Raw genomic sequence first — 138,596 nt, 5'->3', positions numbered from 1 at the left:
GGTACACTAATATTAGACAGTATTATTCCCTCTAATGTTATCTTAAACTCTGTTTGTATGAAAGTGTGTGCAATACACTTTAAATCAGCTGTCACCATTCTGACAACAGCAGAAGCATCCCTTGCAATAGTATAAAGATACCACAGGTATTTTAATGTTGAAAGCTTTATTTTAGTAATAAACCTTTTGAAGGGTAGATAAGGGTTTGTTTTTTGTTTTTTTTTTTTTTTTTCTGGACTTACTGGATTGTCCTTTCTTTGTGTCAGCAATTTGTGTAAATGTTTGTTTCTTATCTCAAAAACCAGATTATAGCCAGAGGAACTTTTGCATGTGGGATGTTGCCAAGATACTTGATCTGATTAGCTGACTGCTTCTTTTTCTACATGAAGTGAATACCCTATAAACCAAAAATTGAGTTAGAAATCTGAGCAAGATCTTCATTTAGGCAACCTATTTTTACCTGTATCTTCCAATTTGCATTCAAAGTTACAGAAGAAAGTAGAAGTGTCTTGCTAATGACACTTCATTTTAAAAATTGTGTCTGACAATTGGAGACAAGCGGAGATCCTCTAGCAGGCAGAAAGAGGGAAGGGTTACCTACCCCTCAAGGTGTGCCCATTCAGTGTCAGGGCACCAAACTTGTCACATTAGAAAGAGTCCCTGCTGTAGCCTTGGGATTCTCAGCTCCCCAGTTCCCCCTCCTGATATCTGAATCAGCAGCTTGCTGATGGCCATTGGTATTTGCTGATGGGCAGGGGCTGCACGGCAATGAGTTTGAATTTACTGTCTGATCATGACCTTCTCTGTTCAGGGAGCCTCATGGCACTACTGACTCCACTTCCTTTCCCCTTGTTCTCTTCTGTGTTTGCTGTTTCCTTGTTGCTGCATCTGTGATCTCTCCCCACAGCAGCTCCCAGTTTCAAGGAGCTGTACTTGTCCAAACCTATTTCCTGTTCACTGAAGTCACAAATCTGAGGATTGGACTCAACACTCATCAGACTAACATGGGACAGAGGAGCTCACTCCTCAGAGTCATTGTCCCAAGGGTGGCTGCAGATATTGCTATATCTGCTAGTCATTTCACCTTTGGGAGGTTATTGCTGTGACTATAGCAGCTAGAAACACACTTTTAGAAGTGAAAGGTTTAATTTTATAAAGTTCAGCCAAGATGAGTGGAGTGTCTTCTGACCTAAAGCTTACTTAGAGCTGAGTCTGAAAAAGATTAAGTCCCTCTCTGCATTTTTTTTCCCCTCGGGGACATGTTCAGACCTAGATAATACCAGTTTTGCATTCTTACATAAAATCTTTGGACAGGAATTGGTTACGGCCAGAAAAGGTCTATTTCAATATTTACTGATGCAGTAGTAGTTAATGGTAGCTCTAGTGAATCATTAAGTCTAGGAACTTACTGCCTCTTCTGTTGTTCTGAATTTCTGAGGATGAGGGTTTTCTTTTTAGTAATGCTTCATGATGAATCTTCTAAATAACCAACTGTATCTGTGTTACTTCCAGTGAGTATTGGATATCTAGCTGCCATTTTATTATTGAGAACCATTCATATCTGGATCAGTAAGTGCACAGTGATCATGTTTTTTTTACAATATTATATGGGTCAGCAAACTACAGTCAGCAATCTTCTAAAACAGAGATCAGTATCAGCTCAGCCTAGTTATGGTAGCCATATAATTTAATGGCAAAGTAAGTAGAGAAGAGAATGCCTTCTGGCTAATTAATCACTCTTAGTGGTCAGCTATTCATCATCTACTCTGACAGTAAAGAAGCTCAAGCTTACTTAGTAAAGGATAAATGGAAACTGAGCATTTCCTAGCTTTGATGTTTGTGATGATGCAAGCCAGCACTTATAATAGTTGCACAGATGTAGGACAGAGAACAATGAAAAACCCTATCCTTGTGGGCTATTTGTGTGGGCAGATCACACTAATTAGGACAGTACGGAGGAAAAGAAGGCTGCCCTCTGGTAATGAGTCATTTATCAAGCTAAACCATCCACCTCTGCTTGTGTTGTAACCTCTGACAAAATAAAAAAAATCTGTAATGTAGGACAAAGATCAGAGACAAATCCTGCCTTTTAAGAATAATAGCCCTGGGTTCTTCAATTAATTGCAAGGAGAGAGGGTCTTGCATGAATTTCAAAAGGAAAGTAGGATCATCTGATCTGGTGCACATTACTTAAGATGTGCACACCTTCCTCATCAAAATAAGCCCATTATGTAGCAGCAGCAGCTGGGAGCCATTATTAATATTTAATGCTCTTAGCAGGGGTTACTGTGGGTTTCTGTATTAAGGTACAAGACAACATTGCAATATCATATGCAATGGGTTTGCGTTCTTTGAGCTTTTTTGGCTTTGTATAAAGTTCTAGTGAAGTTTTATTAATTCCCCTTCCTTACCATTTGCAGAGCCTGAATATTTTTCTGAGCTGGACTGTGGTGCATGATTATTCATTCTTCATTGCCTCCAGCTTTACTAGTCCATCACCTGCTGCTTAGCAATGTGAGCATTGCAAGTCCCATTCTGGTAGGAGCAATCTTGCACAGGAAAGGATGAAACCAGTTTGGGTCCCATGGCTTCTGCTATCACAGATATATTCTGTTTCTTCTAGTGTCATTGGAGGGCATCCTCAAACTGGTAATAATTAGCATTGGCTCCATGATTCTCAGAAGACTGATCAATAATCTTCATTCTATTCTATGATTAAGAAACCCATTGCTTTTTATAGACAGTTACGATATGCCTGGACCTAATTGGTCCTCCAATCCAAACACCATCACCATTGGCTAATTAAGAAACCACCCTTTGGTAAACAAATCTCCATAACATGTTCCACATGTTCACAGCAACAGGTGCAGCAAGTGAAGATAAGAATTGTTTCTCATTCTTTTCTCTGATCTTCTCACAGACTTTTCCCCAGGACAATGCCAGGGAAAGTTGTTTTTCTCTGTGGCCAGAGACCTGCTGCCACACTCTAGCTGTGTGGTTTTTGTGTGACCTCCTGAAAAATGATGATACCACTCAGCCTCTCCATCTTAACTACATCTTTTGACTGATATTTGCTTTTTACCTGTGCATGTTGAAAGGACAGGCAGTTCTTGGAAATTTCATAGTTGTTTTCACTGAAAATAGGTTGGCTGAATATGTAGGATGGATTGCCCATGTTCTGCACATCTCAGTCTAAGAGGACACCATCCATGGCTGTACTAGCACTTGGGACATGGGGCCAGCAGGCAGTACAGCATGAGGGACTTGGCAGGCAGGGAGCTTCTGCTGACAGTGCTTTGGAGGAGTGTGGGACAAGCTCTCCACTGGCTCTTCAGGGACAGTCTCTGCCCTTCAGGCTTTCTTTCTGCTCATATTTTGTTTATACCCTTTTTATGGTTTATCAACTTTTTCCTTGAAGTCATAAAATCCTTGAAATCAAATTGTTTACAGCTTTTTCTGGTTAATAAGTTATCAGGCAGTGAAGCCAACAGTACGGAAGGGGAAACATTTGGAGCATCATCATCCTCATCATATATCCTTTAACATCATAAACTACATAAATCACTGTTCTACATTCAGAAGCAATTGTTAGGAAGGTGCCTAGGACAGTATCTGCTGTCCTTCAATGACTACTGGATTAAATGTACTCAATTTAGAACTAAAATGTCGGGCTAGAGCCTTCTTTACATTCGTGCCTCGCTGATGACATGCAACCTGAGATTATGTGCAGCAGATGGCTCGATGTTGACTAACTTCACAATGCCTCAGTAGCACATTTCCTTTTGCACTGGGTAGCACATTAGTGACAGGAGACATTGGCAATGCACCTTTTACCTCCTGAGCTGCCTCAGAGTTTTGCTGGGGGAATTGCCTTATGTTACTAATCTGTTGCTGTCCGTGTAAACCCTGCTGCAGGATGGCAGCAGCACATCATGCTCGTTTTAGAAGGGGAGAAGGGTAAAAATAGTGCTGAAAACATGGAGGTAAGTGTGTGTGAAGAACAGTGAACCTTCTGAGTCATTCCATTATTGTTGGACCTCACGATGGGATATTTGATTTCAGTTTCTGGAGTGAAATGAATGTCAAATTGCCAATTAGCCATTGCAGAATACTTCTGAGTTTCAACATGTTTTTAATTTAGCTTCTGTATGTTTCTATTCACATTGCCTGAGCTGTCCCCGCTAACAGCTGCTGCCCATAAGCCTCCTCTGTTCACATGCACCTACAACACAGGTACAGCTGGATACACAGCATGCGCACCATGGTCCCACTCTGCCATCGCTGCTGGGCCTGCTGGTGCCAAGTGAACAGTAGTCTTCCTTTTCCTGCTGAATTCAAATTCAGTGCAATTAACCCCTACTTTAGCCTCTTTTGGTTAAAAAAAAACAACACAGTAAATCTGGATGTAATATGGATATTAATGGCAGCTTCATTGATGTGCTGTGAGTCACTTCTGAAAGCACCTGTATTTATTGATTGCAGAGGATGCCTCAGACTACAGCACCCCCGGCCTGAAGGTGGTGGCCCTTGTGACACTCCTCTGAGAGCAGCCTGTCCTTGTATGAAGGAATACTTCTCTGGAATAAGAAGGCAAAACAATTACATGTGCATATGAAGCTGTGTAGCAAGTTTCTCTTCCAAGATCTCTCTTTGCCTTCCAGACAAAGTTTACCAGTGTTTATTTTCTTTCTGTTGGTATATTTTAATTTGCCTAATTGGCCTCGTAGCCCATGTTGTCATTCAGTGTCCAAAATTGGAGTATGTTTTTGGCCTGTGACTATTTTTAGCTGGTGCAAGTAGAGCACTAAACCAGCAGCATTCATGCCTTTTTTACAGGCTTCTCGCTTTGGCAGCGGGCCCTAGAAGTGCCATGGCATTATTGGAAGTGAAAAGGTGATGATGGTCCAAGTGGGTCATTGTTTTGTATCCTGACTGTTACTGGGTGCTGCTCCTTAGCTTTCAAAGTCACTATTGTACGAGAACTTTCTCAGATCTGGTCAAAGAGAGTTGGCTGCTCTGAGTGAAAACTTTTTCCCTTTCTTGGGTAAAATGTTTCTGTTGGAGGAGGGTGGGAGACTCGAGTGTCGGTGCATCCGTTTTTCCTTTAGGTAGCTAAGCCATATGTAAACTAACGTGCCTGTACAGTCTCTGCTCAGATTTATCTGGTATTGACCTCATATTCCTTCACTGCTTGCACTTCAGTTCTCTGCTCATATTGCCTCCCTGTTTAAATAGCTACAGAAAGCTTGGAGATCAGCCTGCAAACAAAATCCTTATGGTGAGCTAACGCAGCCCGGCAGTTTGGTGTCCTTCATTTTTGTTCCTATGTCTTTTTTATTTTACTGAAATGCTGCCCTCGAGTGGCGACCAGCTGATTGATCCCAACGGGAGATCGAGCTGTTCCTCCTGCCTGGCCGGTGCCCTGATGCCCCTTTGGGAGGTAAATGTTCCTGGTGGCCGGGTGGCCCCGAGCACAACGGGGCTCCAGAGCCAGCATCCAGCAGAAGCAGCTGCTCAGCCTGTTCTGTGCAGGAACCGGTTGGGAGTTTCCAAGCAATGCTATGGCACAGCAGCTGGAGCTCCCTGACACCAACAGTGTCCTCAGCTTTTACAAGATGGAGAACTGTAATTCTGAAGGAAATGTAATGTTTTGATATGTTTGTCTGATCACTAGCCCTCTAAATTTAATTTATATGATTATATCTTGCAACCTGTTGTACTGTTTCTTTACATGAGTTCAAGGTTTTAACTCAGAAACTGTTTGTAGAAGAGTATTTTTCTGTGACAGGGTAAAGATCTCTGAGCTTGTCTAAGCAGTACCTCCACTCTACTCTCTGGGTCTTAGGAGGGAATATCATGTAGCAAAGGGCCTGTGTGAAGGCCCTGAATGAGCTCCAGAGCACCCCAACAGTATATTATGTTGGAATACAGCATCGGGAGGTAATAAAAGGATAAAGGTGGTTTGTGGTAAAGCAACTTGAGGCATTACTGCTTTGAGCTTTATTCTGTGTCTCTGTGTCAGAGGCTGCAGCCTTTGCAGCAGTGTTGCTGAAGCATAAGGACGCTGGCTCCTCAGCCAGTAAGTCATGGCTTAGTGTACTGATTTTACCCACATGGTTGTTTTTCTGGGCCGCTGGAAACTGTGTCAGCATGTGACTTGTTTTACCTGCAAGGTAAAAAGCAAAAACAAAAACGAGGAAGGGTTTTTATGTGAAGGGAGAGGTGTCTTTTGGGAGGACTTTGTTCTTAGCATTCCCAGGGTATTTGAAGAGCACTCCATGTTTCTGTGCTTCACTGAAGACCAATTGTCCAAAGGGATATATAATCCTACCTGCATGTAATTAACTCTTCTGGCAAGTACCTGAGTGTGTCCTCTTGGGAATATTCTCATGTTCTCATCTTTTCATAAAGACAGAAGATAGTGCTTTTCCTATGTACTGTAAACTTCTGTCATCCTGCACAATATGGAAGTACCATCCTTTCTTCCTGCATTAACACACTTAATTAGGGATAGGCTTGTTTGTTCAAGTATCGCTATGGTTTGTGAACTCAGATAAAGTGAAGACAGAAAGTGAAATAATTTCAGATGCAGAGTCCCTTTTAGGGAGTCCTTCAGGACTGATTAATTAGGTGCTTGCTGCAATGACCAGGTAATTCTTGCTCACCACCCTTTGGGTGATTGTTCTTGGCAATAGTTCTACCAATGTGTGTATGAATATACAGCATGTATGAGTACATGAAGGCCTCTGAAAGGCTCTGTGTGAAGTATCTCTGTCACATACTGTCAGTTGAATAATTTCCTTGATGATTTGGCTCTTCTAAAGGCTTCTTGTACTTAAAAGCTCTCTCAGAAATTATTTACATGTCTATTTCTAGTTGCTGAGAGCTCCTTAATTAAGATGCTGATGCTAGCCATAAAATCTGGGTTTTTTTTGTTTTTTTTATTTTTAAAATGATCATATTAACACCTCATCTTTTTTATCCAGCACTTCTGAAATCCCATGACAACACAGTGAAGTATGGGAAGACTGACTGGGGCATTATTACCACAGGGAAGACTATAGAAAGGAAATGCCCAGACTATTCCAGTAGAAACCAGGTATACATATTAGTTCATGCCCTGAATTTTCAGACACGAGTTCCAGACTTGCGAGGCGATGTTACAGGCAGCTAATGCTAGAGTGGAAGTTAGTCACTTGGAGTGCCTGAGGCAGTGGTTATGTCTAATATCAAACCAGAGATAGGTGAGATGCTAATGTCAGTGCCTAGGCTGTATGTAGAGGTCGGGACAATGGTAGTTCCTGGTAACTTCTCACTGGACTTGTAAATGAAACTAGTTAACTAGAGCCTCAGCTGAAGGAGGCAGACCCTCTTTCAGCTAGGCTGTACTGGTTACATTATATCTCACATTTGTTTCTAATAAACATGAACACATTTTAATACATTTAGTCCCTTCAGGTGAAACCCGACTTGAATAGGGAGCCTTTGATTTGCTTGCTGCTTATATCAAATCCTCTTTACTTTCCTTGAATATCAAATTTTGTCTTGTGTCCTTAAAAACATAATGAAATAAACTTAAGCAAGGAAAATGGAGAATATCAGTAAAATAGAAATGTTTGCTCCCTGCAATTTAGTGCAGAAAAGTGTTTTTTTTCATTCCTTTTTCTGGCTGAAATACTCCATATACTTTTGGCTTTTGTTTCCAAGCTCAGCCCAACATCCATTTGTTACTGTGCGGTGAATCTCTGTATGATACTAACTAGACGTGGCAGCTCTTTTTTAAAATAGACCATTCCAATCTGTCACTTTATTCTTTGGCACCAGGATTTTCACTTTCCTGAGATGAACTCCGCTGCTGGCCAGCAATCTGATGGAGTGGAAGAATTGCAGAACAAACTGCTGCCATCAGCTAATTCACCTGAACAGAGCTGTGTGTGAGACCTACCTTGTCCTGTGAGAGTTCTGCCAGTTGTAGTAGCTGAACAAATATTTTCAAGGTGGCAAGTGAGCCAATTACCTGAAAGAGCCCAAACAGTTTATGCAAATACCTGTGCTGTTCTTAGTCACACAAATTTGCTGGAACTTGCCTCACATCTTCTTTCCTGTTAAGCAGTTCTTTCAAGGTGCTCTGAATCATTTCCTAGCTCCATGCATGTGAAGAGCCTGAAAAGGTACCCTCAGTTTCTCAGAATCAGTCTTCTGCAGTTTCCTGGTGAGAATCCCAAGTAGGTTTTTCATTAGGAAGCAATCAGGGAATTAATTAGCATTTAGTTTCCAGATTGACTTTGTTGTAAAATCATATAAAACCCTGCAGCATATTTGTTTGTTACACTGGGTACAGCCAAGATGCATTTTTCCATCACAAAGTGCAGTGTGATCACTAACATGGCACCACTAAGTGATGCCTTTGTTTATGACATATTGCTCAGTACCTTGCTTCTAGAGAAGCATGCCACATTAAAAAAGGGAAAAAATGGTGAAGGAGACAAAAAAAGGGGGTAAAGGAATCAGAAGAGAAATATATCAAGAGCTTTGTCTTGACCTTGTATGTACAAAACTGGAAGCTCACTCACCTGCACAGTTCCATAGCTGAGAACAGAAGCTCAAGGACTTCAAGCACATGTCAGGAGCAGAGGCAGAGCAGCTCTCTGGAGCCAGGGTCGCTCTAAAGCTGTGTCTGTGCCTCTCCAATGACTTTGTAAAGAAAAAAATTATTTGTGCCTCATTATGCATGGATCCCCAGGAATTAGGATGACACTGTGGGATGGGTATTCAGACCCTTTTGTTGCCTCTGTCCCCTTCAGCATAATGTGAGGTAATATGAAGCTGCAAAAAGAGCTGGCTAGATTTCTCTCCTCCTCACCCCACTTCCATGTATTTAGTGTACAGATTAAACTTGGCAAGCTGACCAGCAGGATTTAATGCATGAATTGAGGAACAAGAAGTACTGAATATATTACTCTCTTAAGCAATGTGACATAGTTGCCATCTGCTTTCATTACTTACTGGTTTAATTGTCTGTCAGGGTAAGAGGTTAATTTTCCTTCATTAAAAGTAGCATTTCATACTATCAGTATATTTCTGCTCACTCAGGCAATGCTTTAGTTTGAAATGTAGAATACAAAACACAAGAAAAGAAGGAACTTCTTTGGAATAGAATATTACAGATTGATTGCTCTTTTGCTTGATGGAGATGTCTGTTCATGTCCAAGTTAGTGCTGAGAAATAAATGAAAGCTAAGAAAAAACAAGGGAAGTCTGCTAAAACAGTGTTTCTTACAGAAAGATATAACTGTGGGTATCAAGTGGCTCTAAGGGCATAATTTCTGGGAAGTTTCAGGCTTTTCACATCTCAAGTGCAGTCACTCATCACGGTGAATATTTGTACAAATGGCTGGACCAGCAGGGGAACTCTCATAGTAAACAATTATCTGCCTCCTAGGGCAATAATGAATGCTTGAAATTAGGAGGATAATATTCAGCAGTAGTTTTGAGATGCTGGCTCTGAAGTAGATACTAAAATTGGAATCTTATTTCACAGTTTTGAGTTTGAAAAAGAACTAGTTTTTTTTTTGTTTTGTTTTAATTGGCACCTTGAATGATAAGGTTGTGTGAACTACACTTCAGCTAGCTTGTATATACAAAGATTCCTCAGCCTATTTTACAGCAATAAATTAATGTGTGTAATCATCCTGTGAATTGAGATCATTATTTTAGTGTAGCCATAACTAAAAAGGAAAATGTTAATCACTGAGATTGGATTGTGCAGTGACCTTTTAAATCTATGGTTGTTTGCAGCTAGGAGTCAGAGTAGCTAGTAGTCAAAGTAGGAGTCAGAGAGCACTTTTAGTTGTGGACATTTTGGAAATAGTTACAATGTTTCTCTCCAAAAAAAATAACTAATTTTTCCCAAAAAAGTTACTGATTTTTTAAATTTTCTGTATAATCCAAGCCATGAACATATATGATGTTCTCCAGTGCCTTGGTGTCATGAAAAAACAGCAGCTTTCAGCTTTTGTTTAAAAACTCATAAACTTCCTTTTCTTTCTTCTTGATGAAAAGGATTTGGTGCTTTTCTTTATTATTTACATTAAATCTGAAATTGGAAACAAGAAACTCAAGTTCTTTTGGGCAGATCTTTCTCCCCTGTAGGACTGCAGCTGCTTATGAGTTGTAGTTCAGTGGCTGTGCTGGTACTGGTCACCCAGAAGGAGTTTCTGTGAGGGAAACACTTGCAAACAAAGAGGAGTTTCTGTGGAGAGCAGAGGGTGGAGGTGAGGAGTCCTTGCTCTGCTGCAGAGACTGACTGGGGTCTCTGGGCACTCAGTGCCATGCCTGGGCTGGTCCAGTCTGGCTTTCAGAGGCACCTTGGCTTGAGGTCACTGGAGAGACCAGAATACATGAAGTGAAATGCAGCTGGGCTTCTAGGTGCAGTGGAGCCAGATGTGTGTTTGTAATTTTGAACTCTAAAATAGAAATAATAATCCTGCTGGTTTAGTTTCTAATCTTTTTGCAATAGTAACTACGCATTTGCTAGATATGTGATCCCTGCATGGCACACTGGGGCCTCCCACTCAGCTGAGGCTGCTAAGCTCTGTAAACTACAACTAGCTGTTACAAATGCACACGCATCTTTAGTGCTGGTTTTGTAGCTTTTAATTGACTCCAGTGATTATCTAAGCTACAGAGTGAGAGCACCACATCAGCTGTTCCAGTGCAGGGCTTAGACTCATCTTCTTAAAAGCCTTTTTATGAATCATAACTCTCTCTGTCCTTGAATAACTTAAAATCTAACAACACTGAAAATCTTAACAATCCAAACCTCTTATGACAGTTGGTTTTGACGCACATCTGAACAAGCAGGTACCATTACTCATCCTCACTTGGATTGTATCCCAAGGTCCCTTTTGTAACATCCTGTGGTCCTGTGACCAGCTCCTGACCTGGTTCTGTAAACAGGCAGGCTTCTGTTGTTGGATGTTAAATCTAGCACACAAGTAACTCAAGTAGAATATGTACTCAGAGATGACATTTCAAAGATGAAACCTATGAGGATTAGCTCAGAAGTGAATTTATTTTTCCAAAACTGATTACACCAAAACCTATTTCCAGTGGACAACATCCTGGTAATTTAGTCCCATCCTGGTAATTTAGTCCCTTTCCTAGATGCAATGACTAATTGGGAATTCTCTTAGCAAATGTTTTTGCTTGCAAGGATTTCTCCTCATCATCCCTATTGCCAGCATATCATCTGTGTACAAAATCTACCTTAGCTTCACTGATAGTCTGTAAAGTTCCCTTTTAGGGTATCAACTATTACATCAGTATATCCATGTTGGTCTTTTGTGTTGTCCGTATTCTCAGGCTCTCTAGTCCTCATAAACCCAGATCTTGGCAGAGTAGCAGCATTTTCGTACAGAGATTTCAGTCTTCCCTGCATGTGGGCTTGTTTTGGGGGATTGCATCTGGTTTGGGGATGAGGCTGCTGTTATTTCAGCTGTGCCATTACACAGAGCAGTGTAGATGCTCCTCAATGGCAATTTCTGTTCCACACTGAGTTTCAGGAGATTCAAGCCAGTCTGTGGCCACAAACAGTATCAGTTTATACCTATTTTACCATTTCATCCCCTAATAAGAGCATGAACCCTGATTAGTCTGTGTTATGACACTTAAATCTTTCAAGTCAGTCTGAAGTGTGTTCAAATTAAAACCATTATTCTCCTCCCAGTTTGCATGTGTAAATGGGATTAGGTCAAAACAACAAAAGCTCCATGTTCTTTATTACAACTGGACTGGTCATCTTGAAATGCAGGTTTGCTCTTCCCTGTGTCCTCCTGTGAGCAATCCCTGTAAATAGGTTAGTTGTTAGCATCAAACCCCTCTGTGTCTCAGGTAGGAAGTACAGGGAAAGAAATTGTCTTCTAATTGGAGAGAGCATTTTGTAAGTCATGTTTCTTCTCTGTACTTAAACAGGTTTTTGTCTAGAGCTTATTAAAGATAAAATTATGTTCTAGAGAAAAAAATGTGTCCTGCTTCTCCCTGAGCCAAAATAAGTCCTCAGCTCTTTAAACCTCTTATCCTCAGGAATTTCTTCTGGTTAGTGCAGTAATTTTTCCCTTATAAGGCAAGTTCATCAGGAACCCTGAACCCTGGGTGTCTTCTGAGAGAGACTTAATGGTATCTGAGGAGTGTGGTGAGGGGGGAAGCACTTCAAAAGTGTCAATGCTAAAATTTGCCAGCATGCATGTTAGCCTTCCTATTGTCTTTTACTTTGAACCTTTTTTCCTGAATGATTGCTGTTATAGACTTTCACCTAATACTGAAACAGTAGAAAAAGCTCAACATTTCCAACTGTGTCTTCAGGTTTGAGCTGATTTCCAGCTTATAGACTTCGGATTCCTAAAGGTCACTGGCTTACTGTCCATCTACCAGAAGACATAAACCTATTTGTTGTAGGTCTCAGTCATCCCATTGTGAGGAGAGGGGACAAACCTTGGCCTCTTCCTCCCATGGCCAGCATGAGGCATGCTTGGGAGCTTCTAATTCCAAGTGTATGTTTTGCTACCTTGCTCTGATGCTGAAGGGGCTTTCTTAGTGTTAAGGCTGACAGGTGCTGGCAGTGAATCTCAGTTCTAGTGATGAGCATACAGGCTCCAGGCACATCCAGCTGGTGTCCCTTACCTTGGAACTGCCCTTCCTTGAGGCAGCCAGCAGCTGTAGCCAGCCCTGATTCATCAAGGAGATCAGGGCTCTCTCCCATATGCAGTTTGGAGCAGCTGTAGTCTCTGCTCTTTTCTGTTTGGAGTGTTCCAGTGGCTTGCCTAGGGAGTGCAGTAAATATTACATGTGGGAGAGAGGAGGGAGCGAGAATCAAGCCATTAATTAAAGGCTGCCTAGCCTGAGCAAGCCAGTGGTTAAAGCACAGTTGCCATGGCATCACTGCCCCTGGATGCTCCAGCCTGAGTCATGCTCCTCATGCTCCCCTCTGCTGTGCTGGGGTGCCTGGCTGTCCCTGTGCAGAGAGGGTGACACCAATGGCTTTGGTGACTCACAGATCAGAGGGCAGGAAGCATTACTGCAGCCCCAGTGAGCTCCACTGGAAAACAAATGCATGGCCAGCAGATAAATCTCCACTGACAGACCAGTGCATCAGTAGGAACTCCAACAACCAATATCAAGGGCACATCTATTGTTAGCATTTTGTTGGGTGAATGAGAAAAAAAAGCATTGAATGTGTTTGTACCTCAGTTTCCTCCTCTGTAGTGTGTGAAGGATATGTGCAGTAGTCTTTGTTTGAGTACTTTTTAAAGTTTACAACAAAAGTGCTTGGCAAAATGCAGCAAATTATGATTTAATAATGATTTGAAGATGGTCCAGAAACTGAAATGTCACCTGAACCAGTTACAGGGCAAGTGCCATTGATAGCCACCCCTTCTATGTACCCTTGTGGTATCTAAAACCTTTTGGGGGAAAATTTTTCTTTAATTCAGGGCAGCTTTATCCAGGGGAAGGAGATTCAAAGGGTCATCCAGAGGGCTGATCAGCTTGGCATGGGTTTAAACATTTTCAAGGAAATTAGCCTGCTGAGATTTCTTTGTCAGGTTCCAAGCAGAGCAAATGATTGGGCTCAGTCTGAACATCCGGAAAAGGATGCAGAATGTTGGTGCCAATGCTTTTTTAGTATCTCTGGCAGATCTTGTGTGCCAAACTGCTCATGGGTCCAGAGGTAAACTTAATCAAAAACTCTGAGCTGATTCTCTCCACCCATCTGAGCTGATGGAGACATCAAGTTTTCACTTCCTCTGTAGCAGGTGGCTTTTACCCTCAGCACATGAAAATATCTTCATATGTCACATCTAATTCATTCCTGCCATTGCATCACTTACTCTCTGGAGCACAGTTCTTGTGTCAACATTTTTCTTTTATTCTATATGATGCAAGTATTTGGCCTGATTAAATTATAGGCTGGGTACTGGCACGCAATTAAAGGATATCAGATACACAAGAGGCCAGACTAAGTGGCCCCAGTAGTCCCTCTCATGGAAAAATGAGACCAAATGGAATCATTACAAAGCACCAAGCAATTTCAAAGCAGCAGGCACTGACAGCAACTCACGGGCAAAGTTGTGACCTGTGCCACTAGGTGATTTAATACCCACCTGGCCTTTGACTTATCTGACACTGCTGTGAGTGGCACAGCTGGGTGCTGCAATGACTGTGTGCACCAGTGGACAAACAATAAGCAAAAACCTTGTGCAAGTCTCCTCCTGAACACCCAGATCTCCTTGGATATTCCTGCAGTGATTCATTCTGACTCCAAGCTATCCAGACAGCCCAGTGAGTCCTTCACAGGATCAGCCTGAGGTGCCTCAGCCAGTGTGTCTGGGGACTGCTGCCCTTCCAGCACTGGCTGTGTGCAGGCTGGAGTCTCTGCTGACTTCTCAGCATGCAGGATCATGCTGCTTCTCCTTGAAAACTGTGCTTTCCAATGTGCAAATATTAAAAGTAACTTGTTATGACTTGTTCATTTAATTATGGAGTCAATTTGAAAGCTTCAGAAGAGTGAAGGGAAATAATATTTTAATTGGATTTTCTCACTGGTAGAGAAATAGAACAGGAAAAATCTAGAAAATATTTAGTACAGCTGTCTCATTGTAATGAAAAATGTATATGAAATTAAAGCAAATGCATTTTTATGTAAATGTCATCACATATCTTTGTTTAAATCTTCAGTCATTCTCATCATGGAAATGGTCTTTCAAACCCCCTGAATCTCTAGTGCTGGAAGGGACCCCAGCTCTTGGCAGGTGGAATAACCACTCATGTCCTGCTGGCTGGGTTTGTCACAGCTGCTGAGCGCTTCTGTCCGCTCATGACAATCAAACTTCCACTTCCCTGCTGTCAGGCACTCTAGACTTTTCCACAAATGAGATCAGTACTCTGCAAAAATCGAGGGCAACTTAAACGTGAGGTAACCAGGCCCAGGTTCAGTAAAAGTGCTCTTGACTTTATTCCAGGCTCAGAAGAGATGCCATAAACTTCCCTGTGGTGCATTTAAGATGTCACAGTAGTTCACCTGGATCAACCAGCACATTTGGAGTGTGAAGGCAGAGAGAGCTTAACTGGAGCTTTCATCAGCAGCCACAGAGCAATTCGCTCTGCAGAACAAAATTTTAAGGAGACTCTTTTGAGGGCTTATTCTTATTTTCAAGTGAGTTAACACATTAATGGCACCTTTTTTTTTTTTTTTTGCTTTTCTTCTTCTTCTTTTTTTTTTTTTTTTTTTTTTTTCCCTCAAGCAGCCTAAAAGCATGCAGGAAAAATACAGGGATGCAATAGAGTAACTGTGCTGCCTGGCATTGCCCACCAGCTAAAGGGTGGGGGGAGCCTCCACAGCAGCTCCTGCCAATGTCTCTGTTTTTTCTGCTCCTGGATGCAGCGTCCTGTGAACTGTTATAACACAAAACCACATTAGATCTCTAAGCAATCTGCTTCATGGGGGTGATGAACACCAGTGTGTGCAGAGTGCCAGCACTGCTGAGTACAAACTGACCGTGAATGCCAATGCCCTGGTTCACCAGACACTGGGCACAGTGACCTCCTTCTCCAGCACCATCATCTGACAGCTTTTAAGCCGATTTGGATGAATGATGAGTATACAACATTTTCATGGACAAGTGGAAGAATTAATGCAAGATTCTCAGGCCTGGGGAATTCTTTAGTGTTCACTAACAGATTGAGATCTAAGCAGATTTTAGGTGACCTGCATCTGCGGTGACAGCTGAGAAATAAACAATTCTGCAACCAAGAAATGTTGCTTCCAGATTCTCTTCAATTTATTATCAATGCAGTCATTATCAGAAAAGATTGACTGTGAAACACTACATGCAATAGCTTTATCTGACTGCCTTGTTTTCTCCTCCCTTTCTCACTGAGTAAGTCTGCCTAATGTCAGACTCTATAAAGTCAGACAGCTGGCTATAAGAAACAAACAGACCCTCATTAAGGGACGTCCCTTGTGCTGCTTTTGTTTGTGCTCATCTGCTTTATGGGAATAGACAGGAACAACATGAATATTTAAAGCACTTTGCTGTGGCTGGGAACCAGCTGAACACAATTTTGCCGGTGTTTTGCCCCTGTGCCACCTCCTCCAGAAGGAAGCCTCAAAGCCCTTTGGCCACTCTGCTCCGTTCAGACAGAAGTACATTTGCTCTGGCTGAAACAGATTGTTAGGTTTAATGTTCAAATGCTCTGTTAAAATATCCAAAATGTTAATTTGAGAACTGCTTGGTTTCGTGGTTCCTGTCCACCAGCCCCATCCCCAGCAGAGCACTTGCCCTGTGGTGCCTGTCTGTGCTCTCCTTGCACTGCATTTGGGTGCCAGCCTGCTGCAGGTTTGGCAGCAGCTTGTGCTGGGCAGAGAGCACAGAGCTCCTGGCTCTGGCTGGGGAAACACACCAGCCAACAGAGCAGAGCTCCTGCAGGAGGGCACAAGATTTAGTCAGCTTGCACCCCGTTCTTTGATATTGTATTAAAACTCCCTGGAGTCTCTGCTTCCTTCAAAACTGAGATTTTACTTTTGGGTAGATTAAAAGAACACAAGTAAGGGACCTTCTGCATGGCAACAGCGGGGGATGGATGGGCAGTGGGAAATGCAGCTTCCTGCAGTTCAGGCTGTCACTCCATATCATGGGAAAATGACCTGGCATTCCTTGCAGAATATGAAGCACTGGGGTTTGCGCTGTTGTTGCTCAAGCTTGGGAGAGGATTGAACTGATTGGAATAGGAAAGATATAAAGATGCATGCTCAGAGATTAAGAATAATATCAATCCTCTCTTTGTAAAGTCATTATTTTTCAACAGTATATGAAACTTCCATTCTGAAAAAGGTGAGTGCAAGGGAAGAAGCTGATTCCTAAAATAAAGGTGCAGAGTGATAAGGTGGGATACAGTATCTGTGTTCTTTGGTATATACTGCATTTATATTCAAAATCCCAAGGGAATTGAACACAACCCCTGTAATGAAAGGGATGCAGGACCAAAACTGGTCTTTTGGTAAAAGCTATGAATTATGTAGAAATAAAATTCTGAGAGATAGGAAATGGAGTGCATGACCTCATGAGCTTCTCTGCAGCTGTATTCTCTGATTCCCTTACGACTGAGGATCTGGGAATTGTGCTGCATAGTTCCCATGAGCACTCTTCTGATTTAGGCAAATCCCAGCAGAACCACACACTGGGACACAGATACCTCCTCTTCCTTCAGTATGAGATTTCCTCATTTTCTTGAAGTGTCATCCACTTATTTACACTGAGATGAAAAGAAGAAACATATTGTGAGATTTCACAGTTAAAGTACTGACATAAGTAAAGGCGGTCTTAAAATAGGTAGAGAAGATGTTTTGTTTCTCTGTGGGTTAACTGTGAAGTTCTCTGGGATTGTGGAGAGCAAATTGTCTGTGGGGAAATGACATTTCCTTTTCAATTGTCCTTATGCACTGCGCAGTTAGGTGTATTTGGCAGTTCTTTTGTCATGCAGCACAGGTTCTAAGGGCCATGTTAACCATGTCATTAACTCAGTCCAGGCCTTTAGGCACTCTGCAGTGCACTTGAGCCCCTTAAATCTTAGAACTGGGGATAATGTGAAAGAAATTGGTGTGTCTTAGTGTCAAATTCTAATGAGGCGCCATATGGAAATTGCTGAGACACTGTGGAGAACAGAGGGCAGGAAATACCACCAGTCTCTCCACCTGAGAAGGTGAAATCCAGCAGAGTGAAAGCTGCAAGAGCCGCAGAGGAGAAAGCAGTTTAATCTGATGTCAGAGCACCAACGGGGGCTCAATTCAAGTCACAAACACATGAAAAATTGCAAAATCCAAATCCTTTGTGAAGGTTTATTTAGAAAAACCACAATGCTGGGGAGTCACTGTTACATAGCGTGGTAATTCTCTTCCTCTTGAGTAATATGCACCACACTGTGCGCATGCAATTACGTTTGTTCCAGAGCTAACATCGTCATTTATACATGTACACATACGGTCCTCAGTGCACACTACACTTCACATGGATGTTAGGACACACACAAAGTTGAGCTTTTCCATGAAAAACCTGTATAAAAAATACAAACCAAACTGAAGCAGTCAACACGAGAAGCAATGTGCAAAAATAGACAGTTACTCCTGAATGCTTAAGAAAAAGGGACTCTTCTGTCCTTGTTCCCCATTCAGCATTGACAATGCCAGATGTTGTCTGAAAGTAGGACATTAAATAACTTGTCCCATCCTGCCCCCTTTTTGTTAGTTGCAGACATTTTTAACCAGCTAAATAATCCTGTATTAGTGTGAAAATCTGCCTCCAAGCATCACCACTGTGTGCTGTTGCATCCAACAGATCTTTATATTGTTGCAATGTCTGACCTGTGACACTCAAGGCTGGTGACAACCAAGGCCTTGTGTGGAGCACACAGAAGAGGCAGAACAAAGACATCTCTGGTCACTGAGCCCCCTGGCAGGGGCTGGCAGCAGCTGCCTGCAGAAAACAGCCAGGGATCGGGAGCTCTCCTCACACATGCTGGAAGGAGCCAGGCTCCCAGGTCCTGGCCATGGCTGCACAGCTCTGGCCCTGTCTGCTCGCTCAGGGTGGGGCTGGTGTTGGAGATGATCCCTCCAGGGTGAGGCTCCTCCCTGCAGAGGAACCGTGGCTGTGCAAAGGGCATGGCACATGAAGGGATGCCCACAGAGCCTTCCCCAGCCAGGCACCTCGGTCCACGGAGCAAACTGGGGCTGCAAAACACACCTGGCTGTGTAAGCACGTGTGTGGCTCTGAGCAAAGCTATCCAGGACCTGCTGCAGGCACCATGAAGCAGTCAGACCAACCCATCCTTGTGAAACTGCTGCATGCAAATACCAACACTGTCAATGGCAACTAAGACTAGAAATGGATTGCACTTGTTTCCCTTGAACACAGATACGTACCACTAATAAAGAAAAAATAAACATTAAAAAATCTTCAAACAATTGATTGATAATTGGGATTCCCTTGGTTGGATCAAAGGAAAAGAACATGAAATTAGGGGCAGAGTGATTCCTGTCAGTGAAGGTTATCAGTAACATAATCTTTAGGTGCTGTGGATGAGGATTCTTCCTACCCATGAAACTTCATGGTGCAAAGCCCAGTATTCCCCTTGTAATCCAAATGTTTTTAAGGATTCAGTTTAAGCCCATGCAGAGTTATGACTATATTACAGAATTGTAATTTTTTTAAAATGGGAGATCAAAGTTTTTCACAGCAAATCCTGCATGGATCCAGGGGAAACCTTAGCAAGACTCACCTGTGTGTTTTGTTTTTTACTTGCAAAGCAAAGGTTTCAGTTTATTCTGAGAAAGGGAAGGAGTGAAAATTGTAGAGACTGGGAGCTCCTAGGGAAGTAAACTGTGGCTACTGCACTTTTATCCCAGCTCAGCAGACCACTTCAGCCAAGTATTTTAGGTGGGATTTCAGTGAGTGTTATTCACTTTGGACCCCACAACAAAGACCAGTATCCAACAGGAAGAGCATTGCCTTGCACCTTCTCATTTCCCTTACAAAAGGCACAGAGGGAGGGTTCATCCTGTTAGCTCACACCTCAGCAGGGTGAAAACATCACTCAGGGAACTGTGCCAAGCACAGCCTGCACTGGGGCTCCCAGGTCTCTGATCCCAGTGCCCCACAGCTGTCCCTGCTGGCTCAGGAGCATCCTGCAGTGACTGTGGTGTCCAGCACTGCCCCAGCAAGCAGTGCTTCATCCCAGGTGACAGCACTGGCTGCAGGAGCATTTCTGCATTTCTGCAAGCTTGGGGTGTGTGACACATCTGACCTGAGCGTCCCTTGGCCCTCACAGCAGGTGCACGTGGGGCCAAAATGAACCCCTGGCTGTCAGTCAGCTGTTGGCAGTGATACAACTGTGGTAGAGAGTACTTTTAGGTGGTGAAATACACAAAATGAAACATCAGACTGAATTCTTACTGAAATTTCAATGCTGTTGAGCATTGGGGTTAGCTGCTGCTTCGTGAGTGTTTTCCACTGGGTTAAGATAATGTCCAGCATGTAAGTTGAGGCCATGATTTAGCAAAGCATTTCTGCATGTGCTTAAATCTGCCCTTATTCAAATAAACACTGGCACGAATACTCATGTGCCTTGTGATACAAACCTCAACTGCAGCATATAAATGTCAGTCATGTAGCTGTCAAAGCTACCCCTTTAATGTCTTTCCCTGGTAGCACAGTGGCTCGCTTGGATTAAGTATTTAATTAATCTTCATCTAAAAGGTCCTGAGAACAGTCCTATAATGCTAACAAACGTACATAAATACAGAACTAAAAAAAGTCAAACTCATGGCTCAAAGCAAAACAAATATTGCTCAGAATACTTGTTTAGGTTAAGATCACTAGCTGTAAACTGTGCATTCTAGTAGCAAACAAAAACTTGTTGGCCTAGGAAAAAAACCCAAAACATTCAATGTCTACAGGATTGGCAGCACTAATATTACTTTACAATGTGGAGTAAGAATAAAAAACATCAGTGTAACATTGCAAAATGATCCACCTAACCTAAGCTTATGTAAACAAGTACGCTTTGACAATGTTTATACGTCTAGGCGTGATCCTGCACTGGGAGCTGGACGGGTGGAGACCCAGCAAGGGTGACAGGAGCTGTTCCAAGGTGGTTCCAGCTGCCCAGATCCCACTGCAGGAGAGAGGCTCAGGGGTGTGAACCTGCAAACCTGTACTGGCATCACTAGTTCTACTCCTGGGAGCAGCCCATTGCAGGATTCAGTTCAGCAGGACTATACACATAAGTAAGGATTATTCACAGACATAAGGCATTGCAGAACTTGGCCCTAAAATTTCTATTTTCAGCAGAGATTCCCTTATCCATATACAAGGTCATATTTTTATATATCAAAAAGTGTCTAAAATAAGGGTCAGAGTCACTATATGTTATGCTCAGTAACACAGTTAAGATGCTGCATATTGGCTTCAGATACCGCAAACCATTTTCTTCATTAAAATCAAACCAACTATGAACCTTTCTCATAAGAATTAAATTAACCATGAAAATTAAAAATGGGCAGGCTCTGTTTTCAAGGTTAAAAGGAGACATTAACAGAAATCAGCAACTCCCATTGTAATAGTTTTCCAGTGCCTTTCCTTGTGAGCAGTGAGCACTCTGAGGCTGCAGTGGGTGGTGGCCTCCAGTCCTGGCTGGTGTCCTCGGTGCTGTGGCTACTGCCGCTCGCCTTCCACGCGCTTCTTCCGAACTGCGGCAGAACCAGGACAGAGTCAGTACTGCCTTCCTGAGAGCACCAGGGCTCCTCTACAGACAGCCCTCCCAGGAACATGGAACCAGCACAGAAGGGAGGAGCTTCTGAGAAATGCTCAGAAGAATTATGCCCACAAATACCATAATCAATACATACCATGTACCGTAACGCTCAACACAAGAATTGTACCTAAACTGCTTTTTTTGTATTGCAGGCTGTAGAATTTCACCAAGTGTTCACATCAATACATTTTCCACAAAAATCACATTCTGAGCTAAAGGTTTTAGATGATAAAAAAAATCACCACTTCCTGCACTTCCTTCCAGTGATTCCATTTAGATTTTATTACAGTTTTATTGTTCTTTTAAAAGACACTGTGTTCCAGCTAAATTAATACTGGTCTGCTCTAGTCTGCAATGCTCTGGATTATTTAAGCTTTAGGCATCAAAAATTAATAACTTCTGTAATTGCACAGTGTATACTATAGGTAAGCAGTAATCATATTTTTTTAGAAAATAATTTGAAGTACTCTTAAGTACCAATATCTGTTAATATTGGCAAAAAATATCATATTGGACCTTCAATTACCTTTTTAAGTTTAAAGAGAAAGTTTAAACTTAACATGCTCTGACTGCATCAGCCATCAGATAGTCAGTTAATTAACTCTGGTTTTTCACTGGAAACCACATAGGCTGAAGTTGCCATTTAGCAAAGCAGTGGTAAACCTTGTGTTATGGGCAGGATTATTTTGAAAAGCAGTGTGAATTTTTACAGCACTTAAGATACCTTATACCTGGTATAGAGCAGGTTTAGTTGGGCAGCATTTGCTACTCCACAGTCTAATAAAATGCACTGAGCCTTTTCTGACCTGACCCGATAAGATTTGTGAGGTTCTCCTGTTTGTGTGATACAAAATTTAATGTTATGTCAATGTCATGTCCTGTTCCTGATATTGAACAGTTGAAGCACAGAACAAAGCAGTAGAACTTGATGGATGAATGCTTTTCACCACAGAAAGTCAATAACAACAATATATTGCTAAACATCTCATTACTTTACTAAGAGGAGGTTTTTTTTTATCATGCCTTTTGGCAAACAGACTGCATTATTCCAAAGCCTGCAGTGCAGCATCAGTCACGTGGGTCTGCTTTCAGTGTTTTGTTCATTTATTTTATTGAATTCCTTTAGGAATTCTGTCCTACAAAATCTTGAACAAAACCAAACAACACAAACACAGGAAAATGAAGATTAGGACATAATTCTAATGACAAGTGGTGAAATAATGGGAAAAAAGGGTTTTTCTCTCTTTGTAGATGGGATTTTTCAAATACCCTTCTGGGACACTGATAGTTTTAGGAAAAATAGTATATAGTTGCAATGCTTAGGTATTGCTAAAAATTAAAATTTCAAACCCCTAAAAGTATGTATGAAAGAAAACGGTTTCAGCTCAACTTTTATCTTAATTCCCACAGAGAGAAACCCAAGCTGAAAGCCACAAAGACATCAGGGTTTGATACCCCAGTCTGAAGCAAAACTGATTAAAAATATGAAGTTTAATTTCTTTTTTTCCCCTTCTCACTCTGAATTTCTTATGCCCAGTCATCTCCTTTGTATTCTGTGTACTGAGCACAAAGGGCAGAGCATGTCACACTCAGGTGACACTTGCAGGGTTTTATTGTCTTTGCCTGTACTTGGTCACAAAAGCAGGAGGGTCTGGTTTGCTCCCTTGGCTGGGCAGGCCTGGTCCATCATGGGCTGGACAACAAAGTCAGGACTTCTGTGCCCTCTCAGAAAACAGGGTGGGTTTGACTCCTCATTCACTGGCCAGAACAGCAGATAGAGCAGTGAGAAATTCAGGATACTCCATAGAAAAGGCTGAAATAACTCCCCTTCCCAGAAGGAGCAGGGGAAAAATAGTGGCTCGTAATCCCAGTAAGATCTTTGCTGTTTTCTGCTCTAGAGCCCGAGGAGCTTTGCAGCTCCCCTTACACAGAATGCTGTAGTCAAAATTCCATCTGAATGTACAGACAGGGAGAGCTGTGCCTGGGAAGGTCAGGGCTTGGCTCACACAAAGAAATGATGAGTAAATGAAGTGGCAACTTACCCAGGTCGTTGTTTTTAGTGATAGCTGCTGCTACCCTGGTTCTTGGACCTTGTTTTGTGAACTGGTATCCAAACTTGAGAATCCTGGAGTTCTCCTCCAGCATCTTGGCAATCTCCATCTCTACAGCTGTCCCAAGCTGCTGCCTCTGTTGGCGATGTAGTGAAGAGTCCCCAAAAGAAAAGGAAACATTTGCTTTCATATGAGAGATAAGTAAGTGGTTGTATTTAAGTACTGGCTGCAAACTGCAGAGAATCTCACCCCTGGAGATTTTGCCCTGGGTTTTGTATTTGGCTTTGAGTAGTTTTACTGAGAACTTTCCCACTCCTTGGTTGCACTGACTGGGGACATGAGCTGCAGAATGACTGAGCCACAGAGGCTGCCTTGGCTCTGCCAGAGTCCCCTGGTAGAACCCTCTGGGAATCCATATAAAAGAGAAACAAAAGTGAACTTCCCCAGTGGTCTCTCTTTACCTGGTTGTCAATTTTAATCTCTGTTAGGGATTCATTCTTTTTCAGTGCCTCAATCAGTGCCAAAATCCCTGTCCCAGTGATGAAGTTGGATTCTACATTCAGACTCTTCAGTGCTTTGTTCACTTTCAACATATCTGCAAATGCCTGAAGGGCGAAAAAGAGGGAACATGAGATAACATCTTGAAAGTTTCAGGGAATAACAGGGAATCTGCAAAACATAGCTTTGTACCAACAAGAAATAAAACATAAATATGCTTAGAAGAATGGAGAGGTAGATCAGAAGAGATTATATTACTACTTTGCATAGCCATAGGGAATTCCTGCAAGGGAAAATAAAGAATGTATCCTAAAGCAGACATGGACCTACTTAAAATTTGTTGTGGTTCTTTTTTCCCAGTAATGTTAAAACTTACAATAGCTACGGGGTCATTGCTTCGAGTAGCTGCAAGGCTGAATGTCTTCACGTGTGTGTTGGTTTCCAGAGCTTTTGCAAATTCTTTCAATGTTGGAATAGGAATATTCTAGGGTAAAAAAACAAATCCAGTAATTAGGAAAGCCAATCACACTGCTGATTTTAATTATTATGAAACTGATTGATGAACAACCACAGTCTATGCAAGGGAAACATCCCTGGTGCTCTTAGGAGTGTGTCAGAACGGGCACAGTGGCCCCCAGAGGCTGGCGCTGCCTCTCCAGGCTGTGCTGCCCAGAACTGGGTCAGGCCAAGGCCAGCACGTGACCCTCGCTGAGCCACTTTCCATTCCTCTGCCAGTTGTTCCCTCTCCACCTGCCAGCTCCTCCTCCAGTTGCCTGTGTGGGCTAATTGAATTTGGCCAGTGATGATTACATAGTACCCATGAGGTATCTTCCTTTACAATCTGCTGGGAAAGGCAGCCAAAGGGAGTCACCCCTTGGGCATTTAATCAGCATTTAATTCAGCATCAGGAATTGATGACCTTGGAGCCACTACAACAGTCCTTTCCCCACCCCTTCCCTGAGTGTCCTGCTTTTTCTGAACAGTAAAGAAAGACAAAATTTGAGGACAAAAGGCACAGGCTTTGAAAGTATTTGAATAAATCCTCCTATGATGGCATGGACAAAACCACAGCATCTACCTTTATGTTGTTGAGATTAACTTCTGTGAGACTAGGATCATTTGCTTTTATCCTTTGTAAACTTGCTTCCACATTGGTTGGATTAGGTGGCTCCTCAAAGATGGGCTTGACCTTCTCACCTTTCACCACATCTGCAACACAAAATCTCATTAAATGTCACCCCAGGAACAAGCACCATCACTCTGGCTGTTCCATTCCCATTTAGGTTTGTACTGCAGCAATCCAGGAAGGGTTTATGGGAACCACAAAACCTGCAAGTAGGAGTATTATCCCCCTTATCCCTGCCATGCCCTTTGCACCCCCTGTGCACCCAGAGCTGTCACTGGAGGCTGTGGTCAGGCAGGCTGGGCAGCATTGTCATGGGCAAACTCCTCCTTTATATAAAAATCCATGTATAATTAATTGGAGCCAAAGCAGCTTTGAAGACTATTGCTTGGGATGTGATATACTGCAAGGGCTGCTTTGTACTTTGTCTAATATCTGTAAAGAAAGGTGTGCTCAGAACTTGCCCATTATATTAGTTAGAAAATGTCCCTGCACCTATGAATAGACTGTGCTACATAAAGCAACATGAGCAGGAGGCCCCTCAGTTTCCTCCTCTCAGCTGATACTATCAGCCTTACTATAAATTCAATTAGCTCTTGTAAAATTGCAACATCTGCACTTTTTAAATAATAAAACTATCAAAGCATGAAAAGTAAGTCTGTCTGCCAGCACCAAGATTTATGAAATCTTTGAGTAGTCTTGTTCCAAAGAACTATGGTATTTAGTGCTGGAAGCTATGAGCTATAAATATGCTCAGAGATGCATAAAAATTATAGCTTAGAACACAATTAGCTTAGAATACAATCTAATTCCCACACATATAGTTGTGGAGAATAATTTATTAACCCTGACTGCCCAAGCCATTAGAAGCAAGAAAGGAATATGTTGCTGACCACAAGTATGTTTGAATCCTTTTATTTTATGCTGCAGACAGGGAGAGGTCTTGAAGACTTGTGCTCAAGTCTCAGTGTACTACACATTGCTGTTCATTGCAATGGGTTAAACTTTATGCCACATCATGGGCCAAAAGAAAACCACATCTTAATTAGAGCTCATACTCATAGTAGAGATGGTCATAGACAAATCTTGAGCTGGTTTTCACTCTTCTCCCTTTGATGCCAAACCTTTTTTTTCACTAATTCCCTGAGAGACCTCACATATCCCTGATAACACTTCAGGCTTTCTAGGGAGCTGGGAATTGAAAACTACATTTAGAGAATTCACCTTGGATGCAAAGATAGAAAGTAAACAAGAAAAGCAAAGCATTTTTTGCACTTGTGGCAACACCCTGCCAGACTGGGAGCAGGGGAGACACAGGCACCCTGTCCTCAGGTTAGACACCACAGTGTACTCAGTCTAGAGTAAGGAGGAATTTTCATTTTCTAGTTCTTGTTGCTTTCCACGAGTTTTTCTTCTTTCTTTAATCATGGTGTTCTTTTGCCACATTGATGAGCAAATTTTTACTGAAGCATTTCACTTGGCTAAGGCAAGGTATTGCTTTTGGACCAAAGAATACAGCGATGCAATGGTGACTTTCTGGTTCATAGGTCTGTGATTGGAGCATAGTTTAGCTGACTCACATAGCTGACTTTTTGACTTAGTACAACAAAAATATTCTGAAATCTATGAGGATTAGTAATGCATGCAGTTGCCTGTTATGAGACAGATGGCAGCTCACACAGGGCCCCACTGGGAAGGCTTGCAGAGCAGCTTTATCCTGAGAAAAACGAAGTGACATGGTGTCCTGTCTACTTTCCCTCCTCCCCTTTAGCAATGGAAGATGGAAAGGAAAGCCCTTGGTAAAGATAGCTGCTGTTCTCATGGCCTGAGAAGAAGAAAACATTTTTTTAGTACTGTTTCCCTAGGAAAGGGCATTCCACAGTTTTGTCTTAAGAAGTAAAATTTAGCCCACTAGATACCCCAGGGCCTGGAGGCGACAAGCTCTGGATCAAGGCTTGGCAGCTCTCAAGAAAAGCTTGGAATTCAGATGTACCCATTTCTCCATCCATCCTGTGGGTTGCTGAGCTAAGATCACATTCACCAAAGGCCTGTTTATTTAGTGCAAACATTTTTGGGTTTGTTTTTAGTAACTACAGCTGTTTCTCTTGGGGGATTTCCAGAATGATTCTGTTTCCTGTGTCCCTAGGGAGCCACAGAACAGGCACTCTGCACCACTGCCACAGGAGCCAGGTGGAGGTGGGAGATCAGAGGGAGTGGCTGGGGCAGGAGCACATCCAGGCAGTCTTTGCCCCGCTGTGAATGCAGCTCGAGGTGACTCTGGTCACCGATGTGACTCTGACAGGGATTCTGCCACATTTGAGCCCAGTGGTTACAAGTAATTTTTCAGGTGTGTAAATGTAACTACCTGGGGCAAGATGGCCTGGCCTGAACAGTGGCCAATTCTTAGCTACAGCTCACTCTGTTTTCTGCCTGCTGCCTAAACTAAAATGGAATGGAAATTTATATGTCTTGGCCTCTCAAATACTCCTACTCTTTCAAACACCTCTGCAGAGCCAGATACTGCTCTCTAGGAAAACAAATTTCCTTAGGAATGGTTTGTTTGTATATTACTGTTGTTTTTATAATGAATTTTAAGATTGTATTTACTTTTAAAAAGTCATCTTTCATGATTAATTAGATCAATCAAAGTTAGGTCCAGTTACATTACACTAAATTAGACCAACAGACCCCACCTCCAGGTGTAGAAGTCCCTAAAGATGACATGCAGCCCACAAGAGAAATCTGCTTGCTTACTTCTCACGATTCCTTTTCCATCTTTACCGCGGGCTCCTGCCTCATCAAATTTTGGGTTGTTGACCATGTTGTGCACTCCAAGAACAGCTGAAATGTGTAAACACCAGCAAGAGGATACAATGTTAATGACAGGAACACAGACTGCAGGAAAGTATCTGCTGCAAATTGTAGTTTCGTTCCCCAAACAAAACCCCCTTTATAAAATGAGAACTTTGTGCGTCATGCCTGCTGGTAGGGAGAGTCTTTTGGGCTCCAAATTCTGGAGATACAGACACTTTCAATATAGATTTTTGAACAATCGAGTCAATGTAGAATGCATATCCCAGAAGTGCCAGCTGGAAGGAACCACTGTGGGTCATCTTGTCCAGCCTCTCCCTCAGGCAGGAATGTTGCCAGCATTAATGAGGTCAGCCACGGCTTTGTCTGCTGGAGTCTGAAAACACCCAGGGATGGAAATCCCACAACTTCTTTGGGTAAATTGTTTCAATGGTACACTACTTCTCCCCTAATATACAACCTGAACTTCTTATTACTCGTATGTTCTATTGTTTGGTGTATCTGAGAATGTCACTGTACATGTGATGAGCTTAATGCATTGGCATTCCCACCAGGGTTTCTTATGGAAGCACATCGATATTAACGTGCTCGGAAAATAATCAGAAGTGGTGAAGACACCCAGGTTTAACCCTGGCAACCAATTTTCTCATTCAAGGGGTTAGATTCCAAATTTCCTCATGGACTCAGGATCTTTATCCACTGCATGCTGTAACAAGTTTATCTGGCTATTTGGGATGTCAGAGTTGAGAGGAGGTAGCTGTAGGATGCTACAAACAATGCAGATACAGTAGGATCAGTCACTTCCATCATAGTGCCAGCACTCCAGCCTGCAGTCCACTGTCCACCCTTCCCTTCCCCAAATCACATGAGCTGCTTCATCTTCCCCCCTGGCCTGACACACCAATTTTAAGCAGAGAAGTCTGAAATGCAGCAGCTGTCAAGTCACGCTTCAATCATCCTGGGCAACGTGTGGCCCACGGCTTGGCCAGCCAACAGACAAGCACCAGGTGCTGGAGGGGGCATCATGAGACACTCCTGGTGGCAGGTGTGGCCAGAGAAGAGCTGGACATGTGGGAGGATCATATCTGTATATTTTCTAACCTGCCAGGTCATAGAGCTCGGTATCGGAAGCACTGGCCAGGGCCTCTTCTAGCTCTGGATCCAGGGTCACCTTCTCTTCTGTGCGGGTTTCTACGGGCTTTTCTTTAGGGATAAAGATTTTTCCTAAGATAAGAAAAAAAGACAGAGTGAGTAATGAATTATTGGAACAACTTCTTTGCTTCCTGGCAGCAGAGGAATAGGTCTGTGACAGTGGAACTGCTTGGAAATATTATCACATGCATGTTTTTCTCTTTCTTACTTGACATTATCCTCCACACCAGCATCTTAATAAGTCTAAAAATAAAAGGTGCAGATTACTGCTCTGTGTTGGTGATTGTTATTTTAGGAATTTGCTCTCAGGAAGAGCCCCAGCTGGGATTTTTCTGAAGGTCCTGTGTCCTTAAATAGGCAGAATCAGGTTTACACAAAAAGCTTGCAGAAATTTCCTCCTTATATTTAAATGAGGCAGTAGGAGCAGTTAAAACCATCCTACTACAAGAATCTTTCAGTTCATGAACTTCCACACATGATCCTGAAAGCTCAGCAAACCTGTTCTCTTCCAGTAACTCACTTTAATTCCCAGCTCCTCCAGAGCATTTTCCCTCTGTGTCTCCTGATGATCATCCACATAAATAACCTTATCCTGATCATTTGTGCAGGTCTGAAAAATCTGAATTGAACCACATGCTGCCCAAGAAAGAATCCTGGCATATTTGTTTCTCTCTGTATCCTGCTGATACCTTTGGGCTAGTACATATGTGTTTCCATGCAATATTCCCCCAAGACTGAGGTCATTGGCCTGCCTGCTGAAATGAGGAAAATGCAGGATAAATCCAGGAACAACACAACAATTCCACTACTCCTTCAGGCTGTTATGTTGGTTCACCTCAGCTCTGTGATGATGTAACTGCAAATGCTTGGAGTGAGGCCCTTTAACTCAGAGCAGAGCTCGAGCTGCACTCCAGCCCCCAGCACTGCAGGGCTTTTCTCCCACCCAGCTTTCCTGACCAACCCCTACAGTCAGTGCACAACTGGATGATCCCCCAGGCAACAGGCAGTGCCATTGCTCCAATAATTGAGTGAATTCCCATGATCTACTGCCCACTGTGCCATAGTTCCCCTCACCTTGTCCCTAACAACTACTTCTCAAGCAAACTTTAATTAATCCTGTTGTAATGATTGGTGCAGGCAGCTTTGGCCCACTGTCAGCTTTAAATTTTTGTTTTGTGCAGCTTTTTACACTCTAGGTGTAATGCTTGAAGCATTACATCTAGTCCTGTGGCTTTCTGAAATGTCTCTAAAAGAGTTTAATTTTAACTCTATTAGTCATATTGTTACCATTCATAAATGTAATTCTGATATTTAGTATTGAATTACAAATGCTTTGCCTCTGGTTTTTCAACACTGTCATCCTTTTTCCCCCATTATGTTCCAAAGTATCATTTTCATGCAGTAATTTCCAATTCATTTATATCTTTTATACAAGTTTGTCTACAGCCACTTTTATGCTGTCACCTTTCATGACTCAAGTCACTGAGTAAGCTCAGAAAAAAACTTTAATTTAAATTTCTGAAACTCTGGCAAAGTTTATTGATACATGATTCAAATTATTTACCTTAGAGATATTTCTACCAAGGCTAAACTACTTCTGAGTACAAAACTGGACAGAAAGTTATGGAAAGTCAAAGAAGTATCATGGTATGATTTAGTTTTCATGTGATACTTTAAGTAAGTAATCTTTTTAGAAAAGGCTTCAAGAAGATAAAAGCCTTGGGTAAGAACCATTTTAACTGCGACTGCATTAGGTCACAGCAATTAAGGACAGCCATCCCAGCAACATCAAACAAAAATCAAGTGGAAATCTGGGGTAAGAAACACTCTGCAAAGATAGGTCAGTCATGCTCTCCAGATTTAACAGCAGCACAGACTTCAGACTCTCTCTGTGTTACCACCTAACCTGAAGTGTTGGATGGCAGCTTCCAGACACCACTGACCAAGACTTTAACTTGATGCCAGCTTGACATAAGGAAAAAAAATCATTACTGTGCTGGAGGCTAGATAACCAAAATCAATCAGAATATCTGAGTAAACAATCAGTAGTGAGGAATACTGTCCAGAAAGTGTTTTCCTTTCAGGTCACTGGTGATTCCACGTGAGTTTCAAGTATTCAGTAGGTTGTTTGAGATATTGAGGGAATCTTTATCCTGACTGATAGCACTGTTCTCTAGCAGTAATTCCACAGGGCCATAGCCTGTGGAGACAAAGCATCTCCATCAGGCAGTAAGTGATTCTTCACAGGCCCAAACCCAGGTCACACTTTTAACAAACACTGATCCAAGTCTCTACTTTCACACAAAACATTGTAAAGGGACACAGGACTTTGAGTTTGGACTAAACTGGACACAATATGTGGTGTAGTTGGTCTTTAAGGACTTTGGATATGTGAAGGTCAAGTATCTTGCATAGCAAGAAATCAAGGGGTAATGGAAACCTCTAGAGGCTCATACCTTTTCTGTAAGGTTCACTTATATAGGAATACAATTTTAAACATTTGTTTCAGGCATATGTAATTCTTGGATAACAGCCTGAATCTCGTTAAATGTGTACATGATTCCCTACGATAGTTTCATTTAACACATTCTTGGCAAATGTTTTAGAAAAAAAAAATTCTATTCTTGGTTATATGAAATATTTAAAGGGGCAAGGTCATGTCAAAGACAGTAATATATATCTTTAATGTATGTGGGCCTTGCTGGCATCCAGTGGCGTTTAAAAATATTCTTTTTACTGCTATCTAGATAAGAACATTCCACTGTGAAGAGATGCTGTAGCACAGCAGATGGAGGTTAGAAAAACTTCTGTATTTAGCATGTTATTAGGAATTTATTACCTGTCCGCCAGCTGCAAAACCCTGTGTCTGTTTATAGACAGCTGTCAACCAGTTTTCCTTCATTATTTAAGGACAGAGTTTAAAGATTCAGGAGGTGTCTCCTAGTCCCACATCTGTACATTGTAAATTCATTAGCCAGTGCATCATGGAATTCACTGACAAAATAAAATATGGATTGTGGCTTCCTTGATTCAACGGTCCAACTTAAAATTTATTACTTGGAAGAAGCCTTGGAGGAATAGTGACATTTTATTATTATAAAGTGAGATTTATGAAGAAAGGCTGCTGCTCTTGGTGTTCTTTATAGTCACACTGTGTTTTAGAAGGTACTTTATTATTACTTTATTCTATGTGGTATAATTAATGTTGGCTATGTTATATTTTGCCTCCTGAATATGCTAATGTTCTGTGCTAAGTCTTAATAGTAATAGCTTAACTTTCTACCAATGAAAATCACAGTGACAAAAGTTCTGTTTATACGTAACTTCAGCTACTTTGTTGGTAACAAGAATAAAATAACCACACTTCTGCATAAGAATAATATATTTTTAACTGCAACCAAAGTTCAATTGAAGTAAAATATAATTTTATTTTTACACAAGCATAGAAACCCAAAGTGTGTGGAATCCCGAGTGCTTTCTCTCAGTGTGAAATTTTAAGTGTGCATCACTGCAATTCTCTCTTTCTTTTGGCCAAACTGGGCCAAAAGTGTCTGGGGGGGCCTGGGTGATGACTGAGGCAGCTGATTACAAACCAGGGACTTTCTGAGTGTGAGTGCAGTGAGCAGAGTTTTGTCTGGGCTCAGTTTAACAGCAGACCTACTCCTTTTCACCCACTGCAAAAACAAGACTTCTATTGAAGCTTGAAATAGGATATGGTTTTCCTCAAAAGAGGCTATGGGAAACAAAATCCATTGACAACCAGAGGGAAGAAGGATTCAGAGGAAAGCACTACAGAGAGACACAGAAATGTGGACCAAGGTAAAAGAAAAGCAAATTCTCTATAAAAAAAAAGAAATTCACTGGGAACAGTCATGAAACCATAGATCTCATTTTGCCACTTGGTTCAGCCAGGTCTCTCTTCCTGCTTTGTGCAAATGCCCCCATTAAAGCAATGTCAGAGTAAAGCAAGGAAATGAGATCTCCACCTTCTTATACAGTAATCATTAACTACCATATGCACATCTATGGGAGGATTTATTAAATGAACAGGGAACTGCTTCAAGTGTATTTTCCTGAAGCAAGTTTTTTATTTATTGCTATATAAGGAGGGGGAGAAAAAGGAATTTGGATAGTGCAGTTGGTAGGATTTTAGCAGCAAGTCCAATCTAAAAACATTTTGAGGATTTCACCTTTGTAGTTTGCAGCATTTGGAGCAGCATTTCTGGCATGCCTCCTCTATTCCTTCCTTCTTATGTCATTTGACTTTTATGAATAAATAAAAATTGTCACCATTTTTATTTTAGTATTTATTTATATTTAGTATATACTTGGTATTTATTCCCATCTTGTACATGTCAAAACTCTATAAGCCAAAACTCAATAAAACACAGAGCAATGGCAAATAAGCCCATTCATATTTCCTGTAAAAATCTCCTTTTTTTTAACATCATATTTTTAAGGATATTTACTTAATTTTATAATACAAATGCATTTTCTGCTATAATTGTAAAACAATAATGTACTTTCTTTTCCTGTATAGTATAGCTCAGATTATTGTATTTTCAAGAAAATACCTGGTTACACTTACTACTTCTGACTTCTCAATGAATCACTGAGTACAGTGAGTGCCTGTTTGTTCTCAATTACAGAATGCTACACTGACCTTGGGAGTGAAATTCAGTAATCCTGGAAATCTGCCTTGCATAAATCACAGGCACCTGGTTCACTTTTTTCACTTTACACTATTCTTTTCTGTTTATGCTTTTTTAAACACCTCCCTACAAATATTCTATAAAAATGGAGCTAAATGAGTTCTTACCAAGAATAAATTTGTATTATGAAGAAGAAAACATGCCAAGTTCAAGTAAGTGTGAAGCTGAACGCCAGTAGTAATAAAAATGCAGCATCATAACTGTTGTTGTTCTGTTGCTTTTGGATTAGTGTCAGCATGTTCTAGGCCTTAAAAATTATTACAATGGAATAGGAAGGCTGCAAAGATAAGCATTCCAAAGTTAAATCTCTTGTGCATAAACACAAAAAGTGAACTCAAGTTGCACCAGTATGCTTGCCTTTGATCAGCATGCTGTAATTCTGCCACTGCAGCAATACCCTTCAAAAAACTCTCCTGGAAAGGATGCTTGCTCAAACAAAAATAAACAAAAGCCAACCTGTACTTTTTTAAAACATAAGGAAGCCCAGAATTTCTCCAGACCCTCACATGGATTATCACAAATTAGGATGCAGCCCTAGGGCAGTCCTCTGGATTACCTCCTGGATTACTCACTCCACCAAGTGTGCAGAAAGCTCTTATGTCTGATGTGGAATGGTGGTAGAGGAGGAAGAAACTCAAACTGTGCCACTGCACTTCAGGTCCTCCTGGACATCAAAGACCTTTGAAATGTGGGCAGAGCTGAACACCACACTAGTTATCTTCCTTTCTGGCCTCTTTTCTCCCATCCAACACATTTTTCTCCTCTTTTCCTTCCCTCATTGCCCCCTGTGCCTTCCCCATCCCCTATGTCTCCTGGTTTTGAAAATCATTGAGTCCTGACCCTTCCCACCACCTCCCTTTCTTCAGCCCTCCCTTCCTTACCACTGCTTTTCTCTACAGCTCCTTTTCCCAGAGCTGCCACATCTAATCCTTCATCCTGGAATATTCATACAGCTCCTCAAACCCCCCACTCCCCCTCTCTGCCCCAGCCTCTCTGCTGGCTCTTTACTCTTTTTTCTCATTTACAGTGCCCTTACAAAGGGAGGGGAGCTCTGTCAGAGCAGGAGGGAGTCTCCCTGCCCTTGGTCCTGGTGTGACAGGGACCTCTCAGATGAGGAATTTCAAGAGCATCCTGAGAGCCCAGCCGTGCCAGGTCCCTCTGGGCACTGCTGTGCTGCCACACGTGCTGCCTGCACAGGCAGGCAGGAGCTCTGACCAGCACTCACTGCGGGGAGAATACTTGGAGAATGCTGCAACAAACTGGATGCACAAGAAAGCACAACATTTTGAGGATGCCAGACTTGAGTATATTTCCCTGGGGATTCCATTTCAAGTCTTCTCTTCAAAGCATGGAGGCACTGCAGGTCATAAAAAAAAACAGCTGGAAAAATTTACTCTAGATGGATAAAACAATGTGTTTTCTCCTAATCTTGTTCTTGGAACCAGCTAAGTCCTTTTTGCTGACACTTTCCAAAAATTCAACTCGAGGCAGCCTCTCAGCATGGGAAATTTCACTGTGAACTGTGCAAGTTTGGCAAAGTCATGAGCGACTAAAAGAGAGTCTTAGAAAAGCAAGCAGTGAAAGGCACTGGCCAGGGGCATTACTGTCAGCAACTGCAACGCTTTCAACGCCTTAAGAGACAAACATCAGTTCTAAATTTAAGCCCTAAAGAATGGGAAAAAGGTGGCAAAAATTTAAACAAACCATTTAGGCACTGTGGGTGAAACAACTGCCATGTCACTCCAAGAAAGATACCGTGTCTCTATATTAAACCCTGACTTTTGAAAGCAGCCTGTTAGACACAGTGGAATTGGAACTCATTAGCATCTACTCTAATACTCTGACCTTCTGAAAATGACTGTCCTTATTACTGGTGCTGTGTATTGATACTGTGCTTGGCACAGCACCACATGCAACATAGATGGTCCCTGCCAGAGCAACTGAAAACACAGGTTTGGCCAGAAGTTCTCTGGTACTTTCTTCCCTTTCCCTTTTATCAATCAGCTGAAAATGTTAGTATTTAATCACATACAAGCATGTTCCCCTTCCCTTTCCAGTCACAAATAATAATAGCCCAATCTACTGGAGTTTTTTTCATGACTTTGATGAGAACTGGACCAGATCCAAAATGAAATGGTTTGGCAAGGAGTAGAAGACCTTGTAGAAAACAGGGACAGTGGTGAAGGGTTGAAATAGCAATCCTTAAAGCAGCCTTTCATAGCTAATGACATTTCACAACAGAAGAACATTTTTTAGTTGTGTTTCATTAGTACCACACAGTTTAAAGAAGCCCTGCAACAAAGCAGAAGCAGAAATGCTGTTACCAGTTGATGTCCGTACCACAGCAGGACTCAGCTCTTAACTGAGGTCAGACATAGACTGCAGAGAAAATGGAGCACTGACACAGCTCTGGAATACTTTGTGTGTGTCTGCACTGCCCCTCATGTTCCTCACCTTCTCTTTTTATTCCTGGGTCATTCATGAACTTGAAAATGGTACTTCACATGGAAGTGATGGAAGACTGATAACCACCTGTCCCAGCTATATGTGCTAAGTACAGTGGGTCAACTGTACTTAAGTACAACCCTGAGTAACTCCACAGACCATCAGTCTATGTAAGGATTTCTAGAACATCTATCCTAAGTAGGAACAAATCCAAAATACACAAAATAAACACTTATAAACTGCCCATCACCATGGCCCCAGTTATCAGCCCTTATTCTTCACCTACGCTGCTCATTACTAACAGACATCTGTGTTGCACAAGAGCTCCTGAAAGCCACCAGATCATTTCAAACCACACAATGGGGCATTCAAATGAAGCACCCAGCCCTGACTTGCATTAGGGAGGATGTGAGTAAAGCAGTCTGAAAACATTTCTCAGTGGCCAGCTTTGGGTGTGAGCCTGTGATCATTTCAGCCCTGGTTCGGGCAAACCTTGGGTCTCCACTGAAATCTGAGATCTATCCCATCCAGGCTTAAACCCTTTCTGTACAGCAATTAATGAAGTACGTTACCAAGCTGCAATATGGCACAGGTCCAAAACCCTAATGCACTCCATAAGTTTGATTGTTTTTGCCAAACATCTCCAACCTCTTGAAACCACAATTACAATCAAAAACAAGGCAATTCCCTGTGTAATCAGCCCCCCCTGTCTTGGGCTCGTATTTAACACTTCCTGTGTTGTAACCATTCTGCATACCCCTGCCAGCTCTGGAATTTGTTTTAGCTTGTTTTCTAGGACAATCAAAACCTTATGATTGCTCAGCATATAGAGACCAACACAGGCAACTGAGTTTTTGTCCTTCAGCAGCTGTTTGGTATTGCTTCTTGGTCATGAACTCTCTAATAAAATATTAACAACAAAAAAAAAAGAGAGGCAGTCATAGTAGATAAAAAAATCATCATGTATCACAGACTGGTCTGAAAGGAGGATATTTAAAATGTCACCTTCTTTTCAGCTCATCAGTGAATTTTTAGCTGATGAGTTTTAGCTTTGTACGATGACTGTAAGAATTGGTAGAAATGTCTCTCTACATTTAGTAGAAGCATCCCACTTCCCAAACTTGAAAAAATAAATGCTTTCCCAGTGGCAGACAAATATCATAGCACAAAACACTGACAAAAGTTCAAACAACACTTGACATACTCTAATCCCAGTGACACACAAATATTCTTAGGTAATAAATACCAAATGGCAAATTGGCATCAATTCCTCCCAAATATACACAACTGGATGCATTTTAGAGCTGCTTGAGAATTGAATTTTTAACTAGCAGAAATAGCATCAAATTAATTTGGAATTATTTACAGAATGGCTACATTACAGTGCATTTAGAGTGTAAAGAAATAATTTAACAGAAATCTATATAACATAATCATATAAATATTTCCCAATCTGTAAATACATCTTAGAGACCATCAACATGCAGAAGATGAGAAATAAGATTTTACTCAAGATATATCCTTCTTTAGAATTCTTCTGAGGACACATTTTAGAAATTTAAATTATTTTTCCTGAACTAATTACTGAGCTTTGAAAGAATACTAATTATTCTCTAATTAAAGCATCTAGCATGTAGTATCAGATTTGAAAATTTATTTCAGGATTGTTTTGTTTCCTTGCATGGGAAATATCTTCTTATAAGTGTAAATCAAGTAATTTATATTTTAATACAGCCATCCTGTTGTTGGTTTTTTGTTTGTTTTTTTTTTTTTTTTCAATTGAGAGTGTCAAAATGAGTAACACTGCAGTTACAAGCACAGATTCTAAGATCCAGCCATAGCCACATATGAGCTTTGTACAACATTCATCACGTTTTACCAATTAGCAACCAATTAGCAGGTTTATCATACAACCCATTTGAGGGGAGGATTTCAGTGCATTTGGCAGATGGAGATTTCCTTATATGTTTTATAAAGCTCAGCTTCTGCATTGCTGGAAGTCTGGTGGTGTTTCTGTAGGACACCTCCTGCCAAGCCACAGAGGGGCAGCAGGACTCACACTCCAGTACCAATTCAGGATATGCCAAGTTCAAAATAAACAACTTTGTTCTCAAAGTCAGTTCCCTTAAAGCAGCACTAAAATGACACTGTGCAGCCCATCAGTTCTCAATTGTCAAGGTACTGGACCTCATCAGATCTCAGATTAATTCAGTTATTTCTAATCAACAAAGAAACAAAGGGTATTTTCATAGCATTTGGCCTCTGTCTTCAAAGAAAATGTAGTTTAATTCTGTGTGTTTAGATTGTAATTGTAAAATGACTGCAGAAATCACAGAACACATGGTTGTTTTCATTTGACTTAATCTGCTAAAGCTGATACTGAGGATTTTGTCATGAATTTGTATTGTACAAAGAGGAAGTTAAGGGAATAATTCCTGTAGCCTAAAATGCTGTCATTACCTCATAATTGTAATAATTCTTGAAATTGTAATTGTAATTTACAGAAGTAAATGAACACAGTGAATCAAAAGCCAAATTAAGAACAGGTTTAAATGCTAGGAGGGCTGCATTCACTCTGTGCTCAGGGGGAAGTGAAATGTGTGGTTGGTTGTGTTTGCAAAGCAGTGGTATTTCCACACCAGAGACACAAGGAACTAATAAGCAGGACTAATAAGCACTTTAAGGGCATCTGGAAGCAAATGTAGGAATAATATTGCTTCAGCTTCATCAAAAGAAAACTGAAATGGGCTAAACAGCCCAGTCCATACAGTACCACTGTCAGGGACAATACAGGGACTCCTTTTGTACAGATCAAGGGCCAGTCCTATGGGTACATACAATTCCACACACTGCTGGGGTTTGTGCACTGATGCTTCAGGCTTATTTGGAGGTCTCAGATATAACTACAGTGAAAACTGAAAAATCTTAATCTAAGTCTGTAAATATCAGTAAGGTGAGACATGCCTGAAGGTGTTGGTACAAATATCTAGGGGCCTGCAAGCAGTGACTTGTACAGCTCTGACCCAGCAGTGTGTAGGAGACTGAAAACAATTGGTAATAAATCCATACTAGAGTGAAGTGCTTTCCTTCCTGCACAGTGTGTTCTTGACCTCTCCTGCTACTGGCAGGACCTCTGCCCTGTCACTGCATGTCAGTGGGCTCTCAACCAGCCCTGTGAAGAGCAGTATGTGGGCATGCTGATGGGGGAAAATGTAGGTTAAAGAATATGCTGCATGGTAAAATGACACATTGATCAGATCTGGCTGAAAAATGTCTCATTTCTCTGAAATCATTGTTTCAAAGACTGAGAACATAATGTAATGATAGCAACAACTCCTGGCCTATGAAATGTTATATAAATAACATCTTTGGAAATGGTACATAATGGTAAAAATGCTGCCCTTGACTTTCTTGAAGTATCTGCTTTCCCTTAAGCAGATCCCATTGAAATAATGGCAAATCCATTACATAGCCAGAAATGGACTCAGACACAGGAAGTTCCTTCTTGAATGAAGGGGTTGCCTGAGGCCAGCATTTTTTGTCCACTTTTTATAAACAAGGAAAAGGAGCTAGTGGTGCTAAAGGAATATTGTTTGTTTAAATTATGACTGTTCCTGCCCTGAGGTTATCCTACCAGTGTTTAAATTATTAGAATTAGGTTTTCCTGTTTTTCCCCTTTTTTTTCCTATAGCTGTAGGACAAGGATAGCAGGCAAAGTGTCTGCATGAATAGCATTGCCAGATGTGATAGTAAACAAGTGGAAAAATACTTATTTTTTTGTAACTGTATTCCCTGAGCTGTTACCTACAGCAGTTGTAGGCAAGATTCACTCAGAAAGGCATTTATGTGTTTCCTCCTGAACGCCTGCCCCAGTGCCATGGCCTAATGCTTAACAGGGAACAGTCCCTGTGGGGCTGGTGAGGGCACCTTTGTGCTTGAGTGCACCCAGAGGCCCTGGCTGAACCAGGGAGCTGCTGCCTGAGCCCTTTGCTGGGCTCGTGTTCCTGTACCCCCCAACAGGCCATTAACCCACCACAGAGCACGGAGCTGCCACAGGGACAGGCCACGGAGCTGCCACAGGGACAGGCCACGGAGCTGCCACTGGGACAGATCACGGAGCTGCCACTGGGACAGGCCACGGAGCTGCCACTGGGACAGGCCACGGAGCTGCCACTGGGACAGGCCACGGAGCTGCCACAGGGACAGGCCACGGAGCTGCCACTGGGACAGGCCACGGAGCTGCCACAGGGACAGGCCACGGAGCTGCCACAGGGACAGGCCACGGAGCTGCCACAGGGACTCCAGGGCAGTGAGCCAGGCACTAGCAGCAGCCAAACCACCCGATCACCTGCTGCTGCAGCAGCCCTAGGTCTGACTCCAGCCTCGCCCCGCACTGTAAGAGCCCTCGGCTCCCGTGCCCCAGCACAGTGCACAGAGCAGCAGGCAGCAGGGCACCCAGGTACTCTGTGAGTCTGCCACCCTGTCCAACACGAGCATAGCCATACCTTTCTTTTCCCCTGTAAAGGGCACGAAGTCTTCTCTGTCCTTGTGCTCCAGAGCTTGTTTCTCCAGGTAGGAGAGCAGGCGCTCTCTGTCGAAGGGGCCCGTGGCAGGTTTAGTGGTCTGGTCCTTCTGCCGAAACCCCGCTGGAAGCAGGGCATTCTGTGAGAGAGAGGGGCATGCAAAGGAGAGCAGGCAGCTGCACACAGTGCTCCAAATCTCAGCTCAGTGTCGCTGGTTTTTAAGTGAAATCATTCTTTGCATAATGCTCTTGGGTGACAGCAGTAACACACATTACCTGAATGTAATCACGAAGCCCAGTATCATTCAGTCTTGACTTACTACCCACTAATATTTGTATTAACCATACTCACAGTCAGAGCACAGAAGAACTAAGTAATGTCAGACTCTTTTGTTACACATATTATAACCACAGTTTGCAGTCCAGGTAGATAAACCAGGATATGTTTTCTGTACATTTCCTTTACTCTTTTTCCTCACCATTTTTCTCTCACTGAAAAAAAATTCCTTTCATTCTAAAGCAGATGTCTCTCAGACTTCAGAAATGAATGGCATGCACTAAAGAGACTGGTGAATGAGGTAGACTTCAGCTATTCAGAGTATGAGGAAGCAAGCAGGTAATTCCCACTTTCAACATGTAGCTGTGGGATCCTGTGGTTTCATCTGCAATCTGTAACACAGGAATAAGCACAAGGCCCCCACATTTCAGCCCAGGAAATCCCAAGAAGAAATACAGGTAAGTGGACCTTGCAGTGCACGTGCAGTAATGCCAACGTGTTGAAGGTGTCCCAGAGTACTTCAGAGACATTTCCTCAGTGGCCAGAACTTGCACAGTAAATCTGATCCATGGCAAATACACAGGGAATTCTGAGCACATCCAGTGAACTCAAGTCACCAGTTATTTTACCTGTGCATGCACAAATGTGCCCAGAGTGCTCCAAATTCACTGCACATACGTAGCATAAATACAAATGCACCATGGCCTGATTTATTGGGTTGGTTGGTGTTGCTTTTTTAATGGTTTTCTGTGTCTCCATTTGAGATGCCAGATACTTGAAAATACCAGAAAATGTAGAAATGGTAGTAGTGTGGGAAGTGGCAACATGGTGGGAGAGAATACTAAAGTCCTCCTTAATTTCCAGACAAACTGGTGCTATAGAATTAGAAGCTATAAATCTATTGTGTTTCTCCAAATTCATTTTGCCTCCAGACAGAACGTTTTACCTGCCACTTTACCTGCCAGTTTTCAAACTCCTACATCAGTTTGAATATTTTTGAGTAGGTACAGTCACAATTCCCTGCACACTTGTGACTGTAACGTCATTATTGTAGGTTCAAGTTGTTCTCAGACCAGAGATCTTTAAATTCTTTGTGAGAATTTCTCAATTATTATATATAATAATTACATATATATATATAAAATCCCAATTATTCTTACTCTCTGGAAAATTACAGTTGTGTAGCTGAATCCTGTTTTTCTTGATCATGCCCAAATATGTTCTCTTCAGCTAAAAACATGTGCTGAATGACATGGTCAACAGATTTGAGAAGTTCAAAAGACCTGATCTCCATAAATACAGGTTATGTTTGTTTATTGCTGTGCTCAGAAATAGCAGCCATAAAAGCTTCTCATTGTGTTGCAGTGTGCCAACACGATTAAAGATTTAGATTTGCAGACAAGCTCATGTCTAAATAGACATGGGATAGACCAAGAGCACAGTGACTTTTGGAAAAGTAGCACATCACAGCAGGAATACAACCAAAATGTCTGTAGCTGAGCTGCTCATACTTTAGGGTACACTGTCCCTACTGCAGCAGAATACAAATAAAAAATACTGCAGTGCGTGGCATTTCTAACAGGCAGTGCTGCAATTATCATCACTCACCTCAGGATCAAGGTCATCAAGAACATGTTCTAGCTGCTTCAGTTCATCCTCTGAGAGCTTGCTGAGTATTTCATCTTCGTTGATGTTCTTGTACTTCTCCAGCTCCTTTCGGAAGGGCAGAGACATGGCTCCTGCTGCTCTGCTCTGCTCTGCTGCTCAGGATTTCAACCATCCAGGGGTACCCAGCTCCTCCAGCCACGCTCACTGCTAACAATAAAGCATTGTGAGCATCTCCATTTCGCTGAGAGTCCTGGAAAGCCCACGTGCTGAGGGTCACAGTGACACTTATTAATGAAAACAAAGCAGCAAGATGTCCTGGCACAGCACAGGGGGTGTGGGACGGGCAGCAGCAGCCAAGGAATAGCAAGGACAGGTTCAGTATACTGGGGACACAGCAAACAGCAGCTTCCAGACATAGATAAGGAAAATATTAGCAACTTTTCCTTTTTCATAGAAATATAGCTGGTTTATTTCATTTGCTTGGAAACAGTATCTGTTTGCTCTTTTGGCCAGAAGCAAAGGAAAGACAACAGTACAACACTGACAAACAAAACCAAAATGTTATGCCTTGAGGTATTCTATCTTATCCCTGCTTTGCTGGTGGCTGAAAGCTAACCCACATATTTTGGCTGACTTTTTGGCACATTCTGGTTACCTAAGCATCTTTCAGGTACACTGGTAGTTAGTCTTACTTCAGCATGTTTGGAAACAAATGATAGCACATATAATCAAAATTCTTGGAGTGAGGAGATGCTAGTTATAGCTCAAAACACTATCTGTAATTCAGTCTGTTACATGGGAGACCTGCAGAAGTTCAAAACTTGAAAAAAAACATGAAAAAATATGAACTTAGTATTTCACAAACTCTTTTAGTTTTACAATTTGAATATGATTCCTTGTTAGATGACCCCAACCGACTGGGAACAAGAAGATCTCATTTGCATGACCACAACAGTCATTGTCATATTATCTGTCATATGACAATATGAACAAAGGACTCTCTGTCTTTACTTGCTCTTTTTTTTTCTTGTCCAGAACAAATTCTAGAACCAGAATCAGCCTGTAAAGGGATAGAGTGAAGGAGAATTAACTTATGATCAGAAACAGCATTAACTGGGGACTCCCAGTGTGCTCCAGGCCCTCCCAAGTGTGCCCAGCTCCCCCAGCAGCACCAGCACTCTCCAAATGACACAGTCAGCTGTGCAGCTTTACAGCTGAGTTTTTGTGTTCACAAATTTCAGAGTTATGGTTGATATGGAAACCAGTCAACTGGCAGCTACCACTGATTTATGTATCAACCCCAACCCCAATTTCCTTTGGCCAGGTTTTTAGTTGTCATAAGCTGATAAAATCCATGTGGGTTCTGTTGCCTGTCATATGAACTGGAAGCCTGATTTTTATTTTTCTTTTATTCCAAATCCAAATGAAAATATTTCATTTACTTAGGAGTTTCATTATTTAAGTACTAAATATTAAAACATATTTCATTTTTATATTTATCAAAAAGACTAGAAATCAGCAACCTATTGAAAGGGAAGGGAATAATCAGTGGATTTACAAATTTGAAATATCTGGAATTCTGTGACTACTGCAAGGTACCTTAAGCCTTGACTGGAAACTTAAATATCCTATTCCAAGAATCATTATTTTGCCTCCACACTTTCTTTTTTTCCTTATTCCTGCTCTGTTTGTGGCTGCTGTTTTCCTAGCACGACATTATCATCAAGCCGTTCCAAATGTCAGGATAGAATTCAACCATTCTTTAAACTGAGAGTCGGTTTTTGGGAGGTAATCAGCATCTGATGTTTAACAAAGTTACAGCTGCTGTGAAATTTTCTTATAATACCAAAATTTCATCATATGCAATGAGTGTGGGGGATATTTTGACCAAAAACAGAACAAAAGAGCTAATTTTTTTTTCTACTTTGTGATTAATAAGAACACTAGTTTGATATGTATTTAATCCAAACAATTTTTATCAAAATTACTTGTTAAATAATGAAAGCATTTTATTTCAAAATTATATTTGTTTAAACTGTAAAACCAAATTGAGTTGCAGTATACCATTCTGCCCTAGGGCATCAGGTGCCTTCTCTAAGTTCCTTTGGATAAACTCATTACAAACATTTCAGCTAGCAGTCATTAACTGAGCTAAAAAATTTCTTTGAGGGGATTACAGCTTTTTAAAACTACTTCAGTTAAATGGTTATTTTATTAGAGTTTAATCACATCCCTGGAAAAGACAGAAATGTAATCCCCAGGTTAGGGTAATTAAATATTGTAGGAAAAGCAGCTTATAAGAGTCCAAGAAAGTTTCCCTGGCTGAGGATCAGTGGTTCAGTTGCACAGGACACCTGGTACCAGGGCCTCTCCCTTGGATGTACAGCACTGCAGGGTTACTGCCAGGAATTGTGGCACTGGCAGCAGCAAGGAAATGGATCTGAGATCTTCTGTGAGGTCTGCAAAGCTGAACCCAGGTGAATCAGAGTATGATTGTGTGCACCAGACACTCTGAAATTCTTTGTGAATTGCCCAAGCGCTCAGCCATAAAGGGAAGATGTACCAGGAGACACTTTGAACAGGTGACAACTCTCACTAGTTGAACTTTTAAGAAGAGAAGGTGTTTGACCATGTCCAGCAGGGATGCCCCAAAGAGGAATTTAAACTCAGATATTACAGATGCACCAGCCTAACTTCTCTCATGGCATGAAGTACTGTGTTGAAAAACACTTATTAGATTGAGAGTGCATGGAAGAGCCTGAAATTGTGCTTTTCTTGCCTGCACATATTTGCAACAGAAATTCCCTTAATATTTTCCTTTTCACAAGAGAATCCTACTCTTTTGTGACTGAACAAAAGCAGAAGACACTGCTTAGGGAATTTCTTTGTCCACAATGCCTGAAAGCAGCAAAGCCTTTCTGGAGCTTTCACTCTGCTGCACAGGCTGCTGCAGGCTGGGCTGAAACACCCATTGCTCACGTCCTGGGTTTGTGCTCTCTATTGACCTTTCACCAGAGTCACAGTATCACAAATCAAGGGAAAGAGATAAATCCAGCAATTCAGCATCAGTCAGACTGGGAAGGAAATGCTGAACTCTTGATTCACACACGCTGGAAACTGCTGTCTAATGGGATGATAACGATCTCCACCTCCCTAATTGGATTTGATACTGTTAATATTGTGTATGTAAACAGAGCCATATGCTGTCTGTGCAGCTCCTTACTGTGGCCTGAGTGTGCACAACTATTTACTCCTTGCACGCTTCATCCATTGGATTTGCTTTGTTATGATTACTGTATGAGAACTTCCATTAGTTACAAAAGCAGTTCTAACCCAGAGCTCCCTGCTGCTGTTATTTTGAGCATATAAAGGCAGATCAGGTGTCACACAGCACAAGGGAGATGTCCAGTCTAGCCACAGAGACAACACACTCTTGAATGTAACTCTGCATTGGGGACACTGAGGGAAGCAGGATGAGGGACCATGGATAACACCGTGCAGTTTCCCTTCAAACTTACTGGGAAGAGTCAAAGTGATTAAGGAATGGGGGAGCACATATCCCATTTGTTTTTCTCCACTGAGTTTCAGTATGGAGCATCTCAGTTTCCCACAGGCCTAAGTTCCACTATTAAACAGCAAAGCCCAGCAGGTGAGATCTGTGCTCATTCTGGATGGGGCAGAACTGTAAGAGGCATTTCTGCTACCCACGTGCGACTTTTAAACCTTTGTGGAGCACAGAGGTTTCACAGTGAGCTTCAAAGAACCTCTTGCTAGAGCTGTGTTTCTGATTCCTTCTAAAGAAAGAAATACATACGGTGTTATTTGGGGCAGCTTTTCACCTATTCCTGTCAACATCAGCATTCAAAACATGTTTTCAAAGAAAAAAAGGGTGTCATTAGTCAGCCTACATAAAATCATTATTGCTCAGTGCAGTTAATACCTGCTGTGATCTAGCCCCTCTGCACTTTGCCATGTTCATAAGTACTTTTTGTTATGCTTATACACTTCTGAAGGGGCTTTCTAGAGGAGCCAAGCTGTGGTTTCTGCTGATACCACAACACTGTTGTAATCTTCTACTGCTGATACAGATGTTTCTGTCAGAGTGAATGACTCCTCTGCTGAATTCATGCTGAATGTCACGGGGTCCCACTTGCATTTGCTTGGATTCCTTAGGAAGTGTTGGAACAACCTGAACTGTAGAATCGCCTATGGACCAGCAGCTACAAATGCACTTCAGGTCACTCCTGCTATCTAAAACACACACTACACACTTAGAGAAACATCTGTCTCTGGGGTCCTGCAGAGAGGAGAAGACTGATATAGAGGATGTGAATTTCCAGGTTTGATAGTGTGTATAAGCTAAGAATGAAGCTGCATGACAATGTGCATTATGAAGTATAGAGAGAGGTGATGAATGGGAAATCATCTATTAATAGAGTTCTTTGCATTTTTATTGGGAAAAAAGTATTTTTTTTATAATCAGGTTTGAGAAATTGTTCTCATTTTTGCAAATCAGAGCATCTGATCTTTAGAAAGGAAATCCTGATGCATGACCTATTTTAAACTACCTCTGTTTCCAGTGGTGGATATTTGTGTTTTGAAAAACAGTTGTGAAACTGATCTGTAAATGTGGGGAAAAAAAATCCTCCCTTTCTTTAAATAGACTCATGTAGCTAAACATGAAAATAAAAACCAGGTGGAATTAATCCCAAGTTAAATTGATACTGGCCCAAATAAATAGGATTGGGGCCATTATGATTAAGAGCCGTATTTGTGCAACACAAGCAGATGCTCAGTAGGAGGAGGACGATTGTCCCATGCTGTCCAGGCAAGGGAGTGCCCCCACCAACACACTGAATCCAGTGCCAGACAGGGAACATTAGAAATACTCCATTGTCTGACATATAAATAACGTTCCTTTTTCATTTTTGTACTTAAAAGGCAAGACAAATGTACCAATGTACTTTCTAACCATGAACATATGGGGGATGTATAGTGGGAGATCATGTTTTGCAGTAGGAGCTCCATGAATCTCAGAAAAGTTAGAAGGAATGCATTAGGGCCAGCACAGAACACAAGTGTGGCAGGAACACAGCATTACAAAAGTGGGGTTTGTGTGTGCATGATGAGAATAGTATTAGCTACAGGTCCTGATGCAGATATAGTAGACATGTCAAAGAAATTCACATAGGTAGAAAATGGAAGAGAGATCTGTAGAAAACTATTTCCTCTTCTAGAATTCCCCAACTTTTCTGTCTGTTTCCCAAAAAAAAAACTTCAGAACATAAGGAGTATGAATTGCTCCAGTCTAGTCATCTTTCTTAAGCTTTTTATATTCATGACATAGCATGATCAGTCTGGGGATCAGAGTAAATCACCTGTTTGAGGACTTGTAGAATTGGGTTCTTCAGACGGTGTCTCTGGGGCTGGCAGGGGGGAGAGCTCAGCTGCACTTGGCACTGCCTCAGGGCTGGCTCTGGGAGAGTCACTGTGGCCAAACCTCCTCTATGCCCAGCTGCCATCCTTTGTCATACTGCAGCAAAGAATCCCTCAGAATCCCTGTATATTTAAAATGCTGTTTTTCTCCAGAGCTAATGTAGGGTTACTTCATGCTCTATTCCCAGCAACTGGTTTTGTCCTATATAGAGAGTAGTGAATAATTAACAATTATATTGTCCTAATATTAGACTAGGCCTGAAATTTTAGGATAATCATTCAGTGATGAAAAACTCCACTTGATAATTGGATGTGGCATTCTGAGCCTTGGTAATGTTTATGCTACTCTATAGTTTACGTAACAGTTGGCTGCTTAAATGGGATTGATAACTTCCATGCAAATAAAATGTGAGACATTAATTCATTGTAATGGGACCTCAGTCATGCCCTTTACAAAAAAATAACCATCATATATATTGCAAAATTACCCATATGAAAGCACTGTTATTTATAGAAGACATAAAGGGATGTACTCCCTCTGATTGAGGTAACATGAAAGGTTTTTCCCTGGTGATTAAAGAAAGATGAGACATTGATGCTTCTCCCACTGAGGCAGAATGTTACATAATGACCAATTTTTGATTGTTCTAAAATAACATTAGTGGTATTACTCATAACCATTCAAAACATGAAATTGAGTCTTGGAAAGGATGTATTTCTTTACAATGCCTGATGAATTTATAGCTTGTTTCTGGGTATCATGATATTTTTAGATCATAACCATTGGAATTGTTTCCAGACAAACATATGATGACTAATTATACAGTGACCATGTGATGATTTAAGTCTTACTTAGAAAATCCAACCTTTAAATCACTCAACTCCTACCTCCAAGAAGAGGATGACAGAACAAATCTAAGACTTGCAGACATTGGTGGGCTTGTGTATGGTGGTCTGACATTTCAGTGATGCATCAAGTACAGGAAAACACTAGAGACCTGTTTGTCTGTCCTGTCTCTTGCAGATGAATATTCCCCATTGTTTCTAGAGGGGTAAAGTTTAGTTATAAACTAGTGAAACAGTCTTTCTGCTCATTGCAGCTGGTAACTTTGTGGAACTGGAAGGTAGGGTTCTTCCATTTATGGAACTTAGGTGATGGTTTGAAAATCTGTGCAATGTTAATTAGCTCTTCTAAGATAAAAACATAACAGTGACTGTCTGAAACTGAGGGTGGTGTGAAGTGCACGGCTGAGAATCATGGAGGACAGAGTCTTTTTATAGAGGCAAAATAGATGATGAAGTGGCAGCTCCACCCACAATTTGTCATCTGTGTGCTTCACTCTGACGTGAACAGAAACACCCTGCTGCTGAGCTGTACCAGGGGTGGCTGACTGATGGTCTTGGATAAGTGCCCATTTGATTGCAAGTAGAATAAAATGGCCCCATTATCTTCTGGGGGGCACCAATGATATTTGAACCTCCTTCAATAACTACCAGGCTCTGCAGGTTTGTAGCAGACAGGTGCTGATTTATTTGGAACAGGTAAAGATCTGTATCCCCTGACCAGCACTGCCCCAGAGCTGACATCTCCCAGTCTGTGACACAGCAGCCCATGGCTCTGTGGTCCCCAGGGGAGCATGGATCAAACACATTACAGGAACAGCTGTGATGTTTACAAGGAGGTGTCTTCATCCAGTTCAGAGTTCCAGCTTTTGTGTTGTGTAAAGAACTGCGGTCCTTGTAATCAGCACATCCACCATGAATGCAAAGCAAAGCACACACTGGGGTAGGAAGACCTGCAGCTTTACACAGAGGCAAACTTGGAAAGCCAAAGGGCAGGTTCTGGTATCCTCCTTGACTGATCACATTTTCATGGAACGAGCTGCTGTGGAGCCCTAAACACCATCAGCCACACGAGAGCCTCTCCACTGCCCTGTCAGGAGAAAGAAATGCCTTGCACAAGGTCAAATGGGAAGTCTGTGGCAAGATAAGGAATTGAACCATCTTCCAAGTGTCAAGCATTGGACAGCTTTTCCTTTGGCTATGGGTCCCGTCTTCCATGGACATCTTGTACATTTAAGTGGATCTTTTAAATGAACAACATAGGCCAAGTGAAAACACAGCAGAGACCCCCAAAGGCTGGTTAAGAGCATGTACTAATGCCTTCAGAACTGAGATCCTGAATAATGACCACTGCTAGGTACCCTCTAAATAAACCTCTTTTTGCATCTTTCCTAAGCTGCTTTTTCTCCTTATAATGTACAGAGACATCATAACTACCAACATTTTTTGCATTTTATCTGTAAACCAAAGCCAGAAACCATGCAGGATGTGCACATCCCAACAGCTGAAACAACAAACAGGAGAAGGAATTACCTGGAAACTGACTTTTTATTTTTGCAATGAAATACATCAGACCAACCCTGGAAACAACAGCAGCAGTGTTTGTTTCCCACATGTTGGAAACATCAATAGGAAAAAAGGACACACTGGGTAACATTAACTCCAGCATTGTTCCACCTGTGCTGCCAACAGATAGCAAACCAAGTGGTGCCTTTTTGTCACCACTGTTCTCAGATTTCCCTGTTTTAGCATAGCATCTGGACACTCAGCCCCAGCTGCTCTTTGAAAGAAGGATTTAAAAACTAAGTTTACAGATTTCTAGGGCACCAAATACTGTTGACCAAACCCCTTTGTTAAACAGAAGCCACCACTACACTGGTCTGCTGTGGTCAGTAAACAGAACACAGGCATTCCCCCCACTATTAACCCACCACGTACAAATACCTGTGGCCACAGGATGCTACCGGGGCCTCTCAGTGCAAAACCCTGCACAGCCACCTCAGCCCCAGCCAAAAGGACAGCCAGTTACAGGAAGCCATCAAACTAGGAGGTCCAATAATATAGGAATGCTACCAAAAAAAACCTTAAAACATATTACTAACAGCAGAAATGCATGAACATTGCTTGCCAGGAGTTGTAAAATACTGGAAATAATGTTAATTTAAGGAAGGAAGAAAAGGTATGCAAACAGAGAGCAAAGCATACCACTTTGAACAAAATTATTTAGATTATCAAGAGAGGCTACTGGCTAAGCTCAGACATACAATCAAACTGGATAAATGGGGAAAAAGACACATTAGGAATTTAGGTTGGTGAAGTCACTAAAATGAGTTACATAAGTCTTCAATTTCTTACTTAGTGGTAAAAATTTAAATATATCCATAGTGGAAACCAGTTAAGATGTGCACAGTGTAGATGTGCACCAGCACAAAGGCAGGCAGGCTGTTAGACAGCAAATGAGTGCAGAATAACAGGGAAAGGACTGTGATATTGTCAGTATAATTCAGTGAGACATCACCGTGCACCCTTGAGTTTGAGTTCAGTTTTCTAGTAACTGCATCCCTCACAAAGAATTAGAGGATGTGATGCCTACAGTACCAGGCCAGCTGATCCCAGGTGTTTCTTTGCCATTACATGTTCCTCTCTCCAAGAGTGAAGGGCAGAACAAAGGAAGTTCAAAGACAATTTCTGAGAATGATCAGTTAAAGTAAAGCTTTCATATGATAAGAAATTGAAAGACTGAATCTATTTACTACAAATAAGCAACTCAATAACTTGATGAAGACTTCCTCTACAAAACACTTTCAAAAGCATAGATCTACACAGTGTATCATTTATGGTATAAAAATATAATTACTTCTTCCAATTATTTTAAAATTTGTATTTGATACTGATAAATTTATGAATTTGTCTCATTAGTAATAATGTTAGATTTTTTTTCAGAAGGTTATTTCACTGCTAAGCTCAGGATGCTTACATTAGTCTAACCAGTTGTCATTTACTATTTGCTGTTTATAGTCCTCAGTTATCTTTACATGCTTCTCATTGATTAACTGTGGATTTTTATTCTGGCAGAAAAAATTCCCTTAAAGTTTCCATCAAAGCATATCCCCTTGAATTAGGACAGCCTGATTATTTTTAATTAGAAGATGACAGAACAGACAGTATGAGATATCCAATGCCAGCGTGCAGGTTTTGAGGGTACACTTTGCTCCTCAGGACCTTGAAAACCTTCCTAAATTTTCTAAATCAGCGATCTCTTCCCGAACCTGGCATTGGCTCGTTTGCTCTGACCCGCTGCCCGGCGGCGGAGCAGAACCACCCTCCGCCGGTCCTGCTGTATCCGTGACACACAAAAGGCAGGAGATCTCCAAGGAGGGGCAGCTCATCACCGTCGACACAAACACCTTCTTTACGTATTTTATTAAACTGCCCCATCCAATTTCTGTCCTCCCACGCGTGACCCGGAGGATGCGAGCGCTCCGCAATAAACAGCCGCGCACTCGCTTCTCCAAGCTGCGGAGGCGCCGGGGCAGGCACTGCGGTCGCCGCCGAGCCCGGGCGTGGCGGGGCCGCCCGGCCGAGCCCGCCGCGCCCCGCACGGCTCCCGCGGCGATCCCGGGGCGCGGCTGGGGTCGGATCGGGGCCGCCCCGCACCCGCGCCCCGCGCCGGGGATGCTCCGCCACGCCCGCCACGCCCGCGGCGCCCCCGCAGCGCCCGCTCCGCAGTGCGCGCAGCCCCGCGGAGCCCCCGCGGGCGATGCTTCCCCGTGTCCCGCCCGGCCCGGCCGCCGCCTTACCCCGCCGCGGGGCCGGGCCTGGCCGCCGCCGCCTGCGCGCCGCTCCGCGCCCGAGCCCGGCGCCGCCCGCCGCCTGCGCGCCCCTCCGCGCCCCGAGCCCAGCGCCGGCGGCTGCAGGTGGGTGCCCGGCGCGGCGGCTGCGCAGCGCGGCCCCGGCCCTGCCGGGCACGCTGGGACTCGTAGTCCGGCGGCGGCAGCCGCCGCGGGCACCGGCACCGGCACCGGCCCGACGGCAACCGCAGCAGCGGCTCCAGCAGCAGCGGCTCCAGCAGCAGCGGCTCCAGCAGCAGCGGCCCTCCCGCCCCCGGCCAGGCCACCCTCACTTCCCCCTGCCCCCTCAGCCCTCTCTGCTTCTGTCTGCCCCAAGCCTGCAGGTGAGATGCCACTAACGCACATACTCCCTGTCGCCTCTGGCTTGGCGTGATGCAGCCTGAGCCTTCCCCCTCACCTTGTGGCTCACGAAAACAGACTGCGCTGTACTTTGGGTGCTCTGCCAGCCCGGCCACCGCCCCTGCCCCAAGAACAGCTCTGCCCGCGCTCCCTCATGTGGTACGCGGTCAGCTCTGGACACACGTGTCGGCAGCTGATCCCGAAGAACACGGTTTGCTCCTCTCAACACCTGCTGCAAACTGAGCCAGCCAAACAGGTCCTGCAGCAGAAACCTGCTGACCCTCACCCTGAACCAAGATGTGTCACCCCAGGGAGCCAGTTTTGGAGTAGAGGGTGCTGGCCCCTGAGACCGTTTTGATATTTTCCCTTTCTACTGTTAATTAGTGTTGGCAATCCATTTTATATTTGTTCTATTAGTCTATAGTAAGGTTAACCATTGGTTGAAATAATATGTAATATCATTTGAGTGAACCCCTTTTAATTAAGCATGTCCTTAATTTATCAGAATGCTTTCACTGGGTGTTGTGATTTAGTTGAACAGACACCCTTGATTCTGAGCACTAAGTGATGAGTCACGAGCAGCAGAAAAGCTTCCAGTGATTGGGATGTCTTTAAGTTTCATTTCACATTGGCAGGAAAAGAAGACATTACCTTGTTAAGAAGCAGATGCTGCACTAGAGTTGAATTTTCCTATGGAAAAAAAGTACAACTAAGAAACGCCAAACCCTGCCAAACACCTCAGGTGTCTGCAGCAAGACTTAGAGCAGAAAACTCAGGCTAATATGAGGGGCTGAAGGGTTACTGTGGGTGTTTTGCCACTGCTGCTAAGGAAAACACCCGTATCCACAATAATGTGCAGTGTAGAAAAATCCTCCAAAGCTGCAGTTACTGCTTGGAACCTCCTCGCCTCCAACTTGTTGTAAAATGGGATGTCCAGCCATAAGTTAACAGCTTTTTGCCAAACATCTAAAATGTTATCAAATAAACAGAAATGGGAAATAATCAGATCCATTTATTCTGCAGTCTTTTCCTTTCCTTCCCTGCCTTGAAGCATTCAAAGAAAACAGGGTTTGCATCTGTGGTTTTGTTTGTTCAATCCCAGAAGCATCAGGGAAGCTGAACCAAATAGCTTTGAAATCTTCTGCTCTGTAACTTGGTGGCTCAGGCTGAAGAGCAATTTGTTGGTTTGGTGGTGGGGTTGAAGCTTCCCTGCAAACGGGTCTCATTCAGCCATGAGACAGAAATGTGGATTTAATTATTGACACAGATCAAGCCTTCTTTTGGGATTTAATCTTGGTCTGTAGGATCAGGGCTTGAATGAGTCACTCATAATTATACAAATACTGGGAAAGGGAAATGTATGCTATCTACACAGAGTGAAAGTTAACATTAGTGTGTTTGTTTTTTTGATAAACTCCTACAAGTTTTTTCACTCAGATTTTCCTGTCATGCCTTAAAATGTATTTATTAAGTTGATATGAAGGAAAATAAATCCTCCCATGCTGACTTTCCCATCTGCATGCTTTATATCTGATGACAAATTCACTTCATATTACTTTCTGTTAAAAATGTAACAATCCTCTGCAAGGAATATAGTTTGGCTGAAGTCAAGATTCTGCTCTTCTTTGGCTGTGGTTTCATGATTCGTTCTTCCTTATACCTCATGCATGAAATTTGCAACCAAGAAATTAGAAATATGATCAGTTTCTGTTTAAGAAAAACTGCAGGTCACCTGTATTTACGAGGCATACCAACAAAACCATACAGGGTAAATAGATTAAATGCAGATATACTAGATAATCTTTCATTCTTCCCAAACTGCAACATTAGAAGACAGATGTATTCAATACAATTCATGAATCTGAGCTCTATCCCATGTCTGGGCTACAGGAGATCCCATTTATGGTCTGTGCCTGCTGCGATATATTTACCTCAAATGACTGTGGCCACCTGCACTGACCATATTTCCCATGTGTGGGATTTCCCAGGCTGGCACATCTGAGAGGGTAGGGTAAGGCTCCCAAGCAGTCCTTTTTTCCCTGGCAGAACCTTTGCATAACATTTTGCCCACCTAGCCTTTTTTAAAAATTTAATTTTTATTTATGTATTTGGCCTGTTGAAAGAGGCGCAGTGGCAGAGTAAACACCCTAAGGATATAACATGTAAGGGGACAACTACTCTAGGAAAAAATTTACTCTACTCTGGGGGATGCCTTTGAGAGCTGGGATCCTGTGGATCCCAAAACAATGCATTTCCTGGCTCAGCCTTCCCTACAGCCAGTCACAGTTTGTTTCAGAGGCTCTGTGGTAAATGCAATGCAGATATTTGGCGTTTTTCCAACTCTGTCTAAACTGGGCTTACTGCCAGCAGGTTGTACCAGTAAATCATTAACTGAGGCACCCAAACGCAAGTTTTATTTCACTGAACTATTTGTAGCCAAAATGTGGTCAGTTGTTTCAAAATGTTTGTTGCATTTTTTAAATAAAAAGCAACAGGGGCTGTTGTTTTCATCTGGTTTCCTTATGACACAGCTTGTAAGACTTTGCTTAATTAATTCCTGCTAGAACTGGAGCTTGTCTTCTAGACAACATCTGGACTTGATTACTGTATGGTGCATGTTTTGATCTCTTCCCTTAAAGACCAGATATTGATAAAATTCAGTGACCTGTAAATAAAACCCCCTGGTTCAACCTGATCAGCACATTTCAGACCTAGGGTAGAGAAAATAATTGACTCTTGCCCACATGTAAAATTACTGAACTGGGGAGATACTTCTGAAATGGCCTTGAAAGAAAACCAATCAATGTAAGCAGCCTCCATTCATAAGATCTTGATGGTTCAAGCATTAAAATGTTGGCCAGCAGCATTTCAACTGGTCAATCCCCAACTATATTTGGATTGGAAATTTTTAGTTGCATTGCCTTGATAGATAATAGGATTTTCTTGGACTGTTTTATAATGTGAGGTACAGTAAAACATTAAATAACACTATTGTCAAGTCCTCTGTTACTTCATTCAAACTTGCTTCCTGTGAACCCTTCCACATCCTTAGCACAATAAATCCTGAATAAATGCATTTCAATTTAGACACTGCATTTGCTATGGTAGTAACACTAACAATAAATATCTTATCGGTACCAGTTAATTGGCAGCAGATATCCAATTGAACCACACATTTCATTTTGTGGGTGTGGAAAGTGAGACACAGAACAGATGGCTATTTGAAGCCTGGGGCCCACCTGGCAGGCATGCCACTGGCAACAGGAACAGGCTGAGAGGTGGAAGGGATTGCCACGGGACACAAGATGACCACTACTGAGCCCAGGGCCAGACCCCAGCACCTCACCGTCTTCTGTGCCCCTTGCAGAGCTCTGCACCCCTGTTCTGCTCCAGGTAGCCAGCTCAGGAGCACCTTAGGTTGGTTCACACTGCCCTGAGATGTGGCTCCTCCTCCACCTGCCCCAGCTCTGCTGTCTGTTCTGGGATGAGAATGAAGAGATTTTGGCCAAATCCCCACCTTTTTTACATTGTCCCATTTAAAGTGGTCTGCACCTCAGATAGGAGCAGGATCCAAGAGATACTGTGCTCCTGTCTTTACAGGGTCTGCTAATGGTGAAGACCTTTCTGTTCCACTTCCTTCTCAATGAATGGATCTGCAGGACAACTTCTTCAGCTCTGAATTTCTCTCTTTATCTAAAGAGCCAGAGGCCCAAGGTCAGACAAAGGCCTTTTGGAGCTGACCAGTATACACTGGGCATGTTTCTTGTACCACTTTTTTCTTTCATACAGCCAGTCCCCAGGGAATTTCATCATTTGGAATACATCTAAACTGTCTTAATGGTCTACTTGAGAAACAAAGCCCTATGAGGGGTGGTCCCAGATGCTGGGCAAAGCATGTCAGAGTGTGGCTCTGGCAGATGGGGCTGAGAATGCTTTGACTCTGATGGTTGGTGCTTGAGCTCTCTCCAAACACGGCTTCGCAGGTGGGCCCTGGGCTGGCCACAAGGCAGCCATCCACAAGAAAGGGGAGAAATTCCCACACACAGCAGGTAGCTACAGCTACCCCTGTGGCCTCCTACCAAAGGCTGTGTAAGCTCATGGGAATGTGCTTGTCTTAACCCTTTGCATCAGAACATGAAGTTCTCAAAGTGTTAGGGTTGTGTCTCAAGAGAACTAGAACTGAATCATGTCCCTCTTTGCTGCTACTGGGAGAAATATGATTCCTCACACATAATTTGTTTTAATCTGACTCATTAAAAAAAAGATATATAGGATAGAGGGTCAGGCACCACTTTTTGTTATCATCTGCTTTACTGACAATATCCTTCCTGTCTACATCCCATGTGAATTCCCTAGGCAAGAAGATATTTCTGTCTCAAGCCACATACTTTGAACCAATATTCTTCATTTTTACCACATCAGCGCTGTAGACAGTAAGTACATTATGTTTTAATCAGTTTAGGGTTATGTCGGAGGCTTTTGTTCCTGCTGTGCTCAGCTCAGTGACCAGCAGTGAGGAGCTCTGTGCTGCATCTGCTCTTGCTGTGCACGTGCATTGTTTCAGCACCAGTGGAACTTCCACTGTTGTCCAGGTCTTCTAGTCACATTGTAAACCTTAAAAAAAATTGTATACAGAATATTGTTTACTAACACGTGGTGTTTAGCAGGTAGCCAAAACATCCTCAAAATCCTGATTAAGCACACACCAGCACATAGGGCACGCTGGTGCTTGGATTCCACCTGCCCTGTGTCAACAGAAGCGCCGAAGGAGCTCTGGCCCGGAGCTCCCCAGGAGCAGCCGCTGTGTCCCGGTACTTGCTCCCTTTGCGGCTCAGGGAGTGACGGCGCACCGGACTCCTCTGCGCGGTGACCTGCCTGGCAGCCCGGAGGGGGAAGCTGCGTCTTTTGAACGGAGAAGAAACAAAACGTGGGCAGAGGTGAAGACGAGGAGCCTTAAGGGGCCAAAGGTAGAAAGAAGCTACAAGAGAGATCTGCAAGGCCGTGGAGCGCCAAAGAGGCACCCATGAGTTGGGCGGCGCCGGCGCTCTGCCCCGCGGGCAGCACACACGCGGTGTGCCCGTCCGGAGGGGCTGCCACAGCCCCCACAGGTACGGTTTGCCTCAGAAGGGACCCTGCAGATCCCCTCGATCCAACGCCCTGCCCGACAGAGGCACCTTGCACAGCCCGGGTTGCTCAGAGCCCCGTCCAACCTGGCCTCGAGCCGTCCAACCTCCATGGCCGGGGCCGGGGCCGGTACCTGAACCTGGACCCGGACCGGGACCGGACCGGGACCGGCACCAACCCCGTCCAGGCCCCGCCGCTCCCAGGGGCCCCGCTCTCGGCGCGCCTGCGCACGGGCGGGTGCGGGGCTCCCGGCGTGCGCGGGGCGCAGGCGCAGACGCGGCGCTGCTGGTCGGGCTGGGCGAGCGGGGAGCGGCGGCCGCCCGGGTGAGGGGGAGCGGCTGCGGCGCGCCGGGCCGGGCCGGGCTCGGGTGGGCACAGCCCTCCGCCCGCCGCGGCGGGAGCCCGGTGGGAGGAGGAAGACGGGGCTGGGTTGGCGCCCTCCGGGCCGGACCCCGGCGGCTCACGGGGGGCCCGAAAGCCCCGCTGGTGCTGGGGGACGGGGAGGTCCGGCCGGGGCGGCGGTCGGCCCGACAGCGGGGTCCTGCCCGAGCCGCCTCCCGGGCGGTGGGCGCGGGGCTGAGGGGCCGGGGGGGAGCTGCGCAGCGCGCCCAGCTGCGGGGCTGGGTTGGGTGTTCAGCCAGCGCCCCGCTCTGCTGAGCAGCCCGAAAACGGAGACTTGGGAAACTTTGCCTGTAGAGCTGGTGCCCGTAATTCTTTCAGTTCGCTGCATGTGTTTTGCACGGCTCACACAGCGCTCGGGTCCCCGCGGTCAGTGGCGGAGGGATGCCTTTCCTGGGCGCGGTGCGCTCCGTGCACCGACGCCGGGCCCGGCAGCTCCCGGAGACTCCCGTTCGCCCCTGCACAGGGCTTGTCCCGAGAGCTGCGCACGGAGCTTTCGGGGCCTGTTCTCAGAGCCTGGCTCTCTGCGGGTAGGCGCAAGTTGTGTTGCAATAAGTGATGTTCTAGGGAGTTTGCCGTGTACTTTTAAGTTTGCTGCAATGTATTGGATTAATCCTCATAACTAAAGTTTGGCTACGATGTCAGGTGTAGAGAGCTTGAAAGGCAGGCAGGGATGTAAGGGAGGACCTGAAACTGACTTGTACTCAGAAGTAATAGAATGGAAATGAATTAAATTTCTTCTGCTGTTCTGTTCCAGGCTTGTAAGTTTTGCCACTTTTCTGCAATGGATAAAAGATAACTGAATGTTTCAATAAACATTCTGGTAGCTTGCATCTGAAGTTTCTTTTTGACTAAGACACCAACAGGCAATTCCTCCAGGAGCAGATACTGTGTATTAATGGGCAGCAGGTTTCTATCGAAGAACATCCAGGTATTTTCTGAAAAAATTATGCCTAAACATCCCTCACCCTGGCCAGTCACTAGCTTCCTGCATGTTGGGATAGAGAATGGACAGGTGGAGTGGTGATTCCTGACTGAGAAACTTCTCGGGGCACCTGGGATTTTTATCTTATCCCAGCCTTGTATTTATATGGGATTGTAACACCTGTCCTGCAGCAAGTTTGGTGAGCATGCCTGGAAGTGCCATGGGTGTGCTGAGCTGCTGCCACTTCCATGCCCTGTGCAGCTTGCCAAGTACTGGCTTTGGGGCTCCTGGCCCTGCCACCCCTGGCATTGCCTGGGCTGACTGGGTATGTCTGTTTAGCCCTGCAATGTGGGTGACCAGTATTCAGGAACAGGCACACAGGAGTAAGTTTTTATGCTAACTTGGCGGCTTAGCCATCACTTGGAGCACCCTGTCTGCAAAAGAGCTGTGTCCCAGTTCTGTGTCATTGTACACAGGATATATAAAAGAGCAGAGTGGGCTTTGGTTGCAGGTGCCCTCTGATAAAGAGGAGGAGCTTGCAGGAACTGGAAACACAGATGTGTTCAGATTCCCTTCATTATGGAAGCATCTTCGTGGTCTGTGTAGTTACTCTGCAGTAGCTGCCTGTCCCCCTCCACTCCCTGGGTCACTGTGTGGACAAATGTGAAATTAGGGAAGCTCAGTTTCCCTAGTGAATTGTGAATTGTCTCTTTAAACAGAATGAAGCCTTGAGCTTGTTTTTCTAGGAAAATACTCCAGAATAGCTGTGTCTTCCTTCCTGGAAAACAGTTCACCCTGACAAGAAGTGTAGGCAAAGGCGAGCTGCCACCTGCTGGCTCCATGAGGGTCTGGGCTGGGGGATGTCTGCTCCTTCCCGGGGCAGGACAACCCGGATCCTGTGCCCCACCCCAGGCTGGGGGTGTGGAAGCCTCAGGTGGGTTTCTAAAAGCTTTCTGCTAAGAAAGACAGTATTGGGCTGTTCAGCAGACTTATAAGGCATTACAAAAATATCCTAAGGAACCTGCTGGGATTATGGTAATGTTTATATTTACTCATTTTTCTCCTTGCTTTAGTAAGTAAAGATAGCTCTTTCAAGTGCAGTACATTCTTCATAAACAGTTCTGTATAATCTTGCACACTGGAAACTAGAGTTGTTGCCATCGTAGAGGTTCCCTGGGGAAATGCTCAGATTAGGCTCCTCCAAGCAGCTGGGAGGAGTGGTGCAGGAATGCTGACAGCCCTGTGGACCCCCCTGCTCCAGACCCCCCTGCTCTGCTGGGTTCACCCAGAGGCTGGGGGAAGGAGGCTCATGAGGAGCAAATGAGATTAAAGCGAGCTCTGAATGTGCTGGCCAAACCCAGCTCAGTTTGTTTTTCATGATGTTGCTTCTATTTTAAAATCCAAGTCACGGAAGCCATTTACAGTGGACTTTAACAACACTGTCGTTTCCTGTGGGCAAGTTATATCTAAAGAGTTTCTCCTGTTTGCGTCCCAAGAAATTATGTTCTTGCATATAACAGAAATTTTGGGGGGGGCAAGGGGTAGAGTTTTTTAAAGATAATTGGAAGCTTGCTATTTTTAGAATCTTCTGTTTTTTAAAAATATACTTTCAGAGAGGAGGGGAGAAAAAAGTATTTTGACTTCTGCTTAAGAAGTGTGTGAAAGTTGTTTGAAAGTCTTTCAAGTGATTATTCAGGTAATGGCATAAAGTAAAGTTACTGCTGTTTTCTTATTTCTTTAGTTCTTCATTGATTTCCCAGGCACGGGAATAATGGCAAGATTTTTTTTCTCTGTGATGTCCAGCAGAATTTCTTCCTTTCTGATTTTTCAGCTTCTCTTCTGCTTAACAAACAGGGAATTGACATTTGATAGACTGGAAGTGATGGTTTTCATTCCATTTCTCTAAATGTGACCATGAAGTTGCTGGAGTGAAGAACTTCATGTTACAGTTAGATATCTGAGAAAGAATATTATCTCTTTGGACTTTTATGCAATGTTTTCATGGTAAAGCTAAGAAGGATACTTAAAAGTAAACTAGCTCTGCTCATGAGAAAAGGGCAAAGTATTTGCAAAGCCAAAATTGATGGTTACAGTTTTTCCCATGATTTTGCATTAAGAACACATATATATATATAACGTGCCACAAATATTCACAGGCCAAGTAACTGCCCCTTCTAAAAGCTTGTAGTTTGTAATGCATGTGTCTCTATGCTGAACTGCTACAGCAAATGATGGAAAGCAAATAGAGCACTAAGTGTGTTTAATGGGAGGTGAAAGGCTTGTTTGATTAGATTAGGGCTTTAGCTGGCCTTTATGCCCTTTTTAGGCAACGAGAATTCCTTACACTATGTTTTAAAACCTGATTTTTAGCATGTTGTATGCAAGTCTTGTATATGCTGTGTTTTCTTTTGTAGGGAATGCTTCTGAGAGTGGTTGCCAAGCAATCTCAGTGTGCTGACCAGTGCTACCATCATACAATTTAAAGATGTCTCACATTAAGGGTACTTTCATACTTAAAAAAAATGTTAGATATTAGAAAACATGTCCAAAACTCTTTAAATTTGTATTTGCCAGGCCACATGTGATTCCCTTCTTGATGAAGTGAAGCCTCAGTTACAGAAACTGGGTTTTTTTGTTCTGCTGCTTTATTTTTCACTTTTGTGTGTGTTTTTGTGTGTGTGTGTGAACACTGTACCTGAGGATTTGACTTGACTTCTTTGGTCATATACAAACAAGTGAGACTAAGGGCTGTGACCTGAAAATTAATTAATGTATTACAAAGGATGAGTAGTTTTCCAATATGAAACATCTCATTGCAGTAAATAAAAGGTAATTAATTCTGGATGACAGCATTTTATGGCAATTAATGGAGAGGAAATACAGATGATGTAGATGAAAATAATGTACGGTTATGCAGTGCAACTCTCTTTCAGAGTAAGGGCAGCATTATTCTGCAGCTTACTAACCATTCTGCTCCTTATAATTACCTGTTAAAACTACACCTTTTAATATTTGAATGCAAATGGACATGCAGAAATGTGGTAAATAGCAGTGTCTTGATGTAGGGCTCGGATGGTGCAGCCTGGTCACAAAGAGCGATGTGTAATGAGCTGCAGGAAATGTTTTTCTCCTGTGATCCTGTGTAATGGCTTGAACTGTAAGGAAGGGCAGAACATTAAGGCTCCAGGAATGAGAAGTTCACATGCAGATTGTGTGGCATCAGCTAATTGTCCATCAGCTGCTTGCACCTGGAGAAACAAATACTACCAGACTGTGAAAACTGTAGGAGGTGGCTCTCTAGGCCACAGAGTCACTCCTTTAATTACTTTTGGAACTTAGGGAAACATAGGTGTGCTACCCTCTGCATTTTCTGCAGCCAATAACTTGGTCCTGCCACCCCTGTCCCTAGTTCTGTAGCCTCTTGCTATAGGTCTGGGCTCTTCCAGCATGATTGGGTTTAGTTCAGAGGAAGCTAAGAGTTCTTCTGATGTAATTTACCACAAAAATGAGAATTCCTCCTTGTGTTTGAGAGAGCTTTGCAAAGGTCAGCTTCGGTCTCATCATTGTCAACTGTAGTTCACAGTAAAGCTCTTCTGTTTATATCAGCAATACTTTTTTAAAAGCAGACATCCTGAAAATAGCTGAATATATTCCTCATTCAGGTGTAGATGTTGATAGGACCTGGAAATTCACTGTTCTTGCAAAGGCAATTGTTAAAACCAGATTAATTTTACAGGTACACTTGACTGAATGGTGTAGATGAACCTCTGTGTGCTCATGTCTGTTTAGTGTCTCTGAATTAAAATGTCACCATATGTAACTGTGGCAGCCAGGAAGACCTTTCTGGATGTAAACAACTGAGGTGGAGGAATCCTGTGTGAAGGATTCCATAGTATAGCATGTATGTATATACAGCCTGCCTTTTCCTGCTACTTAAGAGGCAGTGACTAAATTGATCTGGTTTTGAAGGACAGTGTAAGTGTGGATTTGAAGTAATGCAGTTGTATTTATGGTGTGAGCATCTGTCCTTGGATAGGGGCTACTGGAGAAAAAAAGATTTTTACTGTGTGCCTGGTCTGTGTTGAGTATTTCTATAGAGCCAAAAAAAGGGTTTAAGGAGACTAATGAACAGGAATGTATACATTTAGCTTTTGCTTCCCAAACACCTTATGGACTCTCTTGCTTATTTACAGAGAGTCATCACAATTACCTTTTCTTTGTCTGTGTGGTCAGCTTGAAACAAGAATTTGGCTGAACTAAAGGAGAGTCCTAGAACTTGTTTCAGAAAAATGAGAGGAAACAACTTGTCTTCTTGAACACTGCTGTGATTAACTGTTTTTTCCAAGACAAATGCTCAAAAATTGTGGGTGTTAGAAAAGATGTTCCCTGCCCTCTCCTTGTCTGTGAGAAGTGCTATACAGACTGTACATTTTGAAGGACCCTGGTTTCCTTTAAATATAACATTTAGTGACCAGTTTATTCTTTATTTTTAATTTTTTTTTATTTCAATTTTTTATGGCCATAGGATTGACTGGAGTGCTGCCACTTAGAAGCTGTATTTCCTATGCTTTTCATCAAGCTATTGTAATTTTCCTTGGACAGAACAGAATGTTGTTTCAACGGTAGTGCTATAATTAACTTGGAGGCAAACTTCCTTTGTTTCTTCTGTAGGTAATATGCAAGGGTATGAGTCAGTAACAATCACCTTGTTTATAGGAAGTTATCCTTAAGTGCCCTTGAACTGCTGTAGCAACAATAAATGTGGAGCATCTTAACTCTTCTTTTGGCTTCATTATGTGCAAAAAATGAAGGCGTTAGACTGGACTCATAAAGAGTAGGATCTCCTCCCTCCTGCCCTACAACCTGCCCTGCTCTGTGGGAATTATGGCTTTGTGTTCTTGTCAAGAGGACTGGGTATTGACTTTGATTTGAAAATAGATATAGCTTAATTAGAGATAGTTTAATTACTGATGGACAAAGGCATGGTGGGACAGGATTCTTATCAGTGATGAAACACAGCTTCCAGGTGCTCCTTGTCAGCTGTAGAGTAACAGATAGCAATACTGGGTGACAGAGCTTTCCTTTCACATGTACGTGCAGGCTGAAGATGCTTCGTGGTTGGGATATTTACCTTAACTCTGCTTATTTCTTTTTAAAAGTTTTTCTAGATCTGGATAAGAATTAAGACTTGGTTTTGAAGTGCTTGAGCAACTTGCTACTGCCCAAGTCATGACACTCCCATTTCGAAAGGACTTGGACAAGTACAAAGATCTTGATGAGGATGAAATTCTTGGCAAACTTTCGGAAGAAGAACTGAAGCAACTAGAAACTGTTTTGGATGATCTTGACCCTGAGGTAGGCATTAGCCAAGAGAAGTTTTATTTTTTTAATTTATTCCATTAGTAGTCTAAAATAAATTGAGACTTTGTACAATATACTTTTGGACAGAGTTTTTTCATAGCCTGCTGATGATCTCACAGATATATATGTGTATATAATGCTTATTTCCTGTTTGCAAGGTGGACACAACTGCAGCAAAGGAGAACATAACAAGGAATAGCTGGGAGGAGCTTCCCGGGATTGATTTATAAATAAGAATTGCTGTTGTTCATGTTCTTGAAAAGAAAGTTTATTTAGAAAGGCCTGTTTAACTTTCCTGTTTCCAGTGCTGTCTGGTAAACAGCCCTTTTGCATCCATGTTTGTTTTATTATTTCTGCTGTGGAGTTTGATGGGAGTGGGAGGGTGCCAACCTCTTCTACTGATTCCTGGTCCTGTATCTGGTAGCTTATATCTATTCCTGTCCTCATGCTGGCTTTGTGAAGAGAAGATAAGTAATTGCTAAGCTCCTGAATGATTATGTCAGCATAGGGTACTGAAAAAAGAATATTACAGCTTTCTGCTACAAAGAGCTGAGTTGTCCTCTACAGATATTGGAGCTCATTTCAGACTTCAAGACTTGTGTTTTCACTTCATGGTTCTCTCTGGTTTTGCTTTAATAAAACCAGCATTAATTTAATCTTGATGTTCAGGGATTGGTTCAGAATATTATGATCACCTGTTTTGTTGCACTGCAAAATATTACTGATATTTTAAATGCCTTTGACTTTATGGCTGTTTTCACAAAGGAGAACTGGCAAAAGGGACTGGCTATCTTTCATGGCAGTCGGAATTCCTGTTCATTCTGGTCATTCTGTACTAATATCCTTTTTTTTTTTCTTTAGTTGAAATATGTTGATATTGTCAAAGAAACATCCCACCTTGAGTCAGGTCAAAAACAGAAATACTGTGTTAAAATAATAGTGGAGTCAGTTGTCTTAAAGACTTAAAATCACATGGATGTAAGTGTCAGAGGAAATAGTCTCTTGCTGAATGTCTAAACTGTAAATAGCTGAGTTTTATTTAGTACTGCTCATGTAAACAGTGCTGATTCTAGCAAAGAAATGCAAAGTAACTGGCAAATTGTATGCTGGGAGCTACTGCACTAAAATAATTGTTTCTATCCTACTGAGAGCACAGTGTTCTGTATTTTCATTATATTCTCCATGTCTAGATTGCCTTGTGTCCTTCCCTGCCCCAAGAAAATGAAGTTGGCAGGGGGATCAAAGATTGCCTACAAAAGATGATGTATCAGAACCTTGCAGAGAGGAAGAAGGAAGTGGGAAATGAAACTAAGCAGGTGCTCAGCCAGACTTTCTAAGCTGTTGTTCTTTTCTCCATTTGTTTTGCAGAACGCGCTGCTGCCTGCAGGCTTCCGGCAGAAAGACCAGACTGCCAAGAAGGCCTCGGGTCCCTTCGACAGGGAGCGGCTCCTGGCGTACCTGGAGAAGCAGGCGCTGGAGTACAAGGACAGGGAAGACTATGTGCCTTTTACAAGAGAAAAGAAAGGTAACACCACCCCTTCCCGTGTAAGTGCTTATGAAATCTCTGAAGTGGAGGAGCCACAGCTACTGTGAACCGAATTTGATTGAAGCACTGGCAGCTGTAATGCTTTTAACTTGCAGCATTTCCAAATGGCTGCTACTGTGCAGGGCCAGGAGATTTCCTGTTCAGGCATTTGTGCAGCTGGGGCTGGTGTGCACTTTGTGTGTAGCACAGGAAGGAAATAAGACTCAGAGATTTTATCATAGATTGCAAAGTTCTGATGGGCATGGTATCCTCAAAGTAAGAGCTAACTCTAATTTATGTCAATAATAACAAATGCTGTCATTGTGCCTGTGGCTTATGCCTTGTGCTGAATACAGACAGCAACCTTTGTAACACTGTGTTGGATTGGAGAAACAGCAGATGAATGATGTTGTGGTAGGCAGTAATGTTTGAAGATGATGTAAGCTGACAAGGCCATACAAGTGGTGTATGCAGTCATGGTGTTTTTCTAGCATCCTTACTGAAAGGTTTAATAAGATTGCATAGTTACTCCTGACTAATTATATAGTTAACATCACAAGTTTTGAAATCTGGCAGTGGTTTGTGGTCTGAAAACCATAGGCACATTATTAAAGCCTGGGATTTTAAATTTTTGCTTTGGATCTAGTATTTTCATTGACTTAATGGGAAGCATTTTCCTTTTCAGAAGAAAATTGAAAAAGAATGTGCTTCTTAAATGTTATAAGAACAGCTCTTTTTTTTTTTTTTTCCCCACCAAGAACAGAAGTTCCCAAATTTGTGGAGTCTTACAAAGCACTATTGGTAGGCACAGACACACCCAGACCTGTGCAGGGCACATATTCATAGGAGCAGGCTTTTAGCTGTCACCACAGTGAGCACTGCTTATGAGTCCTGGCTCTTGTGAACTTTCCTCAGCAGCAGAGCAGATCTGCTGCACAAATATTCAGTAAATTGTTTCCTAAATTGTATTCCAGCTGCTCAAGATGAACAGGCGCCTCTTTTCTTAAGGGTTTGAAACTAATTCTACTTAATTCTCTGGTGTGAATCATTGCTTATTTCAGAATTGAGTCTTTGTTCATCCACCGAGTTTATGTATATGATTGTAGGGTCTATTTGGTGAAAATTTTGGTGAGGGTATTTGCATTTTCTCTTCCTGTGCCAGATAGCTTTACCTGACAATGCTGGTGCCTCACTTTTTTTCTTAAGTAACAGAGAGGTTGTGACTTTACTGTGTGCTGCACCGTGTATGATGGACTTCCTTCATAGAGTGGTTTTGGTTTTTTTTGTAGCTCAGCTCCCTTTGTGTTGAGAGATAACTGGGCACTCCTTTGCTGACAGCACCTGTAGGAGTAACCAAGTGCAGGACAATGCAATCTATTGACTGTAGAAGGCAGAGGCACCACAGCAGCAGTGCCTTCGTGGTGCCCCTGCTGCTGCCAAGTACCTGTTCATGTTGTGTTTGGCTGCACCCAGCTTCTGCTGCTCTCCTGACATGTCTGCCAGTCTGTGTTGGAGACAGACTGATGGTTAAGTGTGATTGAGTTCAGTATATTTGGGGCTCACTGGTGACTGGGGAATCCTTGAATCCTGTGCACTGCTCCATCAGGGAGTGAGCTGGGCAAGGAGGATGTGCTCTAATACTACATTTTCTGCTGACTGCTAGTGCTTCTTTCACATAGAGGGCTCTCTAAAGTCAGCTTACGTCTACATGCACACATAAAAGTATTTGCTTGGGTAGATAAAATCTGTGAGAATCTTGCAGAGAAACAGAAGGGTCCAGCTGTAATGCAGAGCTTGGTTAAGAAAGATCAAATGTCATTTCCTTTATGTAATAAAGTATTACTAAATAGTCTGTCTGCATGTTGCAATGAGTCATACCAGTGTAGTTTGTAAAATTTCCTGTATCTTGTTAAAAAAAAAGTTACTATTTAGTAATTTCTGTCATTTATTTTATGCTATGGGAGAAAAAAAAAAAGATATATAGATTACTTTCATTTAAACTAAAAATGTGGAAACAAATGTTTGGTATCCAAATTGATGCTTTTTTGAGTGGACAGGAGGCAAGAAGGTCAAGCTCATGTTGTAGTAGGTTAGGGATAACCTTTTCTTTTCCCCTCATGAAAGTATTATGGTTCAAATTTTACCTGCTGCCACATTTGTTGCCATTTTGTACAAAAATGGCAAATGTAAATAGTATAATCTTTTAAATCAAGAAATTATGATATTGATCTAGATGTAGAACTTGGAAAGGGCATAGGGTGCAACATAATGCTTGAGTAGGATGTTTTTTCTATAGAGGGCTTGTATCCTAATGTGTTCTTTGTTAATATGAAAGCAGACCAACAGGCAACTAAGCTGGGTTATAATTTTTCACTTCATCTAGAAATAGGTGTTATGGAGAAACACTAGCAAGTTGTGGGATAAGGGTAGGTGAAAATCTTGCTTGATTCTCCTGTTAATTTAGGAGAAATGTGACAAATATAACCTTCAGTTACAGAGGTTTTGTGAGGAGAGAGATGGATTGGAGCTGCAGCTGGGTTTTTTTGGTGCCATTTTTTTGGGTCAGAATTTGCTAAAATATTTCTGTGTCCCTGGCTGGTGTTGTTGCTCTAACTTGTTCCAACTATTCATTTCATGGAGCAAGAAGAGGAAAAATCTACCCTTCTCTTTCCTTTTTCTATTTTAGTAGAACTGATGTTCTGCATGGCAATTTGGTCTGCAGATTTATCAAAGAAACTTTTACCCTAGGTTAATTTTAAATATCCTGTCTTGCTACTGATTCTGGTAACCTTGTTTTCCTGCTAAAGTGTGAATGAAAAGACTCTCTTCCAGATGCCCTAAGTACCTAATTTTGGGGTAACATGTTATGAAAATAGTGTTGCTACTCTTTCAGTGATAGATGATGTAATTTCTCCAGGTCTTTGGAACCACTTTTGTGCTATGGCATGTGGAAGATCTGAAATATCGTAAAGTGTCCTGCTGTAATGAAATGAGCAATGCTAAAGAAATGAAAAGTTTTATCCCTAAATTATACTGTATTCAATTTTCCCAGTGGCTTGATTTTGTTTTTAAAAGCATCCTTAACAACTTACTTTGTTTTAAAACACAATTTAATTATTTAAGTCACATTCTGTTCCAATTAAGTGTTGAACCATACAGTAAACCATTGTTCAAGAGATTCATGAGACCTGTGTGGTAATAAGTGCAACAGAACTAGCTTTGTCTCAGTGTGTGTATGTATGTCACAAAGATTTTACAGGGCATACTGCAAGGAGAAGGAGATCTCATCCAAACAGTAAAGCAAGGTGTCAGCACTGAAGGCTGTTGCCCTCAAGTGTGTTCCACTCATCTGACTGAGTCTGATCAATGCTCCTCCTCCTTCTCCCTTCTCTTGGAGCAGCAGAAGAAGACAATTATTGCTGCTGAGATAAAAACATATCTGAGATAGTAATGTACTTTGTGCTGTATAGTGCAAGGCATTAGCAAAGTGTTGTGTAAACGAAGCTTTGCCTTGCTAGCCTTTGCACTCTTCTAATTGTGGCTCTCTCTTCCCTTTGTGTTCCTGCGGGGGTGCGATTGTGTTTGTTCTGTGTAGATTTGCAGTTCATGTAACTTCTGCTTTAGTCTTGGTTTGGTTTGGTTTTTCCCCTTCTCTACCACCCAGAAAACAGACTGAAACTGTAGCCACCTGGCTAAAGCTCTTCTGTTGGCACCCTACTCAGTTGTTGCTCCAGATCACCATTGCCTTCTGTTGCAGCAGGATTTGGGATACTGTGTTATCTGTTTGCCATTGAATCACTTTAAAGTCTTTAAAGGAAGTGTGTTACATGTTGTGAAGTGAAACTAATATCCTGTAGGAGCTTTGCAGAAACAGCTTGTCAAATTGATATTCTCCATACAGGAGCACTAGAACAGAATAAGATGTGATACTCCAGCCTTAATGTAAAACAGTTTTCTAATTCATTGCTATGTGGCCTGTAATCAGATAGCAGATAACAGCTCTGCTTCTGCACTAAGACATTGAGGAACTCACTTGTAAGTTGAATTAAAAACATCAGTATGAAACTGTGCTTACAAGTGAATTGATAAACCTAAGTCTGTTACATGGTAAGAACTGGAGATTGATGAAATGTGGATTATATAAATTTCTGAACTAAGGAAAGTTTAAGGAACATAAGATGTAAGGAATACATCAGATGTTGCTCACTTTTCTTCATGAAGTCAGTGATGAGAAAAGCTTGTATTCAGTTGTTCTCACGTAGCACTTGATTTGTTTCCCCAAATGGAGTACCCCAAAAGTGGAATTTAGACTTCTGCTGTGCAAGGTGTAGCTGCCTGCTGCCTGTTAGTGTGGGGTGTGTGAGAATAGTATCAGCCATGTGCAGTGCATGGCCCCACTGAACAGACCTGATTTCTGCAGGGTACTGAGTCCCACCTTAAATACTGTGAATCTGTGTGGGAAATGTCCAGGGCACTTCCATAAACACCATCCAGTGTTCCTGCCTTTAGAGCAATACAGTTGGGTGGAACCTGGAACTGAAACTGAAAGTTCTTTCTGTAGCAGAGGTGGCCTGTGACTTAATCCTGGATGTTCATCATCTAACATGTTAGCTTAAGGGCATGGAACACCTGCCTATATAATTATTACAAAAATGATGTGAATATCCCTGAAATTTGCCTCTTCATTTGCTTCATCTTAGCTCCTTTACAGCCAGCCAGGATAATGCAGTCATGTTCCTTCATGTAATCAAATCCCTGCTATTTGGAAATGTTCCACTTGAGCTCTAGGCAAGCTGCACATCTCATGGGCTGCACAGATGTGTAGTGGTTTTTGGTTTTATTTAAAGCCTGCGTTAGGAGGGGGGAAGGGACTTGCTGAACTGTATTGGCAGCAGGCCTTGAGTGAGATCATTGTCCCCCGAGACACAGAGGTCTTACCCTTCTGGAAGTAAATTCATTGCTAGAAGTGGGGAGTGGGGAAGGACCTACTTTTGTATGTGCATTGTAAACCTCTGATTTCTGTTCTAGGGCGAGATGAAGCCAATGAATGAGAAATTATGTACACAAGGGTGTGACTTGTTTTATAACAAAAACTGCTCCTGACCCAGCTCATGTGACTGGAGTTCGCTGCAGTGAATATTTCTGGAGGGCAGTGGCTTTTAACTTTTTTACTTTATTAAAAACTGATTATACTTCTCACTCTCTTTAGGTTTTCTAAAGAGTCAGTCATGGATGGATAAGTTTAGTATTGCTCTTAGGAAGCAAATATTTGAACTAGACATTTCTAACCTATGAATTTAAGAATTACTGAAAAGCAACACGAGGAAAAGTAGTTCTTTTTTTATGAGCACTGTGGGATGAACCAGACAGAAGGCTGAATTAGGTTAAAATATATTTTTGCCAAGTTGCTTTTAATTGAGATTAATTTCTTTTTCCTGGTCTCTTCTATTGCACTGATGATGCAAATAGGATGCTGAACTAAGGCTCAGGTGCTCAAATCCCACTGTCTTCCTTTCTTGTACTCCAAAATCCTCACCCTTTTACTAGCCCGTGTTACTGAGGGAAAATAACACAACCATAGCTGCTGGAAGGCTTTAGATCATGTGTATGCTGCTCAAAGTATTTCATGGATTGATGAAAAGCTTGTCAAACATTCTTCTCTATGAACTACAGTTTAAGTTAAAGGTTAATCTCTCCCCAGTATGTGATGCTGGTAAAAGAAAATTATAGAAATGTATTGCATCATTTATATCAAAATAACCTGAAACAATTGCTACATAAGCCTTCAATTTATGAAGGAGAAATGTGTAATTTCTGAAGGTTTTCTTTTAATCCTGAATCAGTTTATGAAGGTTTTCTTTTAGTCCTGAATCACCAACAGTTTCTTTTGCACTGTCCATCAAAGCTGAGGTATGGGTGGTAATGCATGTCAGCTGCGCTTAACTACTGTTTGGAATCAGTACAGTTATGTAAGGAGGTTTGTTTTGTGCTTCTAAATATGGATAATGACCATTTATACAAGTTTCCAAAGAGATAGCAACCCAGGAACAAAGATACCGTGTTGCTAGCAACAGCTCTTGGTCATCAGACTGTGTTGTCAGAGAAAAACCTGATGTCCTTCTCTGTAATCTGTGCTAGTGGGAATGCATTGACTTCCTTTAAAAGGAAAATGACCACAAACTACTGTAATCTAGAGAAGATATGGAATACATTCTTTTGGGTTTAGTGATTGTAAACTCCACCTACTATCACTGTAACTGGGACAACGATTCCTCTGTGGAAATACTTTTTATAGCTATGGGTATGACAGAGGGTGGGTTCCTGAATTAGGATTGAGACTTCATTGGATGGTTATCAACACCACTTCCTACCCCAGGAAGTAACAAAATGAAGTTAGAATTCCTTTTCCATTGCTCTTTCTGTGGATAGCTCTGGCAACTTGGAAAGTTTGAAAAACTTGAACCTTAAATAGCTGTTAAGATTTGATTCACAGTTGTGTAGTGGGAACGATTTCTCTCAAATGCATCAGTACAGGAGCTTTTGTTTGCCTTGTTAATTTGTCCTGAACCTGAGAACCCCTTGCCTGTCCTGGCTCTTACCCAGTGGAAGACTTCTTTGTTCTGAAGGACCAGTTCTAAACCATTCACACCTGAACTGTTAGAAAGACTTTCTCATATTCTGATTTCCTACCCTAACTTTCCAGCTAAAGGTGTATGCAGGAATTATGGTAATTACACAGACCTCTAATTAATTAATGTCTTCTAAAATAAGTTTTCCCATTACCTGCCTGTAATAACTTAAAGGTTGGTGCAGAATGTAATACTACTCCTGGTTCTTTTGCCATCGAATCTTTGATGACCTAAGTATCATTTTAGAAAACAGTGTCACTGGCACAGAAATCTGTTACCATGTTTTGTGCTGTTCACAAACCATGGTTTTCTCACTCAGCTTTGGTTTTTTGCTTCAGAACTGAGGTTAACATCTGAAATCAAAAATATGGTGTATGGTGTAAAAACTGCAGTGAATAGTCAGGTGTGTGTTTTCAGATAACTCTGTGATATTCTCTCTCTGACACATTCCCATTACAGTTCTGCCTGGGTCCCTTTTTCCCTTGAGAGGAAACTCCGCATTCTCTAGTGATGCTAAATCTTTCTTACAGTCTTTCTAAACTGTTCAAAATGTATAATGCAGGTCTTTATGTTACTTTCTAATCCTTACGAGAAGCAAAATAAGGTTGGAATCATGATCCAGACTCCTGAAAATTTATTCTTGTTTATACTCTTTCCTCATCCCTGACATGCAACAGCGGAGGAACCCTTTATGTTGTCTGTGGTTCTCCTAGTATTCACTAAATGTAATATGTATTCTTTAAGTACATAGTATTTGAAACATAAGTAGCAATATAATACAAAGTAACATCAGACTTTCCATTTTGTTTACTCCAGGGAAAATCTTTATCCCCAAGCAAAAGCCCGTACAGTCTTTCACAGAAGAAAAATTCTCTCTTGATCCAGAACTGGAGGAAGCCTTGACCAGTGCCACAGACACAGAACTGGGTGACCTCGCAGGTGAGGTTTTTTTGAAGGATGAATGGGCTGGTACATATTTAGAGAAGAAAGATCTATAATTAATGTGATGGTGTTTTCATCTGACTACAGGATGTTGCAGTTGTGCAGTTGCAGAAGCCAGATTATGTTGTTTGCCAGTTTGCTTGAAGTGTTTCACTTTGTTGATTTGTGATAATTTGTGAGGAAGTTAATTATTTTGGCCTGCAAAAGATACCTGATTTTCAAATTCAAAACCTTTAAATCCATTCCTCAGACTGGCTGGTTTTTGATGTGGATGTGGATGCTTTTTCTTGTGTACAACAATACGTTTGTATGTGCCTGTATTCCTAAAGCTTAATTTTTGTGACTGAGCTGCACTTTTTAATGTTGGTGCTTGAACCTGGTGAGGTCAGCACTTTCTAAGATGTGAAAGTTAGCTAAAATGTCTATAGTAAATTATTTTTTCTACTTTTTTCAAATAATTAAGATACTGAATGGCTTTTTATACTGATAAGTATTGTACAAACATCAGGTTTTGTTATTTAAAGGAACCCTGCATCTGAGCTGAGTTAGTCGGGAACAGTAAAAACTGTCTTTTTCTTTTTTTTCCTTTTTCAGCAATACTAGGAATGTCCAACTTGATAACAAACAATCAGTTCTGTGATGTAGTAGGAAGCAGTAATGGGATTGACAAAGACAGCTTCTCAAGTAAGTGTGTACACAAGTGGTAGAAAAATCAATTCTCTGTACTGCACACAGTTACTATAGCATTCACTGTTTCCTGTTGCACCAACATTCTTTTAGACTCTTCAGTCTTAGTCTGGAAGTGTGTATGCCTATAATTTTGTTAATTGAGTTATGGCAAGAGTGGAATTGAAATATATGCACACTAAAGTGTCCGCTGCATTTAAGTCACTTTTTGGTGACAAAACAGGCATAAGCATGCATCGTGTATGTTGGTTCTTAGGTTTTATATTTGTGTTTGTAATTCAACTCCTATGTGCTTCCAGAAAAAAAAAAAAAAAAACAGATAGGCTGTGAGGACTTTTGAAATTCAGAAGAATTGAACTTTATGAAAATATGGTCAGGAGAGTATGGTATTTTGGTATGGCTTTTTTGGTGGGGGAGAGATGTAAATACTAATGAAATTATCTTTAAATACAGTAAATATTTAGTATGTGTATAATTTATTCACAATGTATGTGTGCAACCTTTCGATTACATTTAAATGCCTTACTTTTCAGATATAGTAAAAGGTGAAAAAATGTTGCCTGTTTTTGATGAACCACCAAATCCCACAAACGTGGAGGAGACACTGCAAAGGATTAAAGATAATGATTCTCGTCTTGTTGAAGTTAATCTAAATAACATTAAGGTAATTACCTGAAGGCTGCAGTAAATATGCTGCTTTTTCTCAGTAGAAGACACTTTTAGCTGCAAAACTGTCTAAGAGAGCATGATAGGCTTATTCTAAGTACAGCAATCTTTCTGCTGAATGTTGTAGTGTGTATAAGCTCAGAACCTGCAGCTAAACCGATAAGCCATCTTGGTTTCTTTTGCCAAATGTGTATTTAAAAAGTCTTAGACTTTCTCACTGCCAGCCCTGATTTCTGTCGCTGCCAAGCTGGCAGCAGTTCCAGCAGCTCATTATCATGGAGTTAACTACTTTGTTGAATCCTTTGTCCTTGATAAAGCAACGTGCTCTCAGTTTCTATTGCAAGCAAAGGGATATTTGTGCCTTTCATCCTTCTGATTCTTGTACAAAAGGGCTGGTGGAAGTTAGGGCAGCTTCTGCTCCCTAAGTGTAACAGTTGTGTTTTTACACATGACAAGCTTTTGTATATTTGCTTGAAAGAAACCAGAACTGCAGCACCCCTGACTTGCAGTGCAGACGCCAGAGACAGCCTTGCCAGCAACCAGGGCTGCTTGTTCCCCTTACTAAAGGGGCGAAATAAAATCCATGGTTTAAGAATACTGTGTAACAGGTACGTGCTAGCCAAAATAACTGCCTAAATAGGCAACAGATCAAAGTTTCTGATACAATAAACAGAGACATTTGCTCCTCTAATTAATTCTTTAAAATTATTGCTTTTAAGCTTGGTTGCTACTATTCTGTAAAAATGATTGCTTTAATAGAATTGGTGACTCTTACAGCCATTGCATCTTAGGGTAGGTCTTTACTGTGAGACTGCTGGAGACCATTGGTAGTTAATATTGTAGGGCATTTTGCTGTAAAGAGAATAAGGCAGTGGGACAAGTTGCGGGGAGAGGATAAACTTGTGTATCTCAAGAGAGTGAAATGCTATTTTTAATTCAAGAACATACCAATTCCAACGCTGAAAGAATTTGCAAAAGCCTTAGAAACCAACACACACGTGAAGAATTTCAGCCTGGCAGCCACCCGAAGCAATGACCCTGTTGCTGTTGTAAGTACCCATGATAATGGCTTTGAGTGGAGTGCAAGGGAAGTTAGGATTCAAAGGCAGTGGTAAGGGATTGAATTTAATCCAGTTTAAATGCTCAGGGATGAAAATGTTTCCATTTTGCTACAGTGTAAATTATGGTTTCTTTAACGAACCTTTGTTGTATCTAAACTGGTAAATGATTACTAGTAACTTAATATGAAGCAATGCTTCAGATGTGTGAGGGAGAATTCTTTTTTCCAGTTCCTTTCTCTGATTTTTCATTTTGCTAACCTCCTTCCTTTTTTTCTTTCTTTCCTAATTGTTTAGTTCCTGCTGTTCATTCCAGTAGCCAATAGTTCACTCAAAATTAATTTGCAGGAAGCACATTTGAGGACTTAAAAACACCCGTAATATTTTTCAACTATTGAGTTTTAGTTGAAGTTGTAAAATCTGTGTTTCTCTATCTCACTGCTACCAAAGATTGGCTTAAAATATTGGTATATAAGGCATAATATTAGTCAAAGTATCTAGCTTGATACAATTGAAATTTAAATATAATTTGTCAGGTTGGTTTTTTTGATGTTGAATTAAAGCAGTACCTTATTTAATTACAAATAAAGAGGTAAGAAAACAAAACTAATTGTTTTGCCAGGACAATCCTCTGCACTTGTTTTAAATTCAAATTAGAAAAAAGGCAACTAGTTTGAAAGACTCCATTAAATGAACAAATGAGCATTTGAAAGCTTTGGGTTTGGGTCAATTAAAAAGTTTATTTTCAACAGGACTAAAATGTGTAATAAAAATCTATAAAGGCTTCTTTTCTCAAATGTGGTTTTGTTGCATTTTTGGTATTGCGACTTGATAGAAAAAAAAAAATCAAACAGTACAGTTTTTCTGCCAGTGAACTCAGCAGTTAGCCATTCCTGTTTTCTTCCTTTCTCAGAAATAACATCAGGTATAAAAGTGCCTTTAGCTCCATGCTGTTACTATGCTGAGAGCTTTGAATTTTACCTCTTCCTACCAAATCCGTAGACAAAAGCATTTTCGAAGTCAGATCTCCTGTTTACAAATTAACCATATCTAATTCTCCTCTCAGTTGACTAATGCCCTTTCTTTGGCCTTTGCTTAGCAGCCTGCATTGCTCGTTGTGTGCTGTGAAGGCTTACAAAATGGAATTGGTCCAATATGCTAATTTCAGACCATTTATATTCTGTGTAGCTTTTTCGTTTGTAACAAGAGAAAGACAGGCCTTCTCTTGACTGAATGCTACTTAAGAAGGGAATGTAGATAATGTCTGGCTAAAGAGTCATCTCAGTCTCAGTAAGTGAAAGCTTGCGAAGTTACACCTTGCATCTCTGAACTTGCTGGTTCCATGGAACTAGTTAGTGGAAGTGGTTATTGCTGTGTGCTATGAGGTACTGCAGCAAAATTTAAAAGTTTAATGATGCTTTCTTATATTCAAAGGCTCTTGCAGATATGCTGAGAGTAAACACAAAATTAAAAAGTTTGAACATAGAATCAAACTTCATCACTGGTGTTGGAATTCTGGCGTTGGTTGATGCATTGAAAGACAATGAAACATTGACAGAGATCAAAATTGATAATCAGGTAAGTGAGGTGGTGGTGATATCATAGCTAAACCCAGCCAATCCTAATTTACAAGATGGCTTGTGATAAACTCTTCAAATATTTTATCTTTCATTATCTTAACACCATCAACAATTGCCCTTAAGATTGTCAGAAGCATCCAGCTGAGGTTGATTTCTATGCTTCCTTGTGCTTTAAAGTGTACAAATATATTTTAGGACCTTGTGCCTATTTGATTAACTAAAATGAAGCTGAGTGTTTATTGACTGATATGGGGATAGTATTTTGATCTCTTTCAAGATGAACACACCTGAGCTCTGTTGTCTTTGTGTACCTTTTATTTTAACAGAGGCAGCAGCTGGGCACAGCTGCAGAAGTAGAAATTGCCAAAATGCTTGAAGAAAACAACAAGATCCTCAAATTTGGATACCATTTCACACAACAGGGACCTCGAGCCAGGGCAGCTGCAGCTATCACAAAAAACAATGATTTGGGTAAGACCTGTCAATTATTAATTGACTGAGTGTGTTGGCACAGGCTTTAAAGGTGTCTGGTTATTCCCCTCCTCTCTTGGCAAAACAGGATAGCACAAGATTAGTAGATATGTTTCAGGTTTCTTTTGTGCTTTACTTCTACTTTTTTGTTGCTGCTTGATGTTTTCTGTTTTGTTGCAGGGTGTTTATGAGGGGAGAGTTTTTAGCATAGTCTAGAACAAGAGCATTCAAATCTCATGTGAGTTGTGGCAAAGGAAGTGAAAACAATAGTTTTGATCACCCAATTGTATATAGATAAGCTTAATTTCCTCTTTAAAAGCGGTACTTGAAATTAACAGTGTAAGATGCCCTGTTCAGTGCCAGTATCCCAATGTCACTGGGATTGCTTGAGCAAGGACACTGAACCTACTGTGATGTACAGAGGCTGGGACTGGGTAATCTCTCCCTTGGTGGTTCTGTTCATGCACTGATAGCAGCTGATAGCAGTGGCATCTTTATTTGCTGCAGTCAGGTTTGTTGGAGCTCATCAGTTAGAATCCTAATTAAATGGCTCAGCAAAAAATTGGTTAATAACATAGCACATGGATGGAAATCCTTTGTATAATAACGTCAAATACTTGAGGCGCTCAACTACAAAATCATGTCCATCTATTCAAGTAGAACTTCATTTTGAAACTATTTAATTAAATCTTTTTGTTTTAGATGCTTTGTGGTGACCTCTCATCAGTGTGAAAAGGGGCCAGGCAGTTTAGTAGTAGTAGCAGTAGTAAGGAATACATTAGAGGGAATGACACAGGAAATTGGTATTTGGTTTAAAGATCTGATTCCTCTCTGAATAAAGGTTAAAGTGGAGGAGAACAGCTCTGAAAGATATGGATGAGTAACTAGAATAGAGCACAGAGAGATAAGAAGGGCACTCAGACACTGCATATTTGTTTCTCAAAATATTTTCTAAACCAGTTGGGTTTTTTATCATAATGCTTCAGGTGTCTCAGAGCTTTCTAAGGTTTCCCTCTCTCACTAGTTCTCTTATTAGTGCTTGACTGTTCAAAATCTATGCTTCTGTTGATATCTTGCCTTTTTTCCTTTGCTTTCTTAGTCTGGAGTATGCAAGTAAAAGTTTCTACAAATACCTTTTCATCTCTCCAGCCCTGAAGCTACAGAAAAGGTTACTCTGAATACCCATCTCACTGAAACCGAGATGTTTGAAGTCTCCAATTTCTCTCTTTGTACGTTCCTTCTAAAAAAAGTCTACATCTTTTTCTTTTTCCTTGCTCACACTGTGTTGTACCACTTCCCTGTTTTTTGTCTGTGTACTTTTAACTGCATGATTGGAGAAGTCTAGGGCAGGAAATTCTTTTCATCTATTCTTGCAGTTTGATGAAAGCAGGTATGAATAACTTCTGCCACCTACTTTCCATTGAGTGAATTTGAGAACAGATTCACTTTCTTCTTATATAGATGTGCTTGCTTCACTTTGTTAAACAAAATTGAGATGTCCTTTATATTATGTCCTTTATATGTCCTATAAGACCTTTGGTGCCATTTGCTTTGTCTGCACAGAAAAGGAAAACGTAATTTGATAATGTGAAAACATCAAAAATAATACAAATGTTGAGGAAAACTCCAGTCATTCAATCAATATCGCATATTCTCAAATCTTAATAACATGTGAGCTTTTAGTTATTTTAATCACAATTTTTTATTGCTCTTGCATTTTCTGACAATTTAATGTTTTTATTAATAAATGGAAGGTTTTAGGCTGTTGAATTTAACATCTGTGTGTGTATAAATTGTGTTAGATATATTGTGAAGCTCTTGTGTATCTTTTGAAGCCATGTAAATTAAATTCACCTCTAAAAAACTGGAAAAACTGTAAAAAAAGAATCCTGGCTAAATCTGCTTATCAGACATAAGATGATTAATGTTTCCCACAAGTCCTTCCTTGGAAATATTTGCAACTGTTTGTGAATAAGGCGATAAGCTCGGCTTATTTGCTTAAAGTGCTGTCTAATGCTACGTGTTAGCTACCTTAATTTGTGGTACTTCATGTGACAAAGTAAATGTTCAAGTTACAGAAACACACAAAATAGTTAAAATGCTAATATAGCAAAACTTCTCTCTCTTGTCTCCCTTGTTGCAGTTCGGAAGAGGAGGATTGAAGGAGACAATTAGCAAAGCTGATGCCAGAGCTCTGGAGTCAGCACGGGCAGCACCGTGGGCTTCGGCAGTCTTGGACTCCATTGACCTGGGTTAGAAGGGAAAAGACTGGAAACCCCATTCCTTTCAAAGCAAAGCAATAGAATCATCTGCTGGTATGCAGCACGGTTTTGGGATGGATGGAGACACAGTAACTGTGCCAGTCTCTGTACCATAGGTTTTGTTTGGTTTTTTTAAGAACTTTTTTTTGTATTTCAAGACTTTGGCTGTGCTTTCTACTAAAAATGTAACTGCAAATCAATGGTATAATTGTCTGTAGTCAAAGAATGGGACTTTTAAGATGATTGGGCAGATACTGACCCAACTGAAATGTTTGTAAGAAAATCAGGGGGTGTGTATTTACGAGGAGGGGTGTGTATATTCCCGACAGCAATGCGCTAGAGAAAAGGGATTCTTCACCCAGCAGCTGCACTCATGTAAAGCTGTTCAGCTTTGTTCATCTGCACTGAAATCTTTCACAGCAATGTTATTTGTAATTCTACTGGTTTATTTTTTATTTGTTCTTGATACTGTAATCAAGTTCAAAGACATCCTTTTAAGCCAAACAAAAATAAATTGGCTAAGGACTTCTCCCAAGAAATTAGAGGGACTAACACAAAAATGGAAGCCTTGGAAAACAAGAAAGAAATTCAGGAGCCTTGCAAAATTAGTTTTTCTGTTTACACCTAAATCCTTAAAGTCTTTTTCAAAAGGTCCCATAACTGTGTCTTGCTCTGTATCTAAACTGGATACATTTTTAGACTGATTTCATGTGTTCATCAGCATTATTTAGTTTATATTCTTTGTTTAAAAATTATCTACATAAGTATCAATTTCTCTAGAAGTAGTGGACATTCATATTTAAAATTCTGCATAACTATACAGGAAAAGCAGCCTTAATTGTAAGACCACTGGCCTGAGTTGCATTACATTAAGCTGTTTGTACTTCATACAAATCTAACAGTTTTCAGTAATGAAGTAACACTTTTAAGAAAGGATTTTTCCATTCTATATCTGCCTTGATGTTGAAACACTACCTAATACATGCAAAACCAACCAATACGTAGTTTCAAATCTCTAGGGCATAGTCATTATTAAAGTGTTTAAAGTTCTATAAGCAAACTAATAAGGCAACAAGAACCACTTCAAATTCTGTACATAATCACAGTACACTTTGAAATATGAAAATCTAGAAGCTTTTCAGTGTAGGTCTGTTTGGACTGTCTTGTACTTTGCTTTGAGATCACAAAAATGTTCTACAGGACTGCTTGGCTGTATTTATAGCAACAGAGAATTCAACTGACAACTGTTTTCATCCAAAGATCATAATGTGGTGAGCATTTATGTGTGGAAAACATATTGGACTGAGAATTTTGCATCAGGTTGTATATACTATAAAAACAGAGCAAGTCTCTGACACTGTGCCCACGTAATTTGCTGCAAATCTTGGTTTGGATCTTTAAAGACAGACTTTATTCTGGAGGTGGCTTCAAATTTTACTGCAACTGTACAGAGAATTTTGAACTGTAGTGCCTTCAGTGGGGATGTATATAACTGGTTTATACTCGTGGAAGAACCTTTTTCCCCCCTACTTCTAGATCGGCATTTTATTAGAATTACAAATAAATATGTGCTCTGAAAACCAAGTTGAAATTAATTCAGTTAAAGCCAAAGACTACACTTACAGTGACCTCACAACAACACCAGAAGTGTTCTGATGAGTAACAAAAAGGGCTTCTTGTGGTTTGGACTTTTGTAAATTTTCAAGAACTTTTTAGATTTTGAAATAAAGTTTGAAATAGTTCTAGTACAATATGCATACAGTCAGAAGTTGTGTCTTTTTACAGACAGACACTGCTGTATAAACATGGCCAAAGCATGTCATGTGCTGAGTTGCCTAAAGCTGTACTTTACTTTTTATTTGCTAGGCACTGTAATAATTTTGTGTCAAAAAACAGGCTGTAATGTCTTCCTTCATTTGTTGAAGGGCTGCATGTTCACAGAATCTGTTCATGTATTGGGTTTCTATGATGAGATGTTTTATCACTACCTAAAAAGATTAGGCAGTTATCTCCTACTTGAAAATGAAAAAGAAAATTGAAAGGCTGGATTATGGAAAAAATAGCCCAAATCCCTTTCTTGCTTTGACTAAATCAAGTTTGGCTGTTTAATTATTTATATTCCAATCAAAGGCAGAGCCATTTAAGTTGCAGCTCTCAGGTGTCCTGTCACAAATGGTTAACTCTGTAAACAACAGGTTAACTGTAACAGTTAAATGGTTTAACTCTGTAGACAACAGCTAAAAATTTGACTGCTTGTGACTTTCAGGACAGATACCTGACAGGCTGGGCATGGAAAACAATTTTTTTCAACCAAAGGGTTTAATCATCCAAATTGTTGCAAGACCTTTGGCATGGTGCATGGAACAGTTAACAGCAATCACTTTTGTGCCTGCAGTGGGTGTCCTTTTTGGAATAAACGAAGAAATTCAGTCTGTAGCCAGGAATCTGCAACAGTCTCAACAAAGTGAACACTGATGTAATGCCATCGAGTGTGGTGAGATCCTGCATATGATTTTACTGATAGTGAGTGCGGGAGTGGTATTACTTTGATGACCAGTTACCATAAACACAAGGTCTTTTTCTGAAAGAGATACTGTTTCCTTACTGATTATTTTTCCGGCTTAATGCAGAAATCAAATGACCGCGTATGTTGATTCTGTTGGTTCAAAGCTAAGCATAGAAACACAACCAATATTTCAGAGCAGTTACCTATTTACTCTTGTATTTTAAAGAAATAGCCTCACTCTCTCTGCAACTTGAGTAATCTTGCGTTTGTAAGCTACAAACGAGCAAGGGTTCAATTTAAATTTCCATTGGGGAAGCAGGTATTGAGTATTTTAGCGTATCAGCACTATATGCTGTCAGATTGTAAAACAGTTACTAATCTGTGGACGATTAAAGTACTGTATTCTTGTTGTGGCTGCGGGGTTTTGTTTGTTTTTTTTAATACTGAACTGACTTGCTTGAAACCCTTGTGTTTATACGAGAACAACAGCTTTCCTTCTCCAGCCGGGCCGGGAGCGGCCGGCTGCCGCTGAGGGGGACGGGATTCCCTCAGCGCGGGGCGGGGCGATGAGAGCGCGGGAGCAGCGCCGCCACAGCGGCACCTGCGGGGCCCGAGCGAGCGCCGCCGGCTGCGGAGGGCGGCTGCTCCGTGCGGAGCTGCAGCCGGGCGGCCCCGGCCCCGGCCCCGGCCCCGGCCCCGCGGTGCCGCTCCCCGTGCGGGCCATGGCCCCTCACGGCCGCGGGCGCGGCCCCTTTAAGAGAAGGCGCCCCCTTTGAGAGCGGCCCCCGCCGGGCTGCGGGCGGCCTGCGCGAGCGGCGCTCGCTGTGACGTCACTGCGCGGCGCCGGTGGGGCCGCGCTACCGCCATGGCCGACATGGCGGATCTGTTCGGCAGCGACGCGGACTCGGAGCCCGAGCACAAAGGTGTGGGCGGCTTCTCGCTCTCTCTCTTTCTTTCTCTCTCTCCCTCCCTCCCTCCGCTCGGGTGCCCCGCCGCGGGCTGCGCCGCCCGCCCCGCCTCGCCTCTGCCGCGGCCCCCGAGCGCGGGCGGCAGGGAGGGAGCGGGGCGAGCGGCGCGGAGCCGCGGGCCGGGGGTCTGGCGCCTGCAGGGAACAGGGAAGCTTGTGCGGCTGCAGCCGCATTCTGGAAACAGTGGAACACCTGGTTATGTGCCTGACGTTTTAAAAATTCTTGTACGTCTTCCTGTAAATTACTTTTCAAGGCAGGTGTTCTTTTATTTTCCTGTTGGAAACCGCATTTACCAGTCTCGGCACTGAGGAGTAGCTCCATTGTCATAAACCTCCCTGGGTAGATGACTTGGATTAAATACAAAATGACAGTTTTGGATTTGTAGGATCTTACAAGTCGCATCTATGTAGTTACTTATTTAAGCCCTCACTATTTCAATTATTACCTTCGTTTGTGTAATTCTTTATTCCTTCTACAGTTTTAGAATCTGAGATCACAGCTTGTACTTTGAAACTTTTTGGGACATGGATCATTTTTCATTGTGCTTTTATTTGGCTGTGCTTTTATTAGCAGCCATTTTATTTTACTATTCTCACTGACTCTGTTGATCTCGCTCACCGTTCTCTGTAGGTTCTCTCTGGGGGGTTGGGTTGTGTTTTCGGGGTTTTTATTAAAGCAATGCACATCATCTCACGTGCATCCTCAGAGGGGCATCCTGACTCTTGAAAGGGTGATGTTTATTTTGCAGACTCCGATTCTGGCTCTGATTCCGACTCTGACCAGGAGAACGCTGGCTCTGGGAGCAATGCTTCCGGCAGCGACAGCGACCAGGACGACGACAGGGAGGCCATAAAGCCCAGCAACAAGGAGCTGTTTGGAGATGACAGCGAGGATGAAGGGGCATCCCATCACTCGGGGAGCGACAACCACTCCGAGAGATCCTACAACCGCTCGGAGGGCTCGGGGCACTCGGAGCACGAGGACGGGGAGCAGTCGGACGGGGAGCAGCACAGCGCCTCCGAGGCTGCGCACGACGACGACGAGGATGAGCGCGAGCACGGCTCGGAGGAGGGCAGCCATCGCTCCGAGGGAGATGGTTCTGAGAAAGCGCCCTCGGAGGATGAGAAGTGGGGCAAGGAGGACAAGAGCGACCAGTCTGATGATGAGGAGAGGCAGCAGAACTCTGATGATGAGGAGAGGCAGCAGAACTCTGACGATGAGGAGAAGGTGCAGAACTCGGATGAAGATGAAAGGCCACAGGTGTCTGATGATGAGGAAAGACTCCAGAACTCAGATGAGGAGAAAATGCAGAACTCTGATGATGAGGAAAGGCCACAGGCCTCAGATGAGGAGAAGATGCAGAACTCTGACGATGATGAAAGGGCCCAGCGGTCTGAGGAGGAGAAGATTCAGAACTCTGATGATGAGGAAAGGGCCCAGCACTCCGATGAGGAGGAGCAAGAACACAAATCTGGTAGGAATGAATACAGAAATAATGATTTGCTGCTGATTTGGTCTCTCTTTATTGTTTTATTCACATTGGCCTGAAAAGATTGAAACTTCAATGTAAAGGCATTGATTTCATAGTTTTTAACTATAGTCATCTTTGCAATTTTTTTTTTGATGCAGCACTTTCAGAGCTTATTAATAGGAATTTTTAAATTTGTGGACCAAAATTTTTAATTTGCTGAGAATAATTATGCTCCTTGGTAGAGTCTGCAAGGGGCAGCGATAGCGAGGACGAAGTTCTGCGAATGAAGAGGAAGAAACCGATTGCATCAGATTCAGAAGCGGAGAGTGACACAGAAGGGCAGAAAGGTAAATGGTGGGGGGGTTGTGGGGTTTTTGGGTCCTTTAATCCTCCTCTTGAGCTTGCCATTCATCAGCTACAGGGCTTGATAGAATTGGTAGCGTTTGCTGTACGGTGCCATGGAAATAACCAAACAGACATCAGGAATTCTGTGTGGGATGCACGTGCTTGTCCTCTCCAGATAGCTCTGTCAAGCTTTCTCTTCTGCAAATATTCTTTCATTCATTTTTACTGAAAGATATTGAAAAATGGTTCCTTTAATCAGAGCAGCCCAGGGAACCTGTACTACGTTTTGTGGTGGTTTAGCTGGCTGAGGAAGAGGCATTTATATTCTGAGAAGTAAAACCTCCAAAATGCATAATGAAATTTCTTTACTTCTGTTCAGTTACTTGAATAAGGATTATCTTATACTCTTCTGTTGTCATTTTTCAACTTGATTTCCTTATTTGATAAATACATCTTGCATTACGGCTGTGTGTGCATATATATGTGTGGTTTAAAATTGTAATTTTTCTGCTAAAGAGCATGCAGATGTCATGGATCTGTTTGGAGGCGCCGATGACATTTCCTCAGGGAGTGATGGAGAAGACAAGCCACCAACCCCAGGACAGCCCATTGTAAGTGGACTTGACTTTTGAGATAGTTAACATGCCATTGCACTCTGAATTGCAGAACACCAATTGAGTTGGGTAATATTCTAGTGAAAAAAGAGTAGTGACATTAAGTAGCATTACAGATGATTTTGTCCTAGCTGAAAGAATTATTAAAATTTTATGCCTAACAATATCAGATTTGTCTGCCTTCTCCCATTCCTGCTCCACTTTTTGAACTTTAAAAAAATATAAAGAATAGTTTGATTGCTACCAAATAAAATGCGAAGCCATAGCTGTCTTTGGTACCTTATTGCAGCTATTTGAGAAATATTCTTGGTTTTATGATAATTTTTCATCTTTTATTGATAATAGATAAAAATACCGTCTTTAATCTCATAGAAAGTGTCCCCCAGTCTCCAGTGCTCAGCTGAAAACTCTGTTGGCTCCTTTGCTGTTCTTTATTGTCTTTGGTCTCTTGAGTTTGCACTGATGCTTGAAGTCACTTAAAGTGCCACATGACAATGCTGAGTTGAATTCCTTTCAATGAAAATGCCTGAATTCTTTTATCCAAATCTTCCTGATCTCTCTGTGCCTATGAATGATTTTCCTTTAAGCAAAATGTAATTATTAGAGCAGCAGTAGCCAGATAGATTTTTTCACCTATGTTCCTGTTCTTTTTTTTCACTAGGATGAGAATGGACTGAGTCAAGAACAGCAGGAAGAAGAGCCTATTCCAGAGACCAGAATAGAAGTAGAAATACCAAAAGTAAACACAGACTTGGGTAATGATTTGTATTTTGTGAAGCTGCCCAACTTCCTCAGTGTGGAGCCCAGGTAATTGTACATTAAATACAGGACTGATAAAGTCTTTCAGTGTTTCCCTATATTGCTTTTGTTTAGTATGTGTTTACCCTATTTAAAATTGTTGACATTAAGATGCATATTTTTGGTTGTGATTAGTCAATAGTAGTGGTTGTTGTTTTCTAATAAGGTAATTTTATTATGAAGGTAATTTTATTATGAAGGGTTTCAGCTTGATTGAATAACTTATTGCCTGTAAAAACCAGACAAAAATGTGATTTAATTGAAAGCACATGCTATCAGTTGAATTGTAAGCATAATTTTAGGCTCTCAGAGATGTGAAAGGTGGATGCCCCAACTTTATGCACTTTCCAGTGATTAAAAACATCATTTTGAATTTCAGGAAAAGGCCTTTTTTATTTGTGTACATTAAATGTACTATTTATGAAGAGGCTGGTTATTTGTTTTCCTATTCATCTAATCCAAACTGAAGACATTTCCTGGAATGCCTAAGCAGCAGCAAAATCAATGGAGTTGTTTGTGATTCTAGGTTTGGCCCTAAAGGCCTCCTTCAGCACTTGCAGCACAGTGCTGTTGAGTCTGAGTGTCCTGCTGAGCAGCTTTCTTGCTTTGTTCCCAAGGTTTCAGCTGGCAGCACAGCCTTGTTGGGGTCGCAGCTCAGCTCATTCATTCTCCTGGGCTGGGGCTCCAGGCTCTTCCAGGGGAGAACTGTTCCAAATCTGGGTAGTGGCTGCTACCAATGAGAGAACTCCTGGTGATCTCTGGAGGTCAGACAGGACTGAAAAGAGAATTGTACAGTAGCATAGTCCATCACTTTTCCTTTGAGCAGCCTAGGAGCTGTTAGGAAGGAGGTTAGGGGAAGGGTTTCTCCCGCTCACTCACTTGGTTCTGCAAACATTTTGTGGCACAGTCATCAGATTTTTTGATGGAGGAGAGGAAAAACAATCTCATCTTCCTTTCTCTTTGGTTGGTTTCGAGATTGAAATAAAAACAAAGAAAAAGAAAAAACCAACAAAGATTGTGCTCTAAGAAAATCCCTGATCCACCTCATTTATGAGATATTTCTTTAATTTTATTTTCCCTCTATGATCTTGTATATTTTTTGTTCCATGCTTAACCCTGATCTCATTATGCTGACATAAGGAAACAGAATTTTCTGAGGCAGACTTGTTTTCTTCAGTTGGAACATTTAGAGTGTGAATGTTACTCTGTAGCTGATGATAGAGAGAGAACACTCGGGTCGGGCCCCCAGGCTGGGAATTAGTGCAGTGAATTTCCTGGCTGCAGAAAGGGCTGTCCCACACTGCAGTGCCTGCTGTTGTGGACAGGGAACAATCTAAACCTCTCAAGCACCTCTTAACTTGCACAGCTCTGCAAAAATCTGCACTAATTTTCTTAGAAGAATAAAGAATGTGTTGTAAAATTTGTTGCAGACCATTTGATCCCCAGTATTATGAAGATGAATTTGAAGATGAGGAGATGCTTGATGAAGAAGGTAGAACTAGGTTAAAACTCAAGGTGCAGTATTAATTTTCCTTTTGTCTTTTACACTCACCTAGGCACTTTCCTTCAAAGTCTATTTCACATCTTTTGGAATGTTGTTTTGAGTTTTCAGATTATGAAAATGTGGGCACTGAGGAAAGTTGATCTATTTTAGTCATAAATTTTTAAAAAGCTTGACAGCTGCATTTCACCTATAGAAGCAATACTTTTCACCTTTATTTCTTTGCATTATGCCACAAATTATCAAGCCTTTCTAACTGCAATTCTTGACCTATATAGAGTATATTTTACCACAGTATTCCTTATGAGCTAGAAAAACTGTTTTGCTTTTTTTCCCCTTACAGGTAGAAAACACAATACGATGGCGGATGCGACGAGATGAGGAAGGGAATGAGATCAGAGAAAGTAATGCACGGATAGTTAAATGGTCAGATGGAAGGTTAGTTTGCACTCTTTGTTACTGAAGTAATGCAGTTGTTCTTGCAGTGACATACAAAATTGGAAGGTCAGCAAACTTCGACACTAGTTCTGCATGGTACGAATTATTTTCGTCTCAGTGCTTTGAATGGTTTATGCTCTGCTTAGTTTAGATTGAAATATAATTATTGGCTAGATAAAAAAGGAAACATGAAGGCTTTCTCCATTTAGAAATGAGACAAAAAATATAGGCTGCAATGGCTTTATCAAGTAACTGATGTGGGAATCTCTTTTAAGCATGTCCCTCCACTTGGGCAATGAGGTCTTTGACGTGTACAAGGCACCGCTACAAGGAGATCACAATCATTTGTTCATCAGACAAGGGACAGGCCTGCAAGGACAGGCTGTGTTCAAGACCAAGTTAACCTTCAGGTAAACTGCTCTTCTATATCAAATGTTGATACTGTTTTTGCGATTAAGTGTTGTGACTGGTATATAAAGATTAGATATACCAGTTTGTGAATCTTCAGAGCTTCACTGTTAGTAAGAATGTGCTATTTTCCAAACTCAGTTTTTCAGTAAGATTTGTCGTACATCAGGTGTCTACGTTGGGAATGTTAATGTGCCATTTCCTGCATTGTGTAGGCTGCATATAAGTTTTTTGTATGCATGTTTTAATTTGCATTTTTACTTGCAATCCTGATTTGAGTCAGAAAAAAGATTACTATTTCCTGAAATTAATCTTTTGTCTTAGGTGCAGTTGCTAGCAAGATGGCAACTGCTTCTTGAGATATTGATGTGAACTGTGAGGAGGATGTATGTTTAGGTTGATAAGGGTCAAAGGATTCTAGCCTCATTAAGGGTAAAAAAGGCCTTAGAGATCTTTGAGTCCAACTGTTAATGGCTGGACTGCTGATTTTACTGAGAGAAGACTTGCTGTCTCCAGTAGGTGTTACAGTGCACATAAATACTTTTTAAAAAGGGTTGATGCTTTTACTTTTGTGCAGATGAATCTCTGAATTCTCAAGTATGCTGGCCCTACCATTGTCTTTTGAAAATGGATGTGTTCCATAAAGAAGTTTTTAACCCCCAGTAATTTTTTACCAGGCCACACTCTACAGACAGTGCCACTCACAGGAAGATGACTCTGTCTCTGGCAGACAGATGTTCAAAGACCCAGAAAATTCGTATTTTGCCAATGGCAGGCCGTGATCCAGAGTCTCAGCGCACAGAAATGATCAAGGTATTGTGGCATGGAACGCTCCAATCTGCTGGTTTAATCTCAATTATCACAGCTGTAATAGAGCTGGACATTTTTGAATATTCTATGATTTATGAAAAACAGTAATGTTTTGGAGTTTTAAGCAAGAGCTCCAAGCCACGGGTGTGGCTTGCTTAACCTGGCAGATGACAAAACAAAGAGCATATTTGCAGCCTTTACACTGCTGTGTAAAAAGCTACAGTAGAATACTGGGTGCTCTTGAGGTGGTTTGGGGGTTTTTTATCCCTCAGTACACTGCTTGTCTGTTTGACCAGAAAGAAGAGGAGAGGCTGAGGGCTTCCATCCGCAGGGAGTCGCAGCAGCGGCGGATGCGGGAGAAGCAGCACCAGCGGGGGCTGAGCGCCAGTTACCTGGAGCCCGACCGCTACGACGAGGAGGACGAGGGGGATGATGCAATCAGTCTGGCAGCTATCAAAAACAGATACAAAGGTGGCATCAGAGGTAATCATAAACCTTAACAGCATGTCATTAAGGCCTGTGTGATTCAGACAGGGTAATTGCACAGGAGAGCCATGGTAAGATAGGATTTTGTCAGTTCATTTGATACGAGAAGAGACGTTAATTCAGTTCGTGTGAGTTTATTTTGTTTACTCTGGACTTAGGTTCTGCAAACATTTTGTGGCATTAAATATAAGACATTTTTAATATTCTCTCTTCCTTACCAGTTTCAGATAAACATATTTGGCTTTTTATTTTTTTCTGGAATGTGCAGAGGAACGTGCTAGAATCTACTCTTCTGACAGTGACGAAGGCTCAGATGAAGATAAAACTCAAAGACTACTCAAGGCAAAGAAACTTAATAGTGATGAGGTAAGAGAAGGACTTTGTTCTTAAGCTGCTCATTTTTAATGAGGAACATTTTCTGCACTAAATCTAGTGTTTAAACTTGGGACTTCTGTGGTTTCATTTATGCCATGATGAATGTGTTATTTGACTTGGCATGCTTTCCATGGTAATTAATCACCAATTTCTTATGCACTGTATTAGTTTACAGACCTGAGTGATTCCCAAAGGAGAACACTATTGTTATTGCTGATTTAAAGATGGAAAAATTTATGCAGAGTAATGTAAAATGAATTTACCAAAATTATGCAAGGAGTAAGAAGACTTAATATTGGAATCCTAGTGCAGTGTTACCTAAGTTACGTGGTCCTCTCCTGTTTATTATGGAAATAGTGGAAGCATTTTCACATAGTATTTCTGCTCTTTTTAAGTAGAAGAGTTAAAATACTGAGTTAAAAAGACTTATTGTCCATTGCTAACCATACATTTTCCATCACCCCAGCATCATCTGAAACATTGGGCCCTGATCAAATCAACTGTTAGCTACAGCAGTAGTGCTGTTTCCTAATCTAAAATGGTGTTTTATTGGTTTGCAATTTATGACTGTTGGGTCTTATTAAATGAGTCTTTGTGAACATTGCATTTGAGGTTTAGTTCAAGTCTGTCACTGCTGATACAGCACTGCAGTGTTATACAAGGAGTAAGCTGCTCTCATTTTCATTTCTGTGGTGTGTTTCCTGTAAAGTCCCTGGGAGGCCTCACTCCCCAGCCCCTTGGGTGTTTTCTGTGTGCTGAATGCAGGTTCTTGGTGCTCTTACAAAGTCAGCTGAGTTATTTGCACTAACAGGCATTGTAATGTGAAGTGGAGTTAGTAAAAATTAGTTTTGTCTTCTAAAGACATAGATTCCTGGCTTTTTATTATATATCAGAAACATTTAATACATCAGAAAATATAACAGCCATAGTGAGCCATGTAGACAAAACTGTAATTTTGTAAGCCTTGTGAGCATTTCTTAGTAGAAATTGAATTGTTTATTTTTAAGACTCTTACTAGATGTGTTAGTTCATGATACAGCAATGTGAGGACTTGTCAGTTCCATTCTCTCAGGAGAAAAGGTCTAATCGGCAGCATTTCTCTGCTCTTGAGGAGCAGCAGCCTCCATTTTAAAGAGTGACTGGAAGGTAATGCTCCTCTGGGGCCTTGGAGTGGTGCTGCAGTGTCACAGAAAACCCCAGTGGTGCTCGAGTTCTTGTGTTCAGTCCCCGCAGGGGGAGTGTGGTGTTCAGTGCATACCCACACATGTGGAGCTCTGGCTTCCTTGTACACTCACTTGCTTTTACCTGCTGTCAGTCAACAGCACAGCACAAACCTTTGTGCTGATAACAATTTGTTACCGTTACTGCAAATGTCAGTCTGTTATTAATAATATACTTTATCACCACACAGCAAGTAGTTTCACTGTTGCTGCAGTTAATGGGGATATTCTGCTGAACAGGAAGATGACTCACTGAACAATAGCCCAGCTAGATTACAAGAGAATGTTTGTTCTGAGGAAGAAGCTATCATTGAGATTCCCACCCCTGTTAATTTCTGTTTTCCATGCTTAAAATTCCTTCGTAACTGCGATTCTCCCGGTACGTACTTAACACGTTAATATAGAATCAAATGCTTTTGGATAAATAATTATTCCTTGGAGTTCTGAAACACTAAAGTTCTAGAACTCAATCTTTCCTCCTTAAAATCCAAGCAAGTTGCTTTAAAAAAAAAAAATAAAAAGCCAAACCCACACTTCCAAAACCAACAGATGGAAAAAGGGATGAGGTTACTTAGGCCTGAGAGTATTTTTAAAGATATACTTCTTTTTCAACCATAGTTGAGTTCCCACTTGTTCCTCGTGTCGTTATTGATAAGTTTTGCATGGACAACTCATGATTTAAAATGTTGTTTGGAAGGATGATTCAAACTGAACTGGTGGAAATATACATGGAGCAAAAATCAACCTGTTGACTCCATGACCTAAAAACTGCAGAACAACCCTATAAAAGTCTTTATGGTATTGCTTGTAAGCAGGTAATTAACTCAGTGATTTGAGTTCCTTTGACCAGCTCTTTGAAGCCTCATAAACTGTACATTTCTTGGACTGTTAACTGGTGTTGAGTCTGAGTGCCAGTGATTCCTCCTAATTTTTTTTCTTTATGCCAGAGAGCAGTTAGTTTAGTTTTGTCTTTCTGATGAGCAAAATACCTGCCCGCTTCCTGAATTCCTTTGTTTCAGTAGCTCTGATTCAGGCCATACAGGTATAAATAGTCTGAAAACTTAGCAAAGCTGCAGGGGCTGCCTGAAGGCAATGTGTCTGTATGCTGGAGAACTCAGTGAAAATTCAAGGAGGTGTCCGTGCTCATGAGACCTGCTGAGAGTGCCCCTCACATGCTGTAAATGCAGATAATGCAGAGAGACTCTGTGCATGCCATGCTCAGGCAGAGCAGCTGTGGATGCAGGGCCAGTGAGGGGGTGGAGCTGCAGCTTCCTGGACCCTCCTGGTCTGGGGTGTGGCACTGGGAGCAGCCACTCAGTGCTGAGGGTAAGGACTGGCACAGGACCAGCCCTGCTTCACAGTAGCACAGAATGGAAAACTGGAACTAGTAATTTTGCTTCTTAATCTACAAGAAAGATTTTGAAGCCTTCTTGTTGTTGTTCTGGTTTTTTTTTCTATTTTAGCTGGAAATATGGTGGTTGATTTTTGTCCTTTTTTTGCCTTTAGGAAGGTGAACCTTCTGGAAAAAGAAAAGCAGATGATGATGACAAAGCAAGTAAGAAGCCTAAGAAATACGTGATCAGTGATGAAGAGGAAGAAGATGATGATTAATATTAAGGAAGCGCAGCAGTTGATTTTTTTTGGTTGTTTTTTCTATATATATGTTTATATATATTGTACAGTTCTGTTAGAGCACAGATGTAAGTAACCATAAGGGGCATATTTTGATAAAGGAAAATTCCTAAGTCTGCGTTTCTGGTGTGAATAAAGTTTTTTCGACTTCCTTTGACTCTTTAAGAGTTTTGTCTTATTGCAGCAAATGTTGCACCAGGGATCATCATCACAGTGCTGATTTTAATCTTGCACAGTGCATTTCAGTTTTGAGAACTGCAGTAGCTGGTTACCAAGTGAATTGGTCATTAACTTAGTGAGTTCACTGGGAGAAGCCATGCTAATCTCTGTGGAATGCTTAAATGAGAAGTTTGCCCGACAAGGGTATGATGGTAGAGCTTGCTAAGAACATACAGTGGTGCAATACAACTCTGTTTCTCCCCTGGATATTCCTTATTTCCTGTTTACTGGACAGTACATTACTATGCTGATATAATTTGCTGACTAAAAATATTTCTTGCCATGTTTGACTAAATAATTTTAACTGCATGAACTTCACAGTTAACTGATCACATAAGACATTTATTTTTCATGCATTTAAGTCCAGAATGAATATCTGCATCTTGCCAGAGCAGTAATAATAATAATAACAATAATAGTCATGTGCTAGTGATGTAAATGTCAGAGTAAAAGCACTTATTTCAACAAAAGTGACATTTCTGCCAGCAGAGCTGAAAGTCTCCTTTAAAAGGTGATATGAATCACAGTGCAAAAAATGCAATATGGCAATTGTGTCTCAGAATCTCATGTAACTCTTATGGTGCCTTTCCTCTTGTTTCTGGTAGGTTTTATAAATGGTTTTGTTTAGCTGGGACGTCACTGGAGGAGAATGTTCTGGACAGAACCATTGCTGTGTTTACACATATTTAAACACCTTTTTTGACAATACAATACCAGCTGTAAAACAGTAGAAAAAATAACTGAACTTTTGCACTCTTTCTTTCAGAGATGAAATACCATGTGCAGTTTTTCTCAATGATGAGAGAGCATTCATATGTTATCTGTGCTGCTCTTTTGGCTGACTTCTCACACAGTCGTACAGAGCCTGAATGTGACTTGAAGTTGAGAAAGCAGAAGTAGCTGAACTCCCCTATAAACAAAACCACTGAGTGATGCTGTGCAAAGTTTATGATGTGGATTTGTGTTGCATAAGCTGAAATAAAGTAGCTGGTAGTTATTGAAGAGGGACTGGTCCCCATCTCTCTCCTGCCAAACTGAATTTGGCTTGTTTTCTAAAACAGAAGGGAGAAAGTGCCTCATAGTGAGCGCTTTGCTTGTGGCATTCCCTGGCTCTTTGAGTTAGAGCTTTCAACCTGGACATCTTGCTTTTGTCATCTTTAACTAGGATAGTTGTTTGCCACAGTGCTCTGCCTCCACTTCTCTCTGGAAGGCCTGGGAGTGTTCTGGCTGCAGAACACAGAGCTCTGCATGTGTTAAAATATTCTGCTGAGCAGCTGACTGCAGTGGAGACTGCGAGTAAGAAAAAGGGAAAAATTTCATCCTGGAAGTCTGAGTGCCTGAGAAACTTTTTTTTAATATACTTAAATAGTTATCTGAGAGTTTCTGTGCCTCTTTAATGTGCAGATAAAGTCCCCCAGCTGCTGAAATTTTGATCCTGTAATCCTCTTAGTTTAGACCTCTGCTGTGAGACTGGTTGCTTACATGAGGTTACCTGCTCTCCACTGGTTACCTTCTCAGGAAGAAGCCAGCTGTTTAGGAAGGGACTCATTCTATATGGATGTAACATGCTGTACTTTCACATAAAGCTTCCTAGATACCTCTAAAACAACAAATCTGGCATATGGAAACACAGCATCATTTCACTGGTAATGTGTTTACTTTTATATCAGTTTAATGGAAATGTTGGCTATTTTTACTACACTCCTAAGAGTGAAAATGTTTTAATCACTTTCGTAAGTTTGATGCTGATTAAGCTTTTACTAAGTAAGTGGTCCATTTTAGCTTCCAAAAATGAGGCTTTTTGTGGATTACAAAGATGAAAAGAAGTAATTTTTTACACTGTCGTCTTTTGTAAATTGCTCCTTTAAAGTCTTATTTAAATGTGGACTTTTAGAAAGTGTTTTCTCAGCTTAAATTGGTTTAACAATCATCTTGTAATTAAAGTCACTTGAATAAACTTAGCCTTATCCCCAGTATTTTTTCAGTTGTGGGTCTAATGTATGGTTTTATTTAACTCAAAGACAGTTTTTGCTCTCCCTTTTCCCAGCCTTCCAGTCTGTCTGTTGATGGAATGAGGGTTCATTAAGCTCATGTTTTAGTGCCTGGTGAGTACTTATGGTGGATTAGTAAAAGATTTGGGTGTGTTGCACAGTGCCAAGAGAGCTCAGCCCTGACCTCTCACTACCTGAGTGGGCACTGCTGTGAAAGCAAAATACTCCCACTCAGTTAGGAGGGGGGCAGATTCCCTGAGGAAATAAGTTTTCTCCTTCCTAAGTAGGATGTGCAAATGAAGCTTTCTTGGGAAGAAAGACAAGTATCTCCAGTGGAAAGTACAGGAATTTATTACTAGATGTTCTCTAAAGTTATCAGGACAAAATGGTCTTTATTTCAGCACTCAGTGCAGCATGCAGTTACAGGCTGTGCCTGGTCTGTCCGTGTTCATTTCAGGACTGGACTGAAACCTTCCCAGAAATTTGCCAAAGAAGCCAGGAAGCAGCAACACAGCTGCCACAGGGCAGGTTTGAATAGGGCCTGTCAGAGCCCAGGGAGGGTCACAGGGAGCGAGCCCTGGCACTGGGATGTCCTGGGAATTTGTGTAGCTTTCAGCTCAGGCAAGAGCAGCCCAGCTGAGCACAGCATCCTGAAGGCATTGCTACCCACTGACCCAAAGTATTCCATTATGGAATTACATCTTCAAATAAACCCAAGGACACTTCCTTCTCTTGCAGTCATAGATAATGAGAATATATAAGGAATATGTTGACTTTTATCTTGACAGCCAGCTAATTTGATCTGGCTGCCCTTACTGTAGACATGCTGGATAGGATGTTGCTGTGAATAAAAGTGTTTGATGGGTATTAAAATAGCCACATCTAATTTTAAATATCCTTAATTCCAGTGGGATGAAAAAAATATGGGGCAGAGGAATGAATATTCAAAGATATCAGGTGTTGTCCTGTAGTGACTGAATGAGCTCCAGAGTTTTCTGCAGCTCTAACTGCCCCTGTTCTTATCACAAAGGTAACATCTGTGCATCTATTTAGGTTATTTATGGTGCTTGTCTGGTTGATAATTAGGTTTGTGTCTGCTGTGACTGGTTAGGTAATGTTTTCCCAGGGTCTCCACTTGCAAATGGCTGGTTTTTGTTTTAGAATCAGAGTGTTGTGGAGAGTTCCTTCAGAAGGGTTCCTTCCTGCCCTTCAGCTCACATCAGGGGGTTGGTGCTGCAAACAGTCAGCTCAGTCTCCTGCACTGTGTTTTCCCATCATCTAAGGGGGCTGCAGTTTCTTTTGGAAGCAGTGGGTTCACAGTTGCCTTGGGTGAAGGCTTTTCTGTTGTGAGCTGAGTGATTGATACTGCTGTTTTCACAGTAGTGTCAGGGCACAAGGAATGAAGAGCAAAGACGTGGAAGTTTCACACCTAAGCCCTTGTTAAGACCCTTGTTGACAGTGAGCTCTGGGAAGCTCTTCAGAACAGGTACTTGCTGTAGCTGCAGGTAGGGTTTGGCACATGGAATCCCAGGGGATTTCTGGCTGGGAGGGAGCCATAAGGAATGCGGGGTCCAGCTTGCTGCTCCTCAGAGCTGCTTCAAACTAAACCATGGGACTAAGAGCATTCAAACACTTTTGGAACTCTGTCAGGCTTGGTGCTGTGACACTTCTCTGGGGAGCTGTTCCAGTGCCCACCCACTATCGGTTTCTCGAGGTCGGGATTGAAGGCACTTGAGACGGAATTTCATGTTCGTCCTCAGGTGTTTATTATTTCTTATCTATGTTACAGCCTCTCTACGGTGAGTTCAGCAGCTTTTTCATTAGCAAGGCACAAAATGGCAAACTAAAACTTGTTACAAGGTCTTTTAAAACAAAACTATCCAATTAAGAAAGGACACCTAGACTATTTTCCTTTTAACCCAATAACTGATCCCCCGAAGTCTGCAATGCGGACTTTTCTGTCCAATCGCAAAACATCACCCAAACCCATGAAGGAGAAGGCAGAAGAAGGTAAAGAACAACCTGCCTCTGCCCTAAAACCTCCATCTTGCTTCATATTTATTTCTATATTCTAAAACCCCAAACTCTAAGTTTTCCACCCTGTGATATTACACACTTCTAACCAACCACACACCCGTAATCCCAGTGCTATTAATCAATTTTAAAAGCCTGTTCCACGACCTCAGGTCAAATAGTGTTCTGTTGTGGGTCTGTGCCTTTAAGCACAGAAAGTTTAAAATTCTCAGCATCCAGGATTCCAACAACCCACCCTCTGGGTGAAGAACCTTTTCTCAATGTCCCAGCTGAGCTTCCCTGACACAGCTTCCCCATTTCCTGGTGTCTGTGGCTGCTCTCCAGAGATCAGCCCCTCCGCCCCGCGAGGCAGCTGGAAGCTGCAGAGTGCTCCCCTCCATGGCTCTGCTGCCTGTGGGGCACTTGCATCTGGGCATCATTTTAGATTCATTATCTATTAATTGTAGATGATACCAGCTTGGACTGTATCTTTGTAAACAACTTCTGCTTTGATAGTGTCCTGAAGTTCCTTCTCCCAAAGAAAACCTCGCTTAGAAAAGTCAATCACTAGAGAATGCTGATTCTTTCTGTGTTAAGGAGATGCTGTGAGCTGTTGGTGTGGTCCCTTTGCTCATAGCAGAAGAACCTTCCTGTATGAGTGAGTCAAAATTCATGAGAGGTAGATAAGGAGGGATTGGTGTTGTATGAATACCATTCCCAGTTTTTTTTCACATATATCCATATATATGTGTGGATATATATATTAATATATATTATATATTACGATATATGGAATATATATTTTCCACTTCTCATGTCTCTCATGGTCAAAACTTCCTTTAAATCTACAGATGAAAATACTTACTCGACATGATTGTAAAGTGACCACATTTAAACTGAGAACATTTCACTAATCTGTGGATATGTTACCCTTTTGCAAATCCTGTTTGATCTCTCAGAAATAAATAGGATTATTCTGGCTCTCAGACTTTCTCAAACTCTAAACTTGAGTAGCTGCTGGCATGTAGCAGGCAGCACCATGTATGTGGTTCTCTGTCGAAGATTTAGTCCTGCCACAGCACAACATCACTAGATACTGGGGAAAATAAATTTCTGAATGTTGCACTGCCAGTTTGAAGACTTGAGTCACTTTGCTAGTTTGGCACTTTGGTGGACATCAGGGCTGCAGTTTTCCTCAGTTTTTTACTGCCTCTGCTCCTGTTTTTTCTTGGGACAACTTTCCCTTCAACTAGCCAGCAAAATTTTTGAGTAAGCTGGATTATCTGAGATTTTTCAAGCCATTTAAATGTCCTTAATACATGTGCAATGACATTTATTAAGGGCATTCTGGATTTACATGATAGGAATTACACAAATGTGCAAAGCATTGTGATTGCAGTGTGTTCCTTACAAATACTTACACCTCTGCATAAGTCCCACACTGTGTGGGGCAGCATTTTTAAGTCTGATTTCTGGCTCTGAAGGTACTGGCCAGAGATCCACACCATGTAACTAAAAGGAGCTGGAAGGCTGGGAAGAGGCTTCTGTTGAAAAAGCAGATGAGCTCATGCTACTGTTAAGAATTGAGGCTGTGGGTTGGAAAAGGTTGAGAGTGCTGACCTGGATGTTTGGGACAGTTCACAGTTTGGATATAGCATTGGGCAGGACAGTTTACATCTGACACTCACTTCCCTGCACAGAAATACAATTCCCAGATAAGCTGGAAGGAAGTTTGTTTAGGGAAAGAAATTATTTTGAGTGTCATGGACTCCTTTTGAGCCTCTCTTTACCTCTGTTTTTGTTTTTCTTTTTGCCTACCTTTCACAATTTATTAAATCTCTTCAAACTTTCCTGGGCCAAACAGGTTTCTGTTACACAACATCATCCAAGGCGTGCTGGCAGATCAGCTCTACTGCCAGGGATCTAGAAATGAGACCTTCAGCTTTTTGACACAGTTGAGGTGTCACATTTGAGCTGTGTGAGAGGAACTCTGGCTTAGTGGTTTAGGAAAGGTGTATTGCATGCTGTGAGGCTGAAGCAAACTTTTCTTTTTCCCCAGCAGACTGTGACTGTAAAATTTTAGAAGAGTATGTTTCCAAAGTTATTAGAGATTTTAGGTAGATTGGCTTTTCAAAGGACTTTGATCTTGAACAAGTCCAGCTTTTAGATTTTTCTTATGCCACGTTGTTTCCAAAACCTGAAAAGCTTTAAGATCAAAGGAAATCTGAAATTAAATAGAGGAGGGAAGTCTCGTTGTTTTGGAAGCAGGAAAGGGGCAGAACTCCTAGCAGGTGATTAATCTCACAGAGGGGCTCTGTTGGGCGAAGCTGGGTCTGTCTCAAGGAGCAGCTGCCTTCTGCAGGACCCACCTGCCCTGGGGCAGAGCCTGCAGAGGAGGGGTGGCAGTCCCTGCTTTGGAGGTGTGTCAGACCCTGGCCTCTCACACGGAGGGTGCTGCAGCCAAGGCTCAGAGAGGCAGAACCTTATTTCTTGCTCTTCGGGAAATGTGGCAATTAATGAAGAGGGGGCTCACAAATAAAAAAACCCAGGCATGCCCTGGCTTTCTAGAAACACCCTAATTACTCAGAAGTACACAAGTTGTCTGCCAGAAGGATGCGTTTTTCAGATCGTTATTCCAGATGGTTCTTTCCAAGCCATATAAATATATGTGTTTTAAAACTGGCAACAAAGAAGGCTATAAAATAAACTGAAAACTTGCATTTAAAAAAAAAAAAAAAAAAAAAAAAAAAGAAGAATACATACTAATGCAATTTAGGCACAAAAGAAAAAATCTGTATTTAGCAACGAAGGCGTGAGGTCTCTGCCTGTCCCCACAGCCCTGAGCTCGGGGAGGGAGTGGAGCAGCCCCGGGCTGCTCCTGCTGGAGCCCGGCTGGGTCAGGATCTGCTGAGCCCGGCCCGTGCAGCTCCAACACGTGCTGCCCTCCCATCACTCAGGCTTTATCCTTCCCCCTGAGGCTGTGTGCTCGCCCTGTGCTGCTGCTCCTGCAAGGCAGGGCTGCATTGCTACTCTGAAGTGTTTGGCTGTTGCCTGAGTTATGGTGTGTTCACCCTTTCTCAGGCTAGGTGTAATTTTATTCTGCTCCAAGATGGTTTATGGGAAGGGTCCTGTGAGCTGTGAACAGTGCTGGGGTTTATTTTAGCCTGTGTGTGAAAGCTCTCTGAGGCTCAGGTGGTGAGTTTGGGGCCATGGTGTGGCATGGCAGGGCTGGTGTTGCATGGCAGCTTGCCTTACAAACCCTTCAAAGGTTTAGAAAGCAGGGAAATGTTTGCTGAGATGTAGAGAGCAGCAAATCTCTAAAGCCAGAACTCTGCAGGTCTGAGTGCCTTGGTCATCAGGTTGCTTGGCATGAAGCACCAATGGGTTTAAGTTCATAGAAAAATAGGTTTGCACATGGACCTCTGTCCTCTGAGACAGGATAAACTTGAAGTAAGCTTTTCTGACAGATTTTAACCTGATTTCACAGTGCTGATTGTGCTGCTTAGCTGTCTCCAGTTTCCCAGAGGTTTTCTGAGCCTCAGCTCACCTTTTGCTATGGCTTCAGTCAGTACATTTTCTACGTTTTGTAAACAAGGCAGGGCTGCAATTTACATAGCTGCTTTTTGAGCATTTCCTAAATGTGGAGGCATCTCTGTCACTCAGTTGTGGACCACCAAGCACTTGTCAGCTCCCATTTGCTCAGACCCCTGGATTATTCCTGCTTCTGGAAAAATAAAAGGTGCCTTTTGGCCTTTTAGCTGGAAGTTCTGTTGTCTGTCTGTATGTGGGGAGTCTGTTTTGTGAAGATGAAGCAAGGCTGCACATTGCAGAGGTCATTTGGAGGTGGGAGATGAAATATCCTTGTGCTTTAGTGTGACCTTGATAATGCATTGGCAGAGCTTGGATGTGAAAAGCTGAGATTGCTGCTTTGGGCCAGCTGTAACTAGTTCATGTTGTTGTTCATCAGTTTTAGGGTTTCAGAAGGGAACAGGACAGATTAGGAGAGAGCAGCACACAAAATTCTTGTCACTGGGCAGCTTTTTGGTTCTTGTGACTGGTTTCCATAGCAGGAAAATACGCAGCTTTGGCTAAACCTGTTACGTGTGACTTTGTTGTTGTGTTCTAGAATGATTCCTGTACTCAACAGCAGCATTGAGCAGTGTCAAACCCACTGCTGGCAGATAGGGAGTGGGTGTTGTGCCAGGGTGTTTGTGCAGAGGAGCTGAAGGGCAGCTGGCAGCTCTCCTGCCTCGTCATGTGCGCTGGCAGGAGCTCCTGGTCTGATTCACCACCCCAAAATAACCTGCTGGGCCAGGGTGTTCTTGTGAGCCCCGTGCGCCTCAGCGTGACCAAGGGGACACAGTGAGGTTCCCTTCTGCCGTGCTGGTGCATTGTTAATACCAAATATGAAGGGGATTCACCTTCTGAGCTGGAGATCCCAGCACACACTGGGATTCCTCTTGTCCAAAGCCACACACCTTTGGGGAGCACCTTTGGGGAGCAGTGGCTGTTTTCGTGCCAGATCTACTGAGGTGATCCCACAGGTGCTTCCATGGAGTTGGGTACAAGCACGGGGCCTGTGTGCCTGTGTGCTCTTTCAATTGCAAGAGAAGATTCCAACCCCACTGCTCATCAGGTTGTCACCTGTCCAATGGCAGCACTTCATGGCTGGTTTTCTTTCTTTTTCTTTTGCCTTTCTTTTTCTTCACTCTGTTTAACCAGAAGTGTGGTTCCCACTTGCCTTTTAGAGAAAGGTGGTGGCAGGAAAGGATTTCAGATTTTGTAGGAGTGAGGGGTGTCCCTGGAGAATGTTTGTAGTAAAACCTGATCATTTTGCCCTCTGCAAATCCCAGGCACTGCTTCCTGGAGGGGAGGCTCATGGAAATTCCACCCTGGATGTGGGCAGCCCTTGTGCCACAGCAGCTCTTCGAGTGGCCCTGGGGAGGTACCAGGGCAGCTGTGCAGAGTGGCCTCTCCCCAGGGCCCTTTCTGTGCTTCCTTACTGCATTTTCCCCATTGCTTTGGCTCCTCTGACTTCTCTACAGGACTCAGTACTGGTAGCTTCATTCTGCTTGTGGTAAATTCTGAAATGAAGAGTGTATTTAGCAACGGTTTTATTATCTTTAAAAAATAATGTTGTCATGTTTGTTTCCATTTTCAACAGCAACTGAACACCTCGTTTCTCCCCAGCCCCCTCCCACTCCTCCAGGCCGCCGAGGTGCAGAGTTGTTCTCTCTGCAGCTGCTTTGATTTAATCACCACCTTTTGCAAAATGGCCTGCAATGTATTTCCTTTCTGTTGCTCTTCTGCCAGCCTGCTCTGTTCTCCCTCACTTTGATTTATAGCTCCACACGTGGTTATGCTAATGGAGAGGGAGCTGTGCAGGGACAGCCTGTGTGGCTCAGCCAGTGCTTGAGGAAGCGTTCAGCTGCCTGGATTTCCATGGACGCGCCGCGGCTCAGTGGAGCGAGCGTTTCATTTGGTAAATGTCTCTCCTAGCCTGTCACAGCACTGCTTGTTTTCACTGCAGCATATGCTCTGATGGGGGCTGTTGATTCAGCAAAAGTAATGGTAGCCAATAGAGCTGATCAAATGCTCCAGAAATAGTTTATCACATAAATTATTCAGCAGCTGTTGGTGTTTCTTATCACATAATGTGTTTGACCACTTGGAGGTTGGTGTGCTTCGGTGCACAAGTTTGCTGAGGGGGCTTTTCTGCTTCACTCACCTCTGGTGCAGGTGCAAAGGTTTCCTGTGCTCTTTGTAGGTGATACAAGAGGGGAAGTGGGAGTCTGGAAGGTCTGGTAAAAGCCTGAAGTCTTCTTCAAACAATTCCCAAATTGGAGCGAGGCCAGATGGAGCCTCTGAGAGCTGCTAGCTCTGTGTGTTAAACATTATCCTTCATTTTTGCCCCAGAGTTCAACACTGCCACAGTTATTTCAGTAAAAGGGATAATTGAACACGCCCTGGCAGCTGTCTGTGCCCAAGCTGGGCATGCAGAACCTTGGCTGATGGGGCCGTGGCAGGTAGCCTGCAGCAGGAGCCAGCACGAGGAGTGGGCGTCTGCCTCTGCAGCAGCACGGGGCTGCGCTCAGCCCTGCCAGCAGCAAACACCTTCAAGGTCTTTCTGTTCGACTGGAGAGACCGTGTGTCCTGTTTTTCTACAGAAAGTTTGGTTGCTGTCTGATGTGACACGTTTGTATTTGTGTCAGGACTTGTGGGGTTTGGCTGTTTTTTTTTTGTTTTCTGGCGCATCAGTCACTTAATGCTTAGGTTCATTGCACAAGTATAAACCTTCTAGGATACAGATAAGTGGTTTAGGTGTCAAGTACTGAGGGCACTGTGTAAAACTGTACCTAAGAAAGATCCTTTGTTATCTTCTATCCATGGTTGTCCCTGTCACCTCCCTGATTTGACTGGAACTCACCACAGGAGCAGATTTTTCCCATCCACAGGGCTAGAGTCTACTTACTGTGGATATGCAACATCAAAACATCCTCTTATGGTGTTGACAGGTTGGGAGTGGCAGGTGCACCCCCAAGACTTTGGAATTTTATTTTATTTTATTTTATTTTATTTTATTTTATTTTATTTTATTTTATTTTATTTTATTTTAATTTCATTCTTTGCACTTAAAATAGTTGGCTGATTCCTCCTCTACTAGTGGGCTGCTGGCAGTGCATTTGCAGTATGAACATCAATGGTGAGAAGCCCAGTTTCCCTGTCAGAAGTGAGAGAAGATCAGGCCTGCAAGCCTGCCTGGGACTGTAACTTGCCTGTGCATGGTCAATTTGCATTGCAGATGTGTTTTCCTCACAGGCAGGGGCTGAAGGCAGGCTGTTCTCCCCAGGCATCCCACACCCATCCTTGTCTGTTGGGCACTACCTTGTCCCTCAAGCAGCCTCTGCAGCAGCCTCTGCAGTATTTTAACCCAGGGCTTGTTGGGGTGAGTGGCCACAGCAGCCGATTAACCCCTGCATTGCCAGCCCAGCGCCCTCCCCTCGGTGTTGAGATGCCTCACACAGTGTTTGGTGGTTGTTTCCTGTGGTATTTTAGATAAATCCACTCTTGCATCCCGTTTGAAACAGCCCTTAAGGATATGTTTGTCCCCTTAGACCCACAAAAGCTGTGGCGAGCAGCCTGTGAAGCTGTGATGATCCTGGCTGTGCTGCAGGACACTGTCAGTGTCAGGGGGCACCATCAGCAGCATCACCTCCCGTATTGCGGCTCATTTCCAGGGCCACCCGTTTCACATGGGAGAACGGGGAGGAGAGAGGAGCCTTCCCTTGGAGGGGTCTGGGATGTGCTGAGGGCTGAAGGCTCTGCTGCTCTGCCCTGCCTGGTGGAGGTGTGAGGCAGCCCCTGCTGCTCAGCCTGCTCAGTGCTGCTGCTGTTCTGGCAGTGGGACGGGGCTGTTGTGGCAGTGGGACGGGGCTGTTGTGGCAGTGGGACGGGGCTGTTGTGGCAGTGGGACAGGGCTGTTCTGGCAGTGGGACGGGGCTGTTGTGGCAGTGGGACGGGGCTGTTGTGGCACTGGGACGGGGCTGTTGTGGCAGTGGGACGGGGCTGTTGTGGCAGTGGGACGGGGCTGTTCTGGCAGTGGGACGGGGCTGTTGTGGCACTGGGACGGGGCTGTTGTGGCAGTGGGACGGGGCTGTTGTGGCACTGGGACGGGGCTGTTGTGGCAGTGGGACGGGGCTATTCTGGCAGTGGGACGGGGCTGTTGTGGCAGTGGGACGGGGCTGTTGTGGCAGTGGGACGGGGCTGTTGTGGCACTGGGACGGGGCTGTTGTGGCAGTGGGACGGGGCTGTTCTGGCAGTGGGATGGGGCTGTTCTGGCAGTGGGATGGGGCTGTTCTGGCAGTGGCTTGGTGTGGCTGTAGTTTCATGGTGTAGGTGCTTTGGTGACAATATCCTCCACTCCACCCTTGGCTTCTCGTCCTGGGTTCTGCAACTGAGTGAACGTCCCTTTGTGGTGACACAACTGCAGATTGGGATTCTGCAGGCCTGTGTTTAAAGGAAACACAAAGCTGGTTTCATGTTACCTGTTTTTAATACTACTAATTTTAAGTAGTAGTATTAAAGACATAGATCTATTCCTGAGTTAGTGAAGCCCCCCAAAAAGTCACTGTGAGCTCCAGGAGCAGCCAGCTGTGAGATGAGGACGTGCCAGCCACTTCTGCTGCCCAGGTGAGGTTAAGCACACCTTGCTGCAGAACCAGGCAGGACTTCCCCACCTTGGAGAATGACCATCCCTAGGGGAGGTGGAACTCCCAGTGAGACTTTCTGTGGCAATTTGTGCAGCTCATAACCACCCTGAGCACTGAAAATTCAGCAAATTGTCTGAAGAAGGAAGGATTTTAAAGTCACAAGAGCCAAATGTCTCCTGACATTACCCCTCACGTGCCTCCTGGCTCTGGTGGAGTAGGAGTCACCAGCTCTTCATCACTGGCCTGTGTAGGGAGAGCAAGTGGGAACTGCAGCCTGTGGGAGTATTTTGTGTACCAAAACGTGACTCAAGGTGCAGCTCAGTGCCGTGTTTTCTTTAGCAACAAAACCTTCTGACAAAACAAGCCAAAGCCACTTGACAAAACTGTTCCTGCTCCAGCAGCCTGGGTTTTTGCTCTTGTCAGTGACCTACCTGTGGAGCCACAGTGTAAGTGGGAGTACTGAAATAGAGTTTAAAAAAGTATCATTTTAAACAGAGGAAAATTTGTTCCTGAACTAAGCTCCTTCATTCGGGAGCTGCATGGTGCCTCAGCATTTGATAACATTGTAAAGCAGTAGAGAGAGCACTGGCCTTGCAAGTGTGTGTCTGAGGAATCTGCCTCCACCCTGAAACCAGGGGGAGGAGAGGAGGAACTGTATTTTTGGCACAGGTTACTTTGTGTATTTACATTTTCTGCTGAGATGAATTGCCTGTAATAGCCAAATATGAGTGATTCAGTTAATTTGGGGTTCTTTTCCTCATCTAGCCTCCTGGTAGCTTTGCAGTGCTGCACAGGGATGCAGATCTGAGGCTGTTTAAATATTGTTTCCTTTTTCCGTTTATCACACTCCTCCTTGATCTCCCCTCCTGGCAGTGAAGCAGAGTGTAAATGTGCGTCACATTGTGCGCTGAGCCTTTGAGCTCATTGTTAGGGTCAATTTGCTGTTAGCAGCTGAGGAGGCCATGCTGGAGTGCCTCAGTTTCCTCAGGGCAGGGGTACTAAGGGAGCTGTAGCTGGGAAAACCCATCCAGAGTGCAGCTGTGGTACCGGGCCACCCCGGGGAGTGATGACGGAGGTGGGTGGGCTCAGCTGACCCCGCGGTGGTTCACTGGGGCTGCAGCTGATGCCCTGCTCCCTCAGGCGCCTTTCGGAGCTGCCGCTGGGCTTCCCCTTCGCAGGGAATCCTTGTCCCAGCCCGCGGGGCCGCGGCTCCCTCTCTGCAGCTGGCGGGCTGTGTGGAGCAGGCCCTGCCGGGAGTCTCCTCTGGCTGCACGGGCTGCTCCCAGCCTTGACTTGGGTGTCCCTGCCAGCCCTAAGGGCTTGGGAGGCCAAGGCCTGGGAGGCATGGAGTGGGGAAGCAGGGCCGTGCCAAAGCCCAGGGTGCCACAGCCGGGGGGGGGTAGCTGCTGCCCCACTTTGGGGAAGGATGGTTCTAGAGCCTTCCTGCTGCACGGGTGTGCCACCTAAGCCGGGGTGGAGGCTCCTGAGTGGCATCTGGCACCTGGTGAGAAACCAGGCTGGAGAAGGGAGCTGCCTGTGAGTGTGGGGGTTACAGGACAAGGTGAGAGCCACACAGCGGGCACCACTGCAGACATTCCAGTCATGCTCCAGAAAGTATGCTGTTATTCTGTCTTGCAATTTACTACCAATTTACTGCCACTGTCACCAGGATTTTATTTTTCTTTTATTTTAGTAGCTGAACAAACATTTTTCTCTCACGAGAATGTACTGCACTAGGCAGAAAGGAATTACCTCTTTGGAGAGACACCAATTTGGGCAGTGCCAGGTTTTCAGTGTCATGGCAAAGGGTTTTAAGTAATATGGAACATGCTACCTTCTCTGTCATCAAGCTCAGCAGTAAATGCAGCATCCCCCAGGGACTGAGAGTCCTGGGATTGGTTCTGGGAAAAGCAGTGACGCTGCGGGGCCGGGCCGGTTACACGCAGGTAATGGAACCCAGCTGGAGAAAGGGGAAACTGCAACACGAGAAGGTCATGTTGTGCTGCTTCTCTGGTTTCCCAAGCTAAGGCCCACTCCATGTCCCTGAAAGACCTAGGTAAAGCTAAAGTTAAGTCAGTCAGATAAATATTTATAGTACAAATGTTGGAATATAATCCTCGAGGGGTCTGATTGCTCTCTCTGTACTCCAAAATGTACTAAAGGGGAAATAATAGTGCTATAAATACAGTCATGTTTAGCTGGGTCATTACCTTGGGGTGTTTCTGGCCCTTCTCTGGAGACTGGAGTTGCAGCAGTGAAAAAATTAGCAGGGAACTGAAAAACCAGTAGAGGGTGATCCCTTTGCCAACGATACTTGGTTAGCAAGGCTCCTCAGTTATGCAATGATTCATCGTTACAGTAGAATCAGGTTTAAAGTCCTTGTATGTGCAAGTCATGGCAGCAACTAGGGCAGCCCTTGTACAGGCTGGTCAGACCATTTTGTTGCAGATTTCCTTGGAGAAGCCTCGCCCATCAGAACTTTTGGGTTGTTTGTGGTGGGTTTTTTTCTAGTTTCTTATTGCCGTGTATTAGAAAATAGAGCCGTGCACAAGATTTGAGGATTCAGAAAAAAAGTAATAAAATTATTATTGTATTTTTCAACTGCCTGTTTCCCACACCAATTTACAGACACATCCTCCAAAATAGTTAATATCTATACACAGAAAAAGTGCACCTTTTGTAGTAGAGGAGTTTGATTTGGTTTTGCTCTTTCTGTTTATAGGAGCAATACTTGGTGCTGCTGAGCATGTGCTTCTCCTGGACCAGGCTGCTCCAGTTTCAGTAATACAGTGGGTAGAGTTTGCAAGAACTAAAACCAGCTTGCACAGAAAGTGAAAGGACCAAGCTTTCATAAACCCACCATCCCCAGCTTCTGTGGGAAAAACTTTGAGGTTAGTGCACTGCTCCTTTGACCATGAAGTTCCTGATACACGCAACTCTTGGGAAATGTTGAGTGTTTTATTTGGTCTGAGATGCCCCCACGGCAGGGGGGAGGCTGGCTCCCCGTGCTGGGAACGTGGGGGTGTGCCTGCTGCCCGGGGCTGCACCAGCCTTTCTGCTTGCTGCTGTTGGGAAGCAGCTCCAGGAGAGTCAGGAGGGAGCTGTGGGAAATGGTGCTTGCCTTGTTTTCCGAGGGGGAAGCCAGCGTGTGTGCAGGGACTCTTCATCCATCCTTTTTTCTGCCTGGTAACTCGATCCCAGGTTATCTCCTTAATGTCATATCATTTGTACTTGTTAGACCTAAGCAGCCTTGTTGCTCTAACTCCTGTTGCTCTGTAGTTAACTCTGAAATCGAGTTTGTGCAGCACAGCAGCCTGTGCAGGAGTGCAGCAGTTTGGGATGGGCAGGTATTGGTTATCCTGCACATGACACCAGTACTATCCAAAATCTGTCTGGTTGGTGCACACACCACTCTCTGCAGACAGTGCATGGGGTATATTTAGGGTCATGACTATATTTAGTACATGGTTCTGAAACATCTGACAGCCAGAAGGTCTGGGCTGTGGGTGCTTTGCTGTTTGAGTACCAACAGTGAGCTGGAACTTTCTCCTGTCATCAGTGTTTGGGCTACACACCCAGCAAAGAATTGGTTTTGCTTGAATTTATGTCATCACTCCAATGCTGATTTTCAGCTTCTCTGTGACAGTAGGAACTCTGAAAGAGAAGGAGTAAAATCCCTTTCCTTTGCCAAATGTACTAGCAACGATGTGCAAGAAGTGGACAAAGTGTGCCATGAGGGGAGTTCTGGCCAGTTGTCCCAGGGCATCTGAGTGTGTGTAGACCTCTGACTGTGATGGAGGAGAACCTCTAACAGGGACCAATCTCACCCAGAAGGAGAATTCAATTTCTCTACTGTAAATAATGTTTGCCACAAGTTTCATCTATTGTCATCATTCATCTTCACACCTACCTTCCTACATTCCTACACTCTTGTTCCCTTGACTGCTGTTTCAGATATTTCTCTTGTGGTTGTGTGTTGTTATGTGGAATGGGTGGCTGCAGTCACTCCCCAAACACCTGCTGAGCTCTGGAAATTTCACCACACATAATTGGCATCACATGGTAGGACTAGATTATACTGAGATAAAAATCCTCTTTTTTATTTTCTTTTCTCCCCCTTTTTTTTTTTTTTTTTTTTTTTTGTTGGTGGAGGGTTTTTTCCCCAAGTGGATAGCTGAAAATAGCCTTGTTCAAAACAGACCTCCCACAGAAGTCTGTATGAGTCTAGCAGACACTAGAGCTTGAAAAGTGCTTCATGAGTTCATTTTGACTTCATAATTTGTATCAGCATTTGAAAAAAAAAAATAACACTGCCTCTTCTTCACTGAAGAGCTTTCAGCTTTGTGCTTGACAAGTGCATTTATCTGATCATGTACAAGAAGACTTATTTTCAGGTGATTTCCCTCTGATGTCAAGCCATAAAGCAGACTGGAGTCTGATCCCAGAGGACCTTACCCAGCACTGTCTGCTGGCTGCAGCAAACAGTCATTTCTTGCAAATAATTAAACCCCTGTGGAGCATCAATAGCTGGGTCGCTGATATTGCATTTAGATAAGAAGGAGGAACTGTAGGTGATGCAGGAGAGTTACTTTGAAGTACTTGTTCTCTCTCTAAAGCACTTTCTAACTGAAAGGAGATGTCTATCAAATCTTCCTCTTGCCAATTAAATTTAGGTCTGAAATTTCTGCTTCTGTGGAGTTTCATGAGGTCCAGCCCTCACAAGCACATCAGCTTGTTGCTCCAGTTGTGTTGTGGACTGTGCAGGCTAAGGCTGTGATCTGACATGTCCCACAGCAGCCCAGACCTGGCATGTTCTGCCCATTCCTGGCTGCCCTTAACTGCAGGTAGCAGGGCAAGAACTGGAATCAGGCCTTGCTTTTCTCAGCCTGTTCCTGTCCCTGCTCAGGGCAGCCCCTGCTCAGGGCTCATGGCCACACCTTGGGACAGGTTTCTCTGAGCATTTACTCGCACTTGCCCCTCACATCAGGAGTTTGAAGCTCATTGACTGCATCTGGAGCCTCCTGCCAGAGCCAGGGTGTGTACCCTGCCTCCCCTCATCAAACTGCTGTTTTGGAGGAGCTAAACATTCACAGCTTCTACTGCAGCTAATGGGAGCTGCAGTAAAAGCTCAGCAATCATGAAAATCCAGCCTTCAACTGCACTCTTGGGAATGGAGATGGCTTATCCTGTCATGAACCCTTAAAAGCCCTGGTAGTGCAGTGGAAGTGCTTTGTAACAGCAGGAATTCATTTGTTAATAAATTTCCCCTTGCTTGCCCTGACACTAATTCTGTGGGCTTCAGCTGCAAGGTGCCCGGTGCTTACACCAGGGAAAAGCAGCTCAGGGTTCCAGGGATGTTGGTGGGGTCACAGTTCTGAGAAAAGCATCCTGGCTCATTTCATGGTACAGATGGGGTCACACACAGCTTGCTCAGCCTCTGGTTTCCTTCTGGAGTATAAGGTGTACATAAAGAATAGTGACTGCAATAATTTTAGGAGAGCAGGTTTAAAAAAATACATGGGAAAGTGGGGTTGACTATAAAAAACACTAACAGGAGATAGTCTTGCAGTGGCAGGGAGAAAAAAAGATGTTTTAATAGGCTTCTCTGATTACCACTACTGACTCAATAAAACCCTCTACTCTCCCTAATGAGAGCAGGTGAACTCTCCTGACTTTAGCAGTGACCTACCCATGACATCTTTTCTCGAGGCTCGAGCCAGGCTGATGTTCCTGGAAGAGGTGGGAGGATTCAGTTATTTATGGCTAAGTCTTTTGAAAGAAATTAAATGGTACTGCACCAGAATAACTCATTGCATCTCACCTGGTATTTATCCTCTCATGAAAATAAAAAGTTAAACATGTAATCAGAAATTTCAAAAGTAGTGTTTCCTTTGTTAGCTTGTTTTGAGTAAGCATTGCTCTTCAAAACTAAGGAGGCTGGTGGTGTTCTTAGAGTGGTTTGTCCATCTGCAGTCTGGAGAGCTGCTGCAGAGCCCCTGTGACAGGCAATGGATTCATCTGTGAAAGGATGGCAGAGCAAAGCCACTGGCAGTGTAAGTTGCAGCAGTGGGAAAAAAAATTGAATTCTCTGCAGGCCCTTATCATGCTGTACATCAAACAAGCTTTGTGTCCCTGGGTCCTTTATGAGCTGAAGGAAGGTGGCCTCCCATGTTCCCTGTGGCTGGAGGGAAACACCAGAATGCTTTGTCCATGCGGTCATAGGAAATCTCTTCTTGGAATAGATGTAAGAGCCCTTGTTCTGTTCTGCTCTGTTCCTGCTTCATGCACAAGCCCGTCCTTGGAATGACGTGCTGTTTCCTGATGCTCCTGGAAAGCAGTTTCCCGCCACTCCTGGAAAACAATTTTCTGCCCTGAGATAACCAGGAGCCGTTAACTTTTGCTAGGATTTGTCCACACATCTGATTTCCCAGCAGTACCCACATGGGAGCTGTGGGAACTGAGGAGGCTGTTGATGTGCCAAATTCTTCCATGGGCCTCTTCCAGCCGGAGCAGGACAGGCAGTCTCTGCTTAGCTCACATTGGAAGAGAGGAGGAAGAGGGGGAAAACAGAATACAATGTCTGTCTTTTCTTTCCTTCATTTGCATGTATTTTCTGGATGGCTTTTCCTGCTCTGACTCAACATCAGTAAGCCCTCAGTGCCCAGTGTGTGATTGTTCTCTGCTGATAGAGGAGGAAGGAGGCTGTCGTCATGTGCCGTTGGTGAAATGGCCTCTGACATTTCTCTTAACTTGTTTAAACAAATACATCTCAAAACCAGTTCTGTTTGAGAGGGCAGCACACAAAGGTTAACTCTGTGTGTGCTATGAGTACTTTTATGGGATATTATGCTTTTTGAAAGAGATTTAGCTATGTTTTCATAGAACTCGAGCTCCTAAGTCTGGGTTGTTTAACAATATGTAGCTCCATTGCAAATAAGTTAATGTGAATGCATTTTCTGCTGGTTGTGGAGTTTATCTTGTTCTTTAGAGTCATTATAAGGAAAATATTCTGTTTGCCTATTCAAACTTGCAGGTATTTTCATTCCTGTTTTTGAAACTGGTAAGATTACATCATGATAATGTTTTCTGGGTTTTAAGAGGGTTATGACATGGAACTCTTAGGAATGGACAAAAATTACCAAAAAAAACCTGGAACAGTGTTTAATAGCAATGTCTGCAGGCTTGTAGTCTGCTTTCTCCCCATAAACGCACAGCACACACTTCAGTCTTGTGCTCATACATGTCTTGGAGAGTAAAAGAATTCTTGCCTGTGCAGGAGCAGCTGGAAATCAGGAGAGATGTTATGAGCTGTTTTATGTAATTTTTGTTTTACTGACCAGTCCCAGTCTACCCAAGGGAGCTGCTGCCACCTCTCCAGGACCTCACAAAGCCTGGATGTGAGGAGCAGCATGCTCTGACTGAAGCCCCTGTTTTCCATGCCTCTGGAACAACACCCCGAGTTTCCAGATGACAGGCAAAGGGTTTCAAAGTGAAATAATGCCCAGGCTTGTTCTATTCCTGACATCAACCCCCTGAGTTCTCTCTCTGGCATCTCAGACATTTTGTGAAGCTCAGTAGCCTGTACTGTGCCCTGTGTGCAGCAGGTTTGCCAAGGGCTCTTGGAAAGTCTCTGACAAAGACCTTCCTTGGTGTACTGAGATAGAGAAGTCTTTTAAGGATTGGAGTCAGCTAAATTGTGATAAGCTGCCGGAAGAGATTTTTGGGTTGCATTGAGCTCCAGGGAAAAAACTTTAATCCACAAATCATACCCTGCTGAAGGAGCTCTTGTTTTGCATAGCTGGTCAAATAGCAGTTTGTCTATGTTTTCCTTTCTGTTTAGAGCTTAGGAAAAACACTGACCTGTTTGAGCCCTTGAAAGGGCTGTGCAGAGCCTTACAGAAGGAAAGGCCTTCTCCCTCTGAGCAAGGAGCCACTGGAGGTGGTGCTGCGTTATGTAAAGGGCGAAAAATGACTCAGTAGAGGTGCGAATTAGCTGATGAATTAGGACCTGGAGAACAGAACAGCACAGAGAGCTGCTGGTGATAGATGGTGGTCCAAGAGGCTATTTCAGTCCAGGTTTATTCTTGCTTTTGGATTAAGAGTGCTACTGATCACAGAAAGTTACAGCTTTCCACTGAAGTTCCTCTCCTCAGCCTCCTCCAAGCTCAGCAGAAATTCACAGAGGTGTGTGTTGCAGCTGTAGATTTCCCAGTGCTTGAGGAGATGCTTCAGGGAAATGCTCTCCCCAAACACATCAGGTGGGGCAGGTGTCCTTCACCTGTCACCTCTCTGCTGAGGCTGTCAGCACAAAGCCAGTCTGTGAACCCAGCCTGGCAGAGCTGTGTGTTACTCTGGGTAGGTCTGGCACAGCTTGTGGTCAGCCTGTGGGCCATAGCTTGTGTTTTTAGGTGTGTTTGTGCCCATAGGATCAATTTCTATAATGTGCTGACATGCTTTGCCCCTGTAGGAATCTGTCTCTTGACACCTCTCTGATGCCCACTGGCATAACAGGAGAGCCTTTCCAAAGATCTCCTTGTGTTACCATTATTTTTAGCACTGAATTGCACTTTCTTCTCTGCCAGGTCAGCAATCCTTCCCACAATGCATCCTCATTCTTGCCTCTTTTTCTCCCCAGGCAAACACGACCTGCAGGCTTTCTAGCTAACAGATGTAAGTCATGTGGCTTGGATGACCTTGACATCAGCAACAACTGCTTGTCTTGTTGATTGTCTTGCACATATGTGCTTGACACAGGTATTCAGATGTTTGAGATTAGAAGAAATCCTGGCAGTGGAGGCAGACAGAGTCTGGATGAGTTCACCCTCCCCAGGGAGCTGCCTGGGGGAGCAGAGCACACCTGCAGAGACCTCCTCACCCTCTGTGGTGCACCTGAGCTGCAGGGCAGGAGCCAGGTCCTGTGCCAGCCTCTGCCTGCACGGTGTCACACAGCCCTGGCTGCCTTTGGGGCAGCTGCTGTGCAGGAGTGGCAGGCTGTACCCCAAGGGATCTTTGGCAGCTCTTGAGAACAGAAATAAGGCAGCAGAGATTCAGGGATTAGGAGTAGCACCTTCCAAGTGAGAGCAGCAAGTTAATGCCAGTTTTCTGGGTCTCCCAGTGAAACTGCACTTCAGGAATATTCTTTCTGAGGCTTGACCTGCAAACAGCTTTGCACCAGTGTAGTCAAAGAAGTGATTTTAAACCAATAGAGCACCAATCCTCTCTGGTTGCTCATCTGTTGAAAACTGGAATACTTGTGTTTGGCTTGTCCTGGGAGAGGCTTGGACAAATGCCTTCTTCCAGTTCCTGCCTTCATAGCAGAACCATCTGCTTTTCCAGAGGCTCCCTCAGATCTGCCACTGCAGCTGCACAACCCCCTCCAATCAAAATGAAATGGTTTTGGAACTACTGTTTATATCTTTATACCTATAACTTTTGTGTGCAGCTGGACTTGCAAAGCTTACAGCAGCTGTTTTGCTATAAATGTTGCTTGCAAGCTTTTCTAACAAAGACCAGCCCTTGACAAGTGTTTCACAGCCCTCTAATCATATCACAGCTTGGAGGGCCACATGTCGGAGGCCTCTCCTGTGGCAACAGGTTTTGTAATCTGTGCTTTAATGCCTGGTTTCAGGCTGCTGGAGTGAGGTTTCCTGCTCAGTGCTGCAGGAGCAATCAGAGCTTGTGTTTGACCTGCTGTTCAAAGCCAGCCTTGTGCCCCAAGCCCTGCTGGTGCTGCTCAGGAGTCCAGCCCTGGCACCCAGCTCCCCGCTGCAGCCATCTACAGGGGGAGCATCCTCAGGGACTGAGCAGAGGGGCGAGGCTTTCTGCCAAAACATTTGTTGAGGGAGTTGTCCAGTCTGAGAGGAGGGCTGTCAGCACGGCTTTTCCTGTGTTGTCTTTGGGATTCAGCGTGTGCTGGGAGCTCCACTTCTGCCAGGAGAGCAGTCACTGGTTTCAGTAGGTGGCCTTGGGGAAGAGACCTTATGACTCCATGTTCTGGTTTGCCTTTCTCTAAAATATGGGTGGTGATGCCTTCCTCGCTGTCACACCAAATCCGTCTGGGAGGGAATGACGCACAGTGAGCACAGACTGTCATTGTGGGATGGAGTCACATGAAGCTCTTCAGAAAAACTGAAAGAAAAGGGAAATCACTTCATCTCTGGCTCCTCCATTGTGAACAACCTTTTGAGATAATGCATGAGGCAAGGAGTTTTGCACAGAGATTACAGAGTAGTCTTTGCTCCCAGGTATTACTCAAGTTCTTCCTTCTGCTCTTATAGACCCATCTGAAGTATGAAATGCAGCAAGTTGCTTAAAACGTGTCTGAGCAGGCAAAAGGAAAAAAAGGTCTGGTATTCTGGGAAGCCAGCAGACATAAAGCCTGGCAGGTAGGTATGTCAGGCATACCTCAGCCAGCTCTGTGCTGGTTGGTGCAGGTAAGAAGCACCCCAGTCCATCAGGGCAGCACAGCCCACGGCAGCTGGATAAATGGGCACACACACTTAGCCCATGGTAAGACTTACATTGCTGCAGGTAAATTTCTGCTCTAACCCCAGCAGCTGTGCTTCACTGAGAGGTGACAGCCATGTAAGTGAGCTCTACTGCAATCATGACCTGTAAAACATTGCTATTTTGAGATTGCTGCTCTTGCACTTGTCTTTGCATACAGTTAAATTGGTGCCTGAAAATATTCTCTAACAACTCTGATTCATTCACTAGGGTTTTTTTTCTGGTAGCTGTTTTACTTTTTTTTTTTTTCTTATTTTAACTGTCTTTAAGTAGAAAACTTGGATGAGCAGACATGTTATTTAGACACTGTGAGAGGTAGAAGTACAAAATGAGGCACTTTGTTTTTCCTGTCCTAGCTAGCCAAGCAATAGCCTGCTCAGTCAGCCCTCCCAGCAACAACTGGATGCAGCCCAAGGCTCCTACCCCACCTCACAATTACAGACATTCACATTGTTCCCAGCTAATTGCTTTCTCCTGTACTGAAGCTGATTTTCTTTGAACTGCAGCACAATGTGACACCAGGCATCACGTTGCCTTCCTCCTCACTGTCCTGTGGCCTTAGCAACCTGATACAGCTGTGACCAAGATAAATGCCCATGGCTGTTAGTCAATACAGCTTTCCAGTGTTTTAGGAGAGAATTGAGGAGAGAAATGCTGATGTGATGTGGTCTTGTGTGAGCCTTCATGGTTCTCTGAACTAACTAGACTGGTCTTCCTCATTACTTTCAGGCAAGCTAAGCTGTATTAATCACTTTATAAAGAAATAACAGTGCAACAGGGTAAGATTTTTGTAGGCTCAGAAACAGGAGGAAAAGCAGTGTAAATCTTAGTTTAAAGCCAAGCTTAGCCTCATCTGGGTTTTAATTGGGCAGACTGGTTTCTGCTGTAGGCAGCTTGTTTCAGTTCTCTGCCTTACCCCTGTACCCAGGGTACCCTGGGTTAACTCCCAGGGTTTGTTTCTCCTGTGGTTCAGATGGGAATGGCCACTCAGTGGTGAGGCTCTCTCTGGACTTTCAAGTCTTAACATCTCCAAGACATCCTTGAGCAACTCTTCGCTCTGCCTGCTTTCACTGCCCTTCTTGCTTGGCTGCAACATGTCAGGATGAAAATTAATATCCCATTGTCCCATTGTCCTTGGGCTTGGTGCTGTATTTGCCATGTGAAAGCAGCTGGAGCGTTCAGAGTTCCTTCCAAAAGAAGCTTTACCCCACCACGGTACTGTGCTGGAACCAGCTGGTGCCCTGTCTGTGTCCCAGCCTGCTCTGGCATGCACAGGTGAGATTAGAGCCTTTTCACTGCAGGTCTGAGCCTGGTGGGGGATTGGGTGTGTTCTGAAGGAATATTGAAGAAATGTTGTGTTACACGGTTGTACTGTGAGTTGTTCTTCATCTCAGAAGAGCAAATGCTGCTGCAAGTCACCTCCTCCACAGGGTACCTTGAATTGACCCACAGGGCCCACAGTCCTTCAGGACTCATCTGCAGCTCACAGATATGCACCAGTAGCTGGTATTTGTTCCAGTGAAACAGGGAATATTTCTTCCTAGCTCTGTGACTTTCCTGGGTCTCTATGCAAATTCCTGACTCTGCTCTCTAGTAGAATAAGTTATGGGGATTTCCTGATCTGCACAGCAAATATTTCAATTTGGTATTGCTTTGCTTTTAGACTGGGGCTATGGGACATTTTCTGTTTCTTTTTAAAATCAGAAATTGCCCCATTTTACATGAAATGGAAGTCCCTTTCATAGAAACTTGTTGCAGCTTCTTCCTAAGGATTGACTTGGATATACAGAATAACATTTCACCTCTTGGGTAGGGAGTGATTGGGCAAAATTCTCAGTAAATACGAGTACCAAGCACCCTTAACCTTGTGAATGAAATTGAAAACAAGAAGAAATCTGTGTGTCTGTAGCACCACCAGCCTTCTCCCAGGCAGTTCTGGGTCATCAGGTCTGGGCAGCATTTTCCTCGCCATCCTCTACAAGATGAGCTGGCTCCATGGCTTCAGCTCTGCACTCTTCTAAGGCTGAGTGTACAGCAGTTCTCACTCAGCTGTGTGCTGTCTGCCCAGCTGCATATGTCCCATTTTAAGTTGTGCTGAGCTAGGTGCTTTCAGACACTGGCAGATAACTCATTCTGTATCCTGATGCATACTTCAGGATTTGCACCATATTAAATTAATTTCATCAGGAATTATTGCCAAGTGCTTCAAAATATCACATGAAAGGTATTTGAAAGCAACAATAAGTTAATATTTTCAGAGGGATGGAAAAAGGAACATGTTGACTTAAAAGTATTTACCAAGGAACCAGGTCACAAAGGTGCTGGCCCTGTTTGATATCAATTTGTTGCATCACTTTATCTAAATTGAGTTACTGCTGTCTCTGCTTCCTTCTATTAATGCTGGGACACTGTTACTGCTGTGGTTCCCGAGAATCCCTGGCAGGATGGATGGCACTGCCCAGTGAGAAAGTTGTCAGAAACAGAACTTATGGAGTAGTACCCTAACAGATATCACCACACAAAAATTGGGGCATGTTGGGGGAAGGATTTGTTGGGTCCTGTTGATGTGTTGGGTCCTATTGTGTATGCTCAATGGTGACAGAGTGGCAGAGAGACTCTGTGCTTTCATGGAGCTGTGTCATCACCCAAACTGCCAGCTCAAGTTTGATTCTGGATTGTGCATGGTCAGGGCTGAAGTGAGGATGTCTTCCCCCAGTGCTGTCCTCACAACTGCAGCGAATAACTCCCCTAAAGGGAATTACCTTGGGGCAAATGCTACACCCCACAGCTGGCACTGTGTTCCCTCAGCAAAGCCTTGGCCACAGGACAAAGGGAGTTGGAAATGTGGTGGATAGGATCTGGAGCAATGGCTGGCAGTGGAGGGGCTGCTCCTGCTTGGTGGGTGTGTGGGAGGACAGTGAAGTGGAGTAAAATTGAAAGCTGCTTTTGATCCCTTATAATGAATTTTTGTGATGTCAGGTATTTAGTGGTTTTCTTTTTTTAAGTTCTTTTCTTTCCAGCTTTGAAATAGCATAGTATTTTAATGTTCTGCTATGTAACTGGGTATATACAACAGTGATTAGTTTGGGAATTTCTTCAGATCTTTAGGGATGCCACAGTTTCTTACTTGACAATATAATAATATATGAGAGCCCATCTTGGCTGCAGGCTGTGGTAATTAGCTAGTTTTGCTATAAAGTTGCTCAAGCAGTGCTTTGAAGCCCTGCCAGCTGACAGAGCCCTTCAGCTCAGCCAGGGCCACACGAGGTGCTGGGAGCTGCAGGTTACTGCCCCTGATGTGGGGCTCAAACGACGGGTGGCAAATGTCACACACAGCACACTTCCAGCTGCAGCCTCTGGCTTCAAAGACTCTATCAAGACTGCATTTTTGTAAAAGTATTCCAGATTAGTCTTCTTCCAGAAGGCAATATGAGTGAATAAAATAGGTGGTCTATTTATGTAGACAATGGTCTACATAAAAAAGTGATCAAACTCATCTGTGCAGTGAATGTAAGTCTGGATCTTACTTCAATCAGACATTGGTAGGCTCTGTTTTTATTTTCTTTTGACTATAGCTGCTCCTGTGATGATCAAAAAAGATGGATTATCTCCAAATCATAGATCTTTCAGAGGCTTTGAATGGTTACCTGAAGTTTAATTTAAAAAAAAAATACAGAAGGAGGCTGCTCAGAAAGACACTTTGCATAGAAAACACATTGGAAAATGCAGTAAAGAGGAGGTTAGGAGCAAAATCTAAGAAAGAAGTCAGAGAATAAGATTCCTGAATGATTGTCCATATGCATACTTCTAGGAGCCTCTCAGAAATTACTTTAATATTTAAGCCCTTTTTCCTGTAGTACTGAAAGTCTTTGCTAACACTTCAGCTCTATCTCCTTTATTTATTATTTGTAACACATCACTGTCTCTACTATATGTGCTTTCTCCTCTTAAGTAAGTAACACCTCATAAGCATTCAAGATTATATCTTTAAAAGAAAGTATAATGTCCCAAAGAACAAACATAGCACAGCATAACCTTTGCCTCACTGGGTTTGAGACAACAAAGCTGTGAAAGAGCTCTGGTGTTCAACAGCAACTACAGTGGAATACAAGTAGTTTTTGAAATGCTTTCTTCTCTTTTATTTTCATAGAATCATAGAATGGTTTGGGTGGTAAGGCACCTTAGTGATCATCTAGTTCCAACTCCTTGCTGTGGGGGTTGCCATTAATGACTGCTTATCTTTTTTTTTTATGTTATGTTTCTTTTAAAAATTTTTGACTTTAATAGTCAGTATATATTGCTTCAAATGTTGTAAAGGTACCTACCAGCTCCTTCTCACACCAATGACTCTAGGAGCTATTACTTTTTAGGATCCCCATCAGTCACTAGCTGAACTGGCATGGACATCTTCCCCCAAATGCCAGTGGGATTACAGTGAGAGGTTTCTGTGGCTGTTTTTCATTATGTTTAACCACATTACCACCCCTCAGCTTGCATGAGCTCAGCTTATGGAGGAAAACCAGCTTTTTGGGGACAGAAGAAAGCACTCTGAAAAGTCTACAGAGTCCTTGGCTGAAAGTAGAAAGCTGTAATTGTCCAATTTCATCTGCAATTTAGGACTACTATTGAATTTCACAGTGTTCCTAAGCTTTCTCACAATAGCACCCACTTGTCACTTTTCCCTATACCTCAGATTGGCTTAAAGTCTTGTGCTATATCATTTTGTCAAAACATTTCCATAAATGGGCTCTGAGGTATATTGTTCAATGTCTGCTGTGCATTTTTCAGTCAGGTCTAACAGCAAGATTCCACCCTGCTCTAAGTAGATCTCCCTCTGGGTGTATCTTTTCTTTCACCTACAGGTCTTAGCCAAGGGCTAGCTGGACATTCTGCACATTTGTTGGGAATCTGGAATGTCTGGAAATCCAAGATGTGCAAGGGCTCCCCAGGGTTTCAGTGTCTCAGGGGACAAGGACAGTGAGCTGCAGGTGCCTTGCTGTCTGTGGCAGAAAGAACACTGGATATAGGCAAAGTGGAAATGGAGGATTTGACATGTCAGCAGAGTCCTGTCGTGTACCTTTGTCTGTGGTCCAGCCCTGCTCTTCTCTAGCATCTCCAAGGGAATGAAGAAATATGAAACTGTGAATTCCTCCTCTGATTTCACCCTCTTCTCCTGCTCTTTCCTTGCTGTCCTGTCTTGGCCTGTGTCAGGAACAGGGTTGGGGTATATTGGCTGCTGCTGTGATCCAGCCTGACCTGCAGTGGTGGTTCTCTTTGCAGCGTTGTGAAGACTGTAGCTTTTGCTCCTGTGCTGGGAGTCCTTGCTCATTAGTACTGTAACACTCGAGAGCTGGAAGGATTTGAGGTTGGCTTTTTGTTGTTTTTGTCTTTAAGGTGAACCTAACCCCGCAGGAATGGAAGGGTGCCAATGGCCCCATGGAGCGAGCACAGTGAGGGCTGTGGGAGGAGAGCGCGGCAGCGGCAGGAGCTGTCCTGCTGTGACAGCACCCTGCAGCAGACCCTGCCTGGGTCTGAGTCAGAGCCTGCTGCTCAGGAGGGTCTCTTCAGTCATGCAGCCTACTGCCTTGAGCTTGGGGGGAAAATGGGATCCTTGCAACACCCTTCTGTCACACTTCTCCTTCTGCCTCCTGTCAAGAAAGACGTATCCATCCAGGGCAGGCTCTGCCACTCCAGCTTTCCCACTTCTGCTGCTTCAGTGTAGGCATTCTCTAACTTGCGCTGCCCTGTGGGTTCTGCACAGATTCAGGGCTGTTTGCTGGCTCTTGACCTGCTTCACAGTGGAAAATTCTTCCACAAGTGTTACTTACAGGAAGCAAATGAATATCTCCTCTAAATGGTCTGGCTGAGGAAATGGGTCATTTAGTGAAGTACACTGTTTACTGGATAGCCAGTGGCCCATCTCCAAAACATATATTTAGTCTGAAGGAAGAAAAATATCTGAAATTATTCACTTTTTATGTCAGTTTTTAATGTTATGTAGTTCATAATTAAAATTAAATTGGGCATTTTCATGTGGGCTAAAAACTTCCTATCTTGTTCCAGAAAAATTGGTAAAACCAAGTTTTAAATTTCTTTCAGTAAAAAATCCTGGGTGTGTAGGACTTCTTTGTTTTGGTGGGTTTTTTTTTTTTTTTGGTTTTTTTTTTGTTTTGTTTTTGTGGGTTTTTTTTTGTTTGTTTTGTTGGGTGTTTTTTTTTTTTTTTTAATTGTCTCATGGTCCTCCACATACTGTAACACTTTTTAGCTTTGTAATAATGGCTTGTGGTAGGGCTAATATCTCCCAGTGATAAATTGGTAAATTTTGTACTTGTTTTATTCAGTAATTCTAAATGCAGCAACCAGCTTGAGCCTGGAGCATGATCTCAGTTTTATGCAGGGCTGCATTTGTGATGTCTTAACTTATAATTGCAGTTTCTGCCTGCGCCCCTTTGGTATTTTTGGTGCAGCCTCAGGCTGAAGGGAAAGTGCCTCATTCCTTAACCCAGCAGACATGAATAAGCATGTTGACATGGATCAGTGCAAGATTAGCACTGCTCTGGCTTCAGATTATCTAGATCAGACACTATTCTGTAATGTGATATATTCACATTCAAAACATTATAATCTGGCAAAAAAAAATGCACCCAAACACAGTGTTTAATTTTTTGCTCTGGCATGGGTGCTGCACTGTTGCCAGGGAAGGCAACAACACCTGAGCACATGAGCAGAAGTCAGCATCAGGCCAGGGCTGGTGCTCTCAGGGAACTGTGTTAGCAGTACAGAAATGCCTGTAGCATTTGTCACATGGGTGCTTTTGGTAACTCTCAAATGTGAAAGAAAATATAAAAAAAAAAAAAAGCAGCAGAAATCTGTAGGTATGGAGGCTGAGCCCCATGAAAATGAGAGGGACATTTTGGGCTGCTCTAAAGGTTTGTAGTTGGCCCAACACCCAAGGGTCATCCAGAGCTTCACGGTTAACATTTGAAGCTGTGTCAGAGCACAGAAGGACCCTGCATGTGTCTGTGTCTGGATCAGCTTTGCGCTCTCTATCAGATTTGGCACTATCAGCTACACAACTCCTCATGTTTCCAGCAAGTAGGTGTTTGCACAGGGCAGAAAAGCCTTCCTTTTCAATCCAAAACCATTCATCAGTGTGCTTCAGAGGTCAAATCCTCAGTTTGGTAATTCTACCGTCATCATCTTCATGTGATTCCAGTGCAATCTGGTGATGACTTTTAAGTAAGCGTATGTCCAGGGCTATAGCAAACTCCTCTGAGCAGTTTCATTAAGCAAACTCCCATATCTCCAGACTTTGCTTAACAATTGCAAAATGGTTACCCAGTTAATGTTTATCCTATTGTTACTAAAACTCACAATTCAGTGTGCTTCAGTTCAGAGAGCAGTATATACGTCAGTAGTAATTGCCAGTCAAAGCCTCCCAAGCTAAATTAAAAGCAACTGTGCCTTGAGCTACATGACTAAAGGACACATTTTCAAAAGCAGCCAGTCTGTGAAAGGTGCAGTTACATATAGTTCCTATAATCTATCCTTTTGGATGGGAATTTAATTCCTAATTTACTTCGTGGTCTTTGAATTCCTAGGGATATGTACCCCCACTTGAAAAAATACGTTCTTTTCTTAAAAAGTCCTGCTTGAAATCTCCCAGATGTTTCTGTCAAACATCTCCTCTGGGTGACACAGATGCAGAATGGCACAAACCACATCCTGGCTGGAGACTGCATCACTTCATGGACAGCAAAAAGCTCAGCAGTCATCAAGGAGAAAAAGTTTCAGAGCTGTTCCACCAGCTGTAGGTTTTACAAGCACTTGAAAATTTTTTAGTACTATGACTTAGGGTCTCAAAAGGAAAAGATTTGTGTGAGTTGTCTGTGAGGCAATGAAAGTCCAAGACTGATACAGAGGGGGGAAAGTTGAGTTAATGTGTCTGCCCTGGCTCTGGAGTATGATGGTGTGCAGGAGCTGGCTGCCTCCTTCACACTCCTCAGGAGCTGTGTTGCCCCTTGGACCCCACAGAGCCTCACAACAGAGCCTCCTCTGACGTTTTCCAGACCATGTTTGGAGCCTGCCAGCTGGGGACATTAAGAAACTCCTTTTTGGCACTGGGCAGGTCTCCATCAGCATCGAAAGGCAGCAGCATGCTCTGGGAGGGCTGCTGGGGGGTGGAACTGGATTGCCAGGGTGACTTCAGTATTCAGTTGGCTCGAAGTCCTTGTCATAAGGACTTGTTTTCACAAGGACTTGAATCCTAGAGTAGAAGGAGCAACTTTGGTCCAGTTTGGAGTAAGTTGGCTGCCAGCAGCCTGGCTGAGAGAGCTGATTCAGCGTGGCCAGCCACTGCCTGGGAAGCCTTACCCAACCATGTGGTTCCTGTGCTGAACAACTGGAAAAAATTACTTGCTTAATGGGATGCAGGCTCACAAGCTGAATCAGCCTCGGCAGGGTTTTTGTTGTTTCAACTGTTTCTTGTATTGAAACCCTGCTCCGTGGCCATCTGTGGAGGCTGGCAGTGTACCAGTGGCATTGAACCAGGAGTGGTGACTGGGGAGAACAACCCCTGCCCCAGGGCAGTGAGGGGAGGTGGAGAGGGCAGGTTAAACCTCACCCCTTTGCTCAGCCTTTGCAAGGGAAGGAGGGGAAGGCACAACCCAGCCACCAGCACATCACCCTCACAGCAAAGCACAAACTGTGCACTTCTGTGGAGAGCAGAGAGACAGCGAGAGGGTGGCAGCTGTGTCAACCCACACCGCGTGCTTGGTCCATTAGGGTTTTGTCTGTCAAATGCATGCAGGCTCTGCTGCCTCCAATCATTGTGTGCAGCCACAGTCATTGCTGCTCTTTGTCTGGTGCAGGCAACTCTGCTGGGGCTTGGCTTGCTGGGGCCCTTTCAGGTCACTGTGACTTACAAAGGGAACTGCTTTTCAAACCTCCTCTTCCCCTGCCACACAGAAACAGAGATCAGTGGGGATGCAGTCAGGGAGTGCTCCTTGCACTTGCCTTCCTGAGCTCCCGACTGCCTTTGCTTTGCCTGGATGCAGTAAAACTGTACATTCACACAGCAGGGGATTGTGTAAGGCCACTGTCACACAGGCTCAGACAGCAGTGTAGCCAGTAAGTCCCAGACAAACAGTTCTCTGACCGTGTTCAGCAGAGGTGCAGCTACAGGTGAAATTCTGGATCTGAGCTTTGTATACAGTAGCTGAGGAAAGTGGTGGATCACACTACAGAAGACCAGCAGAAATAATAAGGGCAAACCAATGCAAAAGTAATAGGAGCATTCCTCCTCCCACACCATATTCTGCATGGAACAACTGAAATAAGAGTTGTCCAGCCAAAACTACAATGGGCTAAAGAAGCAGAGAACAGGCTTGAAGTTTGAAGTCAGGGTCTGTCTCCCAGGCCCGTGGGGGATCACATCAAGAAAGGGGCCAAAACTGCAGCAAGAAGGGTTGGCATGAGGCAGGAGGAGCCAGGGCTGTACTGCTGCCTTTCTGCTTCAGGAATTCTGGTCTTCATAGTATGTGCAATGCACTGACTTCCTTTACCCAAGAAATGGGGATAAGAAATAATGGCTGGTTACTTTTATCCCAACAATCTACTTGTTTCTGAACCATTCCAGTGCCTTAGAGGTGGCAGGGAGCCCAGGCAAGCGTTACTTGAGCAGCAGCTTGTGTTTATGGTGTGAGGCTGTAGCTGGTGACTGCGTGTGTGTGTGCCCGAGCCGATGGCACTCCAGCACACAGCAGATGCTCCCTGCACGTACAGCCACACAAGCTGGTGGCTGCTTCCTTGAGCAAACGGAGAGCAGCCGGTGTTTTGTCTTGTGACTCTGTCAGCGTGGCTGCTGCCATCTCAGGTCTGTTTTAAAGCGTGGCAGAGGGTTGGTGCTGTACACAAGAAGAGTTTGATTTTGCTGTCAGCTGGCTCCTGCACAGAGCTCCTTGGGGCCATGAGAATTTATGCAGCCAACATTGTGCCTTGTGTGAGTCTTGTGGATCGTAGAACTAAGGCCCAAGGCAGGGATGTGGCTTGCCTTTCATCTCCCAGAGCTTCCTCAGCCACATGCACAGCTTTATCAGCTCTTGAGACTCTGCTGTGACTGCCAAGATACTTGGTAGCTTGGCAAAGACACAGCTCTTTGATGCACAATATTTCAGGGAAAACTAAGTATTTTTTTGTAAAGGGAGATGAGGAAATGAGGGATGTCTCCAGCTCCTGTGCCTGCAGAAGGAGACCTCAAAATGCAAAAGGGTGATAAACTCTTTGTCATGCTGAGCCTTGGTTTTAAGTTCAGATCTGTGCAAAGTTTCATACTGCCACAATTGCCTCTGACTTCCAGCAAAACCCCTGAAATCTTTTCAAGGCAGCTGAATTGAGTGCTTCTACTGTTCCCTTCAGGAAAGGATCTTAGCACCTTGGGTCTGAGGGAGCACTGAGCTTTAATCATTACACTAGTGCTTCCAGTTTGTATTCCTGCAGCATTTTATAAATAGCAGGAAATATGGTCTTTGCAGCATGCTATTCTAAACCCCTGATTACTCACCCTGCAGCACAGCATCTTCTACAGCTAAGGTTGTCTCTAATTTTTAGCCTTGGCAGCCTTGACCATGACCTGGTTGGAATCAGACCTCTCTAAGCACTGTAGGGCATCTTAGAAGTATGCTTCAGCTCAGATCTGCTGCTGCCTGGATCTGATGGCAGAGGAGCTGAAAGCTCTCCATGCAGATTGCTCATTGAAATGCAAACCTCATCCCAGTAAAGCTTCTGTCTGCCAGCATACCCTTTGACAAACTGATAATCCATGATAATAGAGAATTTTATCTCCATTCTTAAACATCATCAGGCATGATTATTAATGTCTTCCTATTGCACAATAAACAACACAGAACCCTCAGCTTTCCTGAAAGTGGAAGGCAGGCAAATTACATCTGCACTGTGGGTGAGCTGTGCATTCACTGCTTCTGTAATCAGCCCTCCAGATTTCCAAGGCCAGACTATTGCTCCTGGCAGCTCATCTCCTTACTCCACAGCAGAGCAGGCTCTCGGGGTGAAAAGCTGGACCTGTTGAAATCAGTGGCAAAGTCCTGCTCATTTTTCTTGAGTCAGGATTTCTTACTTAATCTCTTCATTTCTGAGTGGGCAGAGGAAAAAATCCTTAAATTTTGGAGTGTCTTCTTGGAGGGCAGCCTGTGTAATGTTCTGCTTTTGTCTGTGCAGAAGCTGTGCAAGGTGTTGGACGTCCTGCAGTCCTGTCCTGCCCCGAATGTCTCGTGCTGGGAAGGCAGGAGCAGGAGGACAGGATCTGTCTGTGCTCCCAGTCAGGGCACATGGCATTCCAACCTGAACTCTGTACCTGATGTTCATCCTGCCAGGACTGAAACACATCTCAACAACACACCCTAAAAATTTCCTGGTATAGGCCAGGAATTTCTCTTTCTGGATCCTCTGGTAACTTGGGTGACTGTTGCCCCTTCATCTGATTAGGCAAACAGGCTCTGTAGTACTGCTAGAAGCAAATCCATAATTCTCTTTACTAAGCATGAACTTCCCTATGGGCAGCCTCCACTTGCCCTTAGGTAGGTAAGCAAAATGCTGCTCTTGTGTGTAATGGAAGTTCCACCTTGTGCCACCTTCCTGGTGGCTGCAGCACTGACACAGCTGAGAGCTCTACAAGAGCCTGTGAGAAATCCAGTGATTGCAACCCAACCATACACATGCTTATGGCCAGTTTTGAATAAAAAAAAATCCCTAGAAGTGGCCGTTCAAAGGTGATTTCTGACCAAGCACAGCTCGAATAGGCCCTGTGCTAGATCTAACAGGAGTAGGAACTTGTGTAACTCTAAATGCTGTTGCTCACTCTGATGCACTAATGGGATGGGCATTGCAAGGGGCCGTGGCAGGAATCCTGCTGCTCTCCAGAGAATACTCTGACCTCCAGCTGCCTGTCTCCAGCTCCGGTGAACCGATCAAAGTCATGGGAGCCAACTGCCCCAGAGGCCAATGACCCTGTGCCTCGTCTCTCACGCACTGCAGCACAACTGTCTTTTCTTTTGGAGCTCCTGAAACCTGCCCTGGTTTGCTGTCAAAAGAGCAGTTACACAAGTCTTTCTCTCATTGCCTATATTTTGCCAAAGACCTCAACTGCACCTCGGGAGTGGGGGTTGTTGGTAATTTTTCTCCCTTTTATCTCCTAAAGACTTTGATGTGCCTGGCCCCTTTTACTTAGAACACCACCTTGATCACAGAGCACCTTACAGATAATTCTGGTTGTGTTGTTTTAAGGCATTTCCTCTTTCTTTCTTTTTGTGGTAAACGTTGGTAGAGCCTCACTGAAACATTGCCTGAACCTCTAGCCCCATATTAGACTTTGCTTTTAGAGAAAACCTTCTAAAGATGTCTTTTTTTGGCTCCAGAGTGCCCATAAAAAAAAAATCTCAATTAAAATGGAGGCAGAAGGAATGTGCTGTGAGTAACCGTGCTTTCAGTGATGCAGAGCTGGCTGGTTCTGACCTGACTGCTGCCCCAGTGCCTACATGCCTGTGCTGCACCTCTGTAGGGCTGATGTGCACCTGAGTCGCCACTAAAGGCTGCTTCTGGCACAGCCTGTGACAAACCTGATCAAATGAGGGCAACAAGAATGGTGAAGGGCCTCAAGTGAGGAGTGGCTGAGGGCACTGGGTCTGTTCAGCTGGAGCAGACTGAGGGCAGACCTCACTGCAGGTACAGCTTCCTCCTGAGGGGAAGAGGAGGGGCAGGCACTGATCTCTGATCCCTGGTGACAGTGACAGGACACGAGGGAATGAATGGCCTGAAGCTGTGTCAGGGGGGTTTAGGCTGAGTATTAGAAAAAGATTCTTCCTCCAGAGGGTGGCTGGGCACTGGAACAGCTCCCCAGGACAGTGGTCACAGCACCAAGCCTGACAGAGCTCCAGAGTCTCATGGTGTGACTCCTGGGGATAGTTCTGTGCAGGACCAGGAATTGTACTAGATGACCCTTGTGGGTCCATTCCATCTCAGCATATTCTGTGATAAATAGATGTAGAGGACAAAGACTGGCTTCTCTGCAGCACAGACTGCCAGATTCAGGTTGTGACTGCAGAGGGGGAATTTGGCAGCCCTGCTCACCAGTGCCACAGGATGGGGCACTGCTGCTCCATGTTTTCTGTGTTCACTTTTATACTGTTAAGATAAGCAATGCCCCTGTGGAGATGAGTCAGTTTGCAAAGGTGGCAGGAGGATTCCCAGTTCTCCTCTCCACACTGTGAAGGCCTGGTCTGTTCACTGTTACCCAGCTGCTGCCAGAGGCTGGGCAAGGATACCCAGGAGCTCACCACAGAAACTTGGGGCTTTTTGTGCCTCCTCTTGGGAATGGGCCTGGGTGCTGTCGTGGGAAACATGGAGATGTGCACTTCCCTGTCCTCTCACCTTTCACAATGGCCTGAGTTCAGCTGCTGCCTGCCTGAAGGAGCAGGGCTGGACAAGGCTCCAGAGACTCTGTTCCTGCTGCTCCTCACTTAGCTGGAGGCACTGGCATTGAGTAACCCTGGGCACACCCTCACCCCAACCCCAACACACCAGGCCCAGGGCACATGTCAGCACCTGGCTATGGCAGAGCCCAGCCACTACCTGTGTGCCACCAGCCCCATGGTGTCACCAGCCTCGTGGTGTTACCAGCCCCACAGTGTCACCAGCCCCATGGTGTCACCAGCCTCGTGGTGTTACCAGCCCCACAGTGTCACCAGCCCCATGGTGTCACCAGCCTCGTGGTGTTACCAGCCCCACAGTGTCACCAGCCCCATGGTGTCACCAGCCCCATGGTGCCCCGTGGCCCTGCTCCCAGGAGAAGTCCCAGTGCTGAGTCCCTGCCTGCCTCACAGAGCTGGCCATGGACATCCAGCAGCTGCTCCAGCGCTAAGGGAACCCAGCCCTGAGCACTGGGCTGGATCCAGTGCCAAGAGCCTGCTGAAGTGGTGCTGGGCACAGGGTCACCAGGAAGCAGGAGCTCCCTTTGCAGAGAAATGTGTGTATTCATGTGTGTCTGTGTGTGCATTTGCATGCCCAAGACACCAAATTGGTTCATTTATATTTTCACGCATTTAAACATTGCCAGCTGTGCTAATGTTGGCTGTAGCACATCACCCACTTCTGTTCTCTCCCAAACTTGTTATTTTCCCACTGGTTGTTCTATCTGTTCTGTGAGAGTGCTAAAGTGCTGTTTCTTTCACACAGTCTCAGGTAGGAAATTGCAGCGTAGCCTGTATATTTTAAGCATTACTTAATTTGGACTGGAAAGATCATGGGTTTGTTAGAGCACAGAGACCTCATAGCTGGGATCAGTTAGCTACAGAAGCTGTGGAAGACTGAGGGAAAAAAAAAGTATATTGTTATCTTTGGGAGATTTAAAAAACATATGCCTTCTCCCCAATATTTCAGACTATTGAGCTTTATCAGTTTTACTGCAAACTACAAATGCTTTTTGTGTAATGACAGCTCTTTAATTAGAACTTGGAAGCAATGGCATCTGCTGGATGTTCCAGCATGCTCTTATTCCTCAGTTTTTATTTCCAGCTCTGCAATTAAATTGTTGCATGCCTCAAGGCAAGTAACTTCACCCCTCAGTGTCTGTACTTCCAAGATTCCAAGATGGAATTAAAACCTCCACTGGAGATCCCTGGACCGAACCTGCTCAAATGGCACAGTCTTGGGTTGCTTTTCCATCCTGTGCATGTCAACCCATGTATCAGCCCAGTGAAGGAAGGTTTGGGATTTACCTTGTCCAGGCATAGTCTGTGAGACATTCCAGGTTTGAACAATGGAAATTTTATAGGCTTCAGTTATAACTGGCTGGGCAAGAAACAACAGCTTCACAGCAATGAGTCCTCACTTGCATGGAATGCCATTTAGTGTCTGATCTCTCCTCACCACAGTGAGATATTAAAATCTGTCTATCCAGAGTGCATTTCTGGAGGGATGAAAAAGGGGCAAAATCCTTTCAGTTTGAAGTGACCCTCAGTTCAGTATGGAAAAGGTTTGGTTTCCCAGGAGGAATATTATATATTAGTGATTATGGAAAAAATTAAGCAATGCAGTTGAGAGAGAGACAGCACAGCTGGTTCTGCTGTCTGCAATCTTTCCCCCCACACTGATGGAGATGCTGGTGGAGATGAAGGAAAATGACAGTGGTTGTTGTGATGACCCTCTTTAAACCTTTAGTTCTGTGATTGCCAGTCTGAACAACAGGAACAGGTTATTTGCCCTTACAGCCAAAGGTAGGAGGGTGCTGCAGAGTGTGAAAATCACTGCAGTCCTTTCATTGGAGATTTCAGATGCAGCCAAGTGAAGATTTTTTTAAGTAGTCCCAATGACTGGAGCCAAGTGGGGGAAAGTCAGAAGGGATGTGCACAAGGGAAGGAGGTTGAGTCACACTGAGCACTGGCAGTGCATCAGTGTTATGTGTGCTCACAGGCAAGCACTGGTGTAAAGTACAACAAGCAAGTGGCAAGTTTTTTTTCCAGTCTTACTTAAAAATGTTCCCAAAATCTGTGAGTACAGCATCACAGAGCATCTGATATTTTGTAATGCCACAAACACTGACCTTAACAGACACCAGAAATCCCAGTGGGAGTTTCATCCATTTGCAGTGGAAACACAATGTCTTTAATAGTAAGGATGTTTCAATAACTTTCTGGGATTTTTTCCACTTTGGCACAGCTGTTCTCTGACAGATTGCAAAAGAGAGGAATTCAGTAGTAACAGCTTGATTCTGCAGGATGCTAAAGCTTTTCTGTCCAGGACTGTGTGTCCTCAGCCCCTACCCAGAGCAGCTCAACGTCACACAGGATTACTCAGCATTTTGCAGCCTGGAGCCATTCTTACCCACTTGGCCTTGCCACTAACATTTCTAATACTATTTCTACTTCTGAGCTGAAACAGGTGCCTTTTTCTGAAAGAATTCAGCTTTTCTGTCTAGGAAAGGGCTTGGTGTTGTAGGAAAGCTGTGGAGCAATAACATGTCTTGAAAATTTATGCCTCGATTTCTCCCTCTTAGAAAAGCAGCACCTTGATGCCAGATTTAGTAACAATGGCAGCATAACTGAATTGTTTATTATGTTGTGTTAAGGTTATGTAGAGGAAATGTCAAGGGAAATGGCTTCCTCTCTGTTTCTAAACTAATTGTAGACTTCAAACAGGTGTTTATTCTGATAGAATTAACAGTTTGAGAATGAGTGGAGGTTTATGCTGATTAAAAAGAAAAAATATGGTATCTTTGCTATGGCTGGCATGATCAACATTTATTAAACCTCTTGTTTGGACATAAAATATCCAAATTGCATAAACAGTGCCTGGGCTTTCCCCATACAGCACTAATAAAGTCAGTGGTAAAGTTCTTGTCAGCTTCAGGAGGCCCAAGGAGTTTCACATTGTTGTGGCCTTTCCTGGTATTTGCTGTCTCACAGATCAGTGTATTGCAGAATATTCTGTTCAGAAGAAAGCAGCAAACATGCTTTTCCTCTCTTTGCCCTGGCTGTTCCTTGTCAGAGCAAGGAGAAGAGCAGGAGGCTGAAGCAAAACAAACAAGAGCAGGGCCGGATGGTATTTGTTTACTTTGGGGCTGGGTGAGCAGCAGTGAGGTGCTCACTGCTCTACTGGAGCTGTGGCAGTCTGTGTGACAGAGAGATGTCCCCACTTCCCAGCAGGACCCTCAGGCTGCTGCCACTGCACTGGGAAGGGCTCTGCCCTGTGCAGGGGATGCCTTCCCCAGAAACAGGCCCAAGCTGCTACCCTGGCTTGTGACTGGGAATGGTGACTGCTCCTTAGCTGGCCCAGCACTCCAACATCCACCTCTGTGAGCACAGCTTTGGCACTGCTGCCAGATTCCCTGCTGCCAGAGCAGTAAGCCAACCTGTGCCCTGTCTGGTCTTGGAAGTCCCATATCTTGGCTACCAAGGTCCCTGGAAGAGCCTGAGCTGCAGGCAGACAGGAGGGGTGCTGGGGCAGTGCAAGCACACCTGAGCTGGAGCTGCTTGTGTTCCCAGTGCACAATCAGACAGGACTCTCCAGTCACCTGCTGCAGGGGGCTTCAACTCATCAGGTGGGACTTTTCAGCCAGTGGAATGGTAATATTTTTAACTGCCCTAACTTGATTGCATACAACCATCTGCCCTTCAAGGAGAAAATGCAAGGAAAGATGTTTTAACATTGAGGTGAACCTCTTCTGATTGCTCTTCCAGGCCTGGTTTGCAAATGTCCCATTTGATCACCGCTGAAACTCAGACTGGCATTTATCTGAATGGAAGCTGCTTTTGCTGCCCTTCACTAACCTCTTGGTCATTAACTATAGAAATTTAATGTGGACTTCCAGCTCCTACATGTATAAAAAACAGATATGCAGCACCCTGTTGGATTACAGACCACTGCAGCATGTCTGTAACTGAGGAGGTCAGATCCTATAGTATTATCAATCCTGTGGTGATTTTTAAAACATAAAGCCATGTGGAAGCAACTCCAAATCCCAGCCTTGCTTTGGTTTGTTTGGTGTTGGTTTGGTCTGGGATTTATTCCTTAATAAAACCTTTTCAGAAATGCCCACAGGGCCTGGCTCTGAGGCTGTTGGTCTGATGGGACACGATGTCACACTGCTGGAGCTGGCGTGGGGCTGGGAGCAGCCAGACCTGGCTCGGGTGCTCCAAGGACCTGCCATCCCTGCTGTGAGGCTTCCTGCTACCCCAGCACTCATTTCCTGCTCCCAAGAGCAGAGCCTGTCCTCTCCCTTCTCCCCACAGCAGCGTGAGGTTGTGTGTTTATTTTGAAAAGCTGTCTGCAAAACTCTTTAGGGTTGTTCTCTATTGTAAGGGGAAAAACTAAAATTAAATGAAAAGTCTCCTATCTAAAAACACCAAAGCAAGTGCCTTTGCTTTGTGTAGCAGAGTACACTGGCTTCTATATCTGCAAAGGATAATGGTTACAGATTTTTCCAGAATAAAGTGTCTTATGGCTTAAATTTGTCCCCCAGGTCTTTAAGGCCAGGGCCACATTAGAAGCTTATGATAATGAAATGCTTGTTGAAGAAAAAAAAAAAAGCCATTTTTGTATCATTAAAATACCTTTGTAGGTGGATAATTAAATCAATGTGATCTTTTTCCTGTTTAGGTTATTTAACTTACTGAACTGGGAATTGCTCTGCCAGCAAAAATACCTTTAGTAGGAAAGTTTGTCATTTTTACTGCATTGAGAAAATCTTGTGTTAGAGACAGGGCTGTTATATTACGACTCTTGTGTTTTCAGAGCAGAGATTTAAGAGTATTTTGAATAGCAGTTATTTGCCAGAGTGCCTTTAGCAGTCTGACTCCTGGGGACCAAAGCCCACAGCCTGTCAGTGTCACCTCTGATGAGGTGACTGCCTGTTTGCACTACCCAGCAGTGCCAGGCTTGCCAAAGAAGAGTGAATTCTGTTAGACATGGGATATGCAGTTTTTCCTACAGAAATATCAACATCAAAAGCATGGAAGGAAAAAAAATGTATTTCATTTCCATGTACTGTTTAAGTGAAATGAATGACTGAGGTATCAAAGCAACTTTTGAGTGGAGAATCTGACTACTCTTTTGATTCTGATTCAGCAAACTGCTTAGGCATATGCTTATCTCTGCTATAGATCTGCCTGTTTGAAAAATAAAAGAGAGAATTGAAGTGTAGTAGCCAAATCTCCAATGCTGATTAAAGGCTTTTCTTCCTTCTGTGGTTTCTTCTGTCTGTGGGTTATTAGGGGAAAATAAAAAGGAAAGAGCAGCTTCTGGCAATCCTGGCAGCCCTGAGTGCTGAACAGCCTTTTATCCAGGGTGAAGAGCAACAGATCCAACTCACAGGAGGGAAGAGTCGCTCCCACATTCTCCAAGGCTTGCAGTGGTGTTTGTCAAGCAAGGTTTTTCAAGCTGCAGTCCTGCTCAAGGGGCCAGGGAAGCTATTCCTGACATCAGGTGTCCCATCCAAGTGCTGTTGTGTCCTACGTTCTTCACATTGCAACAGATAAGGAGAATAGGCTGCTAAAATGAGTAAGTGGAGTAGGCTTCCAGCTTGGAATACAACAGAGAGGGAAGGCACAAGGTCATGGCTGGAGCATGGGCAGAGTGGCCACAAACCAGGGGAGCAGAAAGCTCAAAAAGCACCTGTGCAAATGCTGGAGAAGTTTACAGTCCTTATTCCCAATGGGAAGCAAACAGATGTGGTAATTAAGGCAAAGAACCTCATTGTCATGGACAGGGACTGAGTTCAGAAATGCTGACAGCTCAGGAACAGGTCTGGTGGTTCAAGGGGCAGGTGTGCAGAGCTGCTGGGCTGCTGCTCTGGCCAGTGGGGCTGGGCTCCTGGATTTCCTGTTCTCTCTCTGCCTTACTCCTTCCCCTGAAATCCCCAGCTGCTGTTCTCCTCACCAGCCTGAAACCCTGTACCCTGCCTACAGGAGAGATTTGAATTTTTAGTAAACCTGAGCTGAGGTAGTTATTTTGAGCAGAGTTTCTGTAAAAGCCTGTGGTTCCAGCAGTTTTGCTTTGAGTTTTGGGTGGAAACCTGCACTCAAAGTGAGGTTCATGTGTGCAAAAGAGCCAGGCAGAAGTGTTAGCCCATACTTCTGAAAGTTAATGTTTCAGGTTTGTTCAGCCCCTTTTTTTCAGTTCTCAGGGTGCTGAAATGCAAAGGCGTCTCTCAGCAACAGCGGAGTCAGTGTGAGTCTTTCTGCTTCTCACCCTTCTCCCCCTTAGGAGGTTTTATCTGAGGGAACACTAGCTGGTGACTGACTGGGTCATTCTCCCAGCAAGGGCATCCCCACTCTGTCTGCTGAACGTGGCAGTGAGACTGCAGCACAGACTGCTTGGCTGTCTGGGAGTGCCTTGGCCATCAATTTTCTCAGGATGAGGGGATAAAAGAGATGGGACCTGCCTGTCAGCTTCTGGAGGGGTGGGAGAGAGGCAGGACAGAGTGGAGGTGATCTCTGTGGGAAATCAGATCTGAGGGCCTGCTGAAGACCAGGGGAATGGCATGGTTGAGTGCTTTAGTGGCAAAAAGGTGGGAGTCTGGAATTTCACTCCCAAACTTCCCTCTGACTGGGAGAGCTGTGACTAGTAAAGCAGACATCTGAGAAACACAGAACAGTCAAGCATCTCTAGCGCGATGATGACGCAGAGAGGTAGCAGGGCCTGAGGCAGTCCTGCTGCTTGTCTGTACAGTCCTGCAGAGGTTTTGGCCCTTTTGGTTGTGTGTATTGAATAAAGTGGTTGAGCCTTAGAGACTCTTGACCTGCTTCTCTTTGGCCTGGTCCTGTTGCTGGTTCCCAGGCAGTTACTGGTTCTGCTGCGTGGGTAGAGCCTGGACTTTTATCAAGCTCAGATTTTGAGAGGGCTGTATATCAGGGAGCTCAATCTATATTTCAGTGCTAATCCACTGGCAGGTCACAGATGTAGTTTTCTTTCCCTTCCCTTGTCCTGTAGCCCTAGTTGGATGCCTTGGCTGCATGCTGGAGGATTTCTCCCTGTTGTGTGAAAGATGAGGTTGTGGCTGTACCCTTTACTCTGTGACAAGTTCAGTATATTTTGGAAGTGCCGGGTTTGAAATTTATGAGTAAGAGGGGACCCAAGTGCAAGTGGTAGGCTTCCACACCTTCCTCTTTTTCCTGCTTTCCCAGGCCCAAGGGAGAAGTACTGCTCTTAGGACTCAGTGTGACATCTGAATTCATGAAATAGCTCTGTCCTGTAAACAGTTACATGAAAATCCAACTATTAATACTGCAGAATGTTGTGGAAGCCTGTCTGATTTGAGATCCAAATATGTGGCATGTTTCTATGTGTCATTGTGTGTATTCATCCCTAAAGCCACCCCCACTCCAAATACACAAATGGAGCATCTAGAAGAAAGGAGCTCTGTGACTTTTCAAGCTAAGGACAAACACTGCTCCATTTGTCCTCCTCCACTGTGCTCTCCATGCAGGAGCTGGAAGTCATTAACTGGCCTGTTTCCACCTACTCTGCACTCTGATCTAAGCTTATTATGGCACAGCTTCCTCTTTGGATCTGTGCAGTGTTGGTTTCATTGCTGCTCTCATGAAAGAGTAACTGAATGGTGGCTTAAACACTACTTCTCTGCTCCCACTATGCCCTTGTGACCTGCTCAGAAGATATGGGCTTGATAATACAGGGTCATGGGTACTTATGGTCCCACCTGCATGGTGGGAAGGAAGTCTGTGCCTGTTTAAATGGGAAGCTGTCTGGGATACAGGAAATCTGCCCTGGAACAGGCTGGAAGGCCCTGGCAGTATATCTGAGCCATATGTAACCTGGAGCATTATAAAGTATGTTTCTTATCCCATAGGACAAAATGAGGAAATGAGCCCCATTCATATTTGCAATCAGTGAGATTTTG

The 138,596-nt window shown here is 43.3% G+C and overlaps 3 protein-coding genes and 1 long non-coding RNA gene across 11 annotated transcripts; 3 read left to right on the top strand and 1 right to left on the bottom strand.

The window, feature by feature from the left end:
• Positions 1–17,864: 17,864 nt before the first annotated feature.
• LOC128794807 (tropomodulin-2) lies at positions 17,865–53,676 on the bottom strand. Of its 3 annotated transcripts, none has more exons than XM_053955020.1 (10): positions 53,089–53,676; positions 42,562–42,765; positions 40,660–40,816; positions 28,947–29,069; positions 27,789–27,875; positions 24,990–25,120; positions 24,288–24,395; positions 23,875–24,018; positions 23,405–23,549; positions 17,865–21,297 (listed from the first exon to the last, which is right to left on the bottom strand). In XM_053955020.1, exons 2-10 carry the CDS (start codon positions 42,685–42,687, stop codon positions 21,263–21,265), a joined length of 1,056 nt encoding a protein of 351 aa, XP_053810995.1. In that variant the 5' UTR covers positions 42,688–42,765; positions 53,089–53,676; the 3' UTR covers positions 17,865–21,262. The 3 variants fall into 3 exon arrangements, with proteins under 3 accessions (XP_053810995.1, XP_053810994.1, XP_053810996.1); XM_053955019.1 differs by lacking the exon at positions 53,089–53,676 and adding an exon at positions 52,641–52,691 and having other exon boundaries at positions 42,562–42,768; XM_053955021.1 differs by lacking the exon at positions 53,089–53,676 and adding an exon at positions 52,641–52,680.
• Positions 52,905–54,035, top strand: LOC128794808 (uncharacterized). Its single transcript, XR_008433272.1, has 2 exons — positions 52,905–53,014; positions 53,666–54,035. It is a non-coding gene; the product is annotated as an uncharacterized LOC128794808 (long non-coding RNA).
• Positions 54,036–57,938: 3,903 nt separating this feature from the next.
• Positions 57,939–83,577, top strand: LOC128794711 (tropomodulin-3-like). 4 transcript variants are annotated; one of them, XM_053954871.1, is made up of 12 exons: positions 58,443–58,478; positions 59,311–59,484; positions 61,893–61,979; positions 64,638–64,833; positions 66,208–66,364; positions 73,810–73,932; positions 74,530–74,619; positions 75,156–75,286; positions 76,230–76,337; positions 77,781–77,924; positions 78,253–78,397; positions 80,541–83,577. In XM_053954871.1, the coding sequence occupies exons 4-12, from the start codon at positions 64,708–64,710 to the stop codon at positions 80,570–80,572; spliced, it is 1,056 nt and encodes a 351-aa protein (XP_053810846.1). In that variant the 5' UTR covers positions 58,443–58,478; positions 59,311–59,484; positions 61,893–61,979; positions 64,638–64,707; the 3' UTR covers positions 80,573–83,577. The 4 variants fall into 4 exon arrangements, with proteins under 4 accessions (XP_053810848.1, XP_053810846.1, XP_053810845.1 ...); XM_053954870.1 differs by lacking the exon at positions 61,893–61,979; XM_053954873.1 differs by lacking the exons at positions 58,443–58,478; positions 59,311–59,484; positions 61,893–61,979 and adding an exon at positions 57,939–58,138.
• A 372-nt stretch (positions 83,578–83,949) lies between these two features.
• LEO1 (LEO1 homolog, Paf1/RNA polymerase II complex component) lies at positions 83,950–94,387 on the top strand. 3 transcript variants are annotated; one of them, XM_053954875.1, is made up of 13 exons: positions 83,950–84,087; positions 84,881–85,606; positions 85,846–85,950; positions 86,465–86,559; positions 87,224–87,369; positions 88,791–88,875; positions 89,205–89,299; positions 89,575–89,709; positions 90,385–90,520; positions 90,814–91,000; positions 91,272–91,369; positions 92,839–92,977; positions 94,105–94,194. In XM_053954875.1, the coding sequence occupies exons 1-13, from the start codon at positions 84,030–84,032 to the stop codon at positions 94,110–94,112; spliced, it is 2,013 nt and encodes a 670-aa protein (XP_053810850.1). In that variant the 5' UTR covers positions 83,950–84,029; the 3' UTR covers positions 94,113–94,194. The 3 variants fall into 3 exon arrangements, with proteins under 3 accessions (XP_053810850.1, XP_053810852.1, XP_053810851.1); XM_053954877.1 differs by lacking the exon at positions 94,105–94,194 and having other exon boundaries at positions 83,952–84,087; positions 92,790–92,878; XM_053954876.1 differs by lacking the exon at positions 92,839–92,977 and having other exon boundaries at positions 83,958–84,087; positions 94,105–94,387.
• Positions 94,388–138,596: the final 44,209 nt, after the last annotated feature.

The sequence above is a fragment of the Vidua chalybeata genome, chromosome 13 (assembly GCF_026979565.1).
Source record: "Vidua chalybeata isolate OUT-0048 chromosome 13, bVidCha1 merged haplotype, whole genome shotgun sequence".
NCBI lineage: Eukaryota > Metazoa > Chordata > Aves > Passeriformes > Viduidae > Vidua > Vidua chalybeata.
This window is presented reverse-complemented; position numbering and strand designations above follow the sequence as displayed.

Coding starts and splice junctions, on each gene's coding strand:
- LOC128794807 (XM_053955020.1), bottom strand. CDS start 42,687: ATGTCTCTGCCCTTCCGAAAGGAGCTGGAGAAGTACAAGAACATCAAC. Junction 40,817..42,561: donor TTGATGACCTTGATCCTGAG/GTGAGTGATGAT, acceptor TCTCTCTCACAG/AATGCCCTGCTTCCAGCGGG. Junction 23,550..23,874: donor AGATTAAAATTGACAACCAG/GTAAAGAGAGAC, acceptor CATCGCCAACAG/AGGCAGCAGCTTGGGACAGC.
- LOC128794711 (XM_053954873.1), top strand. CDS start 64,708: ATGACACTCCCATTTCGAAAGGACTTGGACAAGTACAAAGATCTTGAT. Junction 73,933..74,529: donor AGAACTGGGTGACCTCGCAG/GTGAGGTTTTTT, acceptor TTCCTTTTTCAG/CAATACTAGGAATGTCCAAC. Junction 76,338..77,780: donor GCAATGACCCTGTTGCTGTT/GTAAGTACCCAT, acceptor TTATATTCAAAG/GCTCTTGCAGATATGCTGAG.
- LEO1 (XM_053954875.1), top strand. CDS start 84,030: ATGGCCGACATGGCGGATCTGTTCGGCAGCGACGCGGACTCGGAGCCC. Junction 88,876..89,204: donor GAACTAGGTTAAAACTCAAG/GTGCAGTATTAA, acceptor TTCCCCTTACAG/GTAGAAAACACAATACGATG. Junction 89,300..89,574: donor GTTAAATGGTCAGATGGAAG/GTTAGTTTGCAC, acceptor ATCTCTTTTAAG/CATGTCCCTCCACTTGGGCA.